We start from the raw sequence: 144,179 nt of genomic DNA on the forward strand, positions 1-144,179 counted from the left end.
AGGGTGGTGGGGGCCCCTGGGCTTGAGTGTTGATTGAGGGGCCCCCTGCAGCCGAAAAGCGGGGGGGTCAAAGTTGTTGAGCGCGGGGGGGGGGGGGGGTTGCAGCTGAGATCGAAGCTGATCGAATTTGCTGAGCGGGGGGGGGGGGGGGGGGGGCTGTGCCGCCGGGATCGAAGAAGCTGAACGAAGTTGTTGAGAGGGGGGCCACTGATCGGAGCTGCCCAAAGTTGTTGATGGGGGGCCGCCAATCGTAGTTGTTGAGCGGGGGGTGAAGGGGACTTCTTACCTCTTCATCAGCAGCGGCATTGCTCTTCCTGCTTCCTCCTCCCGGGGCCCCCTATTGGGCGGGGCCCATGGGCTTGAGCCCAGTCAAGCCCAATGGTAAGTCCGGCCCTGCCCATGGGGGGGCACCGAACGGATTCTTTGCCCCGGGTGAAATAATGTCTAGCTTCCCCACTGGTACTGCCTATAAGAGTACCAGCACCAGTCGTTCTACTGTAATAAAGTAGAACCGCTAGTGGCTAGTGGGGGGGGAGAGGGGGCTTGGGTGGCCAGGGGGAGGGGGGATGCGGGAGTTGTCCGGCCGCCATGGGAGAGACCTGTCAAAGTGGGCCAGTCAGGATGAAGTCCAGGGCCAAATTTCTGTCCCAGTCCAGCCCTGGGATCAACTGTGGGTATAGAATTGGGTATATGGGAATGGGATTGTATGATATTATTTTTTTATTTTTATTTTTTTTTATGGTTGAACTGAATGGACTTGTGTCTTTTTTCAACTTGACTAACTATGTAAAGAAGTATTCCAGGTTTGGCATTTTTTACATTGTTGGTCCCATACTTGCGGGATCCCTTAACCACTTTAAGACCCAGACTATTATGCAGGTTAAGGACTTTGCCCCTTTTCGCCTGATTTGGCACTGCGTCGCTTTAACTGACAATTGCGCGGTCGTGCGACGTGGCTTCCAAAGAAAATTGGAGTCCTTTTTTTTCCCACAAATAGAGCTTTCTTTTGGTGGTATTTGATCACCTCTGCGGTTTTTATTTTTTGCGCTATAAACAAAAATAGAGCGACAATTTAGAAAAAAAAATGATTTTTTTTTTACTTTTTGCTATCCCCAAAAAAGATATTAAAAGGGACATTATGGCGGACACATCGGACAATTTTGACACATTTTTGGGACTATTGTCATTTTCACAGCGAAAAGTGCTATAAAAATGCACGAATTACTGTGAAAATGACAATTGCAGTTTGGGAGTTAAAGGGGTGGTTCCCCTAAAAATAAACTTTTGACATTGCATTTCCTCTAATAATTACAGTTAGAATCGGCTGGTTTTATGTAAAAAATACCTCCGTACGTAGCGTTTGTATTATTCGTTCCCACCGCCACTTCCGGGTACGATGCTGGCGGTGGGCGTTCCTTATTGATGGACAGGCATCCGACCGACGCATCCATCGCGTCACGAGATGCCGAAAGAAGCCGAACGTCGTTGCGCATGCGCCGTATAGACCCGCACCGACATTCGGCTTCTTTTGGCATCTCGTGACGCGATGGATGCGTCGGTCGGATGCCTGTCCATCAATAAGGAACGCCCACCGCCAGCATCGTACCCGGAAGTGGCGGTGGGAACGAATAATACAAACGCTACGTACGGAGGTATTTTTTACATAAAACCAGCCGATTCTAACTGTAATTATTAGAGGAAATGCAATGTCAAAAGTTTATTTTTAGGGGAACCACCGCTTTAACCACAAGGGGGCGCTGAATGGGTTAAGTGTGACCTCATATGTGTTTCTAACTGTAGGGGGTGGGGCTGGACGTGTAACGTCAGTGATCGTCTTTCCTTATATCACCTCTCCCCGTTCTTCAGCTCCAGTGACCGATCGCGGGACACCGGCGGCGATCAGGTCTGCGGGGTCCCTCGGGCATGGTCACGGAGCTTCGGCCCCGGCTCCTCTTACTCTTATCTTCCTCTCCTCTCTCTCCCCTCCTCTCCCTCTTCTACTCTCTTTCCTCTTCCTCTCCTTTCTCCCCACTCCCACTCCCACTACCTTCCTCTCATCTCGCCCCTTCTCTCCCTCCTTTACCTCCCCCTCTTCCACGCTCTCTCCTCTTCCCCTCCTTCCTCCCCTCCTCTCCCACACTCACTACCTTCCTCTCCCCTTCCTCCTCCTCTCCAGCTCTCCTCGGCCCCCTTTTCTTTTCTCCATTGCACCCCTTGATCTGAGATACCACCAGCCTAAAACAACACAAACATTCCTTCAACCCACAATAACCTCAGAGAGTTCAATCCATTTCATACTTTATTTGAGCGCTGTAACCATCTGCTGCTGAATACGATGGTGTCCTGGATACCTCCGGCACCTCTGATCTTACATGGTGGATCGGAGACCCGGCATCTCTACAGAGTGAGATTAATTACACGATCAAATAGTCAGTGCGGACCAATGCCTCCCTGACAGCTTTGCTGTAATTACGGCGGCGGTGGCGGTGTAGAGAGCGGGCCGCGCTCAGGACAATGCTCTAAATACAGAAATGATTTGACACAAAGCTTTCTCACGGTTTTGCTGTCCGCGTATTGTAATAGGTCATTATAAAGGGCTGGAATTCGGTCCAATTTAATTTAAACAGGATAGATACCGGCAGCAATTACAGGAAAGTGTAAGGGCGGCGTTACAGTTTCAAGTTGGGCTGTGCTGCTTTGAAGGGAATGAGACAAAAAATAAATAACGGGCGGCCATTACTATGTAGCGGGTGCAAATCTGGGGCTTCACCCCCTGGCAGGACTACATAGCAAATCACTGATCACAATATGCATGGGGCTAAAGAACACCTGAGCTGGGGACCACGGTCACTGGGACTACAAGCCTACAACTTTAAAGTTGTCACCAGTGGCGGCGGGTGTTTTTTTTTGGGGGGGGGGGCAGCAAACAACCGCACTCCTCCTGTAGCACCTCAAACCCCCCCCCCACTGTCTGCTGGGCCACCGGCACTCACCCCATGTAGGCGGCAGGCACATCAGGCAGCAGCGTGTACATTGGATTGGGTGGCAGGGATCAGGCAGCAGCGGGCACATTGGGCAGCGGCGGGGATTGGTGGGCACATCGGATCATGGGTGGGGATCAGGCGTCGGTGGGCACATCGGCCAGCATCGGGCAGCGGCTCCTGTGTCTTCTCCTTTTCGCTTCCATCGTACGACTCCTCCCCTCCGCCTAGGCGTCCAATAGGATCGCCTGTCCTTTCAGCCAATCGGGTGACGGGTATCAGACCCACTATCCGAATATTCGTTCGCTGTTGCAACACACTTAGGTGGGCTTCGGACACAATGCTCTGCGCCCCAAGCCCATCCTATTTTTACGCCTATTGGTGCTGTGGGTGTGTGCTTCAAAAAACACACACCCCCCCCACTCCTGTCATCGGAATTCATGTGTCCGGCGTCCTGAAAGGGGCCGAGCGAATGGCTATCAGAGGTGGCGCCCGCGTGCCCACAATCGACGGGCTGTCACTAGAACAAGAATAGAGGGCAAATCTTCTAATGGGACACCTGAAAGGGATTTCCTCTTACTTCCTGTTGGGTCTCTGGAATAGGAAGTAGGGGATCTGGGTGGATCAAATATTCTAATGGGACACCTGAAAGGGATTTCCTCTTACTTCCTGTTGGGTCTCTGGAATAGGAAATAGGGGATCTGGGTGGATTGGAACTTACAGGTGAGTTGCCTATAACCTACTGTATTCAATAATCAAAATTCCGTTATTTCAATCATGGAGGCATCACATATAGGCATTACCTAGAGCGGTCTGCATGCAAATACAGCCAGCCCACTCCTCCAGACACCCACCCATCAAGGCATTGTGATATTTGCATAACTCCACCCAAGAGCCCTGCCCACTGCTTGTATCATGACTGAGGGCTCTTGAGAAGAGTACTAAGGCAGGGCTGTGTGACGTTATCAGGAAGCCATGTACAGCACCCTGCCAGCCCCTCCCACCAGCCAGGATCTGCCTGCTCTGCCTGCATTGCATAGGGAAGCACAGAAACCCGGTGATGATGTCACTAGGTCTAAGGTACAGTGTCTATCTACTCGGCAGAACATCATCTTTCACATTATAGAAGAACCTGGTGGTAGCGTGGCTGACCTGGCTCGGGGCGCCTGAGGCAACTGTAAAAAAAGAAAAAAAAAACGCTACGCAAATACCATGTGACATAAAAAATTGCAACACCCACCATTTTATTCTATAGGGTCTCTGAAAAAAAAAAATATATATATAATGTTTGGGGGTTCTAAGCAATTTTCTAATAAAAAAAAAAGTTTTTTTTGTTTTTACATGATGGCCCAGATTCACAAAGCACTTATGCCGACGTATAACAAGTTACGCCGACGTAAGTGCAAATGTGCGCCGTCGTATCTGTGTGCCAGACCCACAAACAGACATGCGCCTAAAACCAGGCTACACCCCGCCGACGTAACTTGCTTACGCCGGCGTAGGGTGAGCGCACATTTAGTCTGGGCGCATAGTGACGCTCCCATTGATTATCCATTCAAGCATGCAAATGAGGGAAATACGGCGATTCACGAACGTGGGTGTGCCCGGCGCATGCTACGCGAGATGCGCGTAAGTTGTACGTCCGGCGTAAAGTTATTCCCCATAAAGGAGGTGCAACCCGGCAACAGACATGCACAGGTCTGCACCAGGGAACACAAGCCGGCGTATTGTGCGTTGGACGTGTGTCTGGCTGGGCGTACGCAGTGATCCGGCGTAGCTTAGGCAGTTGAGCCGGCGTGGTTGTGAGCAGGCGCATAGGGGTGCTGTGCATGCGTCCACGTCACAGCGCATGCGCAGATACGTTCCTGTCCGGCGCTCGGCCCATCATTTGCATGGGGTCATGCCTCATTTGCATGGGGTCCCACCCACTTCCACCTACGCCGGTGTGCGTCTTCGAAACCCACGCCACGCTGGCGCAGCGTTGGAAGCACTGGCTTGCTGAATGCAATGCTTGCCTTCTCCGCGCTGCGTTGGCGTGGCGTACAGTGTTTGCGCTACGGCGGCGTAATGTGCGCCTTGCTCTCTGTGAATCTGAGCCATAGTGTCAGAAATGGCGTGGAATGCGAAGTGGTAGAAATGTCATTAGTATGTTGATGATGGGGGAAGGAGGAACCAGGGAAAGCAGATTAAACGTTGGCCTTAAATAAGGTTTTTATGTTCCGATTTACAAAGAAGAAAGCCTCTGATCGCGTCCCGAATAACAATCTGAACTTTTCCAGGAGTTTGTGTTCCTTCTTTGTCATTTTTTTTTTTTGGATGTTTTCTCGGCAAGCGGTGTTTCTCGCTTTTTGAATATTTATAAGTTGGGATAATTACCTCGGCTTCTCATTATATGTTAGTTGGAGAGATCAGAGATCCTCAACTGAAAATATTTTATTTAGAATTAATTCCGTATCTCTCTCATCTTTGTCTCCTTGATCCGTAGCGATACAAACACCGATTCTATCAGCCGGATCACTGGCGAGACGCGTGGCGAAGGAATTGGCTTGTGATTAATTAGTCGGCGTTACACACAGGACCTACAGAAAGACGTTTCATCTTTAACCCGCACGCCGCAAACATTCTTCATTAATTGCAACTTTAACAGAAAATTTTGAAATATTCGCTTGCCTTCTAATGTTTCCGCTGCAAGCTGGAGAAAGATTCTACTTTTTCAGTAAGGCTGCTTTCAGGGCCGCCATCAGGAAATATGGGGCCCCTTACACAGCTTCAGGCATGGGCCCCCTGGAGCAGAGAACCGGGGGGGGGGCTGCCCTGCCTGAAATTGAGAAGCGGGGGGGGCTGCCACGAATTGAGACGCGGGGGGGGGGGCCTTTACAAAAAAAAGGAGAAAAAAAGAAAAATATATATAAAAAAAGGGGGGTAGCCACCCGGGGCCCTGGGGACCTCTGGGCCCTTTAATAAAAAGAAAAAAAAGAAATAAAAAATATATATTGACTTTTTCTTTAAAAAGGGGGGTTGCCACCTGGGGACCTCTGGGCCCTTTAATAAATATATATTTTTTTTTTTATGTAGCGCCCCCGTGCTTCCAGCATGTGCACTACGCTAAAGTTAATGGGGAATGGGAGAGTTACTTTGCTCCCATTCATGATCCGTTTAAATTTTGGGACTTCTGTCATTCCAGAAATGTCCACTGGGTCAGTCTGTGGTCCAGGGATGTAATACCATCCCTGGCCGGCAGTTGGCACCAGAGGGGTTCTGGCAGAGTAAGTTTCTCCAGCAGCCAATTAGAGGAGCTTTTTCCCTCGCGGGGCGTGCTGGAGAGGAGTATATCTGTGACATGTGTTCTAAAATCTTTGCGGGGTCCCCGTTCCAGGTGCGGCATTCACCTTCAGGGTGCGCGCATCCATAGACCCCGCCGGCGCGGCCTACCTGGCCAAATCTGCAGACTGCATCGAACCCCATCCTGAGGTGAGGGGGGGGGACCCCAGTGTTTCACTGGGTTCCTGGACCTATTGAGAAAATCCCCAGGCTGGGATCGGGTGACCGGACCACTGACAGGTATGCTTGCTGTCATCCGGGGGACCTATATAGAAGAGTTTACTGGGAGGATTCGCTCTCTCTATCCAATTAAGTCCTTTATTGAAATTGGCCTGTGGCAGAGGCCCTAGAGCCAGGTCTGTGAGAGAGGCCTGTTCCTCCCAGGAATCTGAGGTGACACCTCGGCTGCCAGGCTTGTGGCAGGGGTCTGTCCGGGGGGTACTTCACCCACTCCAAGTAGAGTGGCGAAGAGTTGCAAATTGGTACTATACAGAGCAGTACTGCCTGCTATTGATATCTAGGCCTGATACCGCAAGGTTCTCTCTCTCTTCCTTCATCAACCTTGACCTTCCCAATTTATGTTGATGTTGGCCGTGTTTGACCTGGAGAATAAAGCATTGAAAACCTTTTATTCACTGTCTGGACCTTCGCTCTCTATCACTGTTCTCACAATTACACCCCTAGACACCGCCAGGGTAACTCAGTAGGCCGATCCCAAATTCAAAAAAGGGGGGTTGCCATCCGGGGCCCTGTGGACCTCTGAGACCTCTATTAATAATAATAATAAATATAAATATATAGCACCAGCTGTAGGCCACCACTAGCTCTATTTTATTATATATATATTATATATACACATACATTGTCCTCCTCTTTCCTCTCCCCTCCCCTCTCCTCCCACCCCCTCCCCTCTCCTCACTTCTCCTCTCCTCTAAGGCCACCACTAGCTCTATTTCATATTTATATATATATATATATATATATATATATATATATATATATATATATATATATTTTTTTATGTATACTTTCCTTTTTAGGATATCTTTAAAATGGTCGGATGATGCACTGGATCCTCTTCTCATATGAGCACCACTATTGAGAGACTGAGGACATCTCCTGGTTACGAAGAGGTACTGCAGAGGGGCAGCAGTCACGGTTCGGGATCAGACTTGAAGGCCAGTAGCTATAGCAATACAAACAAATGGCCATTGCCCTCACCTTTAACTGGCCTTTGCAGCAAGGAGCACATGGAAGGGCAAAGCATGCAAAACAAGACCAAAGGAATTCCAAGCTCAACTTACTGACCAGTCTGCAACCAACCAAATTATCCTGTCTAACAGTATGCTTTAAAAACAGGGGTTTAGCCCCTTCAAGGCACCCCAGTATTCTGTACTCCCAATTCTAAATTGAGCAGTAGAGAGACTCCCACCGACCAGCTGGATAGGTGCAGCAGCAGGTCACCCTGGCGGATGCCACAGGTACAATTTCTAAACACTAACTGGTGTTCACTAGAGCAACTGTCGGTGGAGATGGGCTTTGCCGCATGTCAGTACCAGGTCCCCACCAGGAGATGAGCAAGCTGTGGTCCAGTAGCAGATATCGCAGGTAGGGATCAAGCAGAAGCCTAGTCAGTAAGCAAGCCAAAGGTCAGTAACAAGCGGTTGCAGGTTGGGATTAAGCAGAAGCATAGTCAAGGAGCAAGCCAAAAGTTGGTAACGAGCAGTTGCGGAGATACAGATGGCAGCAGTGGCAGCCCGTTTATCAGCACCGCCCCCCTCTCTCCACTCACTGCGATGCCTTGATGATGGGTGGACTCAAAGACCAAAGAAGGCTACCGGAAGAGTTGCCATGCAGGATGATGTCCAAACATGTAGAAATAGGGCATTTAGTACAGATTTTTATTAGGTCATTGACATTATCATTGGCCACACTGGCTTTGGTTCAGTAGAACTCCACAAAATCGTGACAACCCTTAGAAATGGAAAGACCCAGAGATGGGAAGCCATACAGTCCAATGAGAAGACCAAACAAAAGTTCAAAGTTTTGGTTCATAGCAGAAAAAAATCAACGCGTTTCGAGGGGCCAAACAGACTCCCCCTTCATCGGTGTTTAGACGTTTTTTAATTGACTTAGATAAGCAGAAACCAAAAAAATATCTGTACACTTATTTACTGACTGGAACCATTTCTGAAGGGCAGGTTAAGGGGCAGATCCACAAAGGTATTACGCCGGCGTATCTCTTGATACGCCGCGTAATTTCAAATTTTGCGCGTCGTATCTTTGTTTTGTATCTTCAAAACAAGATACGACGGCATCTCGGCTAGATCCGACAGGCGTACGTCCTAGTACGCCGTCGGATCTAAGCGGCATTTTTTCGGCTGCCGCTAGGTGGCGTTTCCGTTGAATTCCGCGTTGAGTATGCAAATTAGCTAGTTACGGCGATCCACGAACGTACGTCGGGCCGGCGCATTTTTTTACGTTGTTTGCGCTCCACTTTTTCCGGCGTATAGTTAAAGCTGCTGTTATGAGGCATACTCAATGTTAAGTATGGCTTCCCGCGTAGAAATTTGAAATTTTTACGCTGTTTGCGTAAGTCGTTCGCGAATAGGGCTTTGCGTCTGAGTCCATTTAAGAACAGTCAAAGACCTTAAGCCATGATGAAGGTGGACTCTGGCCCATGAAATGTGTTGGATCTTCCTATATTGCTGTCAGAAACCATGAATTAGACCAAGACAGAAGTACAGTTACATCACACGTGTTTATTAATAATAATAATAATAATAATAATAATAATAATAAAAAGATAAACAGAGTAAGCATAGTCAAAACAGAACCAGAGTTCAGGAACGGGATCGCATAGTCAGCCAAGCCAAATGTCAGAGAGCCAGAGAAGAACGTAGTAGAACAGCAAGCGGGATCAGGAGCCAGAAGGAACGTCAGCCAAGCAAGTCTTCAACAGGAACGCAGGAGATGTTGACCAAGGCGAAGGCAGAGATCAAGTGAGCTGGACGGCTTAAGTAGGCAGGACTGACGAGTAGGGTCATCAACAGGTGAGTCACTGTGGAGAGATATGAGCTGGCAATTAGGTGACAGCTGAGCGGGCAGCTCAGAGAAGGAAAGGCTGAGCCCAGCCCTGACAGTTTCTGCTGTGTTGTCCCTCTGCAGTGTGGACAGGGTTAAACTGCATATTTATTAAAGTGATATTAAAGCCTTATATTTTTTTTGTTTAAAAATAACAAACATGTTATACTTACCTGCTCTATGCAGTGATTTTGCACACAGCAGTCACGATCCCCCTCTTCTCGGGTCCCTCACCAGAGCTCCTGGCCCCTCCCTCCTTCCGAGAGCCCCCACACAGCAAGCACCCTTTAAAATGTAATAATTGACACTTTATTAGCTGTTGACTGGTATAAATTGCTAAACCTAAAACATGTTCCTTGTTGTGGAGAGGTTACACACTACATTTGTTTCCTGACCTCCATACATTAATATCCGTCCTTCAACCCTCATTACCATTACTTCCATATTATGTACACTTTGTGTTGATCGGCATGGGAACATACGTGGAGGTCACTCACCCATCTCATTCCCTGGAGACTCAACAAACCATTTCATTAAAAGTATCTAAAATCTCTACTAAAATCATTTTAACCCTTTCACACCCAAGCCTATTTCTGACATTTGTTAAAGTCAGTTAAAGTTAAGATCTGAATTTTTTGCTAGAAAATTACTTTGAACATCCAAACATTATGGGGCAGATCCACAGAGATCTGCACCCGCGCAGCGTATCAGAGATACGCTACGCCGCCGTACCTTACCTGGCTTTAGTTTAAATCCTTAAAGATTTTGCGCCGTAAGTTACGGCGGCGTAGTCTATCTCTGGCGGCGTAACGGCACGTAATTCAAATCGGCGATTAGGGGGCGTGTTTCATTTAAATGAAGCGCGTCCCCGCGCCAAATGAACTGCACATGCGCCGTCCCTAAATTTCCCCGCCATGCATTGCGCGAAATGACGTCGCAAGGACGTAATTTTTTTTAACATAGACGTGAATTACGTCCATCCCGATTCACGGACGACTTACGCAAAAAAAAAAATTCAAAATAAACGCGGGAACGACGGCCATACTTAACATGGCAAGTCTAACTATACGCCGCAAAACACCAGCTTTAACTATACGCCGGAAAAAGCCGACTAGAGACGACGTAAGAGAATGTGACGGCCACACATACGTTCGTGGATCGTCGGAAATAGCTAATTTGCATACTCGACGCGGAAAACGACGAGAACTCCACCCAGCGGACGCCGAAGTATTGCATCTAAGATCCGAAGGCGTACGAAGCCGTACGCCTGTCGGATCTTACCCAGATGCCGTCGTATCTTGGTTTGAGGATTCAAACTAAAGATACAACGCGGCAAATTTGAAAGTACGCCGGCGTATCAGTAGATACGCCGGCGTACTCGCTCTGTGGATCTGCCCCTATATATATACTTTTCCTTTTTTTTTTATTTTAGCAGAGACCCTAGAGAATAAAATCGTGATCATTGCAATATTTTATGTCACACGGTATTTGTGCAGCGGTCTTTCAAAAAAATTTGGGGGAAAAAAATACACTTTCATGAAAAAAAAAAAGTTAAATTAGTGCAATCTTTTGTATAAATGTGAAAGATGATGTTACGCTGAGTAAATAGATACCTAACATGTCATGACTTGAAATTGCACACACTTGTTGAATGGCGACAAACTACGGTACCTAAAAATCTCCATAGGTGACCCTTTAAAAAAAATGGTTACCAGGTTAGAGTTACAGAGGAGGTACAGTCAGGTCCATAAATATTGGGACATCGATACAATTGTAATCTTTTTGTCTCTATACACCACCACAAATGAAATGAACAAGATGTGCTTTAACCACTTAAGACCCAGGCCTTTAGGCAGGTAAAGGACCTGGCCAGTTTTTGCGATTCGGCACTGCGTCGCTTTAACTGACGATTGCAGTCGTGCGACGTGGCTCCCAAACAAAATTGACGTCCTTTTTTTCCCACAAATAGAGCTTTCTTTTGGTGGTATTTGATCACCTCTGCGGTTTTTATTTTTTTGCGCTATAATAGAGCGACAATTTTGAAAAAAATTCTATATTTTTTACTTTTTGCTATAATAAATATCCCCCAAAAATATATAAAAAAAGTTTAGGCCGATACGTATTCTTCTACCTATTTTTGGTAAAAAAAAACGCAATAAGCGTTTATCGATTGGTTTGCGCAAAATTTATAGCGTTTACAAAATAGGGGGTATTTTTATGGCATTTTTGTTAATATTTTTTTTACTAGTAATGGCGGCGATCAGCATATTTTTTTCAGTACTGCGACATTATGGCGGACACATCGGACACGTTTGACACATTTTTGGGACCATTGTCATTTTTATAGCGATCAGTGCTATAAAAATGCATTGGATTACTATAAAAATGCCACTGGCAGTGAAGGGGTCAACACTAGGGGGTGGGGAAGGGGTTAAAGTATGTTGAAATGCTCCGATGCTTCACGGGATACCTGGGCAGTCAGGTATAGGGTGGTGGGGAGAGTTACAAGTCTTCTCCATGCTGTCTTCTCCCCCCGTGCTGTCTTCTCCCCTGTGCTGTCTTCTCCCCCTGTGCTGTCTTCTCCCCCCTGTGATGTCTTCTCCCCCCGTGCTGTCTTCTCCCCCCTGTGATGTCTTCTCCCCCCGTGCTGTCTTCTCCCCCCGTGCTGTCTTCTCCCTCCCCCGTGCTGTCTTCTCCCCGTGCTGTCTTCTCCCCTTGCTGTCTTCTCCCCCTGTGCTGTTTTCTCCCCCGTGCTGTCTTCTCCCCTGTGCTGTCTTCTCCCCCTGTGCTGTCTTCTCCCTCCCCGTGCTGTCTTCTCCCCGTGCTGTCTTCTCCCCTTGCTGTCTTCTCCCCCTGTGCTGTTTTCTCCCCCGTGCTGTCTTCTCCCCTGTGCTGTCTTCTCCCCCCGTGCTGTCTTCTCCCCATGCTGTCTTCTCCCCTTGCTGTCTTCTCCCCCTGTGCTGTCTTCTCCCCCGTGCTGTCTTCTCCCCTGTGCTGTCTTCGTCCCCCGTGCTGATGTCTTGACCCCCATGCTGATGTCTTCTCCCCCCGTGCTGTCTTCTCCCCCCGTGCTGTCTTCTCCCTCCCCGTGCTGTCTTCTCCCCGTGCTATCTTCTCCCCGTGCTGTCTTCTCCCCCTGTGCTGTCTTCTCCCCCGTGCTGTCTTCTCCCCTGTGCTGTCTTCTCCCCCTGTGCTGTCTTCTCCCCCGTGCTTTCTTCTCCCCCTGTGCTGTCTTCTCCCCCGTGCTTTCTTCTCCCCTGTGCTGTCTTCTCCCCTGTGCTGTCTTCTCCCCCTGTGCTGTCTTCTCCCCCGTGCTTTCTTCTCCCCCGTGCTTTCTTCTCCCCTGTGCTGTCTTCTCCCCACGTGCTGTCTTCGTCCCCCGTGCTGATGTCTTGTCCCCCATGCTGATGTCTTGTCCCCTGTTCTGTTCTGATGTCTTGTCCCCCATGCTGATGTCTTGTCCCCTGTTCTGATGTCTTGTCCCCCAGTGCTGATGTCTTGTCCCCCGTGCTGATGTCTTGTCCCCCTATGCTGATGTCTTGTCCCCCATGCTGATGTCTTGTCCCCCGTTCTGATGTCTTGTCCCCCGTTCTGATGTCTTGTCCCCCGTTCTGATGTCTTGTCCCCCGTGCTGATGTCTTGTCCCCCGTTCTGATGTCATGTCCCCCATGCTGATGTCTTGTCCCCCGTTCTGATGTCTTGTCCCCCGTTCTGATGTCTTGTCCCCCGTTCTGATGTCTTGTCCCCCATGCTCATGTCTTGTCCCCCCTCAATTTGTCATGATGGAGAATCCAAAGACAAATGAGAGAGAAGATCACCGCTCAAGGTAGGTCTATTGTAGGGTCGTTTCAAAAATATAGGACTCCAAGGGTGCAGGCAATGTACTAAGGCAAATATTGGTAAAAAGATGAGGGATGGACAGCCGCACTCCAAACCAAACAGGTTGTCTTTATTCAAATCAACAGCAAGAACACAGCAGATCACAGCAATAGGAACAGGAGAATACCGACGTTTCGCACTGGCTTCAGTGCTTATTCATGGCTGTGGCTGTGCAGAGCCATGAATAAGCACTGAAGCCAGTGCGAAACGTCGGTATTCTCCTGTTCCTATTGCTGTGATCTGCTGTGTTCTTGCTGTTGATTTGAATAAAGACAACCTGTTTGGTTTGGAGTGCGGCTGTCCATCCCTCATCTTTTTACCAATATTTGTCATGATGGAGAGCGGAGGTAGGAGCCGAATGGACAGAGTCAGTGATGAATGGAGAGGAGCTTCTCTCAATTCATTTCAGCTGAGGCTGCTGAGAAACGGACTGGGGTATTCGGTATCAGCGAGTACTTGAAAAAAAGTATCGGTACTTGTACTCGGTCTCAAAAAAGTGGTATTGGGACAACCCTAATGACATTGTATAACATGACTTTGTGTATGATATTCCAGAAAATAATCACAGATTATGATCAAAAAACTAACATCAAACCACCTATATGTATATTTTCTTCTTGAGATGATAGAAGATGATTAACAGTTGGGGGAAAAAATGACAAGTGTTTGAGGCGCTAAGAGGATTATGTATAAAGAGATAATGCAAATCCAGTTACATCTGATCTCCAGCAAACACGACTGTTTTCAATGATCGGTTTTCGTGATGTTGAAGAGGGTTTATGACTTAATTTTCTTGTACCATTTTTTTTCTTCTTTTTTTTCCCAGGCATGCTTATGATGCTCTTCTGAAAAGGAAAGAATTTTATTGCAAATCGTAAGTGCTGCACTTAATAAGTGTGAACATCAATGAATCTCAAAAGTGCAAAATACTGTACGCAATAATCTCAAAGTGTAAAAAAAATAAAAACATTTACAGTCCATACTCTATACTTCAAAAAAATCCACATAAAATTAGGCAATGTGCGTCCCGCTCCAGTGCATCGCCGCCGCAGCCAAGAAAACACAGCTGAGTCTTACCGGAGACACAAGGCCCTCAAATCATTGGGAAGTCACTTACAGTAGGTGACCGCGATATTGTGTCAATCTCGCTCCCTTTCTTGGCGAGATTGACCACCTACGAGCCCCGTCGCGGGAGCCAGCGCCGAGCCAGCTCGCCGCGATTGGAAAAAGCCGTCATAGAAGCGACGGGGATCCGACTTGGAATCCCCGCCAATTCTAGCCGCGGCGTTTGGTATGAATCATGAGGGGGAACTCCACACCAAATTTTAAATAAAAAAACGGCATGGGTTCCCCCCGAGGGGCATACCAGGCCCTTAGGTCTGGTATGGATTGTAAGGCGAACCCCCTACGCCAAAAAAACGTCATGGGGGTCCCCCCACAATCCATACCAGACCCGTATCCATGCATGCCGCCCGGCCGGTCAGAAAAGAAGTGGGGACGAGCGAGCGCCCCCCCTCCTGAGCTGTACCAGGCCGCATGCCCTCAACATGGGGGGGTTGGGTGCTCTGGGGAAGGGGGGCGCCCTGTGGCCCCCCCACCCCAAAGCACCCTGTCCCCATGTTGATAAGGACAGGGCCTCTTCCCGACAACCCTGGCCGTTGGTTGTCGGGGGCTGCGGGCGGATGCTTATCGGAATCTGGGAGCCCCCTTTAATAAGGGGGCCCCCAGATACCGGCCCCCCACTCTAGGTGAATGAATATGGGGTACATCATACCCCTACCCATTCACCTTGAAGAAAAATGTCAATAAAATAAACACACAGCACAGGTTTTTAAAATAATTTATTAGTCAGCTCCGGGGGTCTTCTCCGCTCTCCGGGGGTCTTTTCCACTCTCCAGGGGGTCTTCTCCACTCTCCCAGGGTTTCTTCTCCACTCTCCTATATTACCTCTACTATGGTAACATCTAGTGGAGGGCCAGGGGCGTTAAAGGGCACACTACACTATCAGAGCCCAGGACAACACCTTTGCTATGGTGACATCTAGTGGAGGGCCAGGGGCGTTAAATGGCACCCTACACTATCAGTGCCCAGGACAATACCCCTACTATGGTGACATCAAGTGGAGGGCCATGGGAATTAAATGGAACACTACACTATCAATGCCTAGGACATTACCTCTACTATGGTGACATCTAGTGGAGGGCCATGGGTGATAAAGGGCACCCTACACTATTAGCACCCAGGACATTACCTTTGCTATAGTCACATCTAGTGGAGGGTCATGTGTATTAAAGGGCTCACTACACTATCAGTGCCCAGGACATTACCTCTACTATGGTGACATCTAGTGGAGGGCCATGGGTGATAAAGGGCACCCTACACTATTAGCACCCAGGACAATACCTTTACTATGGTGACATCTAGTGGAGGGCCATGGGCATTAAAGGGCACTTTACACTATCAGTGCCCAGGACAATACCTCTACTATGGTGACATCTAGTGGAGGGCCATGGGCGTTACCACATGGACTACTCTCTTGTGCATCCTAATCTATCCTGCATTCCCCTATACTATAAATGAAAAATGAGTGCTCTCCTTTAGTATAACATTCTATACTCAACAAAAGTTCTGAAAGACAAAAGAATCTGAACATCTCAGCAGCTTCTCCTCGGATTCCTTTATTTTTCGAGGTCGTAGCCCGTGAAGGTGTACAATATCTACCCGCCTTCTAATGATGCTTCCATACACCATAATTACCACGCTTGTCTTATGCATTGCTGAAAGTCTGCTTGAGTTTTCTAAACAGGCCCGGCGCCTCCCCGTCGAGTAACTCTCTAATTCTCCAAGCAAATAAGCAAATTAAGACACCACACACTTTCCAAACCACGCAGGGAAGGCCGAGGATTATCGCTTTCCAAGGTCGTAAAACTTAAGATGTTTAATATGTTCGGCGGATTACTCATCCTTGTTTTCAAATTTGCCTTTTAGTAGATGATAAACGCTGAAGGTGTCTTTGCAGACTTGTCAGCGTAGATTGTGCTCAGCGGTTAGAGGAGGAAGCTTTCAGAAAAAAGTCCCCCACTGCGTGTTTTATCCTCGCCAAACAAGACGAAAAAGGCAAGGATGCTTGTAAACGCATTTCACATTTTAATAGGATTTGGAGACGACCAAAATAAGTTATTTATGATATAAAAGTCAGTATTCATAGCAATCCCATACGGGATGCGTGTACAGGGGGCAGTCCAGAAATGATGTTATAGTAAGACATTTGCAATTAGTTTTGTTAATTTATAAATTTCAAAAATTCATAAATTCGAATTTCGAAAATCCAGAAAATCGTAAATTTGAAAATTTGAATATTCAAAAACTCGTAGATTCAAATATTCAAAAATTCGTAAATTCAAAGATTCAAAAATTCTAATATTCATAAATTTGAATGTTCGAAAATTCGTAAATTAGAAGATTCGTAAAATAGAAAATTTGTAACTTCAAATGTTCGAAAATTCGTAAATTCGAAGATTCATAAATTCTAATATTCATAAATTTGAATGTTCGAAGATTGGTAAATTAGAAGATTCGTAAATTTTAAAATTCTTAAATTTAAATGTTCGAAAATTTGTTAAGTAGAACATTTGTAAATTTGAAAATATGAATATTCAAAAACTCGTAAATTCAAACATTCAAAAATGCGTAAATTCAAAGATTCTAATATTGAATGAATGAATGACTTGTATAGCGCTACTCATGCGAACTGAATCGCCTCTGGGCGCTTTTTCCAACCAGTGTCTGCTTGGCTGGTGCGGTCATTTTACCCCGTAGGATCGTGACACGCTTGGGACACACATATATACTGGGCCGATTTGGACAGGATCCAATTTACCTACCAGCATGTCTTTGGAGTGTGGGAGGAAACCGGAGTACCCGGAGGAAACCCACGCAGGCACAGGGAGAACATGCAAACTCCAGGCAGATGGTGTCGTGGTCGGGATTTGAACCAGCGACCCTTTTGCTGCTAGGCGAAAGTGCTACTCACTGCACCACTGTGCAGCCCATATTCATGAATTTGTAAATTAGAAGATTCGTAAATTCGAAAATTCGTAAATTCAAAGATTCATAAATTCTAATATTCATAAATTCGTAAATTAGAAGACTCGTAAGTTAGAAGATTCGTAAATTAGAAGATTCGTAAATTAGAAAATTTGTCATTTCAAATGTTTGTAAATTCGTAAATGAGAAGATTCGTAAATTAGAAAATTTGTAACTTCAAATGTTCGAAAATTAGAAGATTCGTAAACCTGAAAAAAAGAAAATTTGTGAATTCAAAAATTTGTAAATTTGAACATTTGAATATTCAAAAAATCACAAATTCAAATATTCAAAAATTAGTAAATAAAAAAAATTGTAAATTAGAATTTTCGAAAATTCAAAGATTCGTTAAAAAATAAAAAAAATTGTAAATTAGAATATTTGAAAATTCGAATATTCGAAAATTAGAAAACTCGTAAATTCAAATATTCAAAAATTTGTAAATTAATAAATTCATAAATTCTAATATTCGTAAATGTGAATGTTTGAAAATTAGTAAATTCGAAGATTTGTTGAATAACAGATTTGAAAATTAGAATTTTTGAAAATTCGTAAATTAGAAAATTAGAATTAAATTAAATTCAAAAATTCATAAATTCTAATATTCGTAAATTTGAATGTTCGAAAATTCGTAAATTTGTAGATTCATAAATTAAAAAAATTGTAAATTCAAATGATCAAAGATTCGTAAATTCGAAAATTTGTAAATTAGAATTTTTGAAAATTCATAAATTTGAAAATTTGAATATTCAAAAATTAGAAAATTAGTAAATTCTAATGTTCAAACATTTGTAAATTCGAAGATACGTAAATTAGAAAACTTTTAGATTCAAATGTTCGAAAATTCGTAAATTCGAAGATTTGTAATTTGGAAAATTTGTAAATTCGAGAATTCGTAAATTCGAAGATTCGTTAATTAAAAAATGTGTACATACAAATGTTTGAAAAATAGTAAATTACTATTTTCTAAAATTCGTAAATTTAAATTTTCTAAAATTCGCAAATTAAAATTTACTAAAATTCGTAAATTCGAATATTCGTAAATTTGAAAGTTCTTAAATTTGAAAATTCGGAAATTCAAAATCAGAAAATTAGAAAATCTGAAAATAAGAATGAAAATTCAAAAGAACAAAAAACAGAAAATAAGAATGAAAATTCAAATGAACGAAATCAGAAAATAAGAACATTAGAAAATATTAGATATTAGATAATAATTAACTAATAATAATAATAATAACAGAAATGATGTTATAGTACCAACACCAGATATGTGCAATTCGTTTTGTTCCGAATTAGTTTTTTAATGAATTTCGAAAAATTTGTCAATTCATAAATTCATATATTCGTAAATCTGAATATTCGTGAATTAAAAAATTCGTAAATTTGAAGATTTGAATATTAAACAACTCGTAAACTCAAATATTCAAAAATTCCTAAATAAATCTAATATTCGTAAAATTCGAATGTTAAAAAATTCTTAAATTTGAAAATTCGAAAATTCAAATTCAGAAAATCATAAAATTAGAAAATCTGAAAATAAGAATGAAAATTCAAAAGAACAAAAATCTGAAAATAAGAATGAAAATTCAAAAGACGAAAATCAGAAAATAAGAACAAAAGTCTGAAAATTAAAAACCCCAAAATGTAAAAATCTGAAATAATAATTTACTAATAATAATAACTTAAAGCTGAGTTCCGTCGAAAAAAAAGAAATGAAGGTCATAAATTTGAAGGTTCAAAAATTTGAAAATTATTTAATTAAAAAATTCGGAAATTCGAAAACAGAAAATCTGAAAATTAGAAAAGAATGAAGATTCAAAGAAAATAAGACCGAAAATCAGAAAAAAAAAATCTGAAATAATAATAAACTATTTTATTGATTGATTGATTGGTTTTAATATTTCTTTACAGCGCCACATACACCCAGAAGGGTGTGTCTAAGCGCTGGAAGGAGGTCCGCTGGTCTTTCTGGACCAAAAAGCAATCCAAGAAAGAGCAAAGCAAAGTTCAGCCGAAAAAATAAATTTAAGTCAGCAAGTACAAAAAATTTAGGCATCCAAAAAGGTGAATACATTTACTGTATATTATTATTTGTTTAGGTTTTATTTATAAAGGGGTAAAGGGAAGGGTTACACTGATTAATTTCCTATCCTCAAGAAACATGATATGACAGGATTATTGTTAATTTGTATTTTATTTTATTTTTTTCTTTCCATTCTTTTGGTGTTTTGGGTCTTTTCCCATCATTATCTACAGGGATTGTAAATTAGAGAATTCGTAAATTCGAAGATTCGTAAATTAGAAAGTTTGTAAATACAAATGTTCGAAAATTTGTAAATTTAAATTTTCTAAAATTCGTAAGTTCGAATTTTCTAAAATTCGTAAATTTGAAAATTCGAATATTCGTAAATTTGAAAATTCTTAAATTTGAAAATTCGGAAATTCTAAATCAGAAAATCATAAAATTAGAAAATCTGAAAATAAGAATGAAAATTCAAAAGAACAAAAATCAGAAAATAAGAATGAAAATTCAAAAGAACGAAAATCAGAAAATAAGAACAAAAATCTGAAAATTAAAAACCCCAAAATTTAAAAATCTGAAATAATAATTTACTAATAATAATAATAATAACTTAAAGCGGAGTTCCGCCGAAAAAAAAAAAATGAAAGTCATAAATTCGAAGGTTCGAAAATTTGAAAATTCTTTAATTGAAAAATTCGGAAATTCGAAAACAGAAAATCTGAAAATTAGAAAAGAATGAAGATTCAAAGGAAGGAAAATAAGACCGAAAATCAGAAAATAAAATAAAAATTAAAATTAAAATTAAAAAATCGGAAATAATAATAAACTAATAATAGTATTTTAAAGCAAAGTTCCGCCGAAAAAAAATAAATGTAAGTCAGCAACTACAAAAAACTGTAGGCATCCACAAAGGTGAATACATTCCTGTATATTATTATTTGTTTAGGTTTTATTTATATAGGGGTAAAGGGAAGGGTTACACTGATTAATTTCCTATCCTCAAGAAATATGATATGACGTGATTATTGTTAATTTGTATTTTCTTTTCTTTTTTTCTTTCCTTTCTTTTGGTGTTTTGGGTCTTTTCACATCATTATCTACAGGGATTGAGCCACACAATTTGGATCCAAGCATTCCAGATGGAGAAGAGTTAACGCCGGGGAAAGATTTTATCAGACATGGCGATTGTCTGAGTTTTAGGGATTTTCAGGACTTTATAATGTAATAATATTATAATCTCTTTTTATTTTTTTTGTTGTACTACTTTAGAGAGATCAAATAATGGGGGGGGGGGAGGACAGCTGGCTTCGGATCACTTGGGGCTGTTTAAGGTGAAACCGCCTAAAGCTGGAGGCCAGGGAGATATAAAATGAAGATGATATAATCCAGTGATCACAAAAAATAAATAAATGAATAAATAGGTAAACAAACAAATAAGTCAATAAATCAATTAAATTAAAATATAAAAATTGGTAAGGTTGTAAACCCCAGACATGAAATATGAACAAAGCACATGCTTATATAGTGTGTACTTGTCTCAGTCCAGAGTGCCATTTCTGTCTGCTGCTTCATTCCTCTGGCACCAAGAGAAAAATGGTGATGGGGAGGGAGCTCCAGCACACAGTCTGTGATTGACAGTCTCGGCCGTGTTCCTCGGTGCTGTGTGAGGGAGGGAGAGAATGATGACGGGGGAAGGAGCTCCAGCACACAGCCTGTGATTGACAGATTCAGCCATGTTCCTCGGTGCTGTGTGAAGGAGTGAGAGAATGATAATGGGTAAGGGAACTCCAGCACACAGTCTGTGATTGACAGCATCAGCCATGTTCCTCGATGCTGTGTGAAGGAGTGAGAGAATGATGACGGGGGAGGGAGCTCCAGCACACAGCCTGTGATTGACAGTCTCAGCCGTGTTCCTCGGTGCTGTGTGAGGGAGTGAGAGAATGATGACAGGGGAGGGAGCTCCAGCACACAGTCTGTGTTTGACAGCCTCAGCCGTGTTCCTCGGTGCTGTGTGAGGGAGGGAGAGAATGATGACGGGGGAGGGAGCTCCAGCATACAGCCTGTGATTGACAGTCTCAGCCGTGTTCCTCAGTGCTGTGTGAAGGAGTGAGAGAATGATGACCGGGGGGTGGAGCTCCAGCACCCAGCCTGTGATCGTCAGTCTCAGCCATGTTCCTCGGTGCTGTGTGAAGGAGTGAGAGAATGATGACGGGGGAGGGAGCTCCAGCACACAGCCTGTGATTGACAGTCTCAGCCGTGTTCCTCGGTGCTGTGTGAGGGAGTGAGAGAATGATGACAGGGGAGGGAGCTCCAGCACACAGTCTGTGTTTGACAGCCTCAGCCGTGTTCCTCGGTGCTGTGTGAGGGAGGGAGAGAATGATGACGGGGGAGGGAGCTCCAGCATACAGCCTGTGATTGACAGTCTCAGCCGTGTTCCTCAGTGCTGTGTGAAGGAGTGAGAGAATGATGACCGGGGGGTGGAGCTCCAGCACCCAGCCTGTGATCGTCAGTCTCAGCCGTGTTCCTCGGTGCTGTGTGAGGGAAGGAGAGAATGATGACGGGGAGGGAGCTCCAGCACACAGCCTGTGATTGACAGTCTCAGACGTGTTCCTCGGTGCTGTGTGAAGGAGTGAGAGAATGATGACGGGGGAGGGAGCTCCAGCACACAGCCTGTGATTGACAGCCTCAGCTGCGTTCCTGTGTGCTGTGTGAGGGAGGGGGGTCCCTTCCCTCCAATCAGAGCTCTCCTTGCTGATGTAACTTCCCCTGCTTTTCAGAGCTGAGAGAATCTGTGTAAATTCTGGACTTTGAATGGATGTAGAGGAAAGACAGCTGTAGATATAGGTATATACACTGTATTGTGAAAAGTATTGGGACACCTGCCTGAGCGAGTTTTTTTTTATACATTTGGTGTGAGGTTTCATCCCTACAAAAAGGAATTGTTTTGATTGGTTAAAGGACAAGTCAAAATCATCTCAAAGTCGGGTTCCCGTTCATTGAAGTCGCACGAAAATCAAACCTGAAGTCGCAGGGCAAAGTTGAAATCCGGGACAGTTCCTCGAAATCGGGGACAGTTGAGAGCAATGCTGACACCCACCCATCAAAACATTCTGATATTTGCATAACTCCTCCCAGGAGCCCGCCCACTGCTTACATAGGAGCTGAGAGGATTTCTAAGGCTGTGGTGATGTTTTCAGGAAGCACCTCCAACCAGACATGATCTGCCTGCATTAGGGGCACCCGGGCGCCGCCCCCTCTCTCCAGGCCACCCCTTATATGCAATGGATAGATTCATGCATAGCATGAATCTATCCACGGCTGCCACGGCCACCCCCTATTCATGCGTCCGGCCCTTTTCAGGGCACTGGCCTGAGAATTCGAGTTGTAATAGGCTTCAAAATAGGGTGGGCTCAGGTTGCAGAGGACGCGTCCAGAGCCCACTTAGGTATGTTGCTACAGCCAATGAATTTTGATCCTGATCCTTGATACCGATCCTCCTCCTTTCCAATCGAGAAGCGGGTCTAATACCCGTCCCCTGATTGGCTGAAAGGACAGGCGATCCTTTTGGATGCCTAAGAGGAGACACACAGCGGAAGCGGGGAGGTGAAGAGCCACTGGCCGATACCTGGATGCCCAGCCCCGGCCACCGCTCCTCGGATGCCCAATCCTGGCCGCCGCTCCTTAAATGCCCGATCCCTGCCCCTGCTCCTTAAATGCCCGATCCCTGCCCCTGCTCCTCGGATGCCCGATCCCTGCCCCTGCTCCTCGGATGCCCGATCCCTGCCCCTACTCCTCGGATGCCCGATACCTGCCCCTGTTCCTCGGATGCCCGATACCTGCCGCCACTCTTTGGATGCCCGATCCCTGCCGCTGCTCCTTAAATGCCCGATCCCTGCCCCTGCTCCTCAGATGCCCGATCCCTGCCCCTGCTCCTCGGATGCCCGATCCCTGCCGCTGCTCCTCGGTTGCTCGATCCCTGCCCCTGCTCCCCGGATGCCCGATCCCTGCAGCCACTCTTTGGATGACCGATCCCTGCCCCTGCTCCTCAGATGCCGATCCCTGCCCCTCGGATGCCGATCCCTGCCCCTGCTCCTCGGATGCCCGATACCTGCCGCTGCTCCTTGGATGCCCGATACCTGCCCCTGCTCCTCGGATGCCAGATCCCTGCCCTGATCTCTGCCTGCATTAGGGGCACCCGGGAGCCGCCCCCTCTCTCCAGGCCACCCCCTATATGCAATGGATAGATTAATGCATAGCATGAATCTATCCACGGCTGCCAATGCCACCCCTTATTCATGCGTCCGGCACTTTTCAGGGCACTGGCCTGAGAATTCGAGTTGTAATAGGCTTCAAAAAAGGGTGGGCTCAGGTTGCAGAGGACGCGTCCGGAGCCCTGCCGCTGCTCCTCAGATGACTGATCCCTGCCCCTGCTCCTCGAATGCCCGATACCTGCCGCTGCTCCTCGGATGCCCGATACCTGCCGCTGCTCCTCGGATGCCCGATACCTGCCGCTGCTCCTCGGATGCCCGATACCTGCCCCTGCTCCTCGGATGCCCGATCCCTGCCACTGCTCCTCGGATGCCCGATCCCTGCTCCTCGGATGCCTGCCGATGCCCACTTCCTAGATGGGGTAAGTGCCGGTGGTCCGACCGGCAGACAGCGAGGGTGGGGAGGGTTTGAGTTGCCACGGGGGGAGGGGGTTCGGTTGTTTTCTGCCTCCCAAAACAAAAAAGACACCAGCCGCCACTGATGGAGACCCAGGGATGATGTCAGTAGTTCTAAAATAAGACATGCAAAAAAAGTAGAATATATAAATAATAATAACCAAGTTTCATCCAATTACAGTATGGTTTAAATCGAATTCCCACCATGTACGGTGCTGTGAAACAATCGTGGTGTAAAAACCCCGAAAGTGTCTCTTCTCTTTGCCGCGGGGACTATGAAATCCGCGCTGTGTCTGTGGGCCGCGCGCTTCGTCGTTACCGCAGCTCTGCGGGCGCCGGGTGTTCTGCGGATGGAAAACCGACAAGCCAAACCTTCTCCCTCTCGTTCATTCCTGAGCAGATGTGACAGTTGTCCTCAGATGATTAATAAGAAGAATGAATATTAAATACAATGTTTCTTTTAGCTCTTCCAGGAGGGATTTTGGAGCGTTTGTGATAAGCGATCGCCCGCTGCGAGGCAGGTGAGCGGGATGGAAATCCAATCTTCCTCTGAAGTCTGACGCCCCTTTGTTCTCTTTTTCGGCACATTTCTTTTCCAAGTCCAGCGTTCTCTTCACCTCCCCCCCCCTGCCCCCATCTGACGCTTTGAAAGGTTTCTTATTAAAATGAAAGAATTCTTATTCTTACAACCAAAAGGTAATAGATATTAGGGGGTGGCGGGGGGCAGGGGGGGGCATTCAACAAAATATGAAAGCCAACTCTAGGCTTAGCCCCCAACTCTTCAATTGCCCCAATCAGTGGCAGCCGATGGAAATTTGAAATTTAGTTGCCCCAAGCAGTATTCCAACCCCCCCCCTGGCCAGTCGGTAGCACTTACTCCTGGCTTCCCCTGCTCGGCAGCCTCCCGTTCTCCTGCTCTCCACAGGTCATCACGGCGGCTTCCGGAAGAACTCTGGCCAAAGAGATTTTTCTCTGATACCCTCTTTCTCTGGTAACTACATCAGCGCTGTATCCTGGCCTAGGCCACTAGGGCAGTACGTTGCAGGGGGGGCAGCATGGAAAGAGTCCCTGCCGGCTTGCGCTACAATGTTAGTGTATCGCCAGTCTTACGGGGCAGACTGGGCAGGGGTTTTGTGGCACAGTGGCTGCGTTTGATGGCACAGTGGCAGCGTTTGATGGGCACAGTGGCTGCGTTTGATGGACACAGGGGCTGTGTTTGATGAGCACAGTGGCTGCGTTTGATGACACAGTGGCAGCGTTTGATGGCACAGTGGCTGCATTTAATGGGCAAACCGGCTGTGTTTGATGGGCACAGTGGCTGCATTTAATGGGCAAACCGGCTGTGTTTGATGGGCACAGTGGCTGCGTTTGATGGGCAGTTGGGCACAGTGGCTGCGTTTGATACAGTGGCTGCATTTGATGGGCACTGTGGCAGCACTTGGGGCACAGTGGCAACGTTTAATGGGCAAAGTGGCTGCGTTTGATGGGCACAGTGGTTGCGTTTGATGGGCACAGTGGCTGCATTTGATACAGTGGCTGCATTTGATGGGCACAGTGGCAGCACTTGGGGCACAGTGGCAACGTTTAATGGGCAAAGTGGCTGCGTTTGATGGGCACAGTGGCTGCGTTTGATGGGCACAGTGGCTGCATTTGGTACAGTGGCTGCAATTGATGTTTTTTTTCAAGATTTTTTTAGTTTGTTTGCGCCCCCCCCCCCCCAAAAAAAAATTGAGCACCAGCCGCCACTGCTCACACGTCCTCCTCGCAGCCAGGAGCAGCTCTTGATTTGTTTTCAGAGATGAATCCTCCGTATTTTCTCTCTCTCTCTCTCTGATTTCCTGCCAAGGTCGCCCATTCTTCCTCGCAGCCGATTGTTCCATTGACAACCCTCTTCCAGTCTAAGCGGCTGACACCAGAGAAATGGAAATGTCAACAAGACATTGTAGATGGAACACAATGGCGGCGAGCGATACATTCACATGAATGGAGCGTATTGATTGAGTTTGTGTTCTTCCGGCCCTCACTTGATACATTCTACAGGAAACAGTTAAGAGCGATCCAACGGAACACAATATTAGACGATGAATTCAGCGGAACTCTCGGTCCTGGGAATAGTTACAATGAAACGGATCTTCTATTACTGCATTCCAGCTGATGAATCGGCTTATGTTTTGCCTTCCCTGGTTCTTTCTTTCCTTCCTTATCAACATACTAATAAAATTTTTCAATTAGGTGATGTTTAGGCAGGGATGTTGTTAAATTTAGTTGCCAGGTGGTAGTTGCCCTGGCCAATTGTTAGGAGATAATTGATTTCCCCCTAACTCTGGAATTGCTGCACTTCTCTCTTCTGTCACTAGGTGGCAGGGTATCGGGTGACATTAGATAGAACAAGGACAGATGAGGAATAATTAGGGCGTCTCAGCCAATGGAAATGGATATTCTTGGGTTCCTTTGCCTATTTATTTGGGTGGGGTCAGATGATTGGGGGTTCTGTGCCCCCTGGACGTAGGGTTGACACCTTTTCTTCAAGCCAAAGCCCTGGGCGCAGCGGTAGAAGGGGGCACCCCTTCCTGGCATGCATTCTCCAGATCATTGGCTGGCAAACAGCAGGTCATGACTTCATGTCTGCTCTGTCAGATACTGCCGTCACACCGCGCCCCAACATCCACCCCACAGCTGACATGAGAAACACACCATGCACAACTACCTTCTAAACAGCAAGTGATTGACCATGCATGCGCAGTGCACACTCCATGCCAACCATGAGCAACTGGGGGCAAGGGGGAAAAGAATGGGTGCAGGGCAGTACTCCTATTCTACAGCATGCATTAGCAGTGGGGGAGGGGGGGGGACACAGCTCCCATCCTTGCCCTGAGCACTGGACAAACCTGTCCCAGAACGGCCAGGGACAGTCAGGCTGGGGAGTAAAGAGCTAGATGATGCTGTTTTTTTTTTAGCAGAGGACTAAAGGCTCCCACTGCCACTGTTTCCTTGCAGAAAGGCTGGGAGAGAGCTGGGTCATGTGACAGCTAGATATCGATTGCGAAAAGGGTACTTAGATGTTTTTTTTATTATAATAATTACAGTGCCGTCATCATCCATATACAGAAATAAAAGAGATAATGTAAATGAAACAGTGTGTGTGTGTTTAGTATCACTTTATCATCAGCGCCATCTAGTGGCCACAATGCAGTATTTTTTCCTGAAATACCTTGATCAGAAAAAAAACCACATTATGGCCACTAGGTGGAGCTGACGACCATATGTAATTGCTGTATTGATTTTGTTTCGGCAGCAGGTGGGAAGTCCCTGGACTGCTGCCGAAACACACCGCTGTATACTCTGATGCTACATACAGTTTATACATCGCTGACAGCGGCCACATGTATTAGTGACCAAAATTGTGCATGTGGGGCGGGTTTTGCCCAAACAAACCATTTAACCACTTGTCAACCACGCTATAGCCGAATGACGGCCACAGTGCGGTCGTCCAGGTCTTGGAGGGCGTCATGTGGCGCCCCATGTGGGGGCCTAGGAAGCATGCTCAGCAGGGATGCTGATAGAAATCATGGGGGTACTTAGGGCGACCACATTTCCAAACTACCATTCAGGGACACCCCTCCCTTCCCAAAAATCAGCTTGTGGTGTAACGAATCACAGCACAGTGATTAGACACAAGAGGCGGGATTTATGATTTCTCCAATCACAAGCAGGGGGCCGGGATTGTGCTCCCCCAGACATTCCCGGCCAGGGCAAGTACTGTCAGTAAGTAAAGCGGTGATGTGGCAGCCTTTTTTTGGGGGGCATTAGATTGGCCCGGGGGGGGGGGGTGGCTGTGTCAGTTTCATTCCGGGACACTGTATTTTCCTGGAATGAATGTGCCCGGGACAGTCCTGCAAAATGCGAGACTGTCCCGGGCAATCTGGGACACATGGTCACCTTACCCTGTACAGGCTACCTAACAGGGCCCCCTTCAGCTACACCCCTGGTCCCATCCCTGGTCCCACTTTCAGCACCACCCCTGGCCCCTTCCCCAGACCCCGCCTTGAAATGAAGAGGCATTCTTCCGAGTCAGAAATAGAAGAAATTGTACCTCCCCTGCCACCACCTACAAGCACATAGAAGTTACAGTGCTATCACAAAAAAAAAGTAAAAAGTAAACGGGGGGGGGGAGGGTTGTGTGTGCTTGGTGGGTTGTCGGACGGATGATGCCTGGAGGTTTTTTTTTTTACATTAGTTAGCTATCTGTTCAGGTTGCCTGGGCCCCCCTGCTGCCCGGGCCCAGTACAACAGGGCCAGTTGTACTGGCCTATCAGCGGCCCTGGTGCTCACAGATCGGGGTACAGGGCCAATCACAGCAACCCTTTACCATGTGATCAGCTGTGATAGCTAGTTCACATCTGTAAAATACATTTGTTGTCCATTTTTTTAAATACGTCAGCCCAAGTTAAACTGTCCTTTGAAGATAATGGCGGAGCATAAAAATCCATCTACAGGTGTGAAAGACGCAAACATGCCAATTTTAGGGCCCTCTAAATTATTTTAAAAGCATTGCCCTTTTATCATTATTATTTAATCGTATTCAGTTTGGCATGAAATGCTTGGAAAATAGATTTGTCAATTCCTTCCCTATTATTTTACCCAGATAACAAATCCGACTGCTTGACTTGGGTATTAAATTGGCCAAAGCAGCTCTTTATTTAGCAACCGTTACCAATTTTTTATAAAAAAAAAAAACAGTAAACAAGTAAAATGTATCGACATAAATAGGCAAGTGTTGCCCAAAAAGGGTCCTTTGGGATTCTGATAATACAACTTTTTCCACTAAACTCCACCCTTGTCCCAAGCGATGCCCCACCATGTAGGGTGACCGCATGTTCCGGATTGCCCGGCACAGTCCCGTAGTTTGCAGGTCTGTCCCGGGTCCCGGGCACCTTCATTCCAGGACAATACAGTGTCCCGGAATGAAACTGATACAGCCACCCGATGAGCCGACAATGGAAATTGTCTGTTTCCCAGCTCAGGGAGTTCGCCCCGCCCAAATGCCCTGCAATGCACTGCGCCCAACAAGGGCACAGTAAAAGCTGGTCATTAAGGAGCGGGGCTGGGAAGCCGGCGTCCCTAACAAATGATGAGTGGTGGCATGGGGTCACACTCCCCTAGTCAATTCCAGGCCCTTTGGGTCCTTTGGGGGCTTCCAGATTCTGATAACCCCCCTGCCTGCATGCCACCACAACCACCAGCCAGGATAAGATAGGGACATGGTGCTTTGGGGTAGGGGGTAGAGCCCGAGGGGTCTGGTATGGACACTATTTTTTTTTGTTTTTTTCAATAGCCGGGTGCCAGCAATTGCAACCGCGAGTCAATTTAAATGTGATTTGACTCTTTTTTTTCTTTAGAAATTTAATTTTTGCTGCAGCATGTTCTATACATGGTACACATGTGCCACTTTACAGGCAGACTAAGGGGACCCCCAGGCACTATATTTAGAGGAATTGTAGATCTATATAGAAGAATCAGGACCTCCTTGCTCCTGCTGGTGCCCCTCTAGTGATATAAAGATCTATATAGAGGAATCGGAACATCCTTCCTCCTGCTGGTGACCCCTCTAGTGATATAAAAATCTTTTTAGTGATAAATCTTAGAATTGTAAATAATAAGGTTCCTTTTACAGCAAAAAAAAAAAAAGCTTTTCAAAAATAGTTTCTGATTTGTGCTCTTTGAGGTTGGCATTGTTCTCCATTCATCTTTTGTTTTTGTTTTTGTTTTTTTCTTTTACATTTTACTTCCGCCTCAGTTTTTCATTCTTGTGTTTGTGCCCTTAGAATAGATTGTGATTATCTTTGGCTTTTATTGCACCTCACACTGAATATGTCATCCTCACCCCGATGACTTCCCGCGCGCCCTGCCTATAGGAACGTCATTGTGAGGTCTTTATGACTTTTTGTTGGAATACAAGGTTCTATCTCACAATAGAGAGTCTTTCTCCAGCCGGAGCTCTTCTTTTCTAAATCTTTGTGACTTTTATTACCCCGGAAAAAAAATTGGATTAGGAAGGGAACGGTTAGAGGACAGATTTCCTCTGGCGGAGAGGATTGTGTGTCCTTGGCCGCTAGTGCTGGAAATATTTTGTTGATTCGCAAAAGACGGACTTTTATTGTGATATCTGCCAGGACTTTGTGAATGGATTCACCTGTGAAGATTCCTAAATGAAATAAAAAATGTGGAAAGAGAGGACATTGTCAGCAAGCTATGTATTTGCAGCTATGTATTTAAAGTGGTAATACAGGGTTCGACGAAATCCAGGCGCCAGGTCGCAATTGCGACTAAAATTACCGGCCTGGCGCCTGGGGAAGGAAGCATAGGCCTGCAGAAGGCCACAAAGCCGTGGCCTCAATTACCAGCCGGCGCGGCGGGGGAGGTGAGGACGCACGGAGACCCCATCCTGTGTCTCCGTACGCCCCCACCTCCCCCGCCGTGCGATCGCGTCGGGCCACGCCGGCCGGTAATTGAGGCCGCAGCTATGCGGCCTTCTGCAGGCCTATGCTTCCTTCTGTGCCGTACTATCTGCAAGAGGGAGACGGAATCGGTCCATGCCAGAAGTTTACCATGGAGAATCTGGCTGGCCAGGTGGCCCCCAGATATCTCTTTGATCGTTCGGAGGCTGGGCGCGATGTTATGACATCATGCCCGGCCTCTGCATTTGAAAAAAAATGCCGCCGCCTCGGCTGTCCCCAGATCTCGCTGTAAAGAGGACCTGTCATGCGCTATTCCTATTACAGGGGATGTTTACAAAATATTTAAAGTGCCCCCCCCCCGTCCCCGCGTGCTCGCCGCTCAGAAGCGAACGCATACATAGGTCGTGCCCACATATACATATGTAAACAACGTTCAAACCACACATGTGAGGTATCATTGTGAGAATTTTGAAAATTCGGAAATTTGAAAAACTGAAATTTCGAAAATTGAGAAAGTTCAAAAATTCGGAAATCGGAAAAAAAGTTGGATTTTTTTATTTCCGAATTTTTTAATTCTGAATTTTTCGACTTTCTGAATTCCTGAATTTTCGAATTTCTGAATATACAAATTTTCTAATTTCTGAATTTTCTAATTCCGAATTTCCGAATTTTGGAATTCTGATTTTTCGAATTTCCCAATTCCAAATTATGGAATTTACAGAATTTCCAAATTTCCGAAAAATGCAAAAAAAAACTAATTGTCATGGATATGCAATAGTCTGACAGCTTACATGTTTCCATCTGTCCATTAGAGGCCTGACTCTGTTCTGGTTACCTTCTTATTTCCTCTCCTTCCTGTATGGCCCCACCCAGGCCATCCCAGCAAGTCTATATTAACTATTGCACTACAGGCCTGCAGTGCTGTTCAACAGTGTTGTTTGCTCAAGTTCCTGTCTGCAGTGTGCTACGATTGCCTTCCTGTGTAGCGTTTTTGGCTCGTCCCTGACTTCTCCTGTTTGCCTGTGCCCTTGACCTTTTTCCTGTCCCTTGGTTACCCTAGTCTGCCTGTTGCCCTGACCTCGGCTTACCCATCACTACCGTTTGTCCTGCCTGCTGCTTACTCTCTCTCTCTGCGGAGCGTGTCCTAGGGGACCCCACGGGTCGCGACCTGGATCCAGCTGCGGCGAAGGCCATCCTCACCACTAGAGGCTCTGGTGAACACAAAGCTGGGTCTTAGACTCCGCGCCCTGGGCGATCTTGGGTTCGCTTTCTCTCTGATCGCAGCAGTCGGCTATAGGGTTCACTACCCTGTGGTGCATCCCTGACCCCCACGGGGTGCACTTGTCACCTGGCCACAGGTGACCTGACACTAATGTAACGAAAACAAAAATATTTTTCAGCAGTGCACAGGTCTAGATCCTAGTGCTGCTTTAACCCCTTGGGTATCGGCTCCAGTGCTGTTGGACTTGGACCTTTCCTTTGCTTGGAGTCCCTGGGTTGCTATTATTTGCCAGAACACTGGAATCTTTTTTTATTTTATTATATGATAGGTGCAATCAGATTGTAGCAGTTTGCTCCTCTGCTGTTGACTTTTCCATTCGAGATTTCCTTCTTCTTCACTCGCTTGTATCGCTCCCTGTTGTCTTCAAGGCCGGGCCCCGGTTCGGTAGAAGTAGACGGGAAGACTTTTCTACAATAGATAAAGAGAATTTCTGATGGATCTGTATGCATGTTGTCATCATTTGCATTCCTTCCTGTTTTGAATGATATTGGATTGCTGGTTCGATACATAACAGAATCTTCGTATTGACTTTGTCCCTGTGGGGTTGCCTCTCCCAGACTCCCCTCATTATGAAGTCAATACCAATGTTTATTTTGGCAGTCTTCAATAACTTGCTAGAAACAAGAGGAAAACCGTCTTCATTTCACTCTATAAAACAATGTATTTTGGTGCCGGCTGAGGAATATAAAGTACTGCTGTGATTTACATAGCAGAAAACAATCTACATCTCCAGTCTCAGATGTGTAACTCGGAGAAAAAAGCGAAGTGTTGAAATTCATACAGAGAAGCCATTCTGCCGGCAGTAGCATTTTTTTTTCATTGTTTTTAGCCAAGCCTGTGATCCTCCAAGAACCCCTCCAGGGCAGTGCTGCCGGGCCCTGGGCCACTCTCCCTGTAGATGGTACCGTATTCAGAGAATCCTAGCCAGGAATTCCAATGGGGCTTCTAGGATCATTACCAAGAACTCCAATGGGGCTTGCAGAATCTATGCCAAGAATTCCAATGGGGCTTGCAGAATCTATGCCAGGAATTTTAATATGGCTTCCAGAATCCTTGCCAGGAATTCCAATGGGGGTTCCAGAATCCTTGCCAGGAATTCCAATGGGGCTTCCAGAATCCTTGCAATGAATTCCAATGGGGCTTCTAGGATCATTGCCAAGATCTCCTATGGGGCTTCCATAATCCTTGCAAGGAATTCCAATGGGGCTTCTAGGATCATTGCCAAGATCTCCTATGGGGCTTCCAGAATCCTTGCAAGAAATTCCAATGGGGCTTCTAGGATCATTGCCAAGATCTCCTATGGGGCTTCCATAATCCTTGCAAGGAATTCCAATGGGGCTTCTGGGATCCTTGCCAAGAATTCCAATGGGGCTTCCAGAATCTATGCCAGGAATTCCAATGAGGCTTCCAGGATTCTTGCCAAGAATTCTAATGGGGCTTCCAGAATCCATGCCAGGAATTCCAATGGGGCTTCCAGGATCCTTGCCAAGAATTCCAATGTGGCTTCTAGAATCAATGGCAGGAATCCCAATAGGGCTTCTAGGATTCTTGCCAAGAATTTTAATGGGGCTTCCAGAATCCTTGCCAGGAATTCCAATGGGGCTTCCAGAATCCTTGCCAGGAATTCCAATGGGGCTTCCAGAATCCTTGCCAAGAATTCCAATGGGGCTTCCAGTATCCTTGCCAAGAATTTCAATGGGGCTTCCAGTATCCTTGCCAAGAATTTCAATGGGGCTTCCAGTATCCTTGCCAGGAATTCCTATGAGGCTTCCAGAATCCTTGCCTGAAGTTCCAATAAGGGTTCCATGCTCCTTGCCAAGAATTCCAATGGGGCTCCCAAAATCCTTGTCAGGAATTCTAAAGGGGCTTCCAGAATCCTTGCCAAGAACTCCAATGGGGGTTCCAGCATCCTTGCCAAGAATTCCAATGGGGCGCCCAATTCCCTTTCCCCTCCTTTTTCTCTTTCCTTTCCTTTCCTTTCCATTTTCTCCTTTCCTTTCCTCCCCTAATCCTTTCCTTTCCCCGATGGTCCCCAGGACCCCTTACAGGCCCGGCTGGCCCCCCTCCTGTTTAAATATATATATATTTTTTTGCATTACACCTGTAAGGGGCCCGATGGTTCCCATGGCTCCTTACAGGCCCGGCTGGCCCCCCTCCAGTTGAATTTTTTTTGCATTACACCTGTAAGGGGCCCAATGGTCCCCCCAGGGCCCCTTACAGGCCCGGCCAGCCCCCCTCCCGTTTTTTGCAAGGGGCCACAGCACCCCGCTTATTATCTTGCTTCAGGAGATTACACTTGTTCTTTTTTCGTCAACACCCTCCCCCCCCAAGCTGTGTAAGGGTCCCCAAAATTTTTGATGGCTGCCCTGCTCAGAAAGTTTGGATGTGAGCTGCAGGTTGCCCAGCCTTGACCTGGATAGAACAAAAACCAACCAAGAAGAGCGCACCTTTCTGCAATATAATAGAAATAATAAAAACATAATAACGATCATGTGACCACTTAGCGCACAGTCCCTGGCATCCTCCCTGGCAGTACATTCTGCCCCCCCCCCCAACTGCTCTCCTTATGCTTGTATAAGCTTTAATTGATGCCATAAGTTTAAAGCAATGTAACGAAAGTAAACCACAAAAGGTGTCTGTTCCAGCAATACGGGCCTTTCCCAGCAGAGACGGTGAGACGCGAAAGGTCACTTTCTCCTCTATAAGGGCACTAATTGCTGGTAAGAGCTCTGGGCCAAACATTTTTAACCCTTGGAAGAGGGACTTATCCACTCCGTCATCCAACATTCGGTGCCAGAAGCTGCGAGATCCAAGATTTTCGTTTCCTGCAGAGCTCCGCAGATTCTTTTTCTTCTTTTTTATGCATTTATTACATCCAAAGGCAACCCGTATTGCAACTGTCCAATTCCTAGATGAGGTGGCTGCTTTTGTTTTCTTTGTTAAGGCATTTATTTATTTATTTTTTGCTTTACGTTCATCTGTTATATTTCAATTTCCTTGCAAAATTGGGGCTCATTTACATTTGCTTTGACTTGCTTTTTTTAATGTGTTTTTGATGCTTTTTCAAAGTTTTATTGAAGCCTGGCGAATGCCCTGTGTGTGAGTGTTGGTTTTCTATTTGTTTTAAAGGGGCTCAGCAAAACCTTGGCCAAGTAGTACCCCTAGCTCAGTAATACTCACTAGTACCCCTGTTCAGCAGATCCTCAGACTATTAATACCCCCGCTTAGCAGATCCCCAGCTCATTAGTACTATTATTCAGCAAATCCTGACTCAGTAGTAGCCCTAGCTCTTCTGATGTCCCACTCAATAGTTCCCCCAGCTCCGCCTATCCCCCGCTCAGTAGTTCCCCCAGCTCCGCCTATCCCCCGCTCAGTAGTTCCCCCAGCTCCACCTATCGCCCGCTTAGTAGTACCCCCAGCTCCGCCTATCCCCCGCTCAGTAGTACCCCCAGCTCCACCTATCGCCCGCTCAGTAGTTCCCCCAGCTCCACCTATCGCCCGCTTAGTAGTTCCCCTCAGTTCCGCCTATCCCCCGCTCAGAAGTACCCCGAGCTCTGCCTATCCCCCGCTCAGTAGTACCCCCAGCTCTGCCTATCCCCCACTCAGTAGTACCCCCAGCTGTGCCTATCCCCCGCTAAGTAGTACCCCCCAGCTCCGCCTCCCCCCGCTCAGTAGTTTCCCCTGCTCCGCCTATCCCCCGCTCAGTAGTTCCCCCAGCTCTGCCTATCCCCCGCTCAGTAGTACCCCCAGCTCTGCCTATCCACCGCTCAGTAGTACCCCCAGCTCTGCCTATCCCCCGCTCAGTAGTACCCCCAGCTCTGCCTATCCCCCACTCAGTAGTACCCCCAGCTCTGCCTATCCCTCGCTCAATAGTACCCCCAGCTCTGCCTATCCCCCGCTCATTAGTACCCCCAGCTCCGCTTATCCCCCGCTCAGTAGTACCCCCAGCTCTGCCTTCCCCCCCCCCCCCGCTCAGTACTTTCCTCAGCTCCGCCTATCCCCCGCTCAGTAGTACCCCCAGCTCCGCCTATCCCCTGCTCAGTAGTACCCCCAGCTCCGCCTTTCCCCACTCAGTAGTTCCCCCAGCTTCGCCTATCCCCCGCTCAGTAGCAACCTCCAGCCAGTGCCGGGACAAGATCATCTAGTGCCCAGTGCGCCCCCCCCCCAAGATATATGAGCATTATGTGTCAGCAATCCCGCCCCCCTGCTGAAATCCCCTCTACTAGCACAACTCCTCTGCCCCCAAAATCCCCCCCAGCACAAATCTTCTTCCCTCATCACCCCTTCCAGCATAAACTCCCCTAAATTACTCTTAGCACCGCCCCCCCTCCAATTTTTTCCAACTAGAATAATTCTCCCTGCCACTCTGCCAAATTACCCCTTCCAACACAAATCCCCTTCCCCCACCTCACATGATACTACAGTGCCCAAGGCAGCCGCCCCCCCCCCTCTGCCCACTCCTTGTCCCAGCCCTGCCTCCAGCTCTGCTGATCCCCTGCTCATTAGTAACCACAAGCTCTGCTAATCCTCTGGTTTGCTGATCCTCATCTCTCTCCAGCCCCCACTTACCTCCCACTGTATTGCCTCCCACTGCTCACCACATGTGACATCTGCTAGTTTCTCCTGCTATGATCCCCCAGCTCTGCTGATCCTCTGCTGCTCAGTCCTCTCTCTCTCTCCAGTCCCCCAACTCTGCTGATCCACCACTTAGTAGTAACCCACAGCTTTGCTGATTCCCCACTCAGTAGAAACCTCCAGCTCTGTTGATCCCCTGCTCATTAGTAACCCCACGCTCTATTAGACCCCAGATCTATCCTCTAGCCTCCTTGCAGGGCCGCTGTTAGAAATCATGGGGCCCCATACAGTTTACCTTTCGGGGCCCCCTTTCACCCACCCTTAGACCTCATATGTCTCATCTAGCCTCCTTGCAGGGCTGCTGTTATAAATCATGGGCCCCATACAATCTACCTTTCAGGGCTCCCCTTTGACCCGTTCCTTGCAGGGCTGCTGTTAGAAATCATGGGGCTCCATACAGTCTACCTTTTGGCCCCCCTTTGACCCACAATTGACCCCAACCCTGACCTCTATGGGGTCTAATAGACCCCTGCCTCCAAAACATCTGATAAAACTGAGATTGCTGTGCCTACAGGCTTTAGAAAGCTTTTTTATTTTACAGTAATTAACTGTAAATGTGCCCGGGCCCCCCTGTTGAGCTGATAGGGCCGGGCCCTGGTACAACAGGACTGGCTGTACTGCCTTATCAGTGGCCCTGACCAAAGCACTGCTAAGAGGTCCAGATACAACTCCTGTCAGGAACTTGGTAGAAGGCCGAGAGGCTAGGAGGGCTCCCCTTGTGGCCGAGCGCAGCACACCACTGAAGGTGACACAGTAGGTGTAGTGCCCACAGAAGCACGGGTGCCGGGAAGCTAGAACTGGAGACAGGCGTGCTTGGGTGGTCCAGGAAGCAGGAACCGGAGGGCAGACTAGATAGCGGAGTCGGGAGCCAAGCCAGGGGTCAACACAGGAAATCAGTCCAGAATCAGAGTCAAGTTCAGGGAGTCCAGTAGCCAGGCCGGGTTTAGATGCAGGAAGCAGGCGGAGAGAAGTCAGGTGCAAGAAAAGGATCAAGCCAGAAGGTCAGAAGGATCAGGTCAGGGCAAGCCGGGTTGGTACACAGATCAGGAACAGCAGATACACAGAGCTCAGGAATGCAGGACAAGCTGAAGATACACCAGCGATGCACCAGTGTTAGCAGTGGGTTTAAATAGGCCGGGCAATCATCACGCCTATTTACGACCACCTAATCCCGGCGCGCGCTTGCCCAACCATGGTGCCGCGCATCCTTGTTCAGGCAAGCGCTTCAGCATGTCTATTTCCCTGATAACTCCATTCCATTAAAAGTCACGGGTACAATCCAAAAAAAGTAACCAACACATTTCGGGGCGTCCAAGCACCCCCTTCTCAGGGCTTGATTGGCAACAATGTGAACAAACCAAAAGTGAACTGGACCTACAATTGTATTTTTCTCCGGTGTGAATTGCAAGCGCAGGCCTTATGAGCAGCTTTGCTGCACTTCGCAGTAGTGTGGGTCTTCAGTTCAAATTCTTGTTACATTACAAGCCAAGGAGAATGTGGAGATCCTCCGGGGGGGGGGGGGGGAAGCTGCCCGCCCAGGAACCAGATCACTTACATCCACATTAATATCTTAAGTTAACAATACCAGTAAGAACCCTACAGGTCCAGCGCTACCTTTCCACTTACCGCAAGAGGATCACAGTTGACATCATTGATCACATATTGTCATATCCATATCCATCTATGATCAATGAGGTCATTGGGGCTGGAAGCACAGCTGCCATTGTGTGTTCCGAACTTCCGGCAACCGCTCAGTGGGGTTTATATACACATATTTCAGTGAGACATTTATTACTATTCACAAGGGAATTCTACAAAATAGTACAAGTATAACAATATAAATATATATTTTCCACATTTTGTCATTTTACAACCAAAAACAAAGTACCGTATATACTCGATTATAAGCCGAGCCCCCCTCGGCTTATACTCGAGTCACCTTTTTGCACCTGATCTCCTGGGCTTTGGGGACCTGAACCCCAAACTTGGCACACATATAGCCCCACTCATCTTCTACAAGTGTGAAAAGTTTGTTATCCAGGAGACCTACCAGGGCCGATCCTAGGCAGGGTGCACGGGGTGCTCCGCACCCAGGTGCCACAGAGGTGGGGGCGTCGAAGCTCCAAAGTGCTCCCCTCCCTCCTCCTTGTCTGTGTCCAGAGGCGGAGCGCATGTAGCGGGTGCTGTGGTTCCCCATCCTGCTTTCTCTCTCCGCTGGCAATTGACAAGAGCGCATACCTCCCTCTGTCCCCGGAATCCGGGTTGGGTACCACAGCGGGGCCTAGTACTGGAACACGTTCCGTTACTAGGCTCCACTAATTAATTCTGTCCGGTGCGCATGGAGCAGTCTCCTGTCTGCCCCACCCCCTCTGCGTGTGTCGGCTCTTCTTCCATAGGCGGTGTGATGAGAGGCTTCTGGGTTGGCTGCTGCCAATCATCCCGTGCACTCCCAGAAATGCTCTCCGAGTGCCACCCTCCAAGTGACCAAAGATGCCCCGCCGCCTGTAATGTGCTTCTGCTCCCAGTGCGCCCGAGCTACAGGGATCTATTGGACAAGTACTGATCTATGGGGACACCTGATGTGGGGGGCTCTGATGGGCACACCTGCTGTGGGGGGGCTCTGATGGGGGACACCTGCTGTGGGGGGGCTCTGATGGGGGACACCTGCTGGGGGGGCTTTGATGGGGGACACGTACTGGGGGTCTCTGATGGGGAGCACCTGCTGTGGGGGGCTCTGATGGGGAACACCTGCTTGGGGGGACACTGATGGGGGACACTAATGAAGACTTCTTAGGGGAGCATCTCTGTGTTTGAGTCATAGCCATAGAAACATGTGTAAAGGGGAGGGGTTAATAAGATAACCACACCCATGTGGGGGCGCCAGAAATATTTCTGCACCCAGGCATCTGTGACCCTAGGATCGGCCCTGGGACCTACGGCCGGGGAGCACCGATTTTTCAAAGTCAGGCACCCCTTCCATAGACTCCCATGTTAAACTGTAATTTCTCTGGTAAATTTGGGGACCGGGTACCATGTAGCCCCAGTTCTCCTCTACAAGTGTGCAAAGTTTGCTGTCTGGGGGACCTACGGCCGGGGAGTGACGATTTTTCAAAGCCGGGCACCCCCTCTAGATACTCCAATGTTAAACGTAAGTCTAGTCATGGACACAGTGAGGCATGGGCACAGTGAGGCATGGGCACAGTGAGGCACAGTGAGGCATGGGCACAGTGAGGCATGGGCACAGTGAGAATGAAAAAAAGTGAGTCACTGTGAGGCATGGATACAGTGAGGCATGCACATGGGCACAGTGAGGCAAAGTGAGGCACAGTGAGGCATGCAGATGGACAACCTAGGCGTATACTTTCCCAGCAGACACTGTGTTCAGTGTTCCGCCAATCGCGGACGTCCTCTTGTCCGAGGATGAAAGAATGTCCGTGATTGTTGGCGGAACACTGAACACAGTGTCTGCTGGGAAACTGAGTCCGAGGATGAGAGGACCTCCATGATAGGTGGAACACAGTGTCAAATGCCTATCACGGAACGCCAGGAAGAAGCCGCAAATTAAAAAAAATGGACGCCTATCAAGAATTCAGGTACTCAGGCACAGTAAGACTGCGATTAGGTTAAAATAGAACTTTTTGGCCGGAATGAGCAAAGGTACGTTTGGGGAAGAAAGGGCACATAATTTAATGAAAAGAACCTCTGTCCAACTGTGAAGCATGGGGGTGGATCAATCATGCTTTGGGGTTGTATTGCAGCCAGTGGCACAGGGAACATTTTACGAGTAGAAGGAAAAATGGATTCAATAAAATTTCAGCACATTTTGGATGGTAACTTGATGCCATCTGTGAAAAAGCTGAAGTTAAAGAGAGGATGGCTTCTACAAATGGATAATGATCCTAAACACACCTCAAAATCCACGGGGGATTACATCAAGAGGCGTAAACTGAAGGTTTTGCCACGGCCTTCACAATCTCCTGACCTCAACATTATTGAAAATCTATGGATAGACCTTAAAAGAGCAGTGCGTGACAGACAGCCCAGACATCTCAAAGAACTGGAAGACTTTTGTAAGGAAGAATGGGCAAAGATCCCTCAAACAAGAATTGAAAGTCTCTTGGCTGGCTACAAAAAGCGTTTACAAGCTGTGATACTTGCCAAAGGGGGCAGTACAAGATATTAACTCTGCAGAGTGCCCAAACTTTTGCAGACACCATTTTTTTGGTTTTCTGTCATTTTGAAAGTTTTTTCCGGCCGTGTAACTTAAATTGAAAAAGTTACGTTGCGCCGGGTTTTTGTGGATCTGGCCCTAACTTTTTTTGACATATTATAAGAATGCCTAATCTGTAATTTGATGCCTTTTGGAGATTTTTCCATCTTTCCTTGGCTTCGTTATGCACATTAATACAATTTTTTTACCTGGGGTGCCCAAACTTTCCATCCCCAGTGTAACTACTCTATGAAATATATTATAACATCGGGTTTAAATCTACCTTTTTTCTGTAATTTTTAAATTTTAATGAGCGCCTTTTCTACTCCCCGTTTTCAGGATTAAGCTGAGATTTATATTCCAGTCTTCTCGGCTCGGTCACAGCTGGCTACATGGCCAGGCAGTCATCTGGATGACATTTACCTGCGATATTAAAGTCTAAACATTTATTGTTTCATCAATATCTCGCTCATATTGGAAATTTCACTTGCAAAATTTATAGCTGGGACTTTAATACAGTATACCTACAACAGCTACAAGGTTTTCAAAAAGACATGTTCAGAAGGGCCGAAAGGGACTGTGGGTGCTAATGCATCGGCCCTTTACCCCTGCATTCTGAAATCCCCTTTGTGTAGAGCTGTATTGGAAGAGGCAAACTGTTCAATTGTCCAGAGTTCAGGAACTAGGGGGTTTCTCTCAGGGGCGTAACTAGAAATCACAGGGCCCCATAGCAAAATGTTGTATGGGCCCCCCCCCCCCCCGAAAAAAAAATCACGCCCACCAAAATGCCCCACATCCTTTATTTGATATCATTATAACTAAAGAGGACCTGTCATGGCTCTATACATGTATAGAAGTATAAAGAGGACCTGTCATGGCATTATACGTGTATATAGAAGTATAATGAGGACCTGTCATGGCTCTATACATGTATGTAGGAGTATAAAGAGGACCTGTCATGGCTCTATCCTAGTGATTAGGAACAGAGATCTCTCTCCTCCTCCAGTCATTCCCACCCCCCCAGTAAGAAACACCTCCCAGGGAACACATTTAATCCCTTCCCTGACAGTGACATTTACACATTAATCAGTGCATTTTAATAGCACAGATCGCTGTATAAATGTGAATGGTCCCAAAAATGTGTCAAAAGTTTCTGACCTGTCCACCACAATGTCGCAGTCTCACAAAAAAAACAGATCACTGCCATTACTAGTAAAAAATAATAATAATAAAAATGCTTGAAGTGCATAATTTCTATTATTACATTGTTATATAAAATAGTTCAACTCACCATATTGCAGAATCAGTAGGAGCCCCGAGCGTGTCACTTGCCAATGTCACCTGCCTTCAGATACGGATTGTCACTTGCCGCGTCACCAGATGCGGGTTGTCACCTGCCACACATTGCAGATTGTTACTTGCCACGATGTCACACATTGAGGATTGTCACTTGCCACACAATGCAGATTGTCACTTGCCACAACGCCACCTGTCACACATTGTCACTTGCCACAACGTCACCTGCCACACGTAGCAGATTGTCACTTGCCACATCACCTGCCACACATTGCGGATTGCCACTTGCTGTGTCCCAGAGTAAAGGCAGGCAGCAGAGAGATAATGTAATTTCTCTGCTGCCCGCACAGTGGGGACAGAACTGCAATGATGCAGATGATGTCATCTCTCTGCTCCCCCGCCCGCTGATTGGCAAGCAAGCCCGCTCACCCGCTGACTGTTCTCCTGTTCTGCCCAGGTGAATGGAGCGTGCTGGCAGAACAGGTGGAGCAGGCTGGCTGGCGGGTGGGCGTCAATTTGCCTCACAGTGGAGCGCGGAGCGGGCAGAACAGGCTGGCAACAATTTGTCTCACAGTGCAGCGGGGAGTGGAGCGGGCTGGCGGAAATTTGCCCCTCAGTGCAGGCAGGGCCGGTGCTAGGCAATTTGGTGCCCTAGGCAAGACCAGCTACGTGCGCCCCCCCCCCCCAAAGAAAATGTCCCTGCATCCATCATATGTAATGTGCACCAGTAAATTTAAGGGGGTGGGATGGTATGAAGATTACAGGGGGTGGTAGGAAGATGACAGGGGTGGGTGGTAGGGAGCTGACAAGTGTGGGTGGTAGGAAGCTGACAAGGGTGGGTGGTAGGAAGCTGACAAGGGTGGGTGGCAAGAAGAAGACGGGGAGGATGGAGATGACAGGGGTGGGTGGTAGGGAGGTGACAAGGGTGGGTGGTAGGAAGAAGACGGGGAGGATGGAGATGACAGGGGTCGGTGGTAGGGAGGTGACGGGGAGGATGGAGATGACAGGGGTGGGTGGTAGGAAGCTGACAGGGAGGATGGAGATGACAGGGGTGAGTGGTAGGAAGCTGACAGGGGTGGGTGGTAGAGAGGTGACAGGGAGGATGGAGATGACAGGGGTGGGTGGTAGGAAGCTGACAGGGGTGGGTGGTAGGGAGGTGACGGGGAGGATGGAGATGACAGGGGTGGGTGGTAGGGAGGTGACGGAGAGGATGGAGATGACAGGGGTAGGTGGTAGAGAGGTGACAGGGAGGATGGAGATGACAGGGGTGGGTGGTAGGGAAGTGACGGGGAGGATGGAGATGACAGGGGTGGGTGGTAGGGAGGTGACGGGGAGGATGGAGATGACAGGGGTGGGTGGTAGGGACGTGACGGGGAGGATGGAGAGGACAGGGGTGGGTGGTAGGGAGGTGACGGGGAGGATGGAGATGACAGGGGTGGGTGGTAGGGAGGTGACGGGGAGAATGGAGATGACAGGGGTGGGTGGTAGGGAGGTGACGGGGAGGATAGAGATGACAGGGGTGGGTGGTAGGGAGGTGACGGGGAGGATGGAGATGACAGGGGTGGGTGGTAGGGAGGATGGAGTTGACAGGGGTGGGTGGTAGGGAGGTGACGGGGAGGATGGAGATGACAGGGGTGGGTGGTAGGGAGGATGGAGATGACAGGGGTGGGTGGTAGGGAGGTGACGGGGAGGATGGAGATGACAGGGGTGGGTGGTAGGGAGGATGGAGATGACAGGGGTGGGTGGTAGGGAGGTGACGGGGAGGATAGAGATGACAGGGGTGGGTGTTAGGGAGGTGACAGGGAGGATAGAGATGACAGGGGTGGGTGGTAGGGAGGTGACGGGGAGGATGGAGATGACAGAGGTGGGTGGTAGGGAGGATAGAGATGACAGGGGTGGGTGGTAGGGAGGTGACGGGGAGGATGGAGATGACAGGGGTGGGTGGTAGGGAGGTGACGGGGTGGATGGAGATGACAGGGGTGGGTGGTAGGGAGGTGACGGGGAGGATGGAGATGACAGGGGTGGGTGGTAGGGAGGTGACGGGGAGGATGGAGATGACAGGGGTGGGTGGTAGGGAGGTGACGGGGAGGATGGAGATGACAGGGGTGGGTGGTAGGGAGGTGACGGGGAGGATAGAGATGACAGGGGTGGGTGGTAGGGAGGTGACAAGGAGGATGGAGATGACAGGGGTGATAAAATGTATGACAGGCCTCAGAGGTAGGATGGTGGGATCATCGTGCTCCTCGTCATCCCCCTGTTCCTGGCATCCCACTGGGATGCCAGGAACAGGGGGATGACGAGAAGCATGATGATGACAGGAGACAGTAGGTGGCATCACCATTGCAAGCCAGCCCCCCCCCCCATTATCATCAAAAAAACATCAGGTCCCCCTCACTTAGCCTGTGCTGTGACTCACGTCGGTCATCTCTCACGATGCTCCCCCACTGGGTTCTGGCGCGCTGATACATGTCCCGCCCTCCTCCTCCTCTAGACCAGCTTGTGTGACAGACAGCACACTGGCTCTATAACACGAGCTAGTCTTCTCTAGGAGGAGGAGGGCGGGACATTTATCACAGCGCGGCGCGCTCTTTTTTAAATCCTCCGCAGTCCGCACTCAGCAAAGCCGTACAAAAGAGCCGCATGCGGCTCCGGAGCCGCACTAGACACTCGGCGGCGGCGCGAAAAATAAATAAATAAAAAAACTCGGTCATTTCCTTGCCCTGCTCACCGGGCCCCACTCGGCTGCGGGCCCCATAGCGCCCGCGTGGGTTGCTATGGCGGTAGTTCCGCCACTGGTTTCTCTTTATTTTTGACATGTGGCAGCTAAAACAAGCTCTCATGAACTTCTGCAACTGTTGCCACTGTGGAGCAATTCATCTTCAAATTTCTTAGCAGAAATACTGAAGTCACCTAAGTCATTTTCTCAGCAGCTCAGCCTCCCCTGCTCCCCACCTTCCTCTCATCAGTGATTCAGTAGCTCAGTTTCTCCTGCTTCCCCCTCCCAGCGGTGATTCATCAACTCTGCTCTCTCTGCCCCCTCTCCTGGCAGAGACTTAGGGGTCAATTCACTAATGCCGCGTACACATGTACAATATCAATATCATTGCTGGCAATTTAAAAAAACAGCGTGGGGTTCCCCTCTGTCCATACCAGACCCTTCAAGACTGGTATGTATTTTAAGGGAATACCACACCAATAAAAAATGGCGTGGGGTGCCGCCAAAATCCATACCAGACCCTTATCTGAGCATGCAGTCTGGCAGGTCAGGAAAGGGGGGTGAAGCGTGTCCCCACCCCGAACCATACCAGGCCAAATGCCCTAAACGTGATGGGGGTGGGTGCTTTGGGGTAGGGCACAAGGGACTTATCCCCTCAACCCTGGCAGGTGGTTGTGGAGGGCTGTGGTCTTATCAGAATCTGGAAGAACCTTTAACAAGGGGGCCCCCAGATTCCACCCCCCCCCCTTTGTTAGTAGGGGTACAGATAAGGAGGCACCTATCAGTGACCATCAGTGCCACCAATCAGTGCACATTAGTGCCACCTACCAGTGCCTATCAGTACCCAACAGTGCTGCCTTTAAGTGACCATCAGTGCCACTTATCAGTGCCGCCTATTAGAGCTCATCAGTGTCACCTATGAGTGCCCATCAGTGCCGCCTATCAGTGCCCATCAGTGTCACCTATGAGTGCCCATCACTGCCGCCTATCAGTGCCCATCACTGCCACCTATCAGTGCCCATCAGTGTCGCCTATCAGTGCTGCATATTAGTGCCTCATCATCAGTACCCATCAGTGCCACCTCATTACTGCCACCTCACCAGTGCCCATCAGTGTTGCCTTATCAATGCCCATCAGTGCAGCATCATAAGTGCCCATCACTGACGCCTATCAGTGCCCATCACTGCCACCTATCAGTGCCCATCAGTGTCGCCTATCAGTGCCCATCAGTGTCGCCTATCAGTACCCATCAGTGCTGCATGTTAGTGCCTCATCATCAGTACCCATCAGTAGTGGTGCAACGGATCACAGTTGATCCGTGATCCGAACGGGTCACCCCCTTCGTATCGGCACACACTGTGATCCGCGGATTGCCGCGGCTCCGGAGCTAGGCCGAAGCCGAGGCCTTTCCTAATGTTATGGCCACGGCTTAGCTCCGGAGCGGCGGCCGTCTTGGTACACCCGGCGGCGGCCCTCCTCTCTGTTTACACCCACAGAGGAGGAGGAGCCCGCACCCGTGGGACACACCGCTGGGAGTCATACTACTGGGGAGGGTCTGTCTGTACTACCTGCGGGGAGGTCTGTCTGTACTACGGGGGGATCTGTCTGTACTACCTGGGGGGGTCTGTCTGTACTACCTGGGGGGGGTCTGTCTGTACTACCTGGGGGGGTATGTCTGTACTGAGGGGGGGTGTCTGCACCGATGCGGGTGTTCTTTACTGAGGGGGGACTATAGTTGGTGGGAGGGGGGTGACACCATTTTTTTTTGCACCGGGTGACACCAACCCTAGTGACGCCACTGCAGTGGGGGAGATGTGGATATTACAGTGGGGGGAGGGGAGAGATGTGGATATTACAGTGAGGGGGGGGGATGTGGATATTACAGTGGGGGAGAATTATTTTTTTTGCCGATCCAAAAAATGATCCGATCCGTGACTCCTGATCCGAGGAACGATCCGAACCGTGAGTTTTTTGATCCGTTGCACCCCTACCCATCAATGCCCATTAGTGCAGCATCATCGGCGCCCATCAATGAAGGAGAAAACTTACTAATTTACAACATTTATAACAGAAACAAAGAAAAATGATTATTAAAAAAAAATCTAAATCGGTCTTTTTTTATTTGTTTAGCAAAAAATAAAAAATAAAAAGGGGTGATTACCGTATTTATCGGGGTATTGCGCGCTCCGGCGTATAGCGCGCACCCCTAATTTTGACCCGTTTTTCCTGTAAAAAAAAAACATTTTATTACATTTTACTACTTACAGTTTTGGTGTCTTGCCCGTCGTAGCCTGGCCGAATGTACCCGAGTGTACTGCGCTCGGTATACGTCGGCGCAGGGATTCAATCACGGCGCGGGAAGCGGGTATTGGCGTATATCGCGCACCCGCGATTTTGCCCTGATTTTCAGGGCAAAAAAGTGCCCGATATACGCCGATAAATACGGTAAATACCACCAAAAGAAAGCTCTATTTATGGGAACAAAATGATAACAACTTTGTTTGGGTGCAGTCAGTGTAGCACGACCGCGCAATTGTCATTCAAAGTGCCACAGCGCTGAAATCTGAAAATTGGCCTGGGCAGGAAGGGGGGGGGGGAAAGTCCCCCCGGTATTGTAGTGGTTAAAGCAGAACCGAGAACTCGGCACGGAGATCTCAACAATAAAGGACTTGAGAAATAGAAGGTTTCACTTCCCAGCCTCCGCTAAACACTCAAATATCAGTCCTGATTGGTTCAATCCCGTAATGGGGAAGTTGAATAAATCTTTACAGAAAGTGGAAAATCCCTTTAAATGAATCATATAAGTGACGCGACGCTTCCCTTCTTCTACCAAACTCCCCAGAAAAAATAAATCCATCGCCCCGGCCTCCTCTGCCCCGAAAGAAAATGGACATTTTAAATCAGGCTTATTGCCTCTATGACAGTTCTATTGTCCGCCGCTCGCCGTATATCTCGCCATTAAGGAGCGACCGGCGGGGGGAAGAGCAAAGGAAGAGAAATATTTGTTAAATCTCGCCGAAGTGGAGTTCAGAGATCTATTTGGGACAGATTTCATAATAATTGAAGTCAATATGTGTTTTGGGAAGCGTTTAAGCCCCCGAAGAAACGGCGTTTGGATTTGTGTGATCTCGGTAGCGGCGGCGCGCAGGCGGGGGATTTTTATTTTGTTCTGAGGATGTGGAAACTCCGCCGTCTGCTCTTGATATTTTTATTTTTTTCTTTAATTTCATTTTCCCATGATCACATTATTATTATATTGTGTTTTTTATATATAAAGTAGATGTAAACCCAATCACTAAAATACCTTTTGATATGATAATGTCATTTCACAGGGTAGTTTCAAGATTTTAAATGTTACCGTATTTATCGGCGTATACCGCGCACTTTTTTCCCCTTAAAATCAGGGGGAAATCGTGGGTGCGCGATATACGCCGATACCCTGCCGATCCCCTGCCGATCCCCGCTGTCTCCGATATTGTCTCCGACATCTCCGAGCCGAGCCGAGTGTACTGCGCACTCGGCTAGGCTCGGCCACGCTCAGCTCTGCCTGCAGTCACGCGAGAGGAGCGTAGAGGAGCCGAGAGAAGCCAAGTGAAGCCGAGTGCGCAGGAAATCCGGCTCTGCACAGCGCGCCAAATTCGAACACACGTCACTGCAACCCCTCGGCAGACCCCACCGCAGACGGACACCCACAAGGCTCGACGGACCCCACGCAAGGCCGCAGACAGACGCCGGACAAGGCTGCCAATAGACGCCGGGCAAGACAGCAGACGGACCACCGCGCAAGGCTGTACGTACCCGCGCAAGGCCGCAGACGGACGCCGGACAAGGCCGCCGATGGACCACCGGGCAAGACAGCAAGGCCGCAGAAGGACGCCGGACAAGGCCGCCGATGGACGCCAGGCAAGACATCCAAAATGTAAGTTTTTCCCTAAACTTCCCTCCTCAGCTTGGGGTGCGCGGTATACGCCGGCGCGCGGTATATGCCGATAAATACGGTAATTAAACAAAAGGACAAAAAAAGAAAAACTTTATTATCGTACTATTTTAATGCTTTTTTTTGCTAAAATGTAACAGCTGCGATGTTATGCAGGTATGGCAAAAATCATTCCCTCATCCATAGAGACCCAATTTTTCAAAATAGGCAGTGAGATGCATATTGTTATTGTAAATGCTGACTGCTCTCATAACATAATTCATAAAAGCACACATAAATAAGTCCTGATTTTTTTTTTTTTTACATCATTTTTTAGATTTTTTTTCTTACATTATTTTTAGATTTTTATTTTACATAATTTTTTTGTTTTTTGTTTTTATTATTATTTTATTTTTTATTTCTTCTAACATTATTTTTTAGAATTATATTTTTACATTTTTTTAAATAGTTAACCACCTCGGAAGAATTGGCTGCTCAATGACCTGGCCATTTGCGATACGGTACTGCGTCGCTTTAACTGACAATTATTTTTACATCTTTTTTTTTTTCTTTTTTTTTTTTACATAATTTGTTAGATTTGTTTTATTATTATTTTTTACATTATTATTTTTTTTTTAACTAGTTAACCACTTAGAAAGAATTGGCTGCTCAATGACCAGGCCATTTTTTTTTGTGATACGGCATTGCGTCGCTTTAACTGAGAATTTTTTTTTAGATTTTTTTAACTAGTTAACCACTTCGAAAGAATTGGCTGCTCAATGACCAGGCCATTTTTGCGATACGGCACTGCGTCGCTTTAACTGACAATTATTTTTACATAATTGTTTAGATTTTTTTTTTTTTTACATAATTTGTTAGATTTGTTTTATTATTATTTTTTACATTATTATTATTATTATTTTTTTTTTAACTAGTTAACCACTTTGAAAGAATTGTCTGCTCAATGACCAGGCCATTTTTGCGATACGACACTGCGTCGCTTTAACTGACAATTTTTTTTACATTATTTTTTAGACTTATTTTTTTTTACATTATTTTTTAGATTTTTATTTTACATAATTTTTTTGTTTTTTGTTTTTATTATTATTTTATTTTTTATTTCTTCTAACATTATTTTTTAGAATTATATTTTTAAATTTTTTTAAATAGTTAACCACCTCGGAAGAATTGGCTGCTCAATGACCTGGCCATTTGCGATACGGTACTGCGTCGCTTTAACTGACAATTATTTTTACATCTTTTTTTTTTCTTTTTTTTTTTTACATAATTTGTTAGATTTGTTTTATTATTATTTTTTACATTATTATTTTTTTTTAACTAGTTAACCACTTAGAAAGAATTGGCTGCTCAATGACCAGGCCATTTTTTTTTGTGATACGGCATTGCGTCGCTTTAACTGAGAATTATTTTTTTTATTATTTTTTAGATTTTTTTAACTAGTTAACCACTTCGAAAGAATTGGCTGCTCAATGACCAGGCCATTTTTGCGATACGGCACTGCGTCGCTTTAACTGACAATTATTTTTACATAATTGTTTAGATTTTTTTTTTTTTACATAATTTGTTTTATTATTATTTTTTACATTATTATTATTTTTTTTTTAAACTAGTTAACCACTTTGAAAGAATTGTCTGCTCAATGACCAGGCCATTTTTGCGATACGACACTGCGTCGCTTTAACTGACAATTTTTTTGACATTATTTTTTAGACTTATTTTTTTTTACATTATTTTTTTTATTTTTTTATTATATTTTTTTTATTTTTCTTTTACAATTTCTTAACTAGTTAACCACTTCACCCCTGGAAGAATTAGCTGCTCAATGACCTGGTCATTTGCGATACGGCACTGCGTCGCTTTAACTGACAATTATTTTTACATAATTTTTTAGATTTTTTTTTTTACATAATTTGTTAGATTTGTTTTATTATTATTATTTTTTACATTATTATTATTTTTTTTAACTAGTTAACCACTTCGAAAGAATTGGCTGCTCAATGACCAGGCCATTTTTTGTGATATGGCACTGCGTCGCTTTAACTGACAATTTTTTTTACATCATTTTTTAGATAAATTTGTTACATCATTTGTTTAGATTTTTTTATTATTATTTTTTACATTAATATATATTTTTTTTAAACTAGTTAATCACTTCAGCCCTGGAAGAATTGACTGCTCAATGACCAGGCCATTTTTTGCAATATGGCACTGCGTCGCTTTAACTGACAATTATTTTTTACATTATTTTAAAAATCCTAACTCGATTTGTGATTGTTGTCTCGCCAATCAAGCGGGAGTCAGGCCAACGCGGTGTGCAGTACTGTGTCTGGCCTGAGTTGGGGGGCGCCAGAGCTGAGTGGAGCCGAACGGCCCAATCGTAGCTGATCGGCACCGTTCGGAAAGACTATGTGGAGTTCAACTGTCCTCTGGCCTTTTCGACTGTTTCCGAGGCTCTCCTCCCCCCCCCCGCCTCTGGCCGCATGCGGTATTACATATCATTGAAGTCAATGCGGAACTAATTATTTTCGTTTCCATTGACTTCAATGGGGAAACTCGCTTTGATATGCAAGTTCTTGGGATTGCGAGCCTTCTCCTGGAACGGATTATGCTCGTAATCCAAGGTTCCACTGTACTCGCAAATGCTCAGTTCCTGGGTGCTTCCGAGCCTGAGGGTTTCCGAGGTCAGCTGAGCTGCCCCCTGATCATTTCTGAGGCTCTCCGGCCCCCCCACCCCACCGCTGGCCACATGCGGTATTGCATGCCATGGAAGTCAATGCGGAACTAATTATTTTTGTTTCCATTGACTTCTATGGGGAAACTCGCTTTGATATGCGAGTACTTTGGATTACGAGCATTCTCCTGTAACGGATTATGCTCGTAATGCAAGGTTTCGCTGTATTTGTATTCAACAAAAAATGTTTTCATAATAAATACAAGTGTTGCTGGTGCCTCAAAAGTCCCTTCCCCCATCCAGTTTTTTTTTTTTGTATATACAGGAGAATGCTCGTAATCCAAAGCACTCGCATATCAAAGTGAGTTTCCCCATAGAAGTCAATGGAAACAAAGATAATTTGTTCCGCTTTGACTTCCATGGCTTGCAATACCGCTTGTGGCCAGAGGTGGCATGGCGCCGGAGAGCCTCGGAAATAATCGGCTAATTTCGGAACCCTTAGAAAGGTTCAAAAACACCTGGGAATGCAATATTAACGAGTGTTTCAAAGTATTTCTGAGTGATTCCAAGTATTTCCGAACGGCTCTGAACAGTTCCGAACCGTTCCAAGTGTCACCGGCGCCCCCCCCCCCCACACCTCTGATCAAATGCGGTACTGCACACCCAATTAGCACAAATTCTGCATGTTTTGCGAGACAAACTGAGTCAGGATTAAAAGGTTGTTCATTATTCAAAACGCTCATTAACCACTTAAGGACCGCCTCCTGCAATATACGTCGGCAGAATGGCACGGCTGGGCACAGGCACAGGCACGTACAGGTACGTCCTCTTTAAGTGCCCAGCCGTGGGTCGCGGGCGCGTGCCCGCGGCACGCGCCCTTGACCCGGTCCGAAGCTCCATGACCTCCATGACCGTGGCCGCAGTACCCGCGGACCCGATCGCCGCTGGAGTCCCACGATTGGTCCCCGGAGCTGAAGAACGGGGAGAGGTGTGTGTAAACACAGCTTCCCCGTTCTTCACCGTGGCGCCATCATCGATCGTGTGTTCCCTAATATATGTACCCTGTTGAAAGTATTTGATTTTTGTATATTTGCTTTGCAAAATAAACTTAAATATTGCCTAATATAGGGACACACAATCGATGACGTCACACCTACAGCCACACCTCCCTACACTTAGAAACACAGATGAGGTCACACTTAACCCCTTCAGCGCCCCCTTGTGGTTAACTCCCAAACTGCAATTGTCATTTTCACAGTAAACAATGCATGGTCCCAAAAATGTGTCAAAATTGTCCGAAGTGTCCGCCATAATGTCGCAGTCACGAAAAAAAATGCTGATCGCCGCCATTAGTAGTAAAAAAAAAAAAATTAATAAAAATGCAATAAAACTATCCCCTATTTTGTAAACGATATAAATGTTGCGCAAACCAATCGATAAACGCTTATTGCGATTTTTTTTTTTACCAAAAATAGGTAGAAGAATACGTATCGGCCTAAACTGAGGAAAAAAAACATTTTTATATATGTTTTTGAGGGATATTTATTATAGCAAAAGTAAAAAATATTGAATTTTTTTCAAAATTGTCGCTCTATTTTTGTTTATAAGCCAAAAAATAAAAACCGCAGAGGTGATCAAATACCACCAAAAGAAAGCTCTATTTGTGGGGAAAAAAGGCCGCCAATTTTGTTTGGGAGCCACGTCGCACGACCGCGCAATTGTCAGTTAAAGCGGCGCAGTGCCGAATCGCAAAAACTGGCCGGGTCCTTTACCTGCCTAAAGGTCCGGGTCTTAAGTGGTTAACCACGTTACTCGTAAACCAAGGTTCCGCTGTAAATTGGCATGTGGCACCTGCCCAACACTTGGACAGTTATAGGCTTTTGATTAATGTTTTGAATTCTTGAACCAAGGCAACCCGTAAGCCCAAACATATAAGGAAATCAAGCAACAAGAACCTTCCCACTCCATAGGAAGGATCAGCAACGGTGGTCCTTCTTCTTCCTCTCGTAGAACCTCTGCCATGTTGTTGCTTAGCTAATGAAGATATGACAGACTTCAGTAATAAATGAAAGAACCGGGAGTTATTTCCATCCACAGAGACCTCCGAGACTCTTCTGTGATGCTGATCCCGCACCTCTCCTACCCTCCGCTGGCCCCGATCCTGGGAGGGCAGACCGCAAACCGGTTCCTGGGAATTGTATAGTCCTCCTCTAATAAACAGAACATATGTAGCACAGCGGGATCCAAGAAGATCCAGATGGTTACGGTTTTTTAATAGGCATAAATATATTGGCAATCTGGAATTTTCATCATAACTCACAGCGTACATTACACAGCGAGGGAGGGGGGGGGGGGGGGCATTGCAGAAACACATTGATGGCCAAGATGAAAAATGGAAGGATTCCCACAATCTCAAATATGGTTCTCACAAGCTACGGCTTAGCAGAGATGTAAGTGAGATGTAATCATAAACCTTTCTTAGATTTAATATTGTTGTAAAAATGGTGGATGAAAGGTAAAGGAAGGCTTTGACGCTCTACGAGGAGCCGACTTTATTTTACAATCCACTGTTCAGACAGGGAAAGTAATGAGCACCGGAGAGCAGGCGAGGATCTTGGACAATTGCGTGTTGCTAGGCTTGCCGAAAACTCCTGTGATCGGCCAGATGGGGTTCTAAGAAAGGTCTTGAGTTTCCTTCACACCATTGCTCACCGTGGATTCAGGACGAGATCACGAGCAGTGGTAGAATGAATTCCATATATCATTGTTGTTATTATTCAGGATATATATATATATGTGTATACAGCAGCCCTCAAAATTTCCACTCGCCTACTAGCATTTGGCGAGTGGATTTAAGCTGGGGGCGAGTGATGACAGGGCTGCATGACCAATCTCCCTCCAATCTGTGCCTACACTTAGAGTCCCGATGAGATTGGCGGCCGAAGAGGAAAGGTGCATGCTCGGGAAAAGTAGTCTGGTGAGCCGCGCACAGGCAGAGCAGTACACGGGTGCTCTCCTTACAATTCTCATTAAGCCATGGGACCAAACAGTATGACCTCTCTGAGCCTGCCCCCTCCCCCGGGCCCCGACCAATGTAGCTGGAGAGCAGAAAGTAATGAGTGAGGTGGAGGATTGCAAAAATTACCACTCCGGTGCAGCGCTCACTGAAAGTTGCCCTGACATGAGACAGCCTTCTAGTTTGTGCAGTTTTCTTCTCCTTGTGCTCTATGTAAGTGTCCAACAGTTTAGCCTAAACACTGTGAACAGACTGGTCTCAATGTGTGCTGTGCGCTGTCAGTGTGCGCTGTGCTATGGTGTCAACGGCTGTGCAGTTGTGTGGATCTCAGCGCTGGATTGTACTCCCTCCCGCTGTGCTGCAGCTCCTCTCCTCCCTGCCAGCCTGAATAAAAGGGGGAAGTGGGGACATGCAAGCGTGGAGTCGCACACACAGGCTCCTGATGATGAGATGAATGGGAGAGAGAGAGAGAGGATGGATGGGAGTTGCAGAGGAGACAGCAAGAGAATGGGGAAGAGACCCAGTTCTAGTGCCCTGTCCCTCTGGTCTGCCCCCAGTGCCCTGTCCCTCTGGTCTGCCCCCAGTGCCCTGTCCCTCTGGTCTGCCCTCAGTGCCCTGTCCCTCTGGTCTGCCCTCAATGCCCTGTCCCTCTGGTCTGCCCCCAGTGTCCTGTCCCCTTGGTCTGCCCCCAGTGCCCTGTCCCATTTTGTTAAAGTTGTTGTTAGTAATATTTAATTTTGTAACTTGATTCTGCATAAAACATTGTCATTCCATGAGATAATCTACGAGGGCGTGTTTACGGGTGCAATTAGGCGCAAGGCAGTGTATGATATAGGTGGGGCAACTGGTGGCGAGTAACTCTTGAGGCCTGGCTAGTAGCTTAGGACTTGAAATTTTGAGCCCTGGTATACAGTGAGTGAAAAAGTATTTGAACCCCCGCTGATTTTGTACGTTTGCCCACTGACAAAGAAACGATCAGTCTATAATTGCTACTTTGCATGAATTCACATCAATGTCCCAGCACCTCTTGGATACTTTTTTTTCCTCATTGGAAGATTGGATGGGCAAGCGTGGGGCTAGAGCTGATGAGAATCTTACAGTTTGACTCAGGAGGGTAGTATGGTACACTCTGGGCAGCCATCAGAAATTTTTGGGCCTCTTACACAGCTATAGGCCTGACCAACAAAATTCCCCATGGCCCGCCCACAGGCTGTGCCCCTGAATCCGCCCACCGGTGGGGGGGTGATCAATAGTAGCAGTGGTGGTGTGGGATCAGCGGCAGTGGTAATGGTGGTGGGGGGAGGATGGGATCAGGGGCAGTGGTGATGGTGGTGGGGGGAGGATGGGATCAGGGGCAGTGGTGATGGTTGTGGCGGGAGATGGGACCAGTGGCAGTGGTGATGCTGGTGGCAGGAGACAGGACCAGTGGCAGTGGTGATGGTGGTAGAGGGGGATGGGACCAGTGGCAGTGGTGATGGTGGTGGAGGGAGATGGGACCAGGGGCAGTAGTAATGCTGGTGGGGAGATTGGACCAGTGGCAGTGGTGATGCTGGTGGCGGGAGACAGGACCAGTGGCAGTGGTGATGGTGGTGGGGAAATGGGACCAGTGGCAGTAGTGATGCTGGTGGAGGGAGATGGGACCAGTGGCAGTGGCGATGGTGGTGGGGGAGATGGGACCAGTGGCAGTAGTGATGCTGGTGGGGGGAGATTGGACCAGTGGCAGTAGCGATGCTGGTGGGGGGATATGGGAGCAGTGGCAGTGGTGGTGGGGGGTGATGGAACCAGTGGCAGTGGTGATGGTGGTGGGGAGATGGGACCAGTGGCAGTAGTGATGCTGGTGGGGGGGAGATTGGACCAGTGGCAGTAGTGATGGTGGTGGGTGGAGATGGGAGCAGTGGCAGTGGTGGTGGGGGGTGATGGAACCAGTGGCAGTGGTGATGGTGGTGGGGAGAGATGGGACCAGTGGCAGTAGTGATGCTGGTGGAGGGAGATGGGACCAGTGGCAGTAGTGATGCTGGTGGGGGGAGATGGGACCAGTGGCAGTAGTGATGCTGGTGGGGGGAGATGGGACCAGTGGCAGTGGTGGTGGGGGGTGATGGAACCAGGAGCAGTCGTGATGGTGGTGGGGGAGATGAAACCAGTGGCAAGGGTGATGCTGGTGGGGGGGAGATGTCCCCTTCACGTGTCTCCTGACATGAGAGCTCCTCTCCCTTCACTCTATTGGCCCCTCAGCTGGTAAGCTAACTTTCTCCTCCAGTTTCCGCCCCCTGATATAGCATGTCTGTAGCTGAGAACTCAATGGGCATCAAAACTAGAAGAACCCATGGTGGAATGCCAAGCAACAACTCGTTGGTTGGGGCCTGAGACCCGCGCCCCTCGGGATACCTGAGCCCCGCACATGTGTATGGGCTGTCCCCCCCCAGTGGTGGCCCTGTGTGCACTCCACCAGTGCCAAGCCAAACCAAAGCCATAGGTTGGTATGCAGCGCCTTCCCTGTGTATTTCCACGCTACGGTTTCTAGCTGAGCGGAATGTGTTTTCATGCATGACATTACCGCACGTGATAAAACACTTTTTATGCCTTCGGAATTGTTAGTCCCCACACGGAGTTTATTTTGATTTGGCCAAGGCTTTATCATCAAGAAAACATCCTGTCCTTCCCGTCAGTACAATAATGTTTTTATTTCTTTTCCATCTCCCATATTCTCGGTGCAATTAATATTGTTAGCGCATTCAGACTCCGTCCTTTTATTCCTGCCTTAAGCTATTCTCTTGGGTAAATGTACCTCGATTAATAGATACATGGAAGCACAAAGGAGCTCACATCGTCAACCTGGCATCCCTTTATTTCTACCAGACAAAAAATGTCATTGCAGGGAAGATTCCCGGAGGCAAAGCGCCATCGCCTCAACTAATGGGTTGTAGAATGGGATGTAAATTCAGATACAAGGGTTACCAACCGACACCGCTTTTCATCCGACTGCCATGTGACCTCTAATGGGTAGTCTTCTCTTTATTAGTCATGACATTGAGTACAAATCTTTTCTTCTACCTTACCCAACAGATTTAAAGCCTATGTCAAAGCAAAAGAATAATGCCGTACATTCCCCTATATTTTATGCCTTTAACTCAGGGGTTTCAAACTGGCGACCCTCCAGCTGTTTGCAAAACTACAAGCCCCATGAGGCATTGCAAAGCTGACAGTTACAAGCATGACTCCCACAGGCAGAGGCAATGATGGGACCAGTTCCGTCAGTACAGGACAGGCAAAACAAACAATTGCTTGGGGCCCCCGAGCTGGCCTGGGGCCCCCAACTTCCCGTTCCTAGGCTGTAGCATTGCCAAGCTCCTCTTCCTTCCTTCCTTCCTTCCTGGAGTCCTGTCAGTCCGGCCGGATACCGCACATTGTACAGGAGATTCAGTTTCCTGTTCCCGGCCAGACTGACAGGAAGTGCACACTGAGTGTTCACTTCCTTTCAGTCTGGCCGGGAACACAGGAAACTGAATCTCCTGTACCGCGCGGTACCCAGCCCGGCCCGGGCACTATCTGATAGGGGACTGGGGACCCATAATGATAGAACACCGGACTGACAGGAGGAAGCCATGTTCTTTCCTTGACCTTGAAGTCTTCTATAAGATCTTATAATTGTTGACAGCTTTCTCCTTTCTTGCTGGTAGTGGTGGCGGGGGAGATGGAACCAGTGGCAGTGGTGGTGGTGGTGGGGAGATGGAACCAGTGGCAGTGGTGATGCTGGTGGGGGGAGATGGAACCAGTGACACTGGTGATTGTGGTGGGGGGAGATGGGTCCATTGGCAGTGGTGATAAGACCAGTGGCAGTGGTGATGGTGGTGGGGGAGATAGGACCAGTGGCAGTGGTGATGGTAGTGGGGGGGATGGGACCAGTGGCAGTGGTGATGGTGGTGGGGGGAGATGGGTCCAGTAGCAGTGGTGATGGTGGTGGGAGGAGATGGATCCAGTGGCAGTGGTGATGTTGGTGGGAGGAGATAGGACCAGTGGCAGTGGTGATGGTGGTGAGGGGAGATAGGACCAGTGGCAGTGGTGATGGTAGTGGGGGGGATGGGACCAGTGGCAGTGGTGATGGTGGTGGGGGGAGATGGGTCCAGTAGCAGTGGTGATAAGACCAGTGGCAGTGGTGATGGTGTTGGGGGAGATAGGACCAGTGGCAGTGGTGATGGTAGTGGGGGGGATGGGACCAGTGGCAGTGGTGATGGTGGTGGGGGGAGATGGGTCCAGTAGCAGTGGTGATGGTGGTGGGAGGAGATGGATCCAGTGGCAGTGGTGATGGTGGTGAGGGGAGATAGGACCAGTGGCAGTGGTGATGGTGGTGGGAGGAGATAGGACCAGTGGCAGTGGTGATGTTGGTGGGAGGAGATAGGACCAGTGGCAGTGGTGAGGGTGGTGAGGGGAGATAGAACCAGTGGCAGTGGTGATGGTGGTGGGGGGAGATAGGACCAGTGGCAGTGGTGATGTTGGTGGGAGGAGATAGGACCAGTTGCAGTGGTGATGGTGGTGGGAGGACATAGGACCAGTGGCAGTGGTGATGGTGGTGGGGGAGATAGGATCAGTGGCAGTGGTGATGGTGGTGGGAGAAGATAGGACCAGTGGCAGTGGTGATGGTGGTGGGGGGAGATATGACCAGTGGCAGTGGTGATGGTGGTGGGAGGAGATAGGACCAGTGGCAGTGGTGATGGTGGTGGGGGGAGATGGGTCCAGTAGCAGTAGTGATGGTGGTGGGAGGAGATGGATCCAGTGGCAGTGGTGATGTTGGTGGGAGGAGATAGGACCAGTGGCAGTGGTGATGGTGGTGAGGGTAGATAGAACCAGTGGCAGTGGTGATGGTGGTGGGGGGAGATATGACCAGTGGCAGTGGTGATGGTGGTGGAAAGAGATAGGACCAGTGGCAGTGGGAGTGCCCAGCCTGGAGTTGGGCTTTAAGAGTAGACCTTAAAGTCTTCTACAAGATCTGATCATTGTTGACAGCTTTCTCCTTTCTTGCTGGTAATCTATCTGTTCTCGGCTTCCTGCTGCTTTTAATCTAATGGAATTATCTTCAAACTGACATCTACAAAACAATCTCCATTTCCTGCTAATCACCGCCATCTATCAGATAATTGGCTCGCAATCACATTACGTAGATTTGACAATTCCTTCTGGATGTTATAATTTTTCAAAACGCTCAGCTAGGCGAGCCGACACATGTCAAAGCCGAATTCGGGAGTTCGTTTTGACAAGCTTGATTGACAGAACTTATTGAGCCGCGATTGTTCTGGAGACTTCTTATGCTCACTGTAATTTTTTTTCTTTTCAGTCTTCGGCAAATGCAGATTTTTTATTTTTAATGAGGAACGGCGCTGCAGGAGTAGACCTCCTGAAATGTATTTGTTTCTTAATGTTTAATGTATTAAATAGATTAAATTAACTGGGAAAGCGCTTCAAGAGAGAATACCATTAAAGAATCTGATACAGGCAAGGCAATTCGAAATGAACCATTCGATGTTTTAATGGAAACTTTCTTAGATTTAAGAAGAAACTTTGAAGGTCAGAGAGTGGTTCTCCACTGTCAGACAAAACAGCGGGGGAAAGAAAATTACAACCAAAAATCCCTCCAGATTTACTGATTCTGGGGGCGTGGGGTAAAGAATGGCTCATTGAGAATGATGGACAGATACCACCCACCTGGATTTTTTCCTGTAGGTGTTGCCCTTTACACTGTATAGCCCTTGTGCCCAACCTGCTGTAACAGCTCTGGTGAACGGAAGTGAACCACAACTGCGGTTAGCAAGGATTTCAATGCACTTCCTTATGTGAGAATTCAGTATTGGTCCCCAGGCGTCAATCCACACAAACAGGAGTTTGGGGGTTCTCTACATCATCTCTCTCTCACATAAAGAACGGCATTGAGCTACTAAGGATGGACGCCAGGGCTGGACTGGGATAAAAATTTGGCCCTGGACTTCATCCAGACTGGCTCACTTGGACGGGTCTCTCCCATGGCGGCCGGACAAATCCCGCGTCCCCCCCCCCTCGGCCACCCAAGCCCCATCTCCCCCTTCACTAGCCACTAGCCGTTCTACTTTATTAGAGTAGAATGGCTGGTACTGGTACTCTTATAGGCAGTACCAGTGGGGAAGCTAGACATTATTTCACCCGGGAAAAGGAATCAGTTCGGTGCTCCCCCTTATGAGACAAGATTAGGCAGAAGTGAGAAACTCCCAGGCCATAGCTGTTGAGTCAGCTGTCTGTCCCCTCCCCCATGCTCCTCTGTCGCCCCCCCCTGCTCCTCTGGTCCTCCCCCTGCTTCTTTGTTCCCCCCAGGTGAGCGCTGCAGGGAGGGAGAGGAGGTGAGCGATGTGGGAAGGGAGAGACAGAGGAGCGGGGGGGGGGCAGCAGTCCGCTGTCACTGAAGCCGGCCCACTGAGCCATCGGCCCACCGGGAAACTCCCTGTAGTCCCAATGGCCAGTTCATCCCTGATGGAGGCATTAGAACATGAGATTCCAATGCACAGCTGTATGCAAGCGATTAACAGTTAAACATCCAGTAGTGTATTAGGCCACTAAGGGTGCAGGTATGAAAATAGCTACAACCCTTAGCATAGAAAAGTTTAGAGCAAACATGTTCAGTAACTTAGGGCATGGCCCGTTAACAAGTGTCAAGCACGTAGTAAATAGGAGTTGTTAAGACAACTAATAGTTGCATAGCAGAGGCGAATTTAGCTCAGCTTATTAGCAGTATGTACCTTTAAGAGCTTTGCACAGCTTTGCGCAACTATTCTAATTTGAAAACGATTTGAATTAAAAAACGATTAGAAATTCGAAAACAATTTGAGAATTTTATTTTATTCTCTTTGGAAATTGGAAAACAATTCGTTTTCGGAAACTTTTAAAATTCAAAACTTTTCAAATTCAACAACTATTCGAAATTGATTAGAAAACTTTTCAAATTCAAATTGTTTTCGAATTTCCAAAGAGAATACAATAGAATAGAAATAAAGGAATAGAATAGGAAAAAAAATGTTTTTTTTTTCCATATCCCATTCCTTTGTTTTGTTATTCTATTTTATTCTTTTTGGAAATTCGATTTTTTTTTCCGAATTCGAATCGTTTTCCAATAGGAAATAGAATAGAATAGAAAATAAAGGAATAGCATAGAAATATATATATATATATATATATATATATATATATATATATATATATATATATATATATATATATATATATATATATATTTCTATGCTATTCCTTTATTTTCTATTCTATTCTATTTCCTATTGGAAAACGATTCGAATTCGGAAAAAAAAATCGAATTTCCAAAAAGAAGTAATAGAATAGAAATATATATTTCTATTTCTATATATTTTTCTATTCCTTTATTTTCTATTCTATTCTCTTTGGAAATTGGAAAACTATTTGAATTCAAAAACTTTTCGAGTTTGAAAACTATTCAAATTTGAAAACGATTTGAATTAAAGCGGTGGTTCACCCTTAGAGGGCACTTTTTAGCCTTAGATTCCTGCTCGTTTTTACTAGGGGAATCGGCTATTTGTTTTAAAATATGAGCATTACTTACCCGTTTACGAGATGCATCCTCTCCGTCGCTTCCGGGTATGGGCTGCGGGAATGGGCGTTCCTTCTTGATTGACAGTCTTCCGAGAGGCTTCCGACGGTCGCATCCATCGCGTCACGATTTTCCGAAAGAAGCCGAACGTCGGTGCGCAGGCGCAGTATAGAGCCGCACCGACGTTCGGCTTCTTTCGGCTACGAGTGACGCGATGGATGCGACCGTCGGAAGCCTCTCGGAAGACTGTCAATCAAGAAGGAACGCCCATTCCCGCAGCCCATACCCGGAAGCGACGGAAGAAGATGCATCTCGAAAACGGGTAAGTACGGATCATATTTTAATACAAATAGCCGATTCCCCTAGACCGAACGAGCAGGAATCTAAGGGGAAAAAAAAAAAAAAAAAAGAAATGGTTGAACTCCCGCTTTAAAAAAACGATTAGAAAACAATTAGAAAATTATTCGAAAACAATTTGAGAATTTTATTTTATACTGTTTGGAAATTGGAAAACTATTCGTTTTCGGAAACTTTTAAAATGCAAAAATGTATATATATATGTTTCTATTCCTTTATTTTCTATTCTATTCTCTTTGGAAATTGGAAAACTATTCGAATTTGAAAACAATTTGAATTAAAAAAAAACGATTCGAAAACAATTTGAAAATTATTCGAAACAATTTGAAAATTATTCGAAAACAATTTGAAAATTTTATTTTATTCTCTTTTGAAATTGGAAAACTATTCGAATTCGAAAACTTTTAAAATTCAAAACTTTTCAAATTCAACAACTATTCGAAATTGATTAGAAAACTTTTCGAATTCAAATCGTTTTTCGATTTTCCAAAGAGAATAAAATAGAATAGAAAATAAAGGAATAGAATAGAAAAAAAAATCTATCCCATTCCTTTATTTTTCTATTCTATTTTATTGTTTTTGAATATTAGATTTTTTTTTAATTCGAATCATTTTCCAATTTCCAAAAAGAATAAAATAGAATAGAAATATATATATATATATATATATATATATATATATATATATATATATATATATAAATATTTATATTCTATTCCTTTATTTTCTATTCTCTTTGGAAATCGGAAAACTATTTGAATTCGACAAGTTTTTGAGTTTGAAAACTATTCGAATTCAAATTTAAAAACAATTTGAATTAAAAACAATTAGAAAACAATTAGAAAATTATTCGAAAACAAATTTCTCTTTGGAAATTGGAAAACGATTCGAATTCGAAAACTTTTCAAATTTTAAATCTTTTCTTAATTGATTTGAAAACGTTGTGAATTCGACTACTATTCAAAATTGAGTCGAAAACGGATAAACAAAACGAATCCCGAAAATGAATTAAAAGAATGAAACAAATTTAACCAATCAAATTTATGTAAATAACGAATCAAAACGAAGAAAAAACGAAGAAAACTAATTTTTTCGTTCTGCACATGTGTAGTGGGTGCCGCTATAGCTACTCCGAGGCGGGACCCCTGACCGTGACATTATGTGAGTTTGGGACCTCGGACTGTAAGCTCCTTGAGGACAGGGGCCAACGTCAATTGTAAGCACTATATAAATACCTAAAATAAACATGGAAGGCTTCCATATAAAACGCAGGGATTCTAGAGACGGGGAAACACGAGGACAAGACAAATCTGAAGACAGCTTTCCACCTACACGTTCAATATTTGCTCATCAAATTGCCTCCTAGCTGAGAGATAAAATGTCGCAGGAAAGCTGCATTCCTAATATCACATAATGATGGGGCTCAAAAGAATGTTTTTATGTCTCTGAGTCTAAAAGAACGCAAACACAAAAACATGAGGTTCAATGTACTCTTCAAAAAAAAAAAACGTAATTCAATAGAATTTTCTTACAAAGCCGACTACTGTTTGCTTCGCCAAAAAATGTTTCCTGTTGTGGAAAGCAAAACCAACAACAGCAATACATCAGGTAATATAATAAAGTCCCTAAAGTATGCAAGTTATAATTTCCCCCAAAAAATCACCTTCAGAAATATTCAAATTATCAAAATTATTCAAATTAACGAAAACTCGTTTGACAAAAATTTTCTGAAAATTCCCCCAAAATATCACCTTCAGAAATATAAAAATTATACAAATGATTCAAATTAATAAAAACCTGTTTAACTAATGTTTCAGAAAATTCCTTAAAAAAAATCACTTTTGGAAATATAAAAATTATTCAAATTAACGAAAACCTGTTTAACAAATCTTGCTGAAAATTCCCCCAAAAAAATCACCTTCGGAAATCTTCAAATTATTCAAATTTACGAAAACCCGTTTAACAAATTTTTCAGAAAATTCCCCAAAAAATCACCCTATAAAAATTATTCAAATTATTCAAATTAACGAAAAACCCGTTAAACAAATTTTTCAAAAAATTCGTAAATGTATACATTTGTACATTTGTAAATTTGAACATTTTGAAAATCTGTAAAATTTGAAAACCTGAAAATAAGACTGAAAATGCCAAAATTAAAGAGAACGAAAATTAAAGAGAACAAAAATTAGAAAACATGAAAATGAAAAAATCCAAAATAATAACTAACTAACTAACTAACTAATAATAATAACTATTACTAACTATTCAATTATAAATATTGGAATTTCCTTTCAAATTTGGCTGCTAGTGAACGTGATGAATAAAAAATCTATCCGAAGTTACTAAATATCTGAAATAACGAATGCCGCATCTAAACGAATGGAACGTAATGAATTAAGCTTATTATTAAATAATAATAATAATAATAATACAACGTTTTTTTTTAATTAATACTATTATTTATTATTATTAACTTGTTAAGTTCCATTTATTTAGATGCAGCATTCATTATTTTGGATCATTTGTAACTTCGGATAAATTTGTATTCGTTACATTCCCTAACAGCCAAATTTAAAAGGAAATTCCAATACCTATAATTTAATAGTTAGTAATAGTTATTATTATTATTCGTTAGTTAGTTATTATTTTGGATTTTTTAATTTTTGGGTTTTCTAATTTTAGGGTTTTCGTTCTCTTGAATTTTCGGATTTTCAATCTTATTCTCATATTTTTGAATTTTCAAATTTACGAATTTTTCAAATTTATGAATTTTACAAATGTACAAATGTATAAATTTACAAATTTTCAGAAGAATTAGTTAAAGGGGTTTTCATTAATTTGAATAATTTGAATAATTTTTGTATTTCCCAAGGTGATTTTTGGGGGAAATTATAACTTGCATTCATTATTTCGGATAATTCGTAACTTCGGATAAATTTGTATTCATTACATTCACTAACAGCCAAATTTGAAAGAAAAATTCCAATACCTATAATTTAATAGTTAGTTATTATTAGTATTATTTTGGATTTTCGAATTTACGGATTTCCGATTTTCCGAATTTTCAAATTAACAAATTAACATAACGTATTCAAATTCTTTTCACCTGAAAAACGAAAAAAAAAAAAATGAAACAAAAACATTTTTTTTCCGGCAGTGCACACGTCTACCAGAGTCCCTGCCAGTCATAAGCATGCACACAGGTGTGCCAGATGTACCTGGGCACACCCTAAGCACTCCCTGAGCATCAGCAAGGATTTGTGCCCCTCCCCTCTTGGGCCCCCTTCCCCCACATTGCTGCCTTGCTTCCCTTCTTTCCTCTCCCTTCAGCTACTGAGGTCTAACAGAAAAATTTGAAAGGAAATTTCAATACCTATAATTTAATAGTTAGTTATTATTAGTTAGTTAGTTAGTTATTCATTTAAATTTTCGGATTTTCAAATTTCCGAATTTTTGACATTACGAATTTCCGAATTTATGAATTTTCGAATTTATGAATTTACGAATTCTTGAATTTTCGAATATACGAATTCTCTAATTTACGAATTCTCAGATTTTGAATTCACAAATTTTCGAATTTATGATTTTACGAATTCTCTAATTTACGAATTCTCGGATTTTGAATTCACAAATTTTCGAATTTATGAATTTACGAATTCTCGAATTTACAAATTCTCTAATTTACGAATTTTAGAAATTAAGAATTTACGAATTCTCAGATTTTCACATTTTTGAATTTACGAATACTCGATTTTTGAATTCACGAATTTACGAATTATTGAATTTTTTAATTTACGAATTCTCGGATTTACGATTTTACAAATTCTCGAATTCACGAATTTTCGAATTTACGAATATACGAATTCTCGAATTCCCGAATTTATGAATTCTCGAACTTATGAATTTACGAATTCTCAAATTTTCTAATTTACAAATTCTCATATTTTTTAATTTATGAATTCTCAAATTTACGAATTTTTGAATTGACAAATTTACAAAGTCACGAATTTACAAATTGCGATAATATCGAATGACCCAAAAAAACGGAGAAACAAAAAAAAAACGAAAGAAACGAAATACGAACACCGTCTCTTCCGGTTTTGGTTTTCTGTTTACAAACAGTTTGATCAGAAGCTTTGGAGATCTGGGGGTCTCACAGGCCTCATATCTCTCCGTAAAGAGGACCTGTCATGGCCAATGCTATCATATGTTGTTCATCTCTTGTCATAGCAATAAAGTTGATACAAAATTAAAATAAATAAATGAAATAAATAATTAAAAAAAAAAAAATTCTCCTCTCCCCCAATGATTGCTAAAGCTAAAATGATGTCAACAGTCTGCTGCAAGCAGGAGGAAGCATTTCCTTATTCTCCCCTCCCCCAGTAATTACCTAGGCTAAGATGATGCCATCAGTCTGCTGCAGGCAGATGAAAGCATTTTCCCAGTCTATTCTCCCTCAGTGGTTGCTAAGGCTGAGATGATGTCATCAGTCTGCTGCAGACAGGAGGAAGCATTTCCTCAGTCTCTCCTCTCCCAGTGACTGCCTAGGCTGAGATGATGTCATCAGTCTGCTGCAACTCTGCAAGCAGGAGGAAGCATTTCCTCATTCTCCCCTCTCCCAGTGATTACCTAGGGTGAGATGATGCCATCGGTCTGCTGCAGGCACAAGAAAGCATTTCCCCAGTCTCCTCTCCACCAATGATTGCTAAGGCTTGAGATTATGTCATCAGTCTGCTGCAGACAGGAGAAAGCATTTCCCCAGCCCCCCCCCCCCCAGTGATTGCTAAAGCTGAGATGATGTCATCAGTCGGCTGCAGACAGGAGAAAGAATTTTCTCAGTCTCTCCTCTCCTAGTGACTGCCTAGGCTGAGATGATGGCATTAGTCTGCTGCAGGCAGGAGGAAGCGTTTCCCCAGTCTCCCCTCCCCCAGTGATTGCTAAGGCTGAGATGATGTCATCAGTTTGCTGCAGGTAGTAGGAAGCCAACAGGAAGTAGATGGTGATTGTAGATGCTGCCTAAACAAAGATGGTGCTGTCCTTGTGGGGAGTAAAGCAGGTGAAGTGATAAACACCTGGAAGGGTTACACTCATTCCCTCTGCACTTTCAGGAACCAAACACTGAGGAATGTTTTCAGGAGGACTCGTCGTTTCCACGCGTTGCGGTTTTTCCCGGCTTTTGGGCAGTCACATTAATCGCCATAAATCCGGAGTTCTGCCGCCGGTAATTTCCTGGCCGGCGCGGCTCACCCACCAGGCCCGGCAGCGGCCCGTCAGCCTCCGGCTCGGCGCAGTAATGACCCGTGTACAATAGAAAGACTCTAAGGATTGATGATTAACGGGCAGAGCCGCTCCGGGGCTGGAAACATGCGAGTCACAAAAAATCACCAAACGTCTCTCCGATGAGTCGCCGGAAAACTGACCAATAAGACGTCGCCGCGCGCTCTTCAATCATGATTTACCACACTGTCACCGGGAATTACAGACTTCCGCCATGACCTTATACAGGCGCGCTGTGCACAGGAGGACGCCGGCCTGTGGGGGGAGAGAGCGATCGTCTCAGAAAAGCGATCAACAAAGTGAAAGATATTTAAATATTTCCCCTCCATGTTTTTATTTGTGGTCATTCATGGGCGGTCCCAGGCGGGACTCATTTGTAGATTTCCCCAGCTGGTGTCAGTGGCACTGATGTAAGGGGGGACTTTGATGGGGATCCTGATGTAACGGGGGACTTTGATGGGGATCCTGATGTAAAGGGGGACTTTGATGGGGATCCTGATGTAAGGGGGAACTTTGATGGGGACCCTGATGTAAGGGGGGTCCCTGATTGGGAGCCGTATGTATTTGTGGACTTTAACGGGGTTCCTGATGTAAAGGGGGACTTTGATGGGGATCCTGATGTAAGGGGGGACTTTGATGCGGACCCTGATGTAAGGGGGGACTTTGATGGGGACCCTGATGTACGGGAGGACTTTGATGGGGACCCTGATGTACGGGGGGGACTCTGATTGAGAGCCTTATGTACGGGGGAACTTTAATGGGGATCCTGATGTAAGGGGGGACTTTGATGGGGACCCTGATGTAAGGGGGACTTTGATGGGGACCCAGATGCAAGGGGGGACTTTGATGGGGACCCTGATGAACGGGGGACTTTGATGGGGACCCTGATGTACAGAGGGGCTCTGATTGGGAGCCTTATGTATGGGGGAACTTTGATGGGGATCCTGATGTAAGGGGGACTTTGATGGGGACCCTGATGTAAGGGGGGACTTTGATGGGGACCCTGATGTACGGGAGGACTTTGATGGGGACCCTGATGTACGGGGGGACTCTGATTGGGAGCCTTATGTACGGGGGGAACTTTTATGGGGATCCTGATGTAAGGGGGGACTTTGATGGGGATCCAGATGTAAGGGGGAACTTTGATGGGGACCCTGATGTAAGGGGGACCCTGATTGGGAGCCATATGTATGGGTGGATTTTAATGGGGATCCTGATGTAAAGGGGGACTTGGATGGGGACCCTGATGTAAGGAGGGACTTTGATGGGGGATCCTGATGTAAGGGGAAATATTGATGGGGACCCTGATGTAAAGGGGACTCTGAGGAGGACCCTGATTTAAGGGTGACCCTGATGTAAGGAGGGACTTTGATGGGGACCCCGATGGTAATCCTGATGTAAGGGGGACTTTGATGGGGATCCTGATGTAAGGGGGGACTTTGATGGAGACCCTGATGTACAGGGGTGGCTCTGATGAAGACCCTGATGTACAGGGGTGGCTCTGATGAAGACCCTGATGTACAGGGGTGGCTCTGATGAAGACCCTGATTTAAGAGGGACTCTGATTGGGACCCTGATGTAAGGAGCGACTTTTATGGGGACCATGATGGTGATCCTTAAGTAAGGGGACTTTTAATGAGGACCCTGATGTAAGCTGCGACTTTGAAAGGGACCCTGATGTAAGGGGGACTTTGATGCGGATCCTGATGTAAGGGGTACTTTGATGGGGACCCTGATAAAAGGTGGTACTTTGATGGTGACCCTAATGTAAGTGGGGACTTTGATGGGGATCCTGATGAAAGAGAGACTTTGATGGGGATCCTGATGTAAGGGGGGACTTTGATGGGGACCCTTATGTAAAGAGGAACTTTGATGGGGATCCTGATGTAAGGTGGACTTTGATGGGGACCCTTATGTAAAGAGGGACTTTGATGGGGATCCTGATGTAAGGGGAGACTTTGATGGGGACCCTAATGTAGGGGGGGACTCTGATTGGAAACCTCATGTAAGGGAGACTTTGATGGGGATCCTGATGTAAGAGGAACTCTGATGGGGACCTTGATGTACGGAGGGGACTTTTATGGGGACCCTGATGTAAAGAGGAACTCTGATGGGGATCCTGATGTAAGGGGGGATATGTATGATGGTGATCCTGATGTAAGGGGGATATGATGGTGATCCTAATGTACTGTAAGCAGGGCTTTGATGGGGACCCTGATGTAAGGGGGACTCTGATGGGGATCCTGATGTAAGGGGGGATATGATGGTGATCCTGATGTAAGGGGGATATGATGGTGATCCTAATGTAAGCAGGGCTTTGATGGGGACCCTGATGTAAGGGGGACTTTGATGGGGACCCTAATGTAAGGGGGGTATATGATGGGGATCCTGATGTAAGGAGAGACTTTGATGGGGAACCTAATGTAGGGGGGGACTCTGATTGGAAACCTCATGTAAGGGAGACTTTGATGGGTATCCTGACTCTTATGGCGATTTTTTTTGGCCTGTGAATATTTGTCCGGATAGGTTTGGAGCGCACATGTGACAGCACTCCAATGCACTCAGGCAACACACACGCAGTTCAGAATGCTGCGACATTATGTGACTCCTGAGGACGTTTCGCGTTTTATTGCGTTGGTAGCCCTTTATTTTCTTAACACAATGCACACCAATGTGCAGAATAACGCACGTGGAAACAATGTAAATGAGCCCTGGAAGTGGCCATTCTTTTTTTTAACCCGCTGCATGCAAAGCTTTGATAGAAGACATCATCCTTCATTCATTCAATGTCACACTATAGAGGACGGCGGTGAAGCGGCGGGGCGTTGGAACATTCGTCAACTCGCCCTTATGCCGTTTATTTATTTGTAGCCGCAAAGCACAAAATATTTTTCCATTCCATCGCCAGACAAGCTGTTCTCTGGGTGCACAACTGCTGATTAAAATGAATATGATTTAATCGATGTACGCGGAATTTTTCTAAAGCCCTTCCTGAGGCTCGGCAGAAGCTGCGGGCGAGGTACCGAGGAGACAAAGTATTATGAATAAGCGTATAGAAGGCACCAGAACAGCCGGTCCTAATGGCTTCCATTCAGCTTCCGCAGAATGTTCTCCCAAGGATCGCCGTTCGCCACGTCTCCATCTAATGTATAGAGTGCCGGCGTACTCTTCAGCTCATTACAGAGAGACATTTACGATGCTGGTTGACCCTGAAGGTGCTTACAAAAGAATGTTCCTGCTATAGACATACACAATATAAACAAAAACAACCTGAATAGACCGGGAGTACAACGGCCCTTGACCCTCCGCTTATTCAAAGTCATCCCCTTCCTTAAACACTCGAAAAAAAGTGCAAAGTAAAATCCCATGAGGGGGAAAATTGTCATGGCATCCCCTAGCAAGTGGCAAAGGGGGTCACTCATGTTTTGGAACCAGGGCTGTCTTTAACAAGGGCAAAAGGAGCAGCTGCCCCGGGCCCAGTCATTGTTGTGGGGCCCGAAGCAGCTATTCCTTGAGCCCATGCCAATAGCAGAACTACCAGGGTCACAAGCTGAGCCCTGGGGTTCTGCCACTGTAAGGAAGGGGGGGCTGCTGCCTGAACATAGTACACGTAAGTCACTGCCGCACAGCGCCGCTCCCCTGGCAAGTGACATGGGGGTCACTCAAGTTTTGGAACCATGGCTGTTTTTAACATGGGGAAAAAGGGGCAGCTGCCCCGGACCCAGTCATTGTTGTGGGGCCCGAAGCAGCTGTCCCTTAAGCCCACGCCCATAGCAGAACTAATTTTAAAAGCTGAGCCATGGTGTTCTGCCACTGTGTGAAGGGGGGGTGATGGGCTGCTGCCTAAACAAAGTACACTCAAGTCACTGCCACACAATTCTGCTACCCTGGTATGTGACATAAGGGTCACTCAAGTTTTGGAACCAGGGCTGTCTTTTTACACGGAGCAAAAGGGGCAGCTGCCCTGAACCCAGTCTATGTTGTGGGGCCCGAAGCAGCTACTCCTTGAGCCGGTGCCAGTGGCCGAAGTAATTTCAAAAGCTGAGGTGATGGGCTGCTGCCTGAACAAAGTGCACTCAAGTCACTGCCACACAGTTCCTCTCTCCTGGTAAGTGACATGGGGGTCACTCAAGTTTTGGAACCAGAGCTGTCTTTAACGCGGAGCAATAGGGGAAGCTGCCCCGGACCCAGTCATTGTTGTGGGGTTTGAAGCAGCTACTCCTTGAGCCCATGCCAATAGCAGAACTACCAGGGTCACAAGCTGAGCCCTGGGGTTCTGCCACTGTGAGGAGGGGGGGGCTGCTGCCTCAACATAGTACACGTAAGTCACTGCCACACAGCGCCACTCCCCTGGCAAGTGAAATGGGGGTCACTAAAGTTTTGGAACCAGGGCTGTCTTTAACATGGGGCAAAAGGGGCAGCTGCCAGTCATTGTTGTGGGGCCCGAAGCAGCTACTCCTTGAGCCCGTGCCCCTTGGGGGAACTACTTTTAAAAGCTGAGCCCTGGTGTTCTGCCACTGTGTGTGCGTTGGGCTTCTGCCTGAACATAGTACACTTAAGTCACTACCACACAGCGCCTCTGCCCTGGCAAGTGACATGTGGGTCACTCAAGGCTTGGAACCAGGGATGTCTTTAACGTGGTGCAAAAGGGTCAGCCGCTGTGAACCCAGTCTATGTTGTGGGGCAAAAATCAGCTACTCCTTGAGTCGGTGCCAGTGGCGGAACTAATTTCAAAAGCTGAGCCCTGGTGTTCTGCCATTGTGTGGAGGGGGGAGGGGGTGATGGGCTGCTGCCTGAACAAAGTACTCTCAAGTCACTGCCACACAGTTCCACTCCCCTGGCAAGTGACATGGGGGGGTCACTCAAGGCTTGAAACCAGGGCTGTCTTTAAACACGGGCAAAAGGGGCAGCTGCCTGGACCCAGACAGAAGAGTAGTTAGGCCCAAGCAGAAGTCATGGATAGGTGACAGGAAAAGGAGTAGTCAGGTCCAGGCCGGGGTTATGGGCAGGTAAGAGATAGTTAGGTCCACACAGAGTTTATGGGAAAGCAGCAGACAAGAGAGTGGTCAGAGAAATCTGAGTCAGCAAAAATTAGAGCACTCTGGAACTTTATTAGCTCACAGCTGGTCTTCACCAGAGCTCCTGATAGTGAAGATGGACTGGAAGCCCTAGTAGTCCTGATTCTTTCACTGCAAGCTGTCACCAGGTCAAGGCCCTCAGAATTTATTTACCATGGGACAACGCTGTATTCTGGCCTAGGCCAACAAGGCCCAGGCCTAGGGCAGCACTTTGCAGGGGGGCAGCACGGAAAGTGTCCCCGCCTGCTTGGGCTACACTTTTAGTGTAACGCAATCTGCTTCTAATTTTTAGGAGACTTACGTCGGTCGTATCTTGGCAAAATTCAGGCGTATCTCATTTTAAGAATCCACGCATAGATACGACGGCGCACATTTGGACTTATGATGGCGTATCAGTAGATACGTCGGCGTAAGTCTTTGTGAATCCGGCTATATGGCTCTAATCAGGTGCTTTCAAAAAACACTCCCGCCGCTGTAATAAAGGTGCCCAGCGCCGGAAAAGGGGTCGGGCACATGAATAGGGGGTGTCAGCAGCGACCATAGATAGATTGATGCAATGCATGAATCTATTTATGGTAATAGAACGGTGCAGGAGAGAGGGGGCCGCACTCCTGCACCCTTTATGGACGCACCGCCACTGATCAGGACTGAAGTGATCAGTAATCCAAAATGTTAGTTGTCAATGGAATAGTAGGTAATGGGGACACCTGTACCGGTGACAAACGTGCAAGAGGGAAATTCAATTAAAGCGGCTTCGGCGGGCGACTTGGACAGGTAAGTGTTCGCTTTTTTTAAAAGTCGGCAGCTGCTGTATTTGATGCAAACTATTGCGAAACGCGTCGGGACTCTGCTGCTGCCATGCGCCACCTTTTATTGATGCCCTTTGTTTTCATCAGAACTTGATGCGTTCAAGCCATCGTTTTCTCTGTGTATCCGGATCCGATTGATGTGGTTCCACCAACTCACATAACAGCCTATATTGACCCTCTAGGCGTATGCTTAACAGGGTTCAATATCTCTGGTAAGCCTCCCCTCCTGGTGGTGGTCTTCTCTTCACATATTTATTTATTTTTATTCCACCGCGGTGTTCACAATTGTCCATCATAGGAGACTATTCACTGGCGGTGCATCTTTCCAGCGACCCACTGCTTTTGGATTTATTATATATGGACTTTTTATTTGTTCACACTGTTATATGATTCAGTTTGTTATAACATTTTTTATATCATCATTTTCTAGCGCCACTTTATTGTTTTTGTATATTTCATCACTTTCTTGTTTCACTAGATTGTTTGTGGCAGCTTTTCACACAGATAGCGCAGATTTATGCTTGTTTTTTTGTATTTGTAGCTGCTGACTTTAAAAAAAAAATTCAGGTGAACCCCCGCTTTAAGTTTGAGTAGATCCCCCCCCACACTTATTGCTGGCACAGGCAATAAAGATTAAGGCCCAGATTCACAGAGAGCAGGCGCACATTACGCCGCCGTAGCGCAAACCAATGTACGCCACGCCGACGCAGCGCAGAGAGGCAAGCATGGAATTCAGGAAGCCAGTGCTCCCAGCGCTGCATCGGCGTGGCATAGGTTTCGAAGGCGCAGGCCGGCGTAGGTGGAAGTGGGCTTGACCCATGCAAACCCATGCAAATGAGGCGTGACCCCATGCAAATGATGGTCCGAGCGCCAGACAAATATGTTTAAAGAACTGCGCATGCGTCGCTCCGTGGATGCATCCCCTGCGCATGCTCACAACCACGTCGGAACAACTGCCTAAGATACGCCGGATCACTGCCTACGCCATGAACGTATCCTACGCCCAGCCAGACTCGCGTCCAACGTAAACTACGTAAAATATGCCGGCTTGTATTCCTTGGTGCAGACCTTTGCATGTCTGCTGCTGGGTTACACCTCCTTTATGGGGCCCAACTTTACGCCGGACGTACAACTTACGCGCACCAGTCGTAGCCTGCATCGGGCGAACGTACGTTCGTGAATCGCCTTATTTTCCTCATTTGCATATTTGAATGGCTGATCAATGGGAGCGCCACCATGCGTCCAGCCTAAATATGCGCCCACTCTACGCCGGCGTCGGCAAGTTACGTCGACGGGATGAAGCCTATTTTTAGGCGTATCTTAGTTTGTGGGTCCGGCGCACAGATACGACGGCGCATATTTGCACTTACGCTGCGTATCTTGAGATACGTCGGCACAAGTGCTTTGTGAATCCGGGCCTAATTCTCCCCAGTGGGATCCAGGCAAAAAAACAAACAAAAAAAAAACATAATAATAAAATAAAAAGTGTATAATCATTTCTTCCTCTGTACAAAACTAAACATGGATTTGGCTTTTAATACGCACTTTTACAACACTTTTAGAACATTTTTTAGAACATTTAAAAAGGCTAAACTGAAAATATTTTAGCATGAATTTTGCATCAGCTTATTATTTTCAAAAGATAGGAGGTTGGACGAGGTTAAATTAAATCCTCCACAATGTTTATCTTTAATTTGGCATAGAAAATTAAGGCCAATTATGGGCCTTGGTCTCCTCACCCTCTTTAGAATTACAGATTGAGTTATAAGCCGGAGCAATTTCATTAGACAACGAGGCTGGGGATCGGAAAGTTTTACATTCTCTCTATAGAACTGGAGCAGAAATACTCTTCATATGAGTGTTAAAAAAAGACAAGCGACAATAAAAAGTACAAAAAGTATAGAGGCACTTTTGGCAAATTATGCAGAAAATGTTTTTTGAAGCTTGGTATCAGTGGCGGCCGCTCCATTCGGGGCGCAGGGGCATACATACGGGGCACCGGACGCATGGATTCCAATGGGTTTTTTTTTTTTTAAGCACGTGATTAGAGCCTGAGGCTTAAAGCGGTTGTAAACCGCATGAACTTTTTTTTTTTCCCCCAAACCTGCAATGCAAAAGGCATAATAGGCTAGTATGCACCGCATACTAGCCTATTATGAAATACTTACCTCGGAACGAGGTGTGTACCACTTACCTGGTCCACGCCGAGCAGGATGTCATCTTGCTCCGGCGTGTCTTCCGGGTATCGCCGCTCCAGCGCTGTGATTGGCTGGAGCGGCGATGACGTCACTCCCGCGCGTGCGCGCGGGAGATTTAAAAGCGGCAGGGTCCGGCGGATGCCGGTCCTTCAGCCGTGGATTCCCCCCTGCGCATGCGCCGCCCGCATTGCGGGGGGAATATCTCCTAAACCGTGCAGGTTTAGGAGATATTCTCCTTACCTACAGGTAAGCCTTATTATAGGCTTACCTGTAGGTAAAAGTCCAAATAGTGGGTTTACAACCACTTTAATTGGCTTAAAAAAGGAGTGGACTTGGGGCGCAGAGCACTGCGCCCCGAGCACACCCACTTGTGTGACAATAGTGAATTAATATTCACTATTGTCTTCCTCATTCTCCTCCTGGCTAATCAGGAAGCCCCTATTGGCCAGGGAGGGTGGGTTGTCCTCATTTTCCTCCCGGCCAATCAGGAAGCCCCTATTGGCCAGGGAGGGTGGGTCGTCCTCATTCTCCTCCCGGCCAATCAGGGAGTGCCTATCGGTGTCAGAAACCATGAATCAGACCGAGACAGAATTACAGTTAAATCACACTTTTTTAATAATAATACTAAAAAGATAAACAGAGAAAGGAGTAGTCAAAACATTGCCAGAGTTCAGGAACCGGATCGGATAGTCAGCCAAGCCAATGTCAGAGAGCCAGAGATGAACGTAGTAGAACAGCAAGCAGGATCTGGAGCCAGAAGGAACATCAGCCAAGCAAGTCTTCAACAGGAATGCAGGAGATAGTCTCTGTGATGTTGACCAAGGCGAAGGCAGAGAGCAACTGAGCTAGACGGCTTAAGTAGGCAGGACTGACGAACAGGATCATCAACAGGTGAGTCACTGCGGAGAGATAGGAGCTGGCAATTAGCCGACAGCTGAGCGGGCAGCTCAGAGAAGGAAAGGCTGAGCCCAGCCCTGACAATCGGCCAGGGCGGGTGGGTGATCGCCACCGTCCGTCTCCCACATGGGGAGGGCTGTTAATGGTGATCGCCGCTACCCATTACCCGTGGGAGAGGGGGGATGACCACCGCCATCCATCTACTAAAATGTGTGGCCATTCCTTCCTTGGAAGATAATGGTCAATGGTCGGGAATGTTGTGTGGAGGCCTCTGGAATGGAGTGGGGCACAATATGGCGGAGGGTTCGGCAGAAGGAAGGGCAGTGTTCTAGCTGGATGGACACTTGTATTGTTGGCACAAATTCTAGCCAATCACAGAGCCCCTCTTTGTTATATTTTAGTAAGGTGATCCCAACATACCAAGCAATGGCAGCTGGTGCTCCAAAACATTTTTTTTGGGGGGGGGGGGGGTGGCACAAACTAACACCATCCACACCCTCCCCCAAAAAATTGAGCACCAGCTGCCACTGCTTGGTAAGTTAGAGTCACCCCACTAAAATATAACAAAAATGGTGTGTAAGAGGGGCTCTACTGTTGGCTAGAATTGGCGCCAACAGTACAAGTGTCCAGCTAGAACAATGACCTTCCTTCTGAGACCGAACCCTCCGCCATATTGTGCCCCAATCCATTCCAGAGGCCTCCACACAACATTCCCGACCATTGACCCTTATATCCCAAGGAAGGAATGTCCACACATATTAGTAGATGTGCTGCTCTTTATTGATGGCATTTAGAGAGTGGCATAACAGTCACAGCACAACCATACTGTATATTGTACATTCCGTATTCAACACAATATACAGTCAATCACATTTAGTGGCCGGTCCGCAGCAGTCACATGTGAAAGCATATGCAGCACTTTAAGCAGCCTACCACCCAGGGCCATTAGTATAAGACTGTGCTCTCTATAGACGCCTCCTTCATAGGTACAACCATTCAGGGGAATAGCCTTGTAACGGAATGGCCCGTGATACCCAGAGACTTTTGAAGGATGTGGGGTACTCCTGTGCCAGCTTCACTAATGACTCTTGGGTCTAGTGTCATCCTATGTCCAATAGGGGCATAGGATGACTGAAAAAAGATATCATGAATTACATGAGATGGGACAGTAATGATAATTCATGTATTGCAGGATATCTTGAAATATTGCAAGTTGTTAATTCTGACCCCAACAGGTCAATAGGAGAGTGTCTCCTTCAATGTGGAACATAGACTGTTGAGATGTTAATTGATGTTAATCGCCTCCAGCTACCTGGCTGTAGTGAGGAAAGCTTGCTGTGATTGCATTCTATTGTCTATTGTGTTAATTAAGCCTGGCTCCTAAGATATTTCATTGTGTATGCTAATGACACTGTATTGTGTGAAAGTCTATTGATGATAAGATGTGGAATGTGACTTAGCACCCTCTAAAGGTCAGACGTCTGTGTATTGTGTATCCGGTGAGAACAGCTTGTTGCGGAGTCGGAACGTCTGAGTAATGATTAGTAATTAGCTCATCTGAATGTCATTATCTAACGGTATGTGTATTGAAGTTCCTTGTGTCATGTTGTGGGTGGAGTCGAGTCATTGTCCATATTTGGTTTCTAAGGTCCAGATTCTCAAAGGGCTTACGACGGCGCAGCGCCATGTACGCCGTTGTAAGTCCTAATCTGGGCCGTCGTATCTATGCAACTGATTCTTAGAATCAGTTACGCATAGATATCCATTGGATCCAACAGGCGTAAGTCTCTTACGCCGTCGGATCTTAAATGCAATTTTTTTTTGCCTGCTAGGTGGCGCTTCCGTCGATTTCCCAGTCGAGTATGCAAATTAGCTAGATACGCAAATTCTCGAACGTACGCGCGGCCGACGCAGTAAAGTTACGCCGTTTACGTTAGGCTTTTCCCGGCCGGGTCTATGAGGCGCAGTCAATGTTAAGTATGGCCGTCGTTGCGGCGTCAAAAATTTATAAAATTACGTTGTTTGCGTAAGTCGTCCGTGAATGGTGCTGGACGTAATTTACGTCCACGTCAAAACCAATGACGTCCTTGCGACATAATTTAGAGCAATGCACGCCGGGAAATTTTAGGGACGGCGCATGCGCAGTTCATTCGGCGCAGGGACGCGCTTCATTTAAATGAAACATGCCACCTACCCGCCGAATTTGAATTCCGCCGGGTGATTTACGCTACGCCACCGCAACTTTTCAGGCAATTGCTTTGAGAATAAAGCACTTGCCTGAAAAATTTGCGGCAGCGTAACGTAAATGAGATATGTTACGCCCGCCCAGTTTTGCGCCCATCTACGTGAATCTGGGCCTAACTGTATATAACAAGCTGAGTTTACCATTAAAGTATTCATTCGTTTGGAACCAGAGAACAGAGCTTGTGTCTCGTTATTCTGGGAAAATCCATATGGATCGTGTCTGCTGGATTGTGGAGTGTCGGATAAGCTGTCTTGGGTTGGTGGAATGGAATATCGCAAACGGTATTAACCCCTGACCGTTACAAGCCTCACTTAAGGTACTCCTTGTCTTGTCTAAAATGCAACCTACCCTAGCCCCCACCTCAGCCTATCAGAACAGACTGTCAGAATCGACTCTTGCAGATAGCAGAGGAAGGACAAAGCAGCCAGAAATCACACCAGGTGCTTTGGATTGAGGCAAGTACACTATACAGAAGGGTGTGCTTTGTTCATTTTTCATTTCAGAGGTTTACAGCCACTTTAATACAAGAAAAGGAAAAAAATGCTGCATAAAAAAAATATTTACAGAAAAATATTGCAGCAAAAAAGATAGATAATTACCACAGTAATACAAAAAGAGGATTAAGACGGAAAGCACTTCACAAAAGTCACGGGTTCTTGGGTTCTGGCTGCAGTCCAAGATTCGGAGTCTCTGGGCTCTCGAGAAATAAGACTCCTGCAGATTTCCTTCTTTTTGATGGTAAAGGAGAGCTCCGGGCTGCAGATGCAGCAGCTTGAAATGCAGGTAATTAGTGGACACATGTGAATGTATTCTTAATCTTGATGTAACGTTATCAGTTTAACCGCTTCAATGCCGGGCACTGTCACCCCCTTCCTGCCCAGGCCGTGCAACACTGTACCCAAATTACATTTTTATCATTTTTTCACACAAAAATTGTTTCTTTTGGTGGTATTTAATCACCACTGGATTTTTGTATGATTTTTTTTGCTAAAAAAACAAAAGTGACCTGAACATTTTGTAAATAAGTAATTTTTCTCCTTTACTGATGTGCGCTGATGAGGCTGAACTGATGGGCACTATTAGGGCAGCACTTATAAAGAGGAGGTACTAATATGCAGCTCTGATGGGCACAGTTAGGTGGCACTGATTACTGATAGGCTGAACTGATGAGGTGGCACTGATGAGGCAGCACTGATGGGCACTATTGAGGTAGCAGAAGGTAGTAATATGCAGAACTGATAGGCAGCACTGATGGGTACTAATAGGCGGCACTGATGGGCGGCATTGATGAGGCAGCAATGATGTGCACTGACAGGCTGAATTGATTGGCTCTGATGAGGTGGCACTGATGTGCACTGTAAGGCTGAACTGATGGGTACTGATGAGGCAGCACTGATGAGGTGGCACTTATGAGGAGGAGGTACTAATATGCAACACTGACGGGCACTGGTAGGCGGCACTGATAGGTGGCACTGATGGGCACTGATAGGCGGTACTGATTAGCACTGATGGGTGGCATTGATGGGTACTGAAAGGCAGCACTGACTTGCATCACTGATGGGCACAGATTGGCCTTGCCTCACTGATGGACACAAATTGTATATTACTAATGGGCACAGATTGGCCTTGCCCCACTGATGGACACAAATTGTCATCACTGATGGGCACAGATTGGCCTCGCCTCACTGATGGACACAAATTGTCATCACTGATGGGCACAGATTGGCCTCGCCTCACTGATGGATACAAATTGTCATCACTGATGGGCACTGATTGGCATCACTGATGGGCACTGATAGGTGGCACTAATATTTGGCACTGATGGGCACTGATAGGCGGCACTTATGGGTGGCATTGATGGGTACTGAAGGGCATCACTGTCAGTGTGAGGAGAGAAGAGCCGATAACCGGCATGTCCTTGTTTACATGTGATCAGTTGTGATTGGACACATGGGTAAAGAGAGCTGTGTCATCGGCTCTTTAACGATATCGGTGTCACGCCATGTCCCAGGGACACAGTCATGCTGCATGCTCCCCAAGCACAGTGAGACTGGGGGAAGTCATATGACGTTGTCTCCAAAAACCACAAAACCTTTTGTCTATACGGTGGGTGGGAGGTGTTGTTCTTTTATCTTTGGATAGTAAAAAAAAAATACAGCCCACTTCCTGTTTCTTGCCTAGTCATTAGCCTAGGCTCATGCATACCTCCCCACATTTTGAAATGGGAATAAGGGACACCTATTAGCAAATGTATGTAGGCATAGGACACGCCCCCTGTCACACCCTCTTAAATGAGAATTAACCAAAACAAAGGTTAAATAAATACCACAAGGGCTTTTTTTTTACCACTACTATTCCTTTATATTGGCTTTTAAAATTTACAATGAGCAGTTGCTGAATGGTCTTTAGCTTGTACCCCGTGTTTCTGAGGCCTGCTTGCCCTTGGACTCTTGCACTTGGCTTCTGCACTCTTGCTTGCACTTGTCTTCTGCTCCAGTCTTAGCTCTGTTCACCGGTTTTCTCTGATTACTCTGACCCCGACCTGTTTACCGGACTTTGCTTTCTGATTCTGTACTTCTTTGCTCAGCTGTTACTGACCTTGGCCTGCCTCCTGAACTTGCTCTACCTGCCGATTTGGTCCCCCGCTGCCCGTCTTCTGCTCGGGTGCCAAGCTGCTCCTGCATTTTATTCTGAGGACTGTGACTACCAATTCTACCCACTTACAGAGTAGACTTCACCAACTAGTTGCTCCGGCACTCGTGCCACTCCGTGCCCTCAGGGCTGGACTTACCATTGGGCTTGACTGGGCTCAAGCCCATGGGCCCCGCCCCATAGGGGGCCCCCATGGGAGGAGGAAGCAGGAAGAGCCATGCAGCACTGGAGGAGGAAGCTGGAAGAGCCATGCCTCAGAACTACGATTGCAACCCCCCCCCGCTTAGCTACTTTGATTGGCGGCACCCCCCGCTCGACAACTTTGATTGGCCCCCCCCCCCCCACACGACAACTTTGATTGGCGGCACCCCGCTTCTCGGCTCCAGGGGGCCCCTTCGATCAACACTTAAGCCCAGGGGCCCCCACCATTCTAAGTCCTGCCCTGCGTGCCCTCACACTCTCTGGCTCCACCTTCAGGAGTGTTGGGTAAGAGGTGCAAGAGAGGCTTCTATAACATTCCAGCCTGCGCTTCTACTTTTCCTTTTATAGTTTATTTGTTGGGTGAGATGGGTCCTTTCGAAGCTAGTACCGGGTTCAATACTGTGGACCTTGGAGTGGTGCTTTTAAATTAATCGGGCAAAAAAACATACTGCATTTTATATATACCGTATATACTCGAGTATAAGCCAAGTTTTTCAGCACATTTTTTGTGTGCTGAAAATGCCCCCCTTGGCTTATACTCGAGTCACCTTTTTGCGCCTGATCTCCTGGACTTTGGGGACCCAGGACTGGTCCAAACTCATGCACAAATATAGCGGCACTCTTTCTCTACAAGTGTGCAAAGTTTGTTGTCCGGGGGACCTACGGCTGGGGAGCACCGATTTTTCAAACCTGGGCACCCCTTCCATAGACTCCCATGTTAAATGGTAATTTCTCTAGTGATTTTGGGGACCCGGTACCGGTCGGTCGTAGGTTCCCTGGACCCAGGAACTTGGCACACATGTAGCTCAATTTCTCCTCTACAAGTGTGCAGAGTTTGTTGTTTGGGGGACCTACGACCAGGGAGCACCGATTATTCAAACCTGGGCACCCCTTCCATAAACTCCCATGTTAAATGGTAATTTCTCCGGTGATTTTGGGGACCCGGTACCGGCCGGTCGTAGGTCCCCTGGACCCTTTCATAGACTCCCATGTTAAATGTCAGTCTAGTCATGGACACAGTGAGGCATTGGCATAGTGAGGCATGGGCACAGTGAGGCATTGGCACACATGTAGACCCATTTCTCCTCTACAAGTGTGCAAAGTTTGTTGTCCGGGGGACCTACGGCCGGGGAGGACCGATTTTTCAAAGCCGGGCACCCCTTCTATAGACTTCCATGTTAAACGGTAATTTCTCTGGTGATTTTGGGGACCGGTCGGTCGTAGGTCCTCTGGACAGGGAAATTAGCACACATGTAGACCCATTTCTCCTCTACAAGTGTGCAAAGTTTGTTGTCCGGGGGACCTACGGCTGGGGAGTACCAATTTTTCAAAGCCGGGCACCCCTTCCATAGACTTCCATGTTAAATGGTAATTTCTCCGGTGATTTTGGGGACCGGGACTGGCCGGTTGTAGGTCCTCAGGACCCGGAAATTAGCACACATGTAGCCCCATTGCTCCTCTACAAGTGTGCAAAGTTTATTGTCTGGTGGACCTACGGCCGGGGAGCACCTATTTTTCAAAACCAGGCACCCCTTCCATAGACTCCCATGCTAAACGTCAGCCTAGTCATGGACACAGTGAGGCATGGGCACAGTGAGGCATGGACACAGTGAGACATGCACATAGACACAGTGAAGCAAAGTGAGGCACAGTGAGGCATGCAGATGGACACCCTAGGCTTATACTCGAGTCAATAAGTTTTCCCATTTTTTGTGGTAAAATTAGGTGCCTCGGCTTATATTCGGGTCGGCTTATACTCGAGTATATACGGTACGTCTGAAAAATCACCAAACCTATACTGTAATATATACACAGTGGGGTGGATTCAAGAAGCAATTGCGCCTGTGTAACCATAGGTTACACAGCGCAATTGCTTACTTGCCCCGGCGTAACGAGTGCTCCTGATTCAGGAACCGCGTTACGCCGACTGCAGCCTAAGATCTGTGCGGCATAAGGCTCTTATGCCCTCATATCTTAGGCTGCATTCTTGCGATGGCCGCTAGGTGGCGTTCCCGTTGTGCTCAGCGTATAGTATGCAAATTGCATACTAACACCGATTCACAACGTTGTGCGAGCCCTGCGTACGCAATTTACGTTGTTTCCGTACGGCGGTTTTTGCGTAAGGCTGCCCCTGCTATTAGCAGGGGCAGACAATGTTACGTATACCCGTCGTTCCCGCGTCGCGAAATTAGAATTTTACGTACTTTGCGTAAGTGATTCGTGAATGGCGCTGGACGCCATTCACGTTCACTTTGAAGCAAATGACGTCCTTGCGACGTCATTTGCCGCAATGCACATCGGGAAAGTTTCCCGATGGAGCATGCGCTCTACGATCAGCGCGGGAACGCGCCTAATTTAAATGATTCCCGCCCCCTACGGGATCATTTAAATTGCGCGCGCTTGCGTCGGGCATTTTGCCGGCGTGCCCGCGCAATTTACGGAGCTTCTGCTCCGTGAATCGAGGGCAGCGCAAAAAAATTGCGGGGACGCAGGGCAAAATCGTTGCCCTGCGCCTCCGTAATAAATGCGCAAATCTAGCTGAATCCGGGCCAGTCTCATGTAAGTCATAGAAATATAAAAAACTTCATAAAATATGGCTTCACTTCAACTTTTTAGAATCATTTAATTGCAACTTTTTTTGTATTTTTTTGTATTTTATTTTTGTAACTGCCCATTAGCAAAATGTAAGAGTTGAGTTTGTATTGGGCAGGTTGGAGCCCTGGCGCCCGCGCATCATTAGACACAGACAGCTACAGGAAATAGTCTCTTTTTCGGCATCATCTTCTCGGGAATTTGACAGACAATCAACATTGTCAAAGCTAAGAGATCTCTGTCAATTCACACTGCAAAGAGGAGGCTTAACCATGAAATTCCAAACAAAGCTCTTTTATGTCAGAAAAATGCTCAAACATCCGAGCGGCTGTCAATACAATGACAAGGAATCATTCGTAAAGATTGAAGAGGCAGAAGAAAAAGCTAAGCCTGAATTCTGGGCAGTAAAAAGTTTAGAAATTAACACAATCTCATTTAAAGGAGAAGTACGGGAAGAAAGCCCGCGGGGTCCCGCGAACTCGATGTTCACCGGCGGCCCGCGATTGCGGTGAGGAGAGGCAGAACGGGGAGATGTCTATGTGAACAAGGCATTTCCCTGTTCTGCTTAGTGACATGCTCCCTCATCGGGAGCAGTGATCACTGTCATGTCAATGGTAGCCCATCCCCCTCACAGTTAGAATCACTCCCTAGGACACACTTAACCCCTTCAGCACCCCCTAGTGTTTAACCCCTTCCCTGCCAGTGTCATTTTGTCACCGGCGTAAGTCTCTTACACCGTCGTATCTTAGGCTGCATATTTACGCTGGCCGCTAGGTGGGGCTTCCGTAGATTTACGCGAGGAATATGCAAATTAGGTAGATACGCCGATTCAGAATCGTACGTCCGCCCGGCGTTTTTTTTTACGTCGTTTGCGTAAGGCTTTTTCCGGCGTAAAGTTACCACTCATAAAGCAGGGGTAAGTCATGTTAGGTATGGACGTCGGAAACAGCGTCGTATTTTACGTCGTTTACGTAAGTCGTTCGCGAATAGGGCTGTACGTAAGTTACGTTCACGTCGAAAGCATTGACAGTTTGCGGCGTAATTTGGAGCATGCGCACTTGGAAACGTTCACGGGCGGCGCATGCGCCGTTCGTAAAAAAACGTCAAATACGTGGGGTCACAACTAATTTGAATAAAACACGCCCACATCATCCACATTTGAATTAGGCGGGCTTACGCTCACACATTTACACTACGCCGCCGTAACTTAGGGCGCAAGTTCTTTCTGAATACGAAACTTGCGCCCTAAGTTACGGCGGCGTAATGTATCTGAGATACGTTAAGCCCGCCGATAGATACACAATTGTATCTGAATCCGGGCCCATGTGTGTGTAAAAGCAGGTGTCCCAATACTTTTGACAATATAGTGCAGCTCCTTACATCCTAATGTATCTTCATGACCCCAAGGGGAAACACACAGTGAGAAGAAAAAAAAAAGAAAAATACCAACAGTGGGGCAGATTCAGGTACCTGTGCGCCTAGTTACGGCGGTGCAGCGTACTGTATTTACTCTACGCCGACGCAACTTACAGGAGCAAGTGCAGTATTCACAAAGAACTTGCTCCGTAAGTTGCGGCGGCGTAGCGTAAATGGGTCCGGCGTAAGCGCGCGTAATTCAAATGTGGAAGGGGGGGGCGTGTTTTATGCTAATGTGTGATGACCTGACGTGATTGACATGTTTTACGAACGGCGCATGCGCCGTCCGTGGACATATCCCAGTGTGCATTGCTCTCAAGTACGCCGCAACGACGTATTGGTTTCGACGTGAACGTAAATTACGTCCAGCCCTATTCGCGAACGACTTACGCAAACGACGCAAAAAATTCAAATTTCGAAGCGGGAACGACGTCCATACTTAACATTGGCTGCGCCACCGAATAGCAGGAGCAACGTTACGGCGAAAAAGCCTTAAGCAAACGACGTAAAAAAACTACCGCTGGGCGCACGTACGTTTGTGAATCGACGTAACTAGGTAATTTGCATACTCTACGCTGAAAACGACGGGAGCGCCACCTAGCGGCCAGCGTGAGAATGCACCCTAAGATATGACGGCGTAAGAGACTTATGCCAGTCGTATCTTAGGCTAATGTCGGCGTATCTTGCTTTCTGAACACAGAAAGAAGATACGCCGGCGCAGATTTGAATTTACGCGGCGTATCTATAGATACGCCAGCGCAAATTCTCTCTGAATCTAGCCCAGTGATTTTAACGGTCCTCTACTCAAATCTTAAGAGATAAATTGCTTTAGATACACATTAAGGTAAAGTGAAATAGCGAATGGATCTTTGGATTTACAGCCCCTGAAATGAATAAAGTGATTATCACCTTGTCTTTGCCTCGCTTGCTGACCTTCAGTTGTATTTCAGACCTGACTTACTCCAGTACTTTTGTAATACAATATGTCACCGTCCAGATATATTAAATGAATCTGTGTATCTACAGGAATTGTGCTGACATTTGCCCCGCTGGCTTCTGTTGCACGACAAACCATATGGAGAGATTTTTTTTCGTCAGTCAAAGCACTTGGCATCTGCTGAGATTGGTTCACTTTACTGACCTGTACAATATATACTATGAATTTATAAACATTCCATCCAAACGTGTCAGAGATTGCCGACATTGATTTAGAGTAGCTGAGTTTTGGCACGTTGGAGAACCTTCAAGGAACCACAGATCGATATTGCTTACACTATATACAGTGTGGGGGGGGGGGGGGGTTTTTTATTCGATCCCCTGCAGGGTAATATCAACCAAAAATCCAGAAAAAAACGCATGATACAAATGTTATAAATTGAGTAAAATAAGTATTTGATCTCCAAGCAAAACATGACTTAGTACTTGGTGGAGAGTTCCTTGTTGGTAGCACAGAGGTCAGACGTTTCTTGTAGTTGGTGTTCAGGTCTCCACACATCTCAGGAGGGATTTTGGTCTCCACTCTTCTTTACAGATCTTCTCTAAATCCTTAAAGCGGAAGTTCACCCGAAAAAACATTTTTAACATTAGATTGAGGCTCATTTTGTGAAGGGGAATCGGGTGTTTTTTTTTAAATCGAAGCCGTACTTACCGTTTTAGAGAGCGATCTTCTCCGCCGCTTCCGGGTATGGTCTTCGGGACTGGGCGTTCCTATTTGATTGACAGGCTTCCGACGGTCGCATCTATCGCGTCACGAGTAGCCGAAAGAAGCCGAACGTCGGTGCGGCTCTATACGGCGCCTGCGCACCGACGTTCGGCTACTTTCGGAAAATCGTGACGCGATGTATGCGACCGTCGGAAGTCTGTCGGAAGACTGTCAATCAAATAGGAACGCCCAGTCCCGCAGCCCATACCCAGAAGCCGCGGAGAAGATCGCTCTCTAAAACGGTAAGTACGGCTTCGCTAGCCGATTCCCCTTCACAAAATGAGCATCAATCTAATGTTAAAAATTAAGTTTTCGGGTGAACCTCCACTTTAAGGTCTCTTGGCAACTTGAAGTTTCAGCTTCCTCCATAAATTTTCTATGGGCAGGGCCTCCATCGGGAATTATGGGGCCCCTTACACAGCTTCAGGCATGGGCCCCCTGGAGCGAATTGAGAAGCGAGGGTGAGGCCCTTTACAAAAAAAAAGAAGAAATAAAGAAAAATATATATAAAAAAGTGGGGTAGCCATTCAGGGCCTTGCGGACCTCTGGGCCCTTTAATAAATAGAAGGATAAAAAAAGAAATAAAAAAAATGTTTTTTTTTAAAAAAAAGGGGGGTTGCCATCTGGGGCCCTGGGGACCTCTGGGTCCTATATATATATATATATATATATATATATATATATATATATATATATATATATATATATATATATATATATATATATATACACACAATGTATTATTATTTTTTATAAAAAGAAATTACAAATAAAGGGGGGTTGCCATCCGGGACCTCTGGGCCCTTTAATAAAAAAAAAAAAAAAAAGAAACCTCTGGGCCCTTTAATAAAAAATAAATAAAAACAAATATATAAAATAAAAAAAACATTTATAAAAAAAAAAATCCAGGGCTCTCTGGGCCATTAAAAAAAAAAAAAAAAAAAAATATATATATATATATATATATATATATATATATATATATATATATATATATATAAAAAAACATAAATAAACATTTATAAAAAAAATTGAAAAAAGGGGGTTTGCCACATGGGGCCCTGGGGACCTCTGAGCCCTTTAATAAATATATATATATATATATATATATATATATATATATATATATGAACTAAAAAAAAAATAATATAAAAAAATAATATTGTTTTTTATAAAAAAAAAGGGGGAGTTGTCATCCGGGGCCCTCAGGGCCCTTTTTTTTTAAAGGGGGTTGCCATCTGGGCCCCTGGGGACCTCCGGGCCCCTTACAGGTGTACTGCCTGTACTGCGGCCCTGTCTATGGGATTAAGGTCTGGAGACTGGCTGGGCCACTCCATGACCTTAATGTGCTTCTTCTTTACAGGTCTTCTCTAAATCCCTAAGGTTTCTTGGATATCGCTTGGCAACTCGAAGTTTCAGCTCCTTCTCTACATTTTCTGTGGGATTAAGGTCTGGAGACTAGCTAGACCACTCCATGACCTTAATGTGCTCCTTCTTGTGCCACTCGGTATTGCCTTGGCGGTATGTTTTGGGTCATTGTCATGCTGGAAGACCCATCCATGACCCATCTTTTGGCTGAGGAAAGAAGGTTCTCATCCAAAATTTTACAATACTTGGCCCCTCAATGTGGCAAAGTCAGCCTGTACATTTAGCAGAAAAACAGCCCCAAGGCATTATGTTTCCACCTCCGTGCATGGCTGTAGGGACGGTGTTCTTAGGGTCATAGTCAGCATTTTTCTTCCTCCAAACATGACGAGTCAAGTTAATGCCAAAGAGCTCAATTTTGGTCTCATCTGACCACAGCAGATTAAGGTTTGGAGACTGGCTATTCCACTCCATGACCTTAATGTGCTTCTTCTTAAAGCGGAGGTTCACCCAAATAACATGTATATAAGACCATATTCTTTATACTTCCACCATGTACAGTGCGCCCTTTTTTTTTTTTTTTTTGGCTCTACATACCTTATTATGGCTATTTTCCACCCGGCTTCCGGGTACTCACTCCCGCGGGAGTAGGTGTTTCTATGCAGAGGCGCAATGCCACCTGGGACTTCGCCCAGATGATTGACGTCCTTGAGGAAAAGTCCCCCCCCCCCGCGCCCCTATTTCGTAGGCACGTCACGAGAGTCACAGAGTTTCCGAAAGTAGCCGAACTGCAAATCAGCTCTACACGGCGCCTGCGCACCGACTAGGAGCGGTGTAGAGCTGACTGCGCAGGCGCCGTATAGAGCTGACTCGCAGTTTGGCTACTTTCGGAAACTCTGTGACTCTTGTGACGCGCCTACGCAATAGGGGGGCGTGGGGGGGGGGGGAACTTTTCTCAAGGACATCAATCATCTGGGCGAAGTACCAGGTGACATTGCGCCTCTGCATAGAAACGCCTACTCCCGCGGGAGTGAGTACCCGGAAGCCGGGTGAAAAAGCGCCATAATAAGGTATGTAGAGCCAAAAAAAAAAGGGCATATTGTACATGTTGGAAGTATAAAGAATATGATCTTATATACCGTATTTATCGGCGTATACAGCACACTTTTTTGCCCTGAAAATCAGGGCAAAATCGTAGGTGCGCGGTATACGCCGATACCCGCTTTCCCGCGCCGAGTTTGAATACTGCGCCGACATATACCGAGCGCAGTACACTCGGGTACAGTCGGGCAGTCTCGGCTCCTTCCGCGCTCACGTCCTGGACATACAGGACGTCAGCGCGAGAGTTGCTGAGCCTGCCCGACAATACACGCGTGTTTACTGCGCTCTGTATATGTCGGCGCAGTATTCAAACTCGGCGCGGAAAACGAGCGGGGAGGACGCGAGGACGCCCCAGAAGGACGCCGGACCCGACGAAGAGGACACCCGAAGCCGCAGACGGACGCCGGACCTGACGAAGAGGACACCCGAAGCCGCAGAAGGACGCCAGACCTGACGAGGCCGCCGCAGGACGCCGCGCAAGACACCAAAACTGTAAGTACAAAAAAAAAAAATTTCCACAGGATTCGGGGCAACTTTAGGGGTTCGCGGTATACGCGGGAGCGCGTTATACCGCGATAAATACGGTACATGTTATTTGGGTGAACCTCCGCTTTAATCCACACCTTTGTTGCCTTGGCGGCGAGTTTTGAGGTCAGGACACCTTGAAGTCCACTCAAGTTCCTCCACACCAGACTGGTCAAAAAACATCTTTATGGAGCCGGCTTTGTACCCAGGAGCTCAGTCATACTTGGATCTAAAAAGGCTCTTCCTCAAACTGCGAGCACAAGGGTTGGAAGAGCAAAATTGTAGCTGTAGCCTTAACACTATCCTTTACTAATACATAACAAATTACCTGCGCCATTTGAAAGATGAGAAGACCAGAGTGCCATCATTTTTGGGCTATTTTATATTAACAGTTCTGAATTTTTATTTTCGCTGTCCTTTAGCAGTAAGGAGAGATTTATTTCAGATCTCAGAATGTTTTGGAATAACAGCCTGCAGAGCCCGCCTTCTCCTTCAAAGCGAAGAGTTATTGATCGGATGGTGACATTACTGATGGGCCTGCACAGCACTTTTACCATTTGTGAATATTTCTTTTCATTTCGGCTGACAGATCGATTTCAAATCTTGAAAGTTTGATTTTTTTTTGCGAAGAGATGTCAGTAGGTCTGTTTGCTTTTTTCCACAACGGCCAAGATATTCTATTTCCTGAATCCAAATAGAGGTTTTCTTTTACCCTAAATAATAGTGATATTAACCACTTAAGGACCCCTTCGCGCCAATATACGTCGGCAGAATGGCACGGCTCTTTAAGTGCCCAGCCGCGGGGTCGCGAGCCGGTCCGAAGCTCCGTGACCGCGCCCGCGGAACCCGCTGCCCCGATCGCCACCGGTGCTGAAGAACGGGGAGAGGAGAGTGTAAACACACCTTCCCCGTTCTTCACTGTGGCAGTGTCACTGATCGTCTGTTCCCTGATATAGGGAAAGACGATCACTGACGTCACACGTCCAGCCCCGCCCCCCTACAGTTAGAAACAAATATGAGGTCACACTTAACCCCTACAGCGCCCCCTAGTGGTAAACTCCTAAACTGCCATTGTCATTTTCACAGTAATCAGTGCATTTTTATAGCACTTTTCGCTGTGAAAATGACAATGGTCCCAAAAATGTGTCAAAATTGTCCGAAGTGTCCGCCATAATGTCGCAGTCACGAAAAAAATCGCTGATCGCCGCCATTAGTAGTAAAAAAACAAAAAATATTAATAAAAATGCAATAAAACGATCCCCTATTTTGTAAACGCTATAAATTCCGCGCAAACCAATCGATAAACGCTTATTGCGATTTTTTTTATACCAAAAATAGGTAGAAGAATACGTATCGGTCTAAACTGTCTAAACATGTTTTTTTTATATGTTTTTGGGGGGATATTTGTTATAGCAAAAAGTAAAAAATATAGATTTTTTTTCAAAATCGTCGTTCTATTTTTGTTTATAGCGCAAAAAATAAAAACCGCAGAGGTGATCAAATACCACCAAAAGAAAGTTCTATTTGTGGGAAAAAAAGGACACCAATTTTGTTTGGGAGCCACGTCGCACGACGCAGTGCCGAATCGCAAAAAGGGGCCAGGTCCTTTACCTGCATATTGGTTCGGGTCTTAAGTGGTTAATAATAATAATAATAATAAAAATAATCTCTGGAGTAATTGCAAAGAAGGTGGGTCCATTCATTCAATTTCATATTGTTTCAATATCTTATTGTTAGTGTCCTGTAAAATCTAATAAAGTGTGTAGACTTTGGACGTGCCCAAACGTGTCTAGCGCTTACACGCACTTACATGTGTTTACAGACGTTTAGGCGCATCAAGCTTTTTTGTAACGCTGAACTGCTCCTCTTTTGAATGCACTGACCCTGTGGTTTTATTTTCTGTTTGTTTTGCCTCTAAATGCCTATATGTGTATTGAAACCTAGGCTAACATTGAGGGGCGTTTAGAGGCAGAAAAAAAATGCAAAATGCGCCTGTAACGGACCTATGAACTATTCTGCCTACAACGGACTGCATGACTTGTTACAATTGGATTTACCACATTATATTCTGAGCTCAAAGGGTTAATTGTAGAGTGACTCTTTCAATGCTAAATGCTAATTGGCTCTCTGTTGTGTATTACCAGTTAACAGCCTCCTGCCAGGTGTATGCTAACGTGATCATCTGTGAGTGTGTATTGTTCTAAAGGTTAATTGAATTCTATTGAGAAAGGAATGTGCCTGGCCAGGTCATGTTAAGAGGATCTCGGTGCCGGAACGTCTAGAGACTGATTGATTCAAGGAGATGTCATTATTTCAAAGTATCTGTATTGAAGCCCCCCCACTGTGTGAAGGGGGGGCGGAGATTGTCATTGTTCCTGTAACAGTTTGTAAGCACATATAAGCTAGGTGAAATGTCCCATTAAACAGTCTTGTTTGACCCTTCAAACGCAGCCTCGTCTCGTTCTTGAAGGGGGACTCTCTCTCTCTCTCTGGATCTCGTGTATGGGGATACCGGCGGTACTTGCATATCACAGCTTGCCAGGGAAAAGGACTTCTCCAACGGCTGATACCCTCTCACTAGCCCGGGTAGCCGTTACATTGGTGGCAGCAGTGGGATAAGTCCTTTTCCCTGGCAAGCTGCGATATGCAAGTCTAAATACTGTAATATACACAGAGCAGAGACATTATTATTATTATTATTATTATTATTATTATATTTATATTATTATTACTATTTTTATTATTTTTAGATGTTTGATTTTGCCTCTTTTTCTTTTTTTTGTAAACGATATGACATTATTATATTATTATTATTATTATTATTATTATTATTATTATTATTATTATATTATTATTATTACTATTTTTATTATTTCTAGATGTTTGATTTTGCCTCTTTTTTTTTGTAAACGATTGACACAGAGAAGTGATAACGATGGTAACAAAATCCATATTTTTCTCCCATGCTCATCATTTAATAACCACCAAGTAGGAGATATCAGGAGCTCTCAGATTCTCATGTCTTTCTTTCAGTTGTTTCATCTTGAAGTGATTAATGCGTTTTCCTTCTTTTTTTTTTTTCGGAGCGTCTCCTTAACGCAATAAATCCGTCATCGCTCGGACAAAGGGCAGAGGTGGGAATGAGGGATGATGCTGTCAGGTCGAGTTTTAATCATTTTCTTTGTTGTGTCCATTGCTGGGAAGACTCGGGTTGTTGTGAATTCGTCGACCATCAGCTTTCGCGTCATCGCCGTCACGCTCCGTTCTGTTCCTGCGCGTGTCGAAGGTTTTAGGGGCATATCTGCTGGTTTATATATATTTTATTTTTATGTATGTTTAGGAGCGGAAAATATATATATTTTTTATTAAAGGGTTACTATAGGAATTTTTTTTTTCTTTAAAATAACAAACATGTTATACTTACCTCCATTGTGCAGTTCGTTTTGCACAGAGTGGCCCCGATCCTCCTGTTCTGGGGTCCCTCGGCGGCTGTCTCTGGTCCTCCCCGCAAGAACTCACCACAGTCATGCGAGAGAGCTCGCATGGTGATGAGTCCTTGCGGGCGCCCCCCCCCCCGGGATACAGTGAGCGGCCAAAGCCGCTCACTGTATCACTCGGCCTCGCCCCTCGGCGTGCCGCATCACTGGATGTGATTGACAGCAGCGCCAGCCAATGGCTGCGCTGCTCTCAATCCATCCGGTCTAGCCAATCAGCGCCCAGGCTGAGTGGCGAAGAGGATCTCGGGACCGAGCGCGGGACTTTCGAGGGGTCAGGTATCAGATGCATCAGGCACCAGATGTTTTTTCACCTTAATGCATAGATTGCATTAAGGTGAATTTTTTTTTTTTTTTACAACTCCTTTAACCACTTCCCGCCTGGTCAATAGTCAATTGACGTCCGGGAAGTGGTTGTGAAATCCTGACTGGACGTCTATTGACGTCCTGCAGGATTAGGCCGCGTACACACGATCAGTTCATCTGATGAGAACGGTCCGAAGGTTAACCGATGAAGCTGACTGATGGTCTGATGTGCCTACACACCATCAGTTAATGAACCGATCGAGTCAGAACGCGGTGACGTAAAACACAACGACGTGCAGAGAAAAATTAAGTTCAATGCTTCCAAGCATGCGTCGACTTGATTCTGAGCATGCTTGGGTTTTTAACCGATGCTTTTGTATACTAACCATCGGTTTTGACCTATCGGTTAGGCGTTCATCGGTTCAATTTTAAAGCAAGTTCTAAAATTTTTGACCGAAGGATAACTGACCGATGGTCAACTGACCTTCAGTTCGTTTCCATCGGTTTTGACCGACTGTGTGTACGCGGCCTTACATGCCCGATCGGCTGATCACGATGTAAACAGGAAGAGCCGTTGCTAGGCTCTTCCTCACTCGCGTCTGACAGACGCAAGTAGAGGAGAGCCAATCGGCGGCTCTCCTGACAGGGGGGTTCGCGCTGATTGTTTGCCAACACTGGACCACCAGGGAGTGCCCCCAGGTGCTCAATAGAGCAAAAATAGGGGGGAAAAAATAAAAAAATAAATTGAACACAATCGATGCCAATCAGTGCCCACAAATGGGCACTGACTGGCAACATGGGCACTGACTGAAATGATGCCCAGCAATGCCATCAGTGCCACCCCTCAGTGTCCATCAGTGCCACCCAGTGTCCATCAGTGCCACCCAGTGTCCATCAGTGCCACCCAGTGTCCATCAGTGCCACCCAGTGTCCATCTATCAGTGCCCATCTGTGCCACCCATAAGTACCCATCAGTGCCACCCATAAGTGCCGCCTATGAGTGCCCATCACTGCCGTCTATAAGTGCCCATCAGTGCCGCCTATGAGTGCCCATCAGTGCAGCATACCAGCCTACCAGTGCCCATCAGTCCCATCAGTCCAGCATACCAGTGCAGCATAGCAGCCCACTGACACCACTGGGGCACTATTCCTTCCACTGACACCACTGAAAGGGGCACTATTCCTCCCACTGACACCAATGGTGGGGCACTATTCCTCCCACTGACACCAATGGTGGGGCACTATTCCATCCCCTGACACCAATGAAAGGGCACTATTCCTTCCACTGACACCAATGATGGGGCACTATTCCTTCCACTGACACCAATGAAAGGGGCACTATTCCTCCCAATGACACAAACAATTGTACATATGTCCTCCCACTGACACCAATGAAAGGGCACTATTTCTCCCACTGACACCAATGATGGGGCATTATTTCACCCACTGACACCAATGATGGGGTACTATTTCACCCACCAAAAACCAATGATGGGGCACTATTTTCCCACTGACACTAATGATGGGGCACTATTCTCCCACTGACACTAATGATGGGGCACTACCCCCCCCCCCCCCAATGCCAAAGATGCATTGTTTAATCCCACAGACACCAGGACAATTTCTACTCCCAATGACCACAGTCCGGCCCCCATGGGGTCTGGCCCTTTGCTTATATGTTTGGAGACCCACCTTGTTGTAATCCTAATAATAATTCCTTGTAAACTTATGGTAGAAAGAAACGTGGCACCCAAGGTGGCAGGGACTGCCAGGCGGAGGTCAGTTTTTTTCGCTCCCCGGTGTGTTGAGTTTGCAGTATGCCGCACCGCTCCTGGGGTAATGTTTTGGCTCGCGGTAAGCGGCGCGGTTTGTTAACCACTTAACGCCAGCCGCACGCCTATTTACGTCCACAGAATGGCACGGACAGGCAGATGGGCGTATATATACGTCCCTGCCTTCTAGCGGGTCGGGGGTCCGATCGGGACCCCCTCCGCTGCGTGCGGCGGTCGGATTCCCTCTGGGAGCGATCCGGGACGACGGCGTGGCTATTCGTTTCTAGCCGCCCCATCACGATCGCTCCCCGGAGCTAAAGAACGGGGAGAGCCGTATGTAAACGCGGCTTCCCCGTGCTTCACTGTGGCGGCTGCATCGATGGAGTGATCCCTTTTATAGGGAGACTCGATCGATGACATCAGACCTACAGCCACACCCCCCTACAGTTGTAAACACACACTAGGTGAACCCTAACTCCTACAGCGCCCCCTGTGGTTAACTCCCAAACTGCAACTGTCATTTTCATAATAAACAATGCAATTTAAATAAATTTTTTGCTGTGAAAATGACAATGGTCCCAAAAATGTGTCAAAATTGTCCGTAATGTCCGCCATAATGTCGCAGTCACGAAAAAAAAAACGCTGATCGCCGCCATTAGTAGTAAAAAAAAAAAAATAATAAAAATGCAATAAAACTATCCCCTATTTTGTAAACCAACGTTTATTGCAATTTTTTTTTACCAAAAATAGGTAGAAGAATACGTATCGGCCTAAACTGAGGGAAATTTTTTTTATATATGTTTTTGGGGGATATTTATTACAGCAAAAGGTAAAAAATATTGCATTTTTTTCAAAATTGTCGCTCTATTTTTGTTTAGAGCGCAAAAAATAAAAACCGCAGAGGTGATCAAATACCACCAAAAGAAAGCTCTATTTGTGGGGAAAAAAGGACGCCAATTTTGTTTGGGAGCCACGTCGCACGACCGCGCAATTGTCTGTTAAAGCGACGCAGTGCCGAATTGTAAAAACGCCTTTGGGCATTTAGCGCAGCATATTGGCCGGGGGTTAAGTGGTTAAAGGCAGTTAGTTTCAGAGCTGAGACTGGCGATCCTGACAGTACTAATATTTGTACACCGATCTTGTGTTGTCTTTCCTGACAAGCCTGGAGATGTAGATCGGTCTCTGCGTCTCCTCCAAATGATCATTCGATTAGGAAGAGATGACAAGCTCCGGAGAACATCGGCAAATTACAATAATAAGTTCCCGAGTTTCTGTCACCGCCGGCGCTCAGGATCTCTCGGTGATTTAAAGGGATTTTGTTGTCTTCCTTTATCTCTGTAAAGTCATAAATATTTACATCAAGTTCAATTTGCACAAGTCCCGTCAGCAGCTGGTTGGGTTATTTAAAGGTCCACTCACCGGATTGGATGTCTGCACCCCCCCGGTGAGTGGAGGGGTGGCACATGCAGCTGGGATCGGCACAAGCAAAAGTAAACACCCTACAAACAAGGTGCAGCTAATATGACCAAAGGGGGAGCTTTCCTCCTTTTTGCTGCTTTTACACCCTGATATGTGTTTGCCCCGTGGCTGTTGTAAGATTGGGGGAATTAAACTCAAGTAGCAGGTGCATTTACAATTGGCAGCGCCAGTCCAAACTGTAGTTTTAGGGTGTGGTGGCCCACTTTTATTAAGTAAAAGAAAAGTTCAGTTATACACCAGTTGCCCACGCAGGGGTGTCTTCCACAAAACAACAATTAAAAAATTAACAAATTAACAATTAACAAAAATGCCAAGCCACCCAGCTTGGTTATGTGTTGGCAGCACTGCTGCTTCTCTTACCAGTCCTTTGACTGTGTCATTCAGTCCTTTCTCACACTTGGCTCTCTAGCCTTCAGTTGCATGGCCCACCTCTGGGCTAAGAATTGGGGTTCTCCTGACACCTCTGATGGGAGCCGACCTGACTCCTGGGATCCGCTGCCTTGGGGCTGGGACCTCTGACCCCTTGATGAGACCTCTGTCTCCTGGCTTGTGGCTTGGTCCTTTGACCCCTTGATGAGACCTCTCTCTTGTGGCTGGGTCCTCTGACCCCTTGATGAGACCTCTGTCTCCTGGCTTGTGGCTGGGTCCTCTGACCTCTCGATGAGACCTCTGTCTCCTGGCTTGTGGCTGGGTCCTCTGACCTCTCGATGAGACCTCTGTCTCCTGGCTTGTGGCTGGGTCCTCTGACCCCTTGATGAGACCTCTGTCTCCTGGCTTGTGGCTGGGTCCTCTGACCTCTCGATGAGACCTCTGTCTCCTGTCTTGTGGCTGGGTCCTCTGACCCCTTGATGAGACCTCTGTCTCCTGGCTTGTGGTTGGGTCCTTTGACCCCTTGATGAGACCTCTGTTTCCTGGCTAGTGGCTGGGTCTTCTGACCCCCTGATGAGACCTCTGTCTCCTGGCTTGTGGCTGGGTCCTCTGACCTCTCCATGAGACCTCTGTCTCCTGGCTTGTGGCTGGGTCCTCTTATCCCTTGATGAGACCTCTGTTTCCTGGCTTGTGGCTGGGTCTTCTGACCCCCTGATGAGACCTCTGTCTCCTGGCTTGTGGCTGGGTCCTCTGACCTCTCGATGAGACTTCTGTCTCCTGGCTTGTGGCTGGGTCCTCTGATCCCTTGATGAGACCTCTGTCTCCTGGCTTGTGGCTGGGTCCTCTGATCCCTTGATGAGACCTCTGTCTCCTGGCTTGTGGCTGGGTCCTCTGATCCCTTGATGAGACCTCTGTCTCCTGGCTTGTGGCTGGGTCTTCTGACCCCTTGATGAGACCTCTGTCTCCTGGCTTGTGGCTGGGTCTTCTGACCCCTTGATGAGACCTCTGTCTCCTGGCTTGTGGCTGGGTCCTCTGACCTATCGATGAAACCTCTGTCTCCTGGCTTGTGGCTGGGTCCTCTGACCTCTCGATGAGACCTCTGTCTCCTGGCTTGTGGCTGGGTCCTCTGACCTCTCGATGAGACCTCTGTCACCTGGCTTGTGGCTGGGTCCTCTGATCCCTTGATGAGACCTCTGTCTCTTGGCTTGTGGCTGGGTCCTCTGACCTCTCGATGAGACCTCTGTCTCCTGGCTTGTGGCTGGGTCCTCTGACCCCTTGATGAGACCTCTGTCTCCTGGCTTGTGGCTGGGTCTTCTGACCCCCTGATGAGACCTCTGTCTCCTGGCTTGTGGCTGGGTCCTCTGACCCCTTGATGAGACCTCTGTCTCCTGGCTTGTGGCCCTCTCGATGAGACCTCTGTCTCCTGGCTTGTGGCTGGGTCCTCTGATCCCTTGATGAGACCTCTGTCTCCTGGCTTGTGGCTGGGTCTTCTGACCCCCTGATGAGACCTCTGTCTCCTGGCTTGTGGCTGGGTCCTCTGACCCCTTGATGAGACCTCTGTCTCCTGGCTTGTGGCCCTCTCGATGAGACCTCTGTCTCCTGTCTTGTGGCTGGGTCCTCTGACCCCTTGATGAGACCTCTGTCTCCTGGCTTGTGGTTGGGTCCTTTGACCCCTTGATGAGACCTCTGTTTCCTGGCTTGTGGCTGGGTCTTCTGACCCCCTGATGAGACCTCTGTCTCCTGGCTTGTGGCTGGGTCCTCTGACCTCTCGATGAGACCTCTGTCTCCTGGCTTGTGGCTGGGTCCTCTTATCCCTTGATGAGACCTCTGTTTCCTGGCTTGTGGCTGGGTCTTCTGACCCCCTGATGAGACCTCTGTCTCCTGGCTTGTGGCTGGGTCCTCTGACCTCTCGATGAGACTTCTGTCTCCTGGCTTGTGGCTGGGTCCTCTGATCCCTTGATGAGACCTCTGTCTCCTGGCTTGTGGCTGGGTCCTCTGATCCCTTGATGAGACCTCTGTCTCCTGGCTTGTGGCTGGGTCCTCTGATCCCTTGATGAGACCTCTGTCTCCTGGCTTGTGGCTGGGTCTTCTGACCCCTTAATGAGACCTCTGTCTCCTGGCTTGTGGCTGGGTCCTCTTATCCCTTGATGAGACCTCTGTTTCCTGGCTTGTGGCTGGGTCTTCTGACCCCCTGATGAGACCTCTGTCTCCTGGCTTGTGGCTGGGTCCTCTGACCTCTCGATGAGACTTCTGTCTCCTGGCTTGTGGCTGGGTCCTCTGATCCCTTGATGAGACCTCTGTCTCCTGGCTTGTGGCTGGGTCCTCTGATCCCTTGATGAGACCTCTGTCTCTTGGCTTGTGGCTGGGTCCTCTGATCCCTTGATGAGACCTCTGTCTCCTGGCTTGTGGCTGGGTCTTCTGACCCCTTGATGAGACCTCTGTCTCCTGGCTTGTGGCTGGGTCCTCTGACCTATCGATGAGACCTCTGTCTCCTGGCTTGTGGCTGGGTCCTCTGACCTCTCGATGAGACCTCTGTCTCCTGGCTTGTGGCTGGGTCCTCTGATCCCTTGATGAGACCTCTGTCTCCTGGCTTGTGGCTGGGTCCTCTGATCCCTTGATGAGACCTCTGTCTCCTGGCTTGTGGCTGGGTCTTCTGACCCCTTGATGAGATCTGTCTCCTGGCTTGTGACTGGGTCCTCTGACCTCTCGATGAGACCTCTGTCTCCTGACTTGTGGCTGGGTCCACTGACCCCTTGATGAGACCTCTATCTCCTGACTCCAGCATTAGCATTCTGACACCTGTGCATCCCCCACGCAGGTAAAAAATGGCCCTTAGAAGCATATGTTCGAAAATGTATTTTAGCCAATAAAATGAATTTGTGTTTATTCACAGCTTGTATACACATGCACCCCTCTCCTGTCCCCACTCCTCCCTCTCCTCTCCTCTCCTCCCCTATTCTATACCCACCCATCTATTTTCCTCCCCTCTCCTCTCCTATACCCACCCCTCTTCTCACCGCCCCTTTCTTCTCTTCTACTATACCCACCTCACTCTCTTCTGTTCACTTATACCCACCCCTCTCCTGTCCCTGTCCATCCTCTACTCTTTTCCTCCTCTCTGTTCCCCTCTCCTCTCATCTTTTACTCTTCTTTTTTCTCCTCTCTTTAATCTCCTCCTCTTCTCTCCTTTCCGACTCCTGTCCCCTCCCCTCTCCCCTTTGAAAGGAGTAGGAGAGGGGATGGGAAAGGTATAGGGGAGGGGAGGGGAGGGGAAAAGTGTAACTGATGATTCCAGCGCCGTAATGCGTTCCACGCTGGAACGCACGCGGCGACCGCGCAATGACGTCATCGCCTGGCGCTGCGAATTTGGCGCGAACGGCCCAAAACATTCGCATTTTGACGAACGATCGAACATACGATGTTCGAGTCGAACATGAGTTTGACTCGAATACGAAGCTCATCCCTACTCTCCTCTCTTCTCCTCTCCTACACTGGTCCCATTCCCTCTCCTATTCCTATCCCCTTCCCCCTCTCCTCACTCTTTCATACTCTTCCCCCCTCTGCTCTCTTCTTTTCTTCTCTCCAGACACCATTGACAAGAGACACTTATGACAAGACATTTCTCATCAATGGTGTCATCTCCGTAATTATTCTGTAGCCTTCTGTGGACGTCGGACAGCCTGCACCTTTCCTTCATCAAGAACTCAATGGTGTCACATTGCTTCTGCTTGGAATCCATTATTTGTCTGCAATTAAAAAGCAGTAGAGGAAGAGTAACTATACCATTATGTGAATTTTAAACAACCTATGTTAGGTGTAACGGTATGGCCCGTGGGACCCAGAGGCTCTTGAAGGATGTGGGGTACTCCTGTGTCAGCTTCACCAATGACTCTTGGGTCTAGGGTCATCCTATGTCCACTAGGGGCATAGGATGACTGAGAAATTATATCTTGAATTACATGAGATGGGACAGTAATGATAATTCATGTATTGCAGGATATCTTGAAATATTACAGGTGGTTAATTCTGACCCCAACAGGTCAATAGGAGAGTGACTCATTCATGTGGGCACACATACTGTTGAGGTGTTAATTGAGTCTGGCTCCTAAGATATTTCATTGTGTAAAAGTCTATTGATGATAGATGTGTTGGGGGTTGGTAGTCTAAAAGGTCAGATGGCTGACTTTTCAGCTGTAGTGGATTAGCATGTCAATTATGTCTCAAAGGAATGTGTATTGTGTATCAGGTGAGAATAGCTTATCGCGGAGTCAGAACGTCTGGGTGAATGACTAGTAGGTAGTTCATGTAGATTATCTGAATGTCATTATCTAAAGGAATGTGTATTGCGCACCCATTGTGTCATGTTGTGGGTGGAGTTAAGCAATTGTCTCTTGGGGCTACTAACTGTATATAACAACCATTAAAGTATTCATTCTGTTTGGAACCAGAGAACAGAGCTGTGTCTCGTTATTTCTGGGGGAAAATCCAATGGGTCCTGTCTGCTGGATTGTGGAGTGTCGGATGCTGTCTTGGGTTGGTGGAATGGAAAATCGTAACAGCGTTAACCCCTGACCGTTATGCCGCGTACACACCATCACTTTATGTGATGAAAAAAAACGACACTTTCTGTGAAGTAAAAAATGACGTTTTTGAAACTTCAATTTTCAAAGACGAAGTTGCCTACACACCATCGTTTTCTCACAATGATCTTGCAAAGTGAGGTTACGTTCCACCACGTTTTCCATTAAAGCTTGCTTCATAAGTAGCTTCTGGGCATGCGTGGATGAAAAAAACGTCTTAGAAAACAACGTTTTTTGCTACACACGGTCAATTTCTGTGAAGTAAAAAGTGCACTTTTGAAAAACGACACATAAAATTGAAGCATGCTTCAATTTTTTTTGGTCGTTTTTTACAAGACATAAAACGACGTTTTCCCCCACACACAGTCAATTAAAGTGACGTTTTTAAAAACGTCATTTTTTTTCATCACATAAAGTGATGGTGTGTACGCGGCATTACATAAGGTAACAAAAAAAATCTAAAAAAAAAAATGCCCACTTTTGCATTGCTTTTGGCACAATCCTTGGCTCTTCTTACGGTGAGGCTCCCCCTTGTCTGGAGTCACAACGTTTCCCATCTATGTTTTCCCTTATCACATGAATTCCGTCACTATCTGACACTGATACTCTTGTTACAACCTGATACCTGAAACTTAAATATGCTTAAAAATATTTTTTGCTGGAATGAAGTGCACACCGGCCCTGATATACAAGATTACGAATGAACTCGAGCTGCAAGAATGTTGACGCAAGCTGGACTGCGGCCCAAGCGCCTCGGTGTTTCTTCCAAAAGCCCTAAAATAGAAATTTAAGAAAAAAGAACTGCATAAAATGTTGGCACCCGTTTACAGGCTGGCCGAGTGTCTAACATCCAAAACAGACACCAAATTTAACAAAGGTCATCCGAGCCAATAGGAGGGCAGCGTGCCAGACACTTCCAAGGGGAACCGTTGTGTCCCCTGGAGGGAGAGCGTCATCTTCTAAAGATGGAGAGAGGTCACAAGCAGACAGCTGTCAGTCATGCAGTTACCATTCTGCCTAATGTTACAAACAGTATCTCACAAAAGTAAGTACACCCCTCACATTTTTGTAACTCTTTTCTTCTATCTTCTCATGTGACAACACTGAAGAAATGACACTTTGTATCTACAATGTTGTGTAGTGAGTGTACAGCTTGTATAACGGTGTAAATTTGCCGTCCCCTCAAAATAACTCAACACACAGCCATTAATGTCTAAACCGCTGGCAACAAAAGTCCTACAAAAACTCCTAAATCAAATAGCTAGATTCAGGTACCCTGTCCTAACTTTGCGGCGGCGTAGCTTAGCGTGTTTAGGCTACGCCGCCGTAAGTTAGCGAGGCAAGTACTTGGGGCCAGATTCACAAAAGAGATACGACGTCGTATCTCTATGATCCGGCCGTCCTAACTATGCGGCTGATTCATAGAATCAGTTACGCATAGCTAGCCCTAAGATCCGACAGGTGTAATTAACTTACACTGTCGGATCTTAGGATGCAATTCTATGCCGGCCGCTAGGTGGCGAGGCCATTGCGGTCGGCGTAGAATATGCAAATGACTAGTTACGGCGTTCCACGAACGTCCGCGTTCCCTGTCGTTCTAACTTTACATTGTTTCCGTCGAGATACGCGTCGTAAAATTAGGGCTGAGCCCTAGGTGTTCTAAGCCATGTTAAGTATGGCCGTCGTTCCCTGCGTCGAAATTTAAAAAATCAAGTCGTTTGCGTAAGTCGTCCGTGAATGGCGCTGGACGCCATTTACGTTAACGTCTAAACAAATGACATCCGTGCGACGTCATTTAGCGCAATGCACGTCGGGTAATTTTCCCGACGGAGCATGCGCAGTACGTTCGGCGCAGGAACGCGCCTAATTTAAATAGTGCCCGCCCCATTTGAATTAGACAGGCTTGCGCCGAGCGGATTTATGTTACACCACCGCAAGTTTACAGGTAAGAGCTTTGTGAATCAGGCACTTACGCTGTAAACCTGCGGCGGTGTAACGTAAATGGGATACGTTATGCTGCCGTGGAGCAACGTAAATGTATGAGAATCTGGCCCAAGATTCTCAAAGTACTTGCCTGCTAAGTTACGGCAGCGTAGCCTAAAGCGGGCGGGCATAAGGGCGCCTAATTCAAATTCGTCTGAGGGGGCGTGTTTTATGGTAATGAGGCTTGACCCGACGTGATTGACGTTTTTTTTTAACTGCACATGCGCCTACATTTCCCAGTGTGCATTGCGGCTAAGTCCGCCTATTGATTTCGACGTGGACGTAAACAACGTAAATCCCTATTCACGGACGACTTACGCAAACGACGTAAAATTTTCTAATTTCGAAGCGGGAACGGCGGCCATACTTTAACATTGGCTACGCCACCTAGGGCAGCTTTAACTTTAGGCGGCCTATCTCTTAAGTAAACGGCGTAAATGTACTGCGTCGGCCGGGCGTACGTTCCTGAATAGGCGTATCTACTAATTTACATATTCTACGCCGACCGCAATGGAAGCGCCACCTAGCGGTCAGCCTAAATATTGCAACCTAAGATAGGACGGCGCAAGCCGTCGTCGTATCTTAGATATGTTTAAGCGTATCTCTGTTTTAGAATACACTTAAACATAGGTCTGCGCAGATTCTGAGTTAGGTCGGCGTATCTACTGGAGAATCATAGGACAGGGATCACCGCTGGAGAATCAGAGAACAGGGTTTACTGCTGGAGAATCAGAGGACAGGGATCACCGCTGGAATATCAGAGGACAGGGATTATACGCTGGAGAATCAGAGGAAAGGGATCACCGCTGGAGAATCAGAGGACAGGGATTATACGCTGGAGAATCAGAGGAAAGGGATCACTGGCAGGTGACTTGGCAGAGCTCCTTTGCCATCCCAGCACTATATACAGCTCCCCCCCCCCACACTACACAGGGCTGTGATAATATGACAAGGAGGCTTCAGGGGCCCCCTGGAGCTAGGGGAGGTGGTGTGGTTTGTGACCTTTGCAACCCCTTATGCTACGCCCATGTCCAGACCTAAACCCTATTGATCATCTGTGGGGCATCCACAAACGGAAGGTGGAGGAGCGCAAGATCTCCAACATCCACCAGCTCTGTGATGTCATCATGGAGGATGGGAAGAGGACTCCATCGGAAAAAAAAGAGAACATGTTCTCTTTCTAAGTCCGTCGGAATTTCCGAAAGGAAAAACTCAGATGGGGCACACACACGGTCGGAATATCCGATGAAAAAAAATCCGTCTGACTGTTTTCATCTGAAAGTCTGATCGTGTGTACAAGGCATTAGAGTCTGCAAAAGACTTGAGACTGGGGGGGGGGGGGGGTTCACTTCACAGCAGGACAAGGACCCTAAAGTACAGCCAGAGCTACAATGGAATGGTTTTGATCAAAGCCTATTCATGTGTTAGAATGGCCCAGTCACAGTCCAGACCTAAATCCCATTGAGAATCTGTGGCAAGACTTGAAAATTGCTGATCACAGACGCTCTCCATCCAATCTGACAGAGACTGAGATATTTTACAAAGAAGAAGAATGGAGGAGAAATGTCCCTCTCTAGATGTGCAAAGCTGGAAGAGACACCCCCAAAAAGACTTGTAGAGAAAGGGGGTTCTACAAAGTAGACCTTACCCTCCCCTCTCCCCACCCATCCTCTCCTCTACTCTCCTCCCCCTCTTTCTCTTTTACTCTACCCTTTTCTTTTTTTATCTCATCTTCTCTCCCCTCCCCATTCCCTTCCTTTACCTGCCCATCTTCTTCTCGCTTCCTCCTCTCCCCTAATTTTCTCTACCGTCCCCTTTCTTATCTTCTCTCCCCTTTCTTTTACCTTTTCTTTCTCTCTCAACTCCTCTTCACCTCTACTCATTTCCTCTCCTCTCCTCTTTTAATCTACCCTTTCCTTTCTTCTCTTCTCTCCCCTCCCCTTCTCTCCTCTCCCCACCCATCATCTACTCTCTTCTCTCCTCTCTTATTGCGTCTTCCCTTCCCTTCCCTCCCTTTCTCTCCTCTTCCCTTACCCTCCAATTTCCTCTCCTTTCCCATCCTCTCCTCCTCTTCTCCCCCCTCTTCTCTTTTACTCTACTTTCTTATCTCCTCTTCTCTCCCCTTCCCTTCCTTTCCCTGCCCATTTTCTTCTCTCTTCTTCCTCTCCCCTCCTCTCCTCTTTTACTCTACCCTCTCCTTTTTTATTAACCCTTCCCTTCTCTTCCCTTTCCTTCCCTTCCTCTCTTCTCTCCTCTTCACCTCTAATCATTTCCGCTTCCTCTCTGCTTCTCTTTCTCTCCACCCCTCTCCTCTCCTCTACTCTTCCTCATATCTCCTCTCCTCTTTTACTATACCCATTTGTTTTTAATCTCCTCTTCTCTCCCCTCCCTTTTTCCTCCACTCCTCTCCCACCCTATCCCTCCTTCTCTCCTCTCCTCTTTTACTCTACCCTTTCTTATCTCCTCTCCTCTTCCCTTCCCTTCCCCTTCTCTTCCCGCCCACCTTTTTCTATCTTCCTTCCCTCTCTTCTCCTCTTTTACTTTATCCTTTCATATCTTTTCTTCTCTCCCCTTCCCTTCCATGGCCATCCACAATTTTTTTCCTCCCCTCTCCTCTCGTTTTCTATCTCTCCTTTCTTATTCTCTCCCATTCCCTCTCTCCTCTCCACTTTCCTTCTATTCACCCCCCCCCCCTCTCCTCTTCTTCTCTACTCACCCCTCTCCCCCCTTCCCCTCCTCCTGCACTCCCCCTATTTTCTTTTCTCCCCTCTTCTCTCCTCTCCTTTACCGCTCTCTTCTCATCTCCTTTTCCCTCCTTTCCTCTCTCCAATTCTATTCTGTCCTGCTCCTCTTTTTTTCTCCCCTTCTCCCCTCCCTCTTCATTCTCTTCCATTCTCCTCTCTCCTCTGCTCTCTTGTCTCCTTCTCTCTCATCTGCCCCCACCTCTTGCCTCTCCTCTGCCCTCCCCTCTCCTCTCTTCTTCCCTCTCCTCTTCTCCTTTCATCATCTTCTCTCCTCTTTACACCGTTTTCTCCTCTTCTTCCCTCTCCTCTTCTCCTTTCATCATCTTCTCTCCTCCTCTTCATGCTGTTTCCTCCTCTTCTTCCCTCTCCTCTTCTCTTCTCCTTTCATCATCTTCTCTCCTCCTCTTCACGCCGCTTCCTCCTCCTTTTTTTCTCTCCTCTCCTCGCCTCTTCTCTCCACCCCAGGGGCGGTCTGACCATTCGGGCACTGCCCGAGGGCCCCATGCCACTAGGGGGCCCCATCAGGGTTGCCAACCTCAGTAAAACCAGGGACAGTATGTCAAAATCTGTGTTTTTAAAAAACAAATCCCAAGATTATAGCTGCCCCGCCTCTCCAGTACCTTTTCAGTGTGTGTATGTGCATTCTGTGTGTATACTGTGTGTCTGTGTGTGTATACTGTGTATGTGTATACTGTGTGTGTGTATATTGTGTGTCTGTGTGTGTATACTGTGTATGTGCATTCTGTGTGTATTGTGTGTCTGTTGGCTAGATTCAGGTAGGGCGGCGCATCTTTCAGGCGGCATAGCGTATCGTATTTACGCTACGCCGCCGTAAATCAGAGAGGCAAGTGCTGTATTCACAAAGCACTTGCCTCCTAAGTTACGGCGGCGTAGCCTAAATGGGGCCGGCGTAAGCGCGCCTAATTCAAATGAGGATGAGGGGGGCGTCTTTTATGTAAATGATTGGTGACCCGACGTGATTGACGTTTTTTTTACGAACGGCGCATGCGCCGTCCATGTACATATCCCAGTGTGCATTGCTCCAAAGTACGCCGCAAGAACGTATTGGTTTGGACGTGAGCGTAAATTACGTCCAGCCCCATTCACGGACGACTTACGCAAACAACGTAAAATTTTCAAATTTTGATGCGGGAACGACGGCCATACTTAAAGGGGTGGTTCACCCTAAAAACTACTTTTTCTAATTCCACTGCCCCCCCACATTACAATCCGATTAAGGCTCTTATTATTTTTTCCTGCTGTACATACCTTAGTACAGCATATTCACCCGTGCATCCGGGTTGCGAGTCCCGCGGGAGTGGGCGTTCCTCACATGCTGGTGATTGACGTTTTGCCCAAAAACGAGCTCCCCCCCGTCGCGTAAGTCGCGTCACGGTTGGCGAAAGGAGCCAAACGGCGAGTCGGCGCTATACTGCGCATGCGCATCGCCGTTCGGCTCCTTTCGCCAATCGTGACGCGGCTTACGCGACGGGGGGGAGCTCGTTTTTGGCCAAAACGTCAATCACACACATGTGAGGAACGCCCACTCCCGCGGGACTCGCAACCCGGATGCACGGGTGAAGATGCTGTACTAAGGTATGTACAGCATGAAAAAAATAATAAGAGCCTTAATCGGATTGTAATGTGGGGGGGCAGTGGAATTAGAAAAAGTAGTTTTTAGGGTGAACCACCGCTTTAACATTGACTAGGCCAGCTTGTTGTTCGGCTAACTTTACGCCGGAAAAAAAATGCGATGGGCGCACGTACGTTTCTGAATCGGCGTATCTAGTCATTTGCATATTCTACGCCGAACTCAAAGGAAGCGCCACCTAGCGGCCAGCGTAAATATTGCACCCTAAGATACGACGGCGTAGGAGACTTACGCCGCTCGTATCTTAGCCTAATTTAAGCGTATCTGGTTTCCAGAATACGCTTAAATTTACGACGGCATAGATTCAGAATTACGACAGCGTAAAGCTATCTGAATCCAGCTATGTGTGTGTATACTGTGTATGTATACTGTGTGGCCCCATAATCTATTGCCCGGGGGGCCCCATAATCTCCTATTGCCCGGGGGGCCCCATAATCTCCTATTGCCCGGGGGGCCCCATAATCTCCTATTGCCCGGGGGCCCCATGAGTTGTCAGTCCGCCCCTGCTCCACCCTCTGTCTCCACTTAATAGATCTAATATCTAACAAGGAATCATAGCAACAACTAACATTCTGACTTGTATATTTATGTTATCAAAACTTTAGCTGAAGCCCGGAATTTCTAAATGGATAATCTCTGCACTGCCTGTCAGCAGTATAAATAAAGGTCACAAGAGCTGCGCATGTTATCTTCCGCAGATGTGCTAATTAGAAATCCAGACTCCAGTAAATCTTCCACTACATGACCCATAAAGGGCATTTCTCAGTTCCACGAGATTTCTATTTATAAAAATGAAAAACATTTGTTCTATTGCAGTGTGACTGTTATGTACAAATCGGGGCTGACCGGGGATAATGTAACCGATACATAAAATTGAGGAAATGTCCCAGGTGCCCTTTGGCAGGGTCGCCCTTCCCTCCTCCACCTCCAGTACTTCCTGTACCCTCCCCACATCCAATCTTTGGGGGACGGTGCAACAGAGAAACAACCTCCATATACAGGTCATTCTCAAAAAATTAGCATATTGTGATAAAGTTCATTATTTTCTGTAATGTACTGAGAAACATTAGACTTTCATATATTTTAGATTCATTACACACAACTGAAGTAGTTCAAGCCTTTTATTGTTTTAATATTGATGATTTTGGCATACAGCTCATGAAAACCCAAAATTCCTATCTCAAAAAATTAGCATATCATGAAAAGGTTCTCTAAACGAGCTCTTAATCAACTAATTAACTCTAAACACCTGCAAAAGATTCCTGAGGCTTTTAAAAACTCCCAGCCTGGTTCATTACTCCAAACCGCAATCATGGGTAAGACTGCCGACCTGACTGCTGTCCAGAAGGCCATCATTGACACCCTCAAGCAAGAGGGTAAGACACAGAAAGAAATTTCTGAACGAATAGGCTGTTCCCAGAGTGCTGTATCAAGGCACCTCAGTGGGAAGTCTGTGGGAAGGAAAAAGTGTGGCAGAAAACGCTGCACAACGAGAAGAGGTGACCGGACCCTGAGGAAGATTGTGGAGAAGGACCGATTCCAGACCTTGGGGGACCTGCGGAAGCAGTGGACTGAGTCTGGAGTAGAAACATCCAGAGCCACCGTGTACAGGCGTGTGCAGGAAATGGGCTACAGGTGCCGCATTCCCCAGGTCAAGCCACTTTTGAACCAGAAACAGCGGCAGAAGCGCCTGACCTGGGCTACAGAGAAGCAACACTGGACTGTTGCTCAGTGGTCCAAAGTACTTTTTTCGGATGAAAGCAAATTTTGCATGTCATTCGGTAATCAAGGTGCCAGAGTCCGGAGGAAGACTGGGGAGAGGGAAATGCCAAAATGCCTGAAGTCCAGTGTCAAGTACCCACAGTCAGTGATGGTCTGGGGTGCCATGTCAGCTGCTGGTGTTGGTCCACTGTGTTTTATCAAGGGCAGGGTGAATGCAGCTAGCTATCAGGAGATTTTGGAGCACTTCATGCTTCCATCTGCTGAAAAGCGTTATGGAGATGAAGATTTCATTTTTCAGCACGACCTGGCACCTGCTCACAGTGCCAAAACCACTGGTTTACTGACCATGGTATTACTGTGCTCAATTGGCCTGCCAACTCTCCTGACCTGAACCCCATAGAGAATCTGTGGGATATTGGGAAGAGAAAGTTGAGAGACGCAAGACCCAACACTCTGGATGAGCTTAAGGCCGCTACCGAAGCATCCTGGGCCTCCATAACACCTCAGCAGTGCCACAGGCTGATTGCCTCCATGCCACGCCGCATTGAAGCAGTCATTTCTGCAAAAGGATTCCCGACCAAGTATTGAGTGCATAACTGAACAGAATTATTTGAAGGTTGACTTTTTTTTTTTATTAAAAACACTTTTCTTTTATTGGTCGGATGAAGTATGCTAATTTTTTGAGATAGGAATTTGGGGTTTTCATGAGCTGTATGCCCAAATCATCAATATTAAAACAATCAAAGGCTTGAACTACTTCAGTTGTGTGTAATGAATTTAAAAATATATGAAAGTCTAATGTTTATCAGTACAGGCATACCCCGCTTTAAGTACACTCACTTTACATACACTCGCGAGTAAGGACATACCCGTGAGTGTATGTAAAGTGCCTTACAAGTACTGTACAGACATTTTGCAGCCGCAGTAAAAGGAGCTGAAGCTCAGAGAGCATAGCCCGCCCAGTTCCAGTGTGCCCCTGACACCCCCACTACAGCCCATGAGACCTTAACTACAGCTCCTAACACCCCACTACACCCCCTGACCCCCCACTACACCCTATAAGTGCAAAAAGGTATTGTTTCACTTTAAGTACATTTTCGTTTTACATACATGCTCTGGTCCCATTGTGCACTTAAAAGTGGGGTATGCCTGTACATTACAGAATATAATGAACTTTATCACAATATGCTAATTTTTTGAGAATGACCTGTAGCAAGAGAGAGCATGGAGCCCATTGTGGATGCTAATACAGGGGAACCTTGGATTACGAGGATAATCCGTTCCAGGAGAATGCTTGTAATCCAAAGCACTTGCATATCAAAGCGAGTTTCCCCATAGAAGTCAATGGAAACGAAGATACCGTATTTATCGGCGTATAACGCGCACTTTTTTCCCCTTAAAATCAGGGGAAAATCGTGTGTGCGCGTTATACGCCGATCCTCGCTGTCTCTGAGCGCCGCCGACAAAGACCGAGCCGAGTGTACTGCGCACTCGGCTAGGCTCGGCCACGCTCGGCTCCGCCCGCAGCCATGCGAGAACAGCCGAGAGAAGCTGAGAGGAGCCGAAGACACCGGAAATCCGGCTCTGCACAGCTCGACCGAGGCGCCAAATTCAAACACACAACGCTGCAACCCCCGGCAGACGGACGCGACGGACACCGACAAGGCTGGATGGACCCCGCGCAAGGCCGCAGACAGAAGCCGGACAAGGCCGGCGATGACGCCGGGCAAGACAGCAGACGGACACCGACAAGGCTGGACGGATCCCGCGCAAGGCCGCAGATGGACGCCGACAGCAGACAGACACGACAAGTCTGAGCATCCAAAATGTAAGTTTTTTCCTAAATTTCCCTTCTAAGCTTGGGGTGCGCGGTATACGCCGGCGCGCAATATACCCTGATAAATATGGTAATTCTTTCCGCATTGACTTTTATTGCATGCAACACCACATGTGGCCAGAGGTGGGGGCACTGGAGAGCCTTGGAAATACTCGGGGGCAGCTCGGCTGAACTCGAAAACCCTCGGAAAGGCTTGGAAACACTTTTGAACAGAGTATTTTCGAGTGTTTCCGAGTATTCCCAAGTGGTTTTTGAGTATTTCCGAATGGCTCCGAACCGCTCCGAGTGTCACCGGCGCCCTTGCACATTTGGCTAAATGCGGTACTGCGCAGCCCATTGGATTGAATCCTGCTCATTTTGCGAGACGACACTCGCAAACCGAGTCAGGATTTTACCAAATAAGTTGCTCGTCTTTCAAAACGCTCTCTAACCGCGTTACTCATTGACCAACGTTCCACTATACCAGTTTACAACATTGGCCAGGTCTTTGTGTGGGCTGGGCTCAGCCCTTCCTTCTCTGAGCTGGCCGCTCAGATGTCGGCCAATTGCCAATTCCTATCTCTCCACAGTGACTCACCTGTTGATGATTTCCTGCTCGCCAGTCCTGCCTACTTAAAGCGGAGGTTCACCCTAAAACAATTATATACCATTACATCCAGCATACTTCTATACTTCCGACATCTACAGTATGCTTTTTTTTTTTTTTGTTGCCATACATACCGTTTTATTGTTATTTTCCCCCCGGTTTCCGGGTTCTGATTCCCGCAGGACTGGGCGTTCCTATTGAGAGCTTAGATTATTAACATCTGGTGAAAAACTTCCCCTGGCGAATAAGGCGCATCACCAGTTTTCCGTAACTAGCCGACCTGCGAGTGAGCTCTATACGGCGCTGTACGGCGCCTGCACCCGCCGTGTAGAGCTGACTGCACAGGCTCCATATAGAGCCGACTCGCAGGTTGGCTAGTTACGGAAAACTGGTGACGTGCCTTATGCGCCAGGGGAAGTTTTTCACCAGACGTCAATCATCTAACCTCTGAATAGGAACGCCCAGTCCCGCGGGAGCCAGAACCCGGAAGCCGGGGGCAAAATAACAATAAAACCGTATGTACGACAAAAAAAACAAAAAAATAAGGCATACTGTAGATGTCGGAAGTATGATGGATGTAATGGTATATAGATGTTTTTTAGGGTGAACCTCCGCTTTAAGCCGTCCAGCTCAGATGATCTCTGCCTTCGCCTTGGTCAAACACATCCAGAGACTCTCTCCTGTGTACCTAGTGAAGACTTTGAGTGGCTGATGTTCCTTCTGGTTCCTGATCCTGTTTGCTGCTCCACTAAGCTGATTCTTCGGGTTTCCTGATTTCCTGGCCTATTCTGAAGTACGCTGATCTCTGGCTCCCTGACATCCCGGCTTGTCTGGCTATTCAGTCCAGTTACCGAACTCTGGCTATGATTTGACTACATTGCTCTGTTTACCTTTTACTATTATTATTATTATTATTAAACGAGTGTGATTTAACTGTACTTCTGTCTCAGTCTGATTCATGGTTTCTGACAGTGTTTCAAGAAGAGGTTTCAGAACATAGAGCCAGTGATTTGTGCTGATGGGAACTTGGCTTCTTTGAACCTTTGGTGGCCAAAAAAATGTGGTGCAAATAACTTCTGGGGTTTATTTGCAATTGGAAAGTGTGGGTCTCACCAGAACAGGTTGAAACAAACCCAGATGAAACCACGGTCAATGGTCTTCTACTAAAACGTGGTTAGTTATTATTTCCTATTTTCACAATTTTGGGTTTTTGAATTTCTGATTTTGTTTGAATTTCCGATTTATTTACAATCTACAATTTTTTTCTAATTTCAAATGTACAAATTTCAGATTTATTTCTAATTTCAGATTTTTTTTTTAATTTCCAATTTCAGAGTTTTTCTTTTTTTCGAATTTTAGCTTTTTTTTCAAATTTCTGAATTTCCAATTTTTTTTTAATTTTCCGATTTTTTTTAATTTAGAAATTTGAGATTTTTTTCAATATTTTTCGAATTTCTTTTTTTTTTTCCAATTTACTAATTGAATGACTCCCCCCCCCCCCCCAAAAAAAAAATGAAAAAAAATGAATGAAACGAAAACGTAAACTAACCAATTTTTCGGCAGTGCAAATGTCTACTGTACAGTGGGGATCGAAAGTTTGGGCACCCCAGGTAAAAATGTGTATTAATGTGCAGAATGAAGCCAAGGAAAGATGGAAAAATCTCCAAAAGGCATCAAATTACAGATTAGACATTCTTATAATATGTCAAAAAAAGTTAGAATTTATTTCCATCATTTACACTTTCAAAATGACAGAAAACAAAAAAATGGCGTCTGCAAAAGTTTGGGCACCCTGCAGAATTTCTAGCATGCACCGCCCCCTTTGCAAAGCTGAGACCTGCCAGTGTCATGGATTGTTCTCAATCATCGTCTGGGAAGACCAGGTGACGTCAATCTCAAAGGTTTTAAATGCCCAGACTCATCTGACCTTGCCCCAACAATCAGCACCATGGGTTCTTCTAAGCAGTTGTCTAGAAAACTGAAAGTGAAAATAGTTGCCGCTCACAAAGCTGGAGAAGCTATAAGAAGATAGCAAAGCGTTTTCAGATGTCAATATCCTCTGTTCGGAATGTAATTAAGAAATGGCAGTCATCAGGAACAGTGGAAGTTAAAGCAAGATCTGGAAGACCAAGAAAAATATCGGACAGAACAGCTCGCAGGATTGTGAGAAAAGCAATTCAAAACCCACGTTTGACGGCACGATCCCTCCAGAAAGATCTGGCAGACACTGGAGTTGTGGTACACAATTCCACTATAAAGAGATACTTGTACAAATATGGTCTTCATGGAAGAGTCATCAGAAGAAAACCTCTTCTACGTCCTCACCACAAAAATCAGCGTTTGAACTTTGCAAATGAACATATAGACAAGCCTGATGCATTTTGGAAACAAGTTCTGTGGACCGATGAGGTTAAAATAGAACTTTTTGGCCGGAATGAGCAAAGGTACATTTGGAGAAGAAAGGGCAGAGAATTTAATGAAAAGAACCTCTGTCCAACTGTGAAGCATGTGGGTGGATCAATCATGCTTTGGGGTTGTATTGCAGCCAGTGGCACAGGGAACATTTCACGAGTAGAAGGAAAAATGGATTCAATAAAATTTCAGCAAATTTTGGATGGTAACTTGATGCCATCTGTGAAAAAGCTGAAGTTAAAGAGAGGATGGCTTCTACAAATGGATAATGATCCTAAAACACACCTCAAAATCCACGGGGGATTACATCAAGAGGCGTAAACTGAAGGTTTTGCCATGGCCTTCACAATCTCCTGACCTCAACATAAGTGGAAATCTATGGATAGACCTTAAAAGAGCAGTGCGTGACAGACCGCCCAGAGATCTCAAAGAACTGGAAGACTTTTGTAAGGAAGAATGGGCAAAGATACCTCAAACATGAATGGAAAGACTCTTGGCTGGCTACAAAAAGCGTTTACAAGCTGTGATACTTGCCAAAGGGGGCAGTACAAGATATTAACTCTGCAGGGTGCCCAAACTTTTGCAGATGCCATTTTTTTGTTTTCTGTAATTTTGAAAGTGTAAATGATGGAAATAAAATCTAACTTTTTTTGACATATTATAAGAATGTCTAATCTGTAATTTGATGCCTTTTGGAGATTTTTCCATCTTTCCTTGGCTTCGTTATGCACATTACTAAAAAATTTTTCCTGGGGTGCCCAAACTTTCGATCCCCACTGTATATGTCTCTCAAAAATAGTACTCTTATCATGTGTTCATCAATTAAGATTAGCACTCATCAAAAGTAGGGAGGTCTTGCAACAACGTATAAAGTATTCCTCGTTTGGGGATTTGCTGGTAGAGCTAAACCCAAAACCCTAAATAGGGTGAAGGCCCCTTTCCTCCTGGATAACACACGTGTCCCCACCGATGCCCACAAATTCCGGCTTTTTTTTTTTGAGAGTCTTCAACTCACTCAATCCTTACATTTTATAAAAACACCTCAATAAAAGTTTGTCAATAGAGCAAGCTGAGTCTTCACTCTCTCAGTAAGAAACATTAGAAAACATTGTGGTTACGCTGCGTTCCATTAGCACCTGTTTAGAGACATTTTGTAGCTCGAGTAATTCGGTGTTTTAGTGTTAACGACGGCGGTGTCACCTGACAGACAAACATGAAATTCAGAGTTTTTTCATTTCCCCCATTGCTGTTTACTTCAATAGATAAAACTTTATCCGAGGTATTAATAATGAATGTAATTATGCGGAATATTCTACAAAACAAGCCTTGGGTGCTGAATAATTAGAATTGTTTAATTAAAGTGTCTCGGTCTTTGTGTATAAATATCAGTGTGTGATTTTCTATTAACATTTATTTTGTCACAAAACAAGAAATTAATGAAAGGTTTTCAGCCCGATGATTTCTTCTAAATTTTACCTAAAAGTGAAACTTGGGTTTATTAAAGCTCAACTCCAGTTGTACCGGCTCACCTCCAAGGGCTTACATACAGGGGTCACAGGGGTCGCCATTGCAACCCTGCCCAATGCTCCCAGGGACCAGTGTGCCCCCCGCCATGCCTGGATAGGAGGACATTGGGGGCGGTGGCATGTAGAGCAACTGATCCCTCCATGTAGCCACTGAATGCCCGCTTCTCCTCCTCCTCTCCCTCCCACAGACATTCAGCAGCTGCAGGGAAAAGGGCATCGGTTCCTCCACATGCTGCTCCCGCCGCCACTCTATCCCCAGTGGTGGCTGGTGGGTTTTCCTTTTGGGGGTAGGCGGCAAACAAAGAACACCCCACGGTGGTATGGTATGGCACTGAATCCCCCTGGACGGTCCGGCACTTACCTGCAAGGCTGTGGTGTCCTCTTCTGGAGTGTGGCCAGGACCTTGGGTGTATAGTGGACCTTGGGTGTATAGTGGACCTTGGGTGTACAGTGGACCTTGGGTGTATAGTGGACCTTGGGTGTACAGTAGACCTTGCGTGTATAGTGGACCTTGGGTGTATAGTGGACCTTGGGTGTACAGTGGACCTTGGGTGTATAGTGGACCTTGGGTGTACAGGGGACCTTGGGTGTACAAGGGGACCTTGGGTGTATAGTGGACCTTGGGTGTACAGTGGACCTTGGGTGTATAGTGGACCTTGGGTGTACAGTGGACCTTGGCTGTATAGTGGACCTTGGCTGTATAGTGGACCTTGGGTGTACAGTGGACCTTGGGTGTACAGTGGACCTTGGGTGTATAGTGGACCATGGGTGCACAGTGGACCTTGGGTGTACAGTGGACCTTGGGTGTACAGTGGACCTTGGGTGTACAGTGGACCTTGGGTGTACAGTGGACCTTGTCTGTATAGTGGACCTTGGGTGTACAGTGGACCTTGGGTGTACAGGGGACCTTGGGTGTACAGGGGACCTTGGGTGTATAGTGGACCTTGGGTGTACAGTGGACCTTGGGTGTACAGTGGACCTTGGGTGTACAGGGGACCTTGGGTGTATAGTGGACCTTGGGTGTATAGTGGACCTTGGGTGTACAGTGGACCTTGGCTGTATAGTGGACCTTGGCTGTATAGTGGACCTTGGGTGTACAGTGGACCTTGGGTGCACAGTGGACCTTGGGTGTATAGTGGACCTTGGGTGTATAGTGGACCTTAAGTCCAACTGAGTATAAAAGAGAAGAGAGGAGCCTCTAAGTGTAGCAATATGGTTACATTTAATGAAGGTACAACATTTGGCAACTTATTGCTACACTTAGAGGCGCCTCTCTTCTCCTTTATACCCTGAAGCTCCTGCTGGATTTTGCTTCTAATCCCCTTGTGGAGGCTTCCATTTGTGGATGGACATTTTATGGTCACACAATCACATTGTTATAATCTTTTTATATGGACTATAAACTGAAGGACTTATGAATAAATGGTTGTGGAACGAATCATTTGAGTTTCCATTATTTCTTATGGGGAAATTTGCTTTGATATACAAGTGCTTTGGATTACAAGCATGTTTGCGGAATGAATTATGCTTGCAATCTAAGGTTTTAATGTATATGTATATAATAATATATCTATTTTTAATAATACAGTAATAATTATATACTTAATATAGTTATTGCATAATATTATATTCATTACATATATTTTTATACAAATCATTTATAAAATATGTACATAGCATACATTTTATAAACATATTTATTATTATTATTTTTATTATTAATAATAATCCATTTTAGTAATATTAATGTTTAATAAAATAATTTAATAAAAATAGATAAACATTGATAACTAAAATGTAAACGTTGAATAGGGCAGAGGTGGGAAAAAAATGCAATGCTGTGTTCCCCGATCACGGTAACTCGGCATCTTCAAAGAAGTTTGAGTTGAATTGAGGTGACCAAAGCTTGAAAGGGAATATAGTTTTGTTGAGAAGCAAAAAAATGATCTGGCACAAACCACAGTGACAAGCCTCCATCCCTATTAGTAGTATAAGAAAATAAGAAAGTAGTATAAGAAAAGGCTATGGTCATGGGACTTTATATGAGGTTATATTGTCTGACTTATATATATATATATATATTACATATATTTGTATACAAATCATTTATAAAATATGTAAATATCATACAATATATTTATAAAAATATATTTTATTATTTGTATTATTATTCGTATTATTAATAATCCATTTTAGTAATAGTAATGTTTAATACAATAATTTCATGAAATAAATATACATTGATGAAGTAAAATGTAACCGTTGAATAGGGCAGAGATGGGGAAAAAATAACAATGCTGTGTTCCTCGGTCACGGTAACTCGGCATCTTCAAAGAAGTTTGAGTTGAATTGAGGTGACCAAAGCTTGAAAGGGAATATTTTAGTATATATATATTGGGCCAGATCCACAAAGAAATTACGCCGGCGAATTTCAAAATTCCCGCGTCGTATCTTTGTTTTGAATCCTCAAAACAAGATACGACGGCATCGCGGCTTGATCCGACAGGCGTACGTCTTCGTACGCCTTTGGATCTTAGATGCAATTTTTCAGCGGCCGCTAGGTGGCGTTTCCGTTGAAATCCGTGTCGATTATGCAAATTAGCTATTTACGGCGATCCACGAACGTACGTCGGCCCGGCGCATTTTTTTCCGTCGTTTGCGTTCGGCTTTTTCCGGCGTATAGTTAAAGCTGCTGTTCTGAGGCGTACTCAATGTTAAGTATGGGCGTCCTTCCCGCGTACAATTTTGAATTTTTTACGTCGTTTGTGTAAGTCGTTTGCGAATAGGAATTTGCGTAGAATGACGTCACCGTCGTAAGCATTGGCTGGTTCCGGTTTGATTTCGAGCATGCGCATGCGCAGTAAAAAAAAAAACGTTGTTTACGTCGGGTCACGACGTATTAACATAAAACACGCCCCCATCACTTCCATTTGAATTCCACGCCCTTACGCCGCAACAGATACGCTATGCCGCCGTAACTTACGGCGCGGATTCGTTGTGGATTCAAACAAAACAAAACAAATGCAATTCTTCGGCGTCCGCTGGGTGGCGTTCCTGTCGTAATCCACGTTGAGTATGCAAATTAGCTATTTCCGACGATCCATGAATGTACGAGCGGCCGTCGCATTCTTTTACGTCGTCTCTATTAGGCTTTTTCCGGCGTATAGTTAAACCTGCTATTTGGTGGCGTACGCAATGTTAAGTATGGCCGTCGTTCCCGCGTATAATTTTTTATTTTTTTTTTCGTTTGCGTAAGTCGTCCGTGTATCGGGATGGACGTAAATTAAGTCCACGTCAAAACAATGACGTCCTTGTGACGTCATTTAGCGCAATGCACGGCGGGAAATTTAGGGACGGCGCATGCGGAGTTCGTTCGGCACGGGGACGCGATTCATTTAGAGAGATACACTACGCCGCCGTAACTTACGGCGCAAATTCTTTCAGGATTCAAACCAAAAAAAGTAAGTTACGGCGGCGTAGCGTATCTCAGATACGCTGCGCCGGGGCAGATCTTTGTGGATCTGCCCCATAGTATATTTATAATAATATTATATATATATATTTTTTTTTATTTTTTTTAATAATACAGTAATAAATATATAGATAATATAGGTATTGCATATTATTATATTCATTACATATATTTGTATACAAATCATTTATAAAATATGTACATATACATTTTATAATAATATATTTTATTATTAGTAGTATTAATATTATTATTATTATTATTATTATTATTATTATTATTATTATTATTATTATTAATAATCAATTTTAGTAATACTTATGTTTAATAAAACAATTTAATAAAATAAATATACATTGATGAAGTAACCGTTGAATAGGGCAGAGATGGGGACGGTCACGGTAACTCGGCACCTTCCAGGAAGTTTGAGTTGAACTCGAGGTGACCACGGCTTGAAAGGGAATATAGTTTTTGTTGTCCTCGGACGCTGAGCGTTGTCTGACTTATATAAGATAGAGACAAGCACAGCGGCGGAGATATAATGCGCAGAGACAGCAAGGCCATAAAGACGTACGTGCGCTGTGAAGACGTAGAAAGCACATTTGCGGCGGCGGCGGAAGAGGTAAACATCGCAGATTTCTCTTTTTTTTTCCTCGGTAAAGTCTTCAAAGTCAAAGAGAAGGAAAGCTCCATCCTTGGACTGCTTTTACCTTTAAACTCACTGAATGTTTTATGGCGAGCCATTTACTCATAGCGCGGCGGAGGCTTCGGGCGGAGGCACAGTTCTGTAAAGCCGGTGATTGACGGCTGACCTTCCTCTGTGTCTTTAAATATGAAAAACATATTTGAGATAAAAATGGAGGGTCATCAATTATACATCGGCTAATGTTCCACCTGTCGGAAAGGAGCGGCAAACGTGAAGTGGCTAAAATCGGAGGCTGAAACATCTGAGGCCGGCATTAACCCATTACAGCGTTTCTAAACTTCAATATATCGCGGCTTACTGGTCCTTGGATATGGTGGCTGCATTAGTTGTCTTTTTTCAGGCTTCATTTTTTTACCTAGTAATCTTGCCAGTAACACACTTCTTGTTCTAGGGTGACAATGCCCGCCCATTCTACTTTATTCATTGAGGAGCCCCAGGACACTGCATTCACTATATCTGGTCTCCCCAGGACTCTGCATTCACTATATCTGCTCTCCCCAGGAGCCTGCATTCACTATATCTGATCTCCCCAGGACCCTGCATTCACTATATCTGCTCTCCCCAGGAGCCTGCATTCACTATATCTGGTCTCCCCAGGACCCTGCATTCACTATATCTGGTCTCCCCAGGAGCCTGCATTCACTATATCTGGTCTCCCCAGAAGCCTGCATTCACTATATCTGCTCTCCCCAGGACCCTGCATTCACTATATCTGCTCTCCCCAGGAGCCTGCATTCACTATATCTGGTCTCCCCAGAAGCCTGCATTCACTATATCTGCTCTCCCCAGGAGCCTGCATTCACTATATCTGCTCTCCCCAGGAGCCTGCATTCACTATATCTTGTCTCCCCAGGAGCCTTCACTCACTGTATCTGCTCTCCCCAGGACCCTGCATTCACTATATCTGCTCTCCCCAGGACTCTGCATTCACTATATCTGGTCTCCCCAGAAGCCTGCATTCACTATATCTGCTCTCCCCAGGAGCCTGCATTCACTATATCTGGTCTCCCCAAAACTCTGCATTCACTATATCTGGTCTCCCCAGGACCCTGCATTCACTATATCTGGTCTCCCCAGGACCCTGCATTCACTATATCTGATCTCCCCAAGAGCCTGCATTCACTATATCTGGTCTCCCCAGGAGCCTGCAGTCACTATATCTGGTCTCTCCAGGAGCCTGCAGTCACTATATCTGATCTCCCCAGGACCCTGCATTCACTATATCTGGTCTCCCCAGGACCCTGCATTCACTATATCTGCTCTCCCCAGGAGCCTGCATTCACTATATCTGGTCTCCCCAGGAGCCTGCATTCACTATATCTGATCTCCCCAAGAGCCAGCATTCACTATATCTGGTCTCCCCAGGACCCTGCATTCACTATATCTGGTCTCCCCAGGAGCCTGCAGTCACTATATCTGGTCTCTCCAGGAGCCTGCAGTCACTATATCTGATCTCCCCAGGACCCTGCATTCACTATATCTGGTCTCCCCAGGACCCTGCATTCACTATATCTGCTCTCCCCAGGAGCCTGCATTCACTATATCTGGTCTCCCCAGGAGCCTGCATTCACTATATCTGATCTCCCCAAGAGCCAGCATTCACTATATCTGGTCTCCCCAGGACCCTGCATTCACTATATCTGGTCTCCCCAGGAGCCTGCATTCACTATATCTGGTCTCCCCAGGACTCTGCATTCACTATATCTGATCTCCCCAGGACCCTGCATTCACTATATCTGGTCTCCCCAGGACTCTGCAGTCACTATATCTGGTCTCCCCAGGACCCTGCATTCACTATATCTGATCTCCCCAGGACCCTGCATTCACTATATCTGGTCTCCCCAGGACTCTGCAGTCACTATATCTGGTCTCCCCAGGACTCTACATTCACTATATCTGATCTCCCCAGGACCCTGCATTTACTATATCTGGTCTCCCCAGGAGCCTGCATTCACTATATCTGATCTCCCCAGGACCCTGCAGTCACTATATATGGTCTCCCCAGGAGCCTGCATTCACTATATCTGGTCTCCCCAGGAGCCTGCATTCACTATATCTGATCTCCCCAGGAGCCTGCATTCACTATATCTGCTCTCCCCAGGACCCTGCAGTCACTATATCTGCTCTCCCCAAGAGCCAGCATTCACTATATCTGGTCTCCCCAGGACTCTGCATTCACTATATCTGATCTCCCCAGGACCCTGCATTCTCTATATCTGGTCTCCCCAGGAGCCTGCATTCACTATATCTGGTCTCCCCAGGAGCCTGCATTCACTATATCTGATCTCCCCAGGAGCCTGCATTCACTATATCTGCTCTCCCCAGGACCCTGCAGTCACTATATCTGCTCTCCCCAAGAGCCAGCATTCACTATATCTGGTCTCCCCAGGACCCTGCATTCACTATATCTGATCTCCCCAGGACCCTGCATTCACTATATCTGCTCTCCCCAGGAGCCTGCATTCATTATATCCGGTCTCCCCAAGAGCCTGCATTCACTATATCTGCTCTCCCCAGGACTCTGCAGTCACTATATCTGGTCTCCCCAGGACTCTGCATTCACTATATCTGATCTCCCCAGGACTCTGCATTCACTATATCTGCTCTCCCCAGGAGCCTGCAGTCACTATATCTGGTCTCCCACAGTACACAGAAGATTTTAATGCAATTACTGTATTTATTGGCGTATGACACTCACTTTTGTACCCTGAAAATAGAGGGTAAACTGTGCCTGCGTGTTATACGCAGGGGGCTGTGAAAAGTTTTTTTTCCTGAAACTTCCCTTTTAAAGATAGGGTGCGTGTTATATGCCGATAAATACGGTATTTTAGTAAATATAAACTGCTTAATACCTTTTTGCATTAGCAGTATATATAGCAGTCTTGTGACTTCTATCAGTGTCAGGTTAAAGCTTGTAGGAGGAGTTTTCATTCTCCTCTGACTGTCCTATGAGGCTGTATGACCCCTGACCCTTTGTCTGGACAGTGCTGATTGGCTCTGTGCTGATCACATGCACTCTCCCAAGAAAAAAAGCACACAAAACTGAGCATGTGCAGAGTGCCCCCAAGGCTCTGTTCTTTCGGGAGATGGTTCGGGGACTGTGGAATAGGGATGAGCTTCGAGTCGAACTCATGTACCCCATTACCAATTCACATAGGGGGGGCTGGGATCTGGGGGTCCCCTTTGTTAAAGGGGTCTTCCAGATTCCGATAAGCCCCCTGCCTGCAGACCCCCACAACCACCGGGCAAGGGTTGTGGGGATGAGGCCCTTGTCCCCAACAACATGGGGACATGGTGCTTTGAGGGGTCACAGACCCCCAAAGCATCCTCCCAATGTTGAGGGCATGTGGCCTGGTACGGTTCAGGAGGGGGGGGGGGCTCTCTCGTCCCCCCTCTTTTCCTGCGGCCTGCCAGGTTGCGTGCATGGATAAAGGGTCTGGTGTGGATTTTTGGGGGGAACTCCATGCCATTTTTTTTTAAATTTGGGGTGGAGTTCCCCTTAAAATCCATACCAGACCTGAACCCCATGTAATTTTGTTTTAAATTTGACGCGGGGTTCCCCTTAATATCCATACCAGACCTGAAGGGCCTGGTAATTGAATTTGGGGGGACCCCCACGCATTTTTTTTTTATGAATGACTTTTCTCTGTATTGCCGGGAGCCGACAATTCATTATAGCGTGATTTATAGAGTGATTTTAAATGACTTTTTTTCCTTCAGAAATGACACTTTGTGCAGGGACAGTTCTAAACATGGGAAACAAGCGCTACTTTACAGGCATACTATACACCCCCCCTAGGTAGGAAATTTAAAGGAATATTTCACTTTTATTATTTCACTTTAAGCATTATTAAAATCACTGCTCCCGAAAAAACGGCCGTTTTTAAAACTTTTTTTGCATTGATACATGTCCCCTGGGACAGGACCCAGGTCCCCAAACACTTTATAGGACAATAACTTGCATATTAGCCTTTAAAATTAGCACTTTAGATTTCAAACGTTCGAGTCCCATAGACTTTAACGGGGTTCTAAAGTTCACACAAACTTTTGGTCTGTTCGCAGGTTCTGGTGCGAACCGAACAGAGGGGTGTTCGGCTCATCCCTACTGTGGAAGAAGGGGAGGATCAAACAGCCTTTTTTACACAATGTAGAGGATTAACCCCTTAGGTTCCACAGTGAGTATACCAAGCCTGCTTTACTGCCTATACAGACTGATTTTACTGTTGTGGGTTTAGTAACACTTTAAATCAGAGTCACCATCAGGATGCCCCCTTAAGATCAGAGTCCTCCTTACATCAGAGTCTCCATCATATGATCCCCTTATAATATAAGAACCTATGGGTTCAGAGCTGCCTCGAGGCTGATCTAAACAATTTCAAAGAACTGCAATTTTTCTTGAAAATTCTTCTAGATGTTTTTCACCCCCCCCCCCCCCTCCAATTTACCGTCACTTAAAGCGGAGGTTCACCCAAATAACATTTATATCAGACCAACTTCTTTATACTTCTAACATGTACAGTCCGCAATTTTTTATTTTTTTTACACTGTACATACCTTCTAATCTATGGGCCAGATTCACAAAGGTTAGCGGATCTTTAGATCCGTGTAACCTATGTGTTTTAAGATCCGCCCTCGCAAGTTTGTGAGGAAAGTGTCAAATTCACAACACACTTACCTCCAAACTTGCGACGGCGGATCCTAACTCCCCCAGCGGAATTCAAATTCCGCGGCTAGGGGAGTGTCATATTTAAATCAGGCGCGCTCCCGCGCCGATTTAAATACGCATGCGTCGTCCGGGGAATTTCCCGGCGTGCATTGCTCCCACTGACGTCAATAGGACGTCAGTGGTTGCGACGTGAGCGGGACTTGCGACGCGCGTGTTCGTGAATCGGCGTACGCAAACGACGTAGGAAATTTCAAAATCGACGCGGGAACGACGGCCATACTTAACAATACTTACCCCTGCTTTTAGAAAGGGTAAGTATACGACGGGTACCGCGCTACGGAAACGACGTAAGAACACAGCGTCGGGTCCGCGTACGTTCGTGAATTTCGCGTATCTCGCTGATTTACATATTATTCAGTGTAAATCAGCGGGAACGCCCCCGGCGCCATTTTTAAATCAAAAAAAAGATCCGACAGTGTAACACAGTGTGACACTGTCGGATCTCAGCCCTATCTATGCGTATCTGATTCTATGAATCAGGTGCATAGATAGGACCAGTAAAAATCCGAGATACGATGGTGTATCTGAGATACTCCATCGTATCTCTTCTGTGAATCTGGCCCCATATTTGCATTCCGGCTTCCGGGTACTTCTCCCTGCGGGAGTAGGCGTTTCTATGCTGAGGAGGAATGTCCTCTGGGAGGTCGCCCAGATGATTGACGTAGTTTCAGAAAAAGTTCCCCCCGCCCCGCCCCCCGTATTGCGTAGGTGCGTCACGAGTCACGGCGTTTCAGAAAGAGACATTCCTCCTCAGCTTGGAAACGCCTACTCCCGCGGGAGAAGTACCCGGAAGCCAGATTGCAAATATAGATTATACGGTATGTACAGTGGAAAAAAGAAATAAATTGCGGACTGTACATGTTAGGCTGCATTCACACCTGAAAGCGGCGTATTTTATCGCGATTTGCCGCGACAAATTGCAGCGTTTTGTCCCGCGATTTGCGGCGACAAAACGCGGTAAAATACACCGCGGTAACATACACAGAAGGGGTGAACAACTTTGTCGGCTCTGGCCGAACGCCGAAAGCCGCCTGAAAAAACGGTCCGGGACTTGTTTTGAGCTTCAGGCGTTTTGGCGTTCGGCGTGGAGATGTGAACCATCTCCATAGCCGACAATGTAAAATCACCCCTCCAGCGTATTAGGGGCTGCTGCGGCGTCGCGCTTCAGGCGTAGGTGTGAATGGAGCCTTAGAAGTATAAAGAAGTTGGTCTGATATAAATGTTATTTGAGTGAACCTGCGCTTTAACCGGATTAAGCCATTGAATGCACAAAGTTGGGAATCTAACTTTATAAAAAATGAGCCAGACATATTTCAGAAACACCATCCCCCGAGCTGAGATTTTAAAATGTTTGTTACAGCAGAAAAAAAAAGAAAAAAAAAAGAAACAAAAAGGGCTTAAATGAAATCTCTGACAAGCGAAAGCGGCAATTTATGTTGTCTAATCGATGTCTCCATATGGTAACATGACAGTTTTTTAGCGGAAACGTTGTTTTGAAATATGATGAAAGTGGGGAACGAACTGTAAAAATGTTCGGCCTAAATACTTTTTTTTTTTTCTTTTTCTGAGATGTGTTGTTTACTTTGTTGTTGTTGTTTGTTGTTAAAAACATTTTTTACCCTTAACCACTTCAGCCCCGGACCATATTGCTGGTCAAAGACCAGGCCACTTTTTGCAATTCAGCACTGCGTCGCTTTAACTGGCAATTGCGCTGTCGTGCGACGTGGCTCCCAAACAAAATCGGCGTCCTTTTTTTCCCACAAATAGAGCTTTCTTTTGGTGGTATTTGATCACCTCTGCGGTTTTTATTTCTTGCACTAGAAACAAAAATAGAGCGACAATTTTGAAAAAAAAAGCAATATTTTTTACTTTTTGCTATAATAAATATCCCCCAAAAAATATATAAAAAAATTGTTTTCCTCAGTTTAGGCCGATACGTATTCTTCTACCTATTTTTGGTGTAAAAAAAAAATTGCAATAAGCGTTTATCGATTTGTAGAAGCTATAACTTTCGCGCAAACCAAATAGGGGATAGTTTTATGGCATTTTTATTAAATTTTTTTATGAATAATGGCGGCGATCTGCGATTTTTATTGTGACTGCGACATTATGGCGGATACATCGGACACTTTTGATGCTATTTTGGGACCATTGTCATGTATACAGCGATCAGTGCTATAAAAATGCAATGATTACTGTGTAAATGACACTTGCAGGGAAGGAGTTAACCACTAGGGGGCGAGGAAGGGGTTAAGTGTGTCCTAGGGAGTGATTCTAACTGTGTGGGGGATGGGCTAGCAGTGACACGACGCTGATCGCTGTTCCCGATGAGAGGGAGCAGACGATCGGTGTCCTGTCACTAGGCAGAACAAGGAGATGTGTTTACCCTGGCATCTCCCCGTCCTTCAGCTCCGTGACACGATCGCGGGCACCGGGCGGAAGTCGAGTCCGCGGGTCCCATGGGCAAACGTGGTCAAAACATAGCCAGAGTTCGGTAACCAGGATGGGTAGACAGAACAAGCCAGAGAAAAATTGGAGTCCAGAGATCAGCAAAGTCAGGTGCAGCAAACAGGATCAGAAACCAGAAGGGAAGTCAGCCAAACAAAAGTCTTTCACAGGAAAACACAGCAGAGAGAGAGTCCGGATATGTTGACCAAGGCAAAGGCACAGAAGATCTGATCCAAGGAGTTTATAGAACCAGCAGCTCCAGCTGATGAGCAGGAAATGAAGACCAGGTGAGTCACTGTGGTAGGAAGAGACTTTGGCATTTAACCGTCAGCTCAGCACAGAGCTCTGAGAAGGAAGGGCTGAGCCCAGCACTGACACTTTCACAGAGTCCTGACCTTAACCTCATAGAACACCTTTGGGATAAATTCGAGCAGAGACTGCGAGCCAGGCCAGACAATTTCATGCCACCAACTTTGTGGGAACAGTTTGGGGACGGCCCCTTCCTGTTCCAACATGACTGTGCACCAGTGCACAAAGCAAGGTCCATAAAGACATGGAGGAGCGAGTTTGAGGTGGAGGAATTAGATTGGCCTGCGCAGAGTCCTGACCTCAAACCAATAGAACACCTGTGGGATGAATTAGGGCAGAGACTGCGAGCCAGGCCTTCTCGTGCACATCTGTGCCTGACCTCACAAATGCTCTTCTGGAAGAATGGCCAAACATTCCCACAGACACCCTCCTAAACCTTGTGGACGGCCTTCCCAGAAGAGTTGAAGTTGTTATAACTGCAAAGGGCGGGGCCAATTAAATATTGAACCCTACAGACTAAGACTGGTGTAAGTGTCAACATTGGCTAAACCTCTCTCACCTCATTCGAAGTCCCAGGGCTGCCCCCCTTTTGTCTTTGTGTGTACTAATAGGGATGGAGGTGTTAGCGGGGTCACACCTTACCTTTATTTTCTTTTTCCAAATATTAAGCTAGGGGGGCCAAGAATTTTGACCAGTCCATTTTTGGAGTTTTGTGTGACATTATGTCTAATTTGCTTTTTTTCCTCCCTTTTTTTGTTTTGTTCCAATACACACAAAGGGAATAAACATGTGTATAGCAAACCATGTGTTACTGCAATACTTTTCTGTGAGAAATACTTGATTTACTGGAAAAATGTCTGGGGTGCCAACAATTTCGGCCATGACTGTATATATGTGTATATATGTGTATATGAATGTGTATTGATGTGGATGAGGCCCTGATACAACCTCAGGGCTAACCCATTCTGCCGTTTGATTCAAATTAATAAGGTTAGATATATAGATCAGACAAAGAATCTACATCTTGCTCACCTTTCAGCTCCTCAGCCCAACAGAAAGTGACTGGGCTTACCCAGTTCTTTTTTATTATTGGTAAAATTACATCACTAAAACATTATGCATACTGATTGGTTCACATTATACATTTTACTCCCAGTTACCCTTCCCCTTACCCACCCCCCCCTGTGTGGCTTGGTGGTTTGGGAGTGAGAGCGAAGAGTGGGGGGGATGGAGCTGCTTTCAATACCTTTTGCATCTCCATTTCAAATGGTAACTTTTTACAATGTAATATCTGTTTCTTCATATTTTCAATGCTGGGTTCATAACTTTAAAACAATATCTGATATAAAATCCTCAAGGAAAATAAGCAGTATTGATCATTCCCATACATACATATGCATAATTCGTATAAAAACAAATAAACAGTATAAGGAATATAGGAAAGAGAAACATTTCAGCGATTCTAATAATAAAAAGGAATAGCCTAATTTGAAAATAGGAATTTTAGAACCATCCACCACAGTATATATATATATATATATATATATATATATATATATACACACACATCTCCTTTTGCCATCCAGATTGCACACACTGAGGTCACACTCATTAACGCTCCATCTCTATCCACTGCAGATTCCATATCACACATTTAATGAGCGCCATCGGAGCCCTTCTATGTCCCCCCACCTTGCGTTGTCGATGACCCCCCACGTCAATGTTGTATTGTTGTGTGATATCTGTAATAATATCTGCTCACCCTATGATATACTTTGTTAAATGTTTGTATTAATAAATCTTTAGCAGTGGGAGGAAGAGAGTGATAAGTAGTTGCCGGCAATCATCCTCTATTAGTAGACGGCTCCCTTCCCCGATGTTGCGGATAATCAGCGTCGGTATCGTTACATCTGCAGTTTGCATGTTAATGTTTCCTGAGGAAAAGGTACAATTGTGTGCCGATTCTACTAATGACATGATTACAGTATCACAGGGCTATGTAAGGAGTCAGGCTGAGGGATAAGGTAGGTGTAAATGATTATTATTTTTTTTTCTCCCTAGAACAAATGAGAAATGCGGAGATTGTACTATTATGTGCCACCTACATGTTCTGGAGCAGAATTTCATTTATACATCATTTTGTATATTATACTGTCATGTAGAATATTCTGCATATCAGAATGAATTCCTCTGAGGGGGAGAGAGACGGGGGGGGGGGGAGAAGGAAAGGGACATTGAAAATGAAAGATAGAGAAAGAGAAACAGAAAAGAAAAGAATAAAAAAAAGAAGGGAAGGAAAGGAAATTAAGGGAAAGGAATGAAGTAAAGAAGGTAAGGAAAGAAAAGGAAAGGAAGGGAAAGGAAGGAAGGAAAGGAAAGAAGGAAAGAAAGGATAGAAGAGAAGGAAGGAAGGAAGGAAGGAAGGAAGGGAGGAAAGGAAAGGAAAGGAAAGGAAAGGAAAGGAAAGGAAAGAAGGAAAGAAAGGATAGAAGAAATGGAAGGAAGGAAGGAAGGAAGGAAGGAAGGAAGGAAGGGAAGGAAGGAAGATAGGAAAGAAGGAATGATAGAAGGAAGGAATGAAAGGAAAGGAAAGGAAGGATAGAAGAAATGAAAGGAAATGGGAAGGAAGGAAGATAGGAAAGAAGGAATGATGGAAGGAATGAAAGGAAGGAAAGGAAAGGGAAGGGAAGGGAGGAAGGAACGGGAAGGAAATGGAAAGAACAAAAGGAAGAAAGGAAGGAAAAGAAAGAAAGGAAGAAAGAAAGGAAAAGGAAAGAAGGAAGGAAAAGAAAGAAAGGAAGAAAGAAAGAAAGGAAAAGGAAAGAAGGAAGGAAAAGAAAGAAAGGAAAAGGAAAGAAGAAAGGAAAAGAAAGAAAGGAAGAAAGAAAGAAAGGAAAGAAGGAAGGAAAAGAAAGAAAGGAAAAGGAAAGAAGGAAGGAAAATAAAGAAAAGAAGGAAGAAAACAAAAGCTACCAATGGGGTCTTCGTGTGAGATCCTTGCCAATGGACCCAGTGGGAAGTAATGTGGAAAAAGAAAGAAAGAGAGAGAGAGAAAGAGGAAAGGGCAGGAGAAAGTGAGGAAGGAAGTAATACATTACACTTGAATGAATGACAGGGTGAAGAAGGGGGGAAAGGAAAGGGGGAGGGAAAGAAAGAAAGAAAGAAAGAAAGAAAGAAAGAAAGAAAGAAAGAAAGAAAGAAAGGGAAGGGAAGGGTGGAGGAAACTGAAAGGAAAGGAAATGAAAGGGGGAGGAAAAGAAAGAAAGGGAAGGATGAAGGAAGGGAGGTAAGGTTAAAGGAAGGAAGGAATATATTACACTTGACTGATTAACAGGGTGAGGAAGAAAGGAAGGGTGGAAGGAACGAAGAATGTGATTGAGGGAGAAAGGAAAAGAAAGAAGGAAGGAAAGGGATGAAGAGGGAAGGAAGGGAGGAAGGGAAGGAAAGGGTGGGAAAAAAGGCAAAGGAAAGAAAGAAAGGAAAAAGAAAAAAAGGAAAGGAAAGGGGAAGGGAAGGGAAAAAAAGAAAGGAGGCAGGAAGAAAGGAAAGAAAGAATGCATTACACTTGACTGATTAACAGGATGAGGAAGGAAGGAAGAGTGGAAGGAATTAAGAAGGTGTCTGAGGAAGGAAGAAAGGAAAGAAGGTAAGAAGGAAGGAAATGGATGGAGGAGGAAAGGATGGAAAGGAAAGTAAAAAGGAAAGCAAGGAATACATTACACTTGAATGATTCACAGGGAGAGGAAGGAAGGAAGAAGGTGAGGGAGGAAAGGAAGAAGGGAAAGGAAAAGGGAGGGAAATAAATAAAAGGGAGGATGGGAGGAGGGAGGAAGAAATGAATGCATTACCCTTGACTGACAGGGTGAGGAAGGAAGGGAGGAAGGATAACGGTGGCAGAGGAAGAACAAAAGGAAGGAAAGGGATGGATGAGGAAAGGAAAGAAGGATAGAAGGATAGGAAGAAAGGGATGGAGAAAGAAAGGAAGGAGGGAAGGAAGGAAAACAAGAAAGAGATAAAGAAGGAATGGACGGAAGGAAAGGGATGGAGGATGGAGGGAAGGGAAGGAGGAATGAAGGAATACATTACACTTGAATGATTGGCAGGGTAAAAAAAAAAAAGAAAGAATATATATGTATTGCCTGTACAGGTAAGGGGTGCTGTGCCTGTACAGGTAAGGGGTGCGGTGCTTGTACAGGTAAGGGGTGCGGTGCCTGTACAGGTAAGGGGTGCGGTGCTTGTACAGGTAAGGGGTGCGGTGCCTGTACAGGTAAGGGGTGCGGTGCTTGTACAGGTAAGGTGTGCGGTGCTTGTACAGGTAAGGGATGCGGTGCCTGTACAGATAAGGGGTGCGGTGCTTGTACAGGTAAGGTGTGCGGTGCTTGTACAGGTAAGGGATGCAGTGCCTGTACAGATAAGGGGTGCGGTGCTTGTACAGGTAAGGGGTGCGGTGCCTGTACAGGTAAGGGGTGTGGTGCCTGTACAGGTAAGGTGTGCGGTGCTTGTACAGGTAAGGGATGCGGTGCCTGTACAGATAAGGGGTGCGGTGCTTGTACAGGTAAGGTGTGCGGTGCTTGTACAGGTAAGGGATGCGGTGCCTGTACAGATAAGGGGTGCGGTGCTTGTACAGGTAAGGGGTGCGGTGCCTGTACAGGTAAGGGGTGCGGTGCCTGGACAGGTAAGGGGTGCGGTGCTTGTACAGGTAAGGGGTGCGGTGCCTGCACAGGTAAGGGGTGCGGTGCCTGTACAGGTGAGGGATGCGGTGCCTGGACAGGTAAGGGGTGCGGTGCTTGTACAGGTAAGGGGTGCGGTGCTTGTACAGGTAAGGGGTGCGGTGCCTGGACAGGTAAGGGGTGCGGTGCCTGTACAGGTAAGGGGTGCGGTGCCTGTACAGGTAAGGGGTGCGGTGCCTGTACAGGTAAGGGGTGCGGTGCCTGGACAGGTAAGGGGTGCGGTGCTTGTACAGGTAAGGGGTGCGGTGTCTGTACAGGTAAGGGGTGCAGTGCTTGTACAGCTTCAACCAAAGTTAAATACAACCCTTGCTATTGCTATAAGTGTAGGCCTTTTATGCACCTCCAAAAGTCTGGCCAAAGTACTCCTACGTCATCCCATCATGCCTTGATGCATTTTGCTAAGACACTCCCATCTGATACCAATGCCCTCGCATGCGCTCTCTCTTCCCTGTTTCAGTAGTTCTGGGCTCAGCGATGCTGCGAGACGGGGGATAGTGCACCACACATGTTCGGGGGTTTGAGGTCTCAGGCTCACTCCTGTGATGGTGGGGGTGAGCAGTAACAGCTGGGAGGGTCTTACCAGAACATGATATACCCATTGGAGTTTTTCAGCCAGGCTTCAGGAGGTGCTTAAAGCTGTTCCACCAGGGGAATTTTTTTAAATTCAGAAGCTACAAATACTACAGCTGCTGACTTTTAATATATAGACACTTACTGTACAGGGAGCCCAGCTGTTTTTCGGATCGGCTGTTGGGTGCTGCCGCCGCCATTCGTCATAAGCCTTTCAGGCTTCTCTATCGGTTCCCTACTGTGCAGCAGTTTTTTAATTGGCCCAGTGGCGGGGAAAGGAGGAGGGGGGCTGAACTTCTGAGTAACGGTGCCGTGGCGCTGTCTCCCGGAAGTGGGGAAGGGTACCTGTCTCAAACAGGTGCCTGGTCCCCCCTCCCTTTGAAAGGTGCCAAATGTGGCACCGGAGGGGGGGGCAGATCAGCGTAAGTTCCACTTTTGGGTGGAGCTCCGCTTTAAAAATTCTACACCAGGGGTGTCAAACTCCATTTCCTTGCAGGCCACATCAGCATTATGGTTGCCCTCAAAGGGCGGTTGTATCAGCACCCCACCCCCCTTACATAAGATGTCAAGAGCCCCCCACCATCAGAAGTCGAGCACCCCCCCCCCACTATCCCTTACATCAGTGCAACCCCTTGCCTTGTGCTGAGTCCTGTCCTCTCTGCTGCTGCCTGCTGAGACCAGGTGGGGGCGGAGACAAGGAGGGTGTGAGGGCCACATGAAATGGCCTGGAGGGCCGGATTCGGCCCGCGGGCCTTGTGTTTGACACCTGTGGTCTACATCCACAGTATAAGAGAACTGTTAGCGCTCTCCGGGCGCACGCTCGTGCGAAAATGCGCATGCGCGGAGGAGCGCGCACGTCCGCGGGAGCGCGTCCACGCATTCCCTTGGTGCCAGACTGCCTATTTAGGGGCGCACTTATCCCAGTCTAGTGCTAATGGATCTCAGCTGCTCTGGTACCTGTATCCTGTGTTTACCTGCCTGTCACCTGTTACTGAACCTTGGCTTTCCCTGACCTTGCTACTGGATTTCGCTACACTTCTGATTATCGGTTCCTGAACTCGGCTCCCTACTCTGACCTTGCTCCTGCCTGATGACTTTGCACCTTGCTGCCCGTCCGTTACTGAACCCGGCTATCCGCGTGACTACGCTCCTGTCTCCTGCTTGGCACTACTCTGCTTCCCGGGTATCTGCAACTCCGTGCCTGCGACCTGCTGCAACTTGCTGCCTTCCAAGAATCGCATCATCTGCTTCAGGCTTCCAGAGCTTCATCTGCAGGCACTCGTGGCCCTTGGTTTCTCCTGTCTCCACTCTCAGCGGGACCAGGGCTGGAGATACAAGGGAGGCTGACCTTGTCACTTCAGACTCAGTCCAGGTACGTGACATACAGCAAGGGTATTATCCAACTTTAGTCAGAGTTGCCACTAATCCATCCAATGGTCCACAACGCTCTTTAGGCAAAGTAGGCGGTCGCGAGGGCCCTGGGAGGAAGAGGCCTTGGGAGACTGCCTAATTAGAGAACCGCCTCTGGTCCACATTGCAAGATGGTATTTTCCAAATCACCAATAGAACAAATCCTTGAACAGAATCCTATCGTGGGTAGGACCCTGTAATGCCACACCTTGTTAGGATGAACCATGCAAGCATATTCCATAATGCCTTTTATCATATCAGTATCATTTTCAGCAGGAAACCAGAGCACTTGAAGGAAACCCCCACCAAAGTCAGGATAACATACAAACTCCATGCACACCACCAGGGCCGGACTTACTATTTGGCTTGACTGGGCTCAAGCCCATGGGCCCCGGGAGGAGGAGGCAGGAAGAGCCATGCCGCTGCTGATGAAGAGGTAAGAAGTCCCCTTCACCCCCTGCTCAACAACTACGATTGGCGGCCCCCCCTCAACAACTTTGATCAATCGGCGACCCCCCCGCTCAACAACTCCGATCGTCGCCCCCCCCCCCCCCCCCCCACCGCGCAACAACTTTGGTCAGCTCCGATCGGTGGCCCCCCGCTCAACAACTCGGATCAACTTCGATCACCTTCGATCTCGACGGCACCCCCCACCCCCCCGCTCAACAACTCCGATCGGCGACCCCCCCACCGCGCAACAACTTTGGTCAGCTCCGATCGGTGGCCCCCCGCTCAACAACTCGGATTAACTTCGATTAGCTTCGATCTCGGCGGCACCCCCCGCTCAACAACTTTGACCTCCCCCGCTTCTCGGCTCCAGGGGGCCCCTCAATCAACACTCAAGCACAGGGGCCCCCACCACCCTAAGTCCTGCCCTGCACACCACGCTATAGCGGCAATTAAACCAAGGACCCCAATGCTGGTAAGATTATGTTCAGTAAGTAATGGAATAGTTTTCCATTGTAGCAAAGTCTCACTTGTTAATCTCCTGCTAAAATACAGCAATCCGAACGCCGGTGATGGAAATCGGGGTAAAAACAAGCAGGCTTTCCTCCTTGGCTCTCCAGGCCATTTGCAAAAACAAATATTTCTAGAGTTTTTCTTTTTAAATCCTAAATAGTTTTCTCCAGCCGCCGAGAGAAATCCCAGAGCGGGCTGAGCGCGGGTTCTCTGAACGTTAATTAGCTGTACTGTTGTCATTCACTGTGTTCCGGGAACCTCGTGGAAGAAGAGTTTTCTGCAATGTATAATTCACATTATATTGTTTTTGTAGAAGAAGACCTTCCCCTGGAGACCGACCGCGCAGCTAGTGCAGATATACAGATGTTACACATCGCAGCCGTAGATCAGCCTGTCATAGGAACACCAGCCGAATCATACAACTTTATTCTACTTGGAGTGGTTTTATATGTTTGTTAGGACTAGACGGCAGTTAATGAGAGACTGCTTGACCCCTTTCTATTTCTTGAGGGACCGTTATGTCTACAAAACAAGACGTGAGATAATTGTGTTCTGTAAACATGAATTTTTTTCAGTGGGAACGCGAGGGAACACAGTTCCAGCACCACCAGCACTAAATGCCGCCCCCTCTGGCTCTCGCACCACCGCTGAAAATAACATAGATTCATGCATTGCATGAATCGATGTTATTGTCGCCGCTGCCATTGGTCTATTCAGATGGCCGGACCTTGAGCGCCGGCCACCTGAATAATGGCAGCTGGTTGGGTGTACGGAAGTGCCTATCAGAGCCTTTCCGAGTACAGCCCTCAGCATCCGGAAGCTTATCCAGGGAACGTACGGGGGTGCGTTCCTTGGATAAGACTGACAGGCGTCTCAGCCAATCAGGTTCACCGGTTCTGGCCAACGGTAACCTGATTGGCTGAAGCGTCATCGAGGGCGGGAGAAGACATCGAGGGACGTGGATGGCTGACTCCAGTAAAGGTAAGTGTCGGGCGGGGGGGGAAAGGGGAATTTTACAGGGCACAGCGGCAACGAAGGGCACAGTGACATCAATGGGCACAGTGGCGACAATGGGCACAGTGGGGACAAGTGGCATGAATTAAAGGGCACAGTGACATCAATGGGCACAGTGGGGACAATTGGCACAGTGGCATGAATGGGCACAGTGGCGACAATGGGCACAGTGGCGACAATTAAAGGGCACAGTGACATCAATGGGCACAGTGGCGACAATTAAAGGGCACAGTGGTGACAATTGGCACAGTGGCGACAATTGATGGCACAGTGGCTGCGTTTGATGGCATGGCAGAGTGGTGACAATTGATGGCACAGTGGCTGCGTTTGATGGCATGGCAGAGTGGTGACAATTGATGGCACAGTGGCTGCGTTTGATGGCATTGCACAGTGGTGCGAATTGATGGCACAGTGGCTGCGTTTGATGGCATGGCACAGTGGTGCGAATTGATGGCACAGTGGCTGCGTTTGATGGCATGGCACAGTGACTGCATTTGATGGCATGGCACAGTGGTGACAATTGATGGCACAGTGGCTGCGTTTGATGGCATGGCACAGTGGTGACAATTGATGGCACAGTGGCTGCATTTGATGGGCACAGTGAGGCTGCAATTTTTTTCTTTTTTTTTTCTTTTTTGCGCCCCCCCAAACATTTTGAGCACCAGCCTCCACTGGCTAAATGTATGTAATAGCAAGGGGTGTAGGGTGTTCTGGGGGTCTATTGTTACTGTATGCTGGAGGGTCAATTGATGCTGGCTGCTGGGAGAGTTGCTGCTGCTGGGGGGATGTTGCTGGGGTGGATCTTTTGTTGCTGGAGGTGGTGTTTTGTCGTGGGTGGTTCATTGTTGTGTGTGAGGCGGGTCTATTGTTGTGTGGGGGACCTATTGTTGCTGGGGGAGTATATTGTTGTGGGAAAAACCTATTGTTGCTGGGGTGAGGCCTATTGTTGCTGCGGGTATCTAGTGTTGCTGGGGGTCCTATTGTTTCTAGGGTGGGGATTTGGTCCTGGCATTACACCACTGTGGGTAATGGGGGGGGAGCAGGACTTATAGGAAAGGGTCCTGCTGCAGACCATCAGGTTCAATTCGCACTGATGTGACCCGTGGCGGCTGGTGGAATTATTCCCCCCCGTTGGTCGGTTGGTAGCAATTTTTGCTATCCCCAGGTATTCCCTTGTTCTGCAGCGGTGGCGACATCCCATTCTCCTGCTCTCCATCATTGGCTTCTCCTTGCTGTTGTAACACACCTGGGGGGGGGGGCAGGTTGCATGTTCTGTGACCCAAGCCTACCCTATTTTGAAGCCTATTAGAACCTATATAGTGATATCATGGATTGGAGAGGTTGCGAAGTGATGTCATGGGGTGGAGAGGTAGCGCAGTGACATCATGGGGTGGGGAGGCAGTGCAGTGATGTCAGGGGATTGAGAGGTAGTGCAGTGATGTCATGGGGTGGAGCGGTAGCGCAGTTATGGGGTGGAGAGGTAGTGCAGTGACATCATTGGGTGGAGAGATAGTGCAGTGACGTTACGGGGTGGGGAGGTAGTGCAGTGACATCATAGGGCGGGGAGGTAGCGCTTTGACGTCACGGGGTGGAGAGGTAGTGCAGTGACTTCATGGGGTGGAGAGGTAGTGCAGTGACGTCATGTGGCGAAGAGGTAGTGCAGTGTCATCACGGGGTGGAATGCTAGCGCAGTGTTGTCATGGAGTGGAGAGGTAGTGCAGTGACGTTATGGGGTGGAGTGCTAGCACAGTGATGTCATGGGATGGAAAGGTAGTACAGTGTCATCACAGGGTGGAGAGGTAGTGCAGTGTCGTCACGGGGTGGAGTGCTAGCGCAGTGATGTCATAGGGTTGAGAGGTAGCGCAGGGACGTCATGGGGTGGAGAGGTAGCGTAGTGACATCATGGGGTGGAGAGATAGCGTAGTGACATTATGGGGTGGGGAGGTAGTGCAGTGACATCATAGGGTGGGGAGGTAGCGCTGTGACATCATAGGGTGGGGAGGTAGCGTAGTGACATTATGGGGTGGAGAGGTAGTGCAGTGACATCATAGGGTGGAGAGGTAGTGCAGTGACATCATAAGGTGGGGTGGTAGCGCTGTGATGTCATGGGGTGGAGAGGTAGTGCAGTGACACCATAGGGTGAAGAGGTAGTGCAGTGACATCATGGGGGGGAGGTAGTACAGTGACATCATGGGGTGGAGAGGTAGTGCAGTGATGTCATGGGGTGGAGTGCTAGCGCAGTGATGTCATAAGGTTTAGAGGTATTGCAGTGACGTCATGGGGTGGAGAGGTAGCGCAGTGACGTCACAGGGTGGAGAGGTAGTGCAGTGACATCACGGGGTGGAGAGGTAGCGCAGTGACCTCACACTCTCAGCCTCGTCCAATCAGAGAATCCTTTGACTTTCACTGAAAAAAGAGCAAAGCGATCTCTGAATAGATCTCATGACCAGCGGCATATTTGTTCACAATGCAGCAGGGCAGCCGCTCAGCACAGGACCCATAAGCTAGTGGCAATTACTTTAGTGGCAGTGTCTATATTTCCAGCTTCAATGGGATCCCACAATTATGGAATATTCATAGTTACATTTGTAACTTCTTGTCACTGTGAACGATCAGTCACAACTACTTTGACATTTGCTACTGAAGACAACCCACTAACCTGGAGTCTAACAATATATGGAACAATTAACTATCCAGGAGCTTATGTTATACGTTTTGCGAACATTGCGTACTCAGTCTCTGGAGAGATGTGTCTCATAAAACATCTTATTACAATTACCTGCAAGATGACATCTGAGGATAAAATCATGCTAAGCATTCAAGCATTCTGCTGTAAAGTAATACTTCATACTTTGACTTACAGGTTCGGGCTACAATCTAACCACCAAGGTACGATAATAAAGGTTTATTTTAACGTTACTACATTTTGGAATTAAAGAAACCCTACTTCTTGCAATCTCTGTTTCAGCAATACAAGCTCATCAGAGGTTCGGTCCTTGAGTTCAGGTGTCTTCAGTGAATGACATTGTAGACAATTGTGCTCCCAACCTTGTGGTAACAGTTTGGCGAAGTTCATTTTATGTTCCAACATGGCTGTGCCCCTGTGTACAAAGCCAGCTCCATAAAGACATGGCTTAATGCGCTTGGTGTGGGGGAACTCGAGTGTCCTGCACAGAGTTCTGACCTCAACCTTACTGAACACCTCCATTTAGACATGGTTTCACCAGGCTGGTGTAGAGGAACTTGAGTGTTCCACACAGAGTCCTGACCTTAACCCTATTGAACACCTCCATTTAGACATGGTTTCACCAGGCTGGTGTGGAGGAACTCGAGTGTCCTGCACAGAGCCTGACCACAACCCTACTGAACAGTTCAATTTGACATGGTTTTATCAGTCTGGTGTGGAGGAACCCAAATGTCCTGTACAAAGCCCTGACCTCACCCTACTGGGCAGCTCCATAAAGACATGGTTTGACCAGTCTGGTGTGGAGGAAACCTGAGTGGCCTGCAAAGAGCTCTGACCTCAACCCTACCATACAGCTCCAAAAAGACATGGTTTTACCATTTTGTTGTGGAGAAACCCAAATGGCCTGGACTAAGCCTTGACCTCACCCTACTGAACAGCTCCATAAAGACATGGTTTGACCAGATTGATGTGGATGAACCCAAGGGGCCTGCACGGAGCCCTGACCTAAACCTCACTGAACGGCTCCCCAAAGACATGGTTTGACCATTTTTTTTTCTGGAGGAACCCAAGTGGCCTGCACGTAGCCCTGACCTCAAGCCTACTGAACAGCTCAACAAAGGCATGGTTTGACCAGTTTGGTGTGAAGAAACTTGAATGTCCTGCACGTGACCTCAACCCTATTTTATCTTTGGGGCAAATTAGAATTCCAAATGTGAGCCCAGTCTTCTCATCCAACATCAGTATCTGACCTCACAAATGCTATCTTGGCTGAATGGTTAAATTTCCAAGACACACTATGGAATCTTGTGGAAAAACTTCCCAGAAGAATAGAGGCTATCATAGCTCCAACACATTGTGGCTAACTCCATGGAATGGGATGTCTTCTCAAGGTGTGATAGTCAGGTGTCAAAAAACTTTTGGCCAAACGTTGTGGCTAACTCCATGGAATGGGATGTCTCCTAAGGGTGTGATAGTCAGGTGTCAACAAACTTTTGGCCAAACGTTGTGGCTAACTCCATGGAATGGGATGCCTCCTAAAGGTGTGATAGTCAGGTGCCAACAAACTTTTGGCCAAACGTTGTGGCTAACTCCATGGAATGGGATGCCTCCTAAAGGTGTGATAGTCAGGTGTCAACAAACTTTTGGCCAAATGTTGTGGCTAACTCCATGGAATGGGATGCCTCCTAAAGGTGTGATAGTCAGGTGTCAACAAACTTTTGACCAAACGTTGTGGCTAACTCCATGGAATGGGATGTCTCCTAAAGGTATGATAGTCAGGTGTCATCAAACTTTTGGCCAAACGTTGTGGCTAATTCCATGGAATGGGATGTCTCCTAAAGGTGTGACAGTCAGGTGTCAACAAACTTTTGGCCAAACGTTGTGGCTAACTCCATGGAATGGGATGTCTTCTAAAGGCGTGATAGTCATGTGCCAACAAACATTTGGCCAAACGTTGTGGCTAACTCCATGGAATGGGACATCTTCTCTAGGTGTTATAGTCAGGTGCCAACAAACTTTTGGCCAAACGTTGTGGCTAACTTCATGGAATGGGATGTCTTCTAAAGGTTTGATAGTCAGGTGTCATCAAACTTTTGGCCATATAGTGATTTTCAGCCCTATGTGAACCCAAAAACTGTCATGCCAAACTTTTTTACTTCTGAAAATATCTTACCTTGATATACTACTGCTATTTCTTCCTTTTTTTTCTTTTTTGCACTTTAAATAAATATCAGTGTTCACATTTCACAGCTCCCCAGACGTCACAGCCGAGAGGCCACATCACTGTCCCCCTCACAAAATTTTATCTGATGCTACAGAAGGGTTTCTATGGCAATGCTGACACTATGGATCAGAATATATCCCATAATGTAGTGTCATCAGTGACAGCTGTTATGTTTGATGTATCTGCAGAAGAATCTTCTTTATGATGTTCGAACATTAACGAAAAAGAGTTAGATTAAAAGGGTGCTCAGCTGACAGATCTGGTGTGACGGGATTTCAAAGGAAAACGCTGTAAAAGTATCCCCTGGATCCTCTCAAACTTTCTAATTCATTATATTTAGTAGAGGCTGGAAATGGCGGGGGAATAGTGTGAGCTAATGAAGCAGATGCATTGATTACATTTTTATTTCTTGCATAAGGGGATGGGGGATAAGACGGGGGAGGGAGGGGGAGAACGGTCAAAGAATGATAGAGAAGAGAGAGATAATGAAAGGGAAAAGGATGGAGGAGAGGAGTCATAGAATAACAGAGAAGAAAGAGATAAAGAGGGAGAAACAAGGGAGGAGAGGGCTCATAGAATGATAGAGAAGAGAGGATAAGGAGGGAGGAGAGGACTCGTAGAATGATAGAGAAGAGAGGATAAGGAGGGAGGAGAGGAGTCATAGAATAACAGAGAAGAAAGAGATAAAGAGGGAGAAACAAGGGAGGAGAGGGCTCATAGAATGATAGAGAAGAGAGGGAAAGGAGGGAGGAGAGGGCTCATAGAATGATAGAGAATATAGGGAAAAGGAGGGAGGAGAGGATTCATAGAATGATAGAGAAGAGAGGGAAAAGGAGGGAGGAGAGGACTCGTAGAATGATAGAGAAGAGAGGGAAAGGATGGAGGAGAGGGCTCATAGAATGATAGAGAAGAGAGGGAAAAGGAGGGAGGAGAGGGCTCATAGAATGATAGAGAAGAGAGGATAAGGAGGGAGGAGAGGACTCGTAGAATGATAGAGAAGAGAGGATAAGGAGGGAGGAGAGGAGTCATAGAATAACAGAGAAGAAAGAGATAAAGAGGGAGAAACAAGGGAGGAGAGGGCTCATAGAATGATAGAGAAGAGAGGGAAAGGAGGGAGGAGAGGGCTCATAGAATGATAGAGAATAGAGGGAAAAGGAGGGAGGAGAGGATTCATAGAATGATAGAGAAGAGAGGGAAAAGGAGGGAGGAGAGGACTCGTAGAATGATAGAGAAGAGAGGGAAAGGATGGAGGAGAGGGCTCATAGAATGATAGAGAAGAGAGGGAAAAGGAGGGAGGAGAGGGCTCATAGAATGATAGAGAAGAGAGGGAAAGGAGGGAGGAGAGGGCTCATAGAATGATAGAGAAGAGAGGGAAAGGAGGGAGGAGAGGACTCATAGAATGATAGAGAAGAGAGGGAAAGGAGGGAGGAGAGGGCTCATATAATGATAGAGAAGAGAGGGAGAAACAAGGGAGGAGAGGGCTCATAGAATGATAGAGAAGAGAGGGAAAAGGAGGGAGGAGAGGGCTCATAGAATGATAGAGAAGAGAGGGAAAGGAGGGAGGAGAGGGCTCATAGAATGATAGAGAAGAGAGGGAAAGGAGGGAGGAGAGGAATATAGAATTATAGAGAAGAGAGGGAAAGGAGGGAGGAGAGGAGTATATAGAATGATAGAGAAGAGAGGATAAGGAGGGAGGAGAGGACTTGTAGAATGATAGAGAAGAGAGGATAAGGAAGGAGGAGAGGACTCATAGATTGATAGAGAAGAGAGGATAAGGAAGGAGGAGAGGACTCATAGATTGATAGAGAAGAGAGGATAAGGAGGGGGGAGAGGACTCATAGATTGATAGAGAAGAGAGGATAAGGAGGGGGGAGAGGACTCATAGAATAACAGAGAAGAGAGAGATAAAGAGGGAGAAACAAGGGAGGAGAGGAATCATAGAATGATAGAGAATAGAGGGAAAAGGAGGGAGGAGAGGACTCATAGAATGATAGAGAAGAGGGGGAAAAGGAGGGAAGAGAGGGCTCATAGAATGATAGAGAAGATAGGGAAAGGAGGAAGGAGAGGACTCGTAGAATGATAGAGAAGAGAGGATAAGGAGGGAGGAGAGGACTCGTAGAATGATAGAGAAGAGAGGGAAAGGAGGGAGGAGAGGGCTCATAGAATGATAGAGAAGAGAGGGAGAAACAAGGGAGGAGAGGGCTCATAGA

General features: G+C 46.5%; 1 protein-coding gene across 1 annotated transcript; it reads right to left on the reverse strand.

Annotated features, from left to right (window-relative positions):
• Positions 1-32,698: 32,698 nt before the first annotated feature.
• LOC120944457 (collagen alpha-1(XI) chain-like) lies at positions 32,699-100,464 on the reverse strand. Its single transcript, XM_040358516.1, has 3 exons — positions 100,191-100,464; positions 97,959-99,809; positions 32,699-33,666 (listed from the first exon to the last, which is right to left on the reverse strand). The coding sequence occupies exons 1-3, from the start codon at positions 100,462-100,464 to the stop codon at positions 32,699-32,701; spliced, it is 3,093 nt and encodes a 1,030-aa protein (XP_040214450.1).
• Positions 100,465-144,179: the final 43,715 nt, after the last annotated feature.

The sequence above is a fragment of the Rana temporaria genome, chromosome 6 (assembly GCF_905171775.1).
Source record: "Rana temporaria chromosome 6, aRanTem1.1, whole genome shotgun sequence".
In the NCBI taxonomy this organism is placed as follows: domain Eukaryota; kingdom Metazoa; phylum Chordata; class Amphibia; order Anura; family Ranidae; genus Rana; species Rana temporaria.

Bases quoted from the DNA above. Each gene is read 5' to 3' on its own strand.
- LOC120944457 (XM_040358516.1), bottom strand. From the start codon at position 100,464: ATGCTAATGCTGGAGTCAGGAGATAGAGGTCTCATCAAGGGGTCAGTG. The intron at 99,810-100,190 runs GTCAGAGGACCC...TCAAGGGATAAG, and splicing joins GACAGAGGTCTCATCGAGAG to AGGACCCAGCCACAAGCCAG. The intron at 33,667-97,958 runs GTCAGAGGACCC...CCCCCATTGGAG, and splicing joins GACAGAGGTCTCATCGAGAG to TTCTTGGCAAGGATTCTGGA.